The sequence below is a fragment of the Puntigrus tetrazona genome, chromosome 6 (genome assembly GCF_018831695.1).
Source record: "Puntigrus tetrazona isolate hp1 chromosome 6, ASM1883169v1, whole genome shotgun sequence".
NCBI lineage: Eukaryota > Metazoa > Chordata > Actinopteri > Cypriniformes > Cyprinidae > Puntigrus > Puntigrus tetrazona.
The window spans coordinates 24536554-24680732 of record NC_056704.1 but is presented as its reverse complement, the minus strand read 5'-3'; the positions used below and the strand labels follow the sequence as shown (position 1 = coordinate 24680732).

The 144179-nt window shown below is 36.6% G+C and overlaps 11 protein-coding genes and 1 long non-coding RNA gene across 21 annotated transcripts in view; 5 read left to right on the top strand and 7 right to left on the bottom strand.

Moving 5' to 3' along the window:
• Positions 1 to 3412, bottom strand: part of stx16 (syntaxin 16) — an 8363-nt gene extending 4951 nt beyond the window's left edge. The window contains exons 1-3 of one of the 4 annotated variants that reach the window (XM_043242417.1): positions 2951 to 3412; positions 785 to 796; positions 293 to 400 (exon numbers count right to left, since the gene is read on the bottom strand). In XM_043242417.1, coding sequence (XP_043098352.1) covers positions 293 to 400; positions 785 to 796; positions 2951 to 3082 — 252 coding nt within the window. In that variant the 5' untranslated portion in view covers positions 3083 to 3412. The remainder of the gene's footprint in view (positions 1 to 292; positions 401 to 784; positions 797 to 2950) is intronic. The other 3 variants (XM_043242420.1, XM_043242419.1, XM_043242421.1) reach the window with 3 other exon arrangements.
• A 16859-nt stretch (positions 3413 to 20271) lies between these two features.
• On the top strand, positions 20272 to 39946 carry apcdd1l (adenomatosis polyposis coli down-regulated 1-like). Of its 2 annotated transcripts, none has more exons than XM_043242883.1 (4): positions 20272 to 20656; positions 35752 to 35935; positions 36703 to 37246; positions 38012 to 39946. In XM_043242883.1, the coding sequence occupies exons 1-4, from the start codon at positions 20596 to 20598 to the stop codon at positions 38780 to 38782; spliced, it is 1560 nt and encodes a 519-aa protein (XP_043098818.1). In that variant the 5' UTR covers positions 20272 to 20595; the 3' UTR covers positions 38783 to 39946. The 2 variants fall into 2 exon arrangements, with proteins under 2 accessions (XP_043098818.1, XP_043098819.1); XM_043242884.1 differs by having other exon boundaries at positions 36718 to 37246; positions 38012 to 39941.
• Positions 20767 to 26247, bottom strand: LOC122347524. Its single transcript, XR_006251232.1, has 3 exons — positions 25867 to 26247; positions 22111 to 22224; positions 20767 to 21899 (listed from the first exon to the last, which is right to left on the bottom strand). It is a non-coding gene; the product is annotated as an uncharacterized LOC122347524 (long non-coding RNA).
• Positions 39947 to 45482: 5536 nt separating the features above from the next.
• On the bottom strand, positions 45483 to 65889 carry vapb (VAMP (vesicle-associated membrane protein)-associated protein B and C). Of its 2 annotated transcripts, none has more exons than XM_043241661.1 (6): positions 65585 to 65889; positions 57458 to 57610; positions 51884 to 51987; positions 50622 to 50702; positions 50253 to 50429; positions 45483 to 48684 (listed from the first exon to the last, which is right to left on the bottom strand). In XM_043241661.1, the coding sequence occupies exons 1-6, from the start codon at positions 65640 to 65642 to the stop codon at positions 48526 to 48528; spliced, it is 732 nt and encodes a 243-aa protein (XP_043097596.1). In that variant the 5' UTR covers positions 65643 to 65889; the 3' UTR covers positions 45483 to 48525. The 2 variants fall into 2 exon arrangements, with proteins under 2 accessions (XP_043097596.1, XP_043097595.1); XM_043241660.1 differs by having other exon boundaries at positions 45483 to 48687; positions 65585 to 65887.
• A 1472-nt stretch (positions 65890 to 67361) lies between these two features.
• rab22a (RAB22A, member RAS oncogene family) lies at positions 67362 to 79295 on the bottom strand. Its single transcript, XM_043241458.1, has 7 exons — positions 78959 to 79295; positions 78293 to 78372; positions 77018 to 77099; positions 73763 to 73834; positions 73181 to 73287; positions 71531 to 71640; positions 67362 to 71100 (listed from the first exon to the last, which is right to left on the bottom strand). The coding sequence occupies exons 1-7, from the start codon at positions 78992 to 78994 to the stop codon at positions 70997 to 70999; spliced, it is 591 nt and encodes a 196-aa protein (XP_043097393.1). The 5' UTR covers positions 78995 to 79295; the 3' UTR covers positions 67362 to 70996.
• A 632-nt stretch (positions 79296 to 79927) lies between these two features.
• ppp4r1l (protein phosphatase 4, regulatory subunit 1-like) lies at positions 79928 to 92920 on the top strand. The gene is made up of 20 exons (XM_043242277.1): positions 79928 to 80151; positions 80935 to 80979; positions 81556 to 81685; positions 82182 to 82288; positions 82365 to 82507; positions 83250 to 83396; positions 83639 to 83746; positions 84868 to 84933; positions 85140 to 85298; positions 85491 to 85615; positions 85981 to 86462; positions 86543 to 86760; positions 87152 to 87235; positions 87501 to 87686; positions 88014 to 88175; positions 88626 to 88726; positions 88827 to 88947; positions 89146 to 89280; positions 89823 to 89964; positions 90331 to 92920. Exons 1-20 carry the CDS (start codon positions 80145 to 80147, stop codon positions 90474 to 90476), a joined length of 2814 nt encoding a protein of 937 aa, XP_043098212.1. The 5' UTR covers positions 79928 to 80144; the 3' UTR covers positions 90477 to 92920.
• A 481-nt stretch (positions 92921 to 93401) lies between these two features.
• Positions 93402 to 95337, top strand: rps26l (ribosomal protein S26, like). The gene is made up of 4 exons (XM_043242762.1): positions 93402 to 93550; positions 94682 to 94859; positions 94966 to 95096; positions 95239 to 95337. Exons 1-4 carry the CDS (start codon positions 93548 to 93550, stop codon positions 95272 to 95274), a joined length of 348 nt encoding a protein of 115 aa, XP_043098697.1. The 5' UTR covers positions 93402 to 93547; the 3' UTR covers positions 95275 to 95337.
• Positions 95338 to 97747: 2410 nt separating this feature from the next.
• Positions 97748 to 99923, top strand: rplp2 (ribosomal protein, large P2). The gene is made up of 5 exons (XM_043242761.1): positions 97748 to 97891; positions 98613 to 98736; positions 99066 to 99114; positions 99198 to 99302; positions 99792 to 99923. Exons 2-5 carry the CDS (start codon positions 98614 to 98616, stop codon positions 99866 to 99868), a joined length of 354 nt encoding a protein of 117 aa, XP_043098696.1. The 5' UTR covers positions 97748 to 97891; position 98613; the 3' UTR covers positions 99869 to 99923.
• Positions 99924 to 101188: 1265 nt separating this feature from the next.
• On the top strand, positions 101189 to 102827 carry LOC122347459. The gene is made up of 4 exons (XM_043242760.1): positions 101189 to 101336; positions 101809 to 101941; positions 102069 to 102191; positions 102353 to 102827. The coding sequence occupies exons 1-4, from the start codon at positions 101189 to 101191 to the stop codon at positions 102825 to 102827; spliced, it is 879 nt and encodes a 292-aa protein (XP_043098695.1).
• A 465-nt stretch (positions 102828 to 103292) lies between these two features.
• On the bottom strand, positions 103293 to 106520 carry LOC122346416. Of its 2 annotated transcripts, none has more exons than XM_043241020.1 (5): positions 106312 to 106520; positions 104923 to 105748; positions 104687 to 104824; positions 104162 to 104232; positions 103293 to 104020 (listed from the first exon to the last, which is right to left on the bottom strand). In XM_043241020.1, the coding sequence occupies exons 2-5, from the start codon at positions 105737 to 105739 to the stop codon at positions 103685 to 103687; spliced, it is 1362 nt and encodes a 453-aa protein (XP_043096955.1). In that variant the 5' UTR covers positions 105740 to 105748; positions 106312 to 106520; the 3' UTR covers positions 103293 to 103684. The 2 variants fall into 2 exon arrangements, with proteins under 2 accessions (XP_043096955.1, XP_043096954.1); XM_043241019.1 differs by having other exon boundaries at positions 106302 to 106511.
• A 7031-nt stretch (positions 106521 to 113551) lies between these two features.
• LOC122346559 (potassium voltage-gated channel subfamily A member 10) lies at positions 113552 to 123260 on the bottom strand. Of its 2 annotated transcripts, none has more exons than XM_043241274.1 (2): positions 122352 to 123260; positions 113552 to 117802 (listed from the first exon to the last, which is right to left on the bottom strand). In XM_043241274.1, exon 2 carries the CDS (start codon positions 117618 to 117620, stop codon positions 115938 to 115940), a length of 1683 nt encoding a protein of 560 aa, XP_043097209.1. In that variant the 5' UTR covers positions 117621 to 117802; positions 122352 to 123260; the 3' UTR covers positions 113552 to 115937. The 2 variants fall into 2 exon arrangements, with proteins under 2 accessions (XP_043097209.1, XP_043097210.1); XM_043241275.1 differs by having other exon boundaries at positions 122623 to 123260.
• A 10792-nt stretch (positions 123261 to 134052) lies between these two features.
• LOC122347552 (potassium voltage-gated channel subfamily A member 2) lies at positions 134053 to 141998 on the bottom strand. Of its 3 annotated transcripts, none has more exons than XM_043242914.1 (3): positions 141831 to 141998; positions 140404 to 140665; positions 134053 to 139211 (listed from the first exon to the last, which is right to left on the bottom strand). In XM_043242914.1, the coding sequence occupies exon 3, from the start codon at positions 139074 to 139076 to the stop codon at positions 137595 to 137597; it is 1482 nt and encodes a 493-aa protein (XP_043098849.1). In that variant the 5' UTR covers positions 139077 to 139211; positions 140404 to 140665; positions 141831 to 141998; the 3' UTR covers positions 134053 to 137594. The 3 variants fall into 3 exon arrangements, with proteins under 3 accessions (XP_043098849.1, XP_043098850.1, XP_043098851.1); XM_043242915.1 differs by having other exon boundaries at positions 140404 to 140661; XM_043242916.1 differs by having other exon boundaries at positions 140404 to 140503.
• Between the last annotated feature and the right edge of the window lie 2181 nt (positions 141999 to 144179).

Sequence of the window (144179 nt, the reverse complement as noted above, 5' to 3'; positions counted from 1 at the left end):
TGCACATTTAATTCTACAGCGAGTTAGGCAGCTGTGTTTTATGATTTTTGGATACAATCCGGGTTAGCACCCGGACATCCTTTCTAGATAGCTTCCTCTTGCATCCACAGTTATGGATGTGGTTTGTCCTTTTCGGTGTTACTGTACTGTCTTTTGGTTTTTTTTTTTAAACTAGGCGCGACTCTAAATGATAACATGCCGAAGATGCTTCCAGTGCAAGAGAAACCAGTTTTGAAACTGGAACGTGCTTTTAAATGTCACTGATCACTTAAAACAAACATCTAATAATTACCTCATCCACTCCCTCCACCCATTTAGGCGGGAGTCTCTTCGTGACACCGATAGCAGCCTCTGGATCCAAACTGATGCCTGACACCAGGGCCATACGGTCATCAGCCAACTAACAGACAAAGAGAGAAATGAGGGCAAACATCATATTTTAGCTGAAAAAAAATCTATAAAAGTTATTTCAAATACTGCTACTGGCCATGTGATGGAAGATACTGGACCAGAGCAAGATCTTGATCGTTTTTGATGCAAATCTATAGAAGGTGTGTTTTTGAATGCAATTGTACAGAACAAAAAAAAAAAAAAATGTTATGACTCATGCTGTGACTACAATGTGTTGCACTCATTCCTAAATGAACACACATAACTATGTGTTTAGTAGTGGTAAATTAACATTAAGTCATTGCATCAAGACATTCTTTAAAGCTCATCTGAGTTAGCCACAGTAACCAAGGGGCCGAAACTTAGCAAAGGAATGCTAAAACATCAAGGTTACCTCATCAAACTCCTAATGTGATTGGAAGAGCCCAGCGATGTCCCATCCAATGAGAGGAGAGATAGAAGAGAAGGGGAGGAACATGAGGAGTGAGAGCAGAGGAGCCCAAGACAAAAAGCAGTGATCAGCATCAAATAGACTGACAGAAGGACTTGGACAGAACTGGACAAATCAGGAACAAAAACCAATGAATACCAATATAGTTCTTAACTGGACATTAGGTTAATTCATATATATGCTAATGTAGAAATCAGAAATATATGTGCTTGTTTTTTTACATCATGTTGCAAGGCGGGTTAGATTTGTCCATTTCAGCCCAATAACATCAACATCTTAAACCTACTGTGTTACAATTGTGCTACTGATTCATAAACTAATTAAATAAGATATTGTGTTTAAAAACAAAACAAGGCACTTTGTGATGTTAGAGAATTTATAAAATGCATTAAAATTTAAGCTGCAAGACAAATTCTATTTAACCCAACGCACGATTACTTTAGATCTGAGCAACGCACAGCAGAAGATTCTGTCAGGATTTTGCGAAGCAGAGCAAGAAGTGCTTAGCTAGTCCACAAGAAGTACAAACACAGGAAAAAAAAAAAAAATCAACATGCAAGCAGATGGTAAAGAATGGAGCCACTACACCACCAGACAAAACACAAGCAGGCATGATATATGATTGATGCAAGTTCAAAATGACGTCCGTGCTAGTAACACTGTTCACTTCAAATACTGCTATGACAGACATACAAAATCTGTTGGTCACGACCCAATCGATACCCTATAAAGATACTGGACCTTTTAAAAACATGCTGGATAACAGGCTGCCACCAGCATCAAAGAGAAAGAAAAATATGATGCATACAGTAGCTTATCTATAGGAAAGATCTATGGAAGACTGCGAGACAAAACATACTGTCTTACTCTGGAGTCTCATTTAAAAATGTAAAGTACACAGAGAAGAGTCTCACAAAACACCACACTACAGTTATTATGTCTATACAAGTCTATAAAGCATAGAGATATTTAATGAAAAGAGATACATAAAAGGCATAATTATTTTAAAAAGAGTTTGTGGTTTTAAAATTCCACAATATTTTGCAACTTCCATAAACCTGGTTAACTGATAAAAAAAAAATTCAGAATTTATAAAAATTATTATTAAAATGATCTTTGCATGATCACATTTCAGGAAAATGCTAACCTACACTAGTGTTCAAGGTCTGGGCCAAGAACAATTTCTGAGAAAGACATTAGTAATTTTATTAAGCAAGGACTGATCAAAAGCAACAGATAATAATTGCAAAAAGTATATATATTTTTATTTCAAAGTAATATTGTTCTTTTGAACTGTATTCATTAGCAATCCTGCAAAATCTGTTTTCACAAAACATAAAAAAAAATGTTTCTTGAGCAGTAAACCAGCATACTAAAATGTTTTTAAATTTAAGTTATTTCAAATTGCAATAGTATTTCACAACATTCCTGTTTTATAAAATAAATCTAGCTATGGTGAACATAAAATCACCCTTATCTCTTGAACAGTAGTGTATACTGATTGTTACAGTTATTATTCTGCACGTATTTATCCTGCATTAATTACTAATGATCATGTTGGTTTTATTATACTGACATTCAAATCTGAAATAAGACAATTTCAAAAATGTGTAAATGTGTCTTAAACATCTAAAAGCTATTATTTCCACACCTTGTTTTGGCCACAATGACAACACAAAAGCCAGTGAACTTCTTTTATAATATAACAGGCCAACTTAGGTTTTGTTTCACACACAGTACAAAATAGAATTTGTACTCGTATTTCAGAAAGGGGCCCATTATATTTTAGGGTACCTGGCATCAAAACGTCTCGCGGTGATAAACTGTTTACCTAAACGTCCGCAAAACTAGCACGACCATCACCTTTTAGTAACTTCGCTGAGGTAAAACAAAATGCGACTGTATGAGAAGTGTTGATGAACAGCTAGCCGGTTTGCACAGACCTGCCGGCTCCTCACACGGCAAACAAAACAGTAGAGGTTTGTTGGACAACCGACTGGGCCGACTGACATCAACAAACACCGCTAGCTAGGGCTGTTGTCTAGCTAGCTCAGAATCACACACACACACGCGAAAACAGTCAATTCAGACAATGAACGTTAGACTCACCGCAGCATTGCTACGTGTATTCAGAGTACGACGGGGGTCGTATGTACTCACTTGCTCAGCCAAAATCTGCCGGTTTTGGATTGCATTGTTCCGCATTAATAAGAAAGCATCGGTCAGTCGCCGAGTTGCCATGGCTACGCAACGCAAGGCGACAGTAAAATGAAATAACTGCGAGCTGCCTCGATGGCTGTCTTGAGATTAGTTACTCAGCTCGTCGCCAAGGCAGCTGGCTACTAAACTAGCGAGCTAGCCTGCAAAACGGCAGGCAGGCTCGCCCACCAACTCAGCGCCTCCGCTTTCGAGAGCTTCCGGCTCTCTTTTAGACCAAGACAGTCCCGAGTCTGTATCCTGTACAGTACCGCAACATTACAAGACCGATAACCCAAGTTCCCAGCTCAGTTTTAGATAATGGATCATCATCTCTGTGACTTCCGTGACGTGGAATACGTCGACGTGACCTCACAATGAAACTTCCGCTTTGAGCAATGAATACGCAAAAATCAGAGACGATATTGCTTGTGTCGACTTTTATTTTGAACGTGATTGTTTTAATGATTAAATTGCATTTAAAAAACTTTTTATTTTTCTTATTTTTACACTGTAAAACATTTTATGTACTATCATTGTCTAGCTTGTATTTTGTTCAACAATAATACAAAATGATAAAACACAAATGTTATTTAGAAATAAATACATTCTTATTTTAAACCAAATTTTTATTTAGTAAATAATATATAAACGCAAAATTAGCAAATCCATACAATATTTTAATATTTATTTAATGTTTTAGCGAAAGTTTGATTATTTGGTAGCTTAAATAATAGTTATCACTACTATAAAAAAGAGAGTTGAATTTAACTGGATGGTTTTTTTTTGTATGTTGTTTTTCATCAATTATGAATATATATTATTTTTTGTTTTTGGTAAAAGCCTTAACTAGGGCATAACTTTTTTCCTTCATTCAGGTTTAAGTGTATGCTGTTGTATTTAGACTCGGGTCAAAGTGTTTTGGGTCTGTCTGAAAAAAAGAAGAATGCAATTTTAAACTCGTTTTTAATTAGCATACGTTCTCGCTTCTCTACGGCAACTCAGAATGGCCATCTGGCATTTCGTAAATTGACGTTTCGCCGCACGGTGGCAGTGTTTCCTTCCTGAAAGATCACACGCGCAATCTGACATCAGCGTTGACGTTGATAGGGAAAACGTCTGTGTGAACGCTTTCAGAAAACGCCGTACTGCAGATGTAGAAAACGTATGGATGTATATTAGCTGGGGACCTGTTGGAGGGATAACTATGATAAAATAGCTTTCTCCAGTGGCTGGGTGGGAAGTGACAGACTTTGAGCATTTCTACATTGCTGTTGCTTTTCCCGTGTGGAGCAACAGAGGAACTTAGTCATTTATCTCACTTAACCTGACACTGTCTAAACCCCATCTGTGAAATCTATCTATCTATCTATCTATCTATCTATCTATCTATCTATCTATCTATCTATCTATCTATCTATCTATCTATCTGTCTGTCTGTCTGTCTGTCTGTCTGTCTGTCTGTGATCTATCTATCTATCTATCTATCTATCTATCTATCTATCTATCTGTCTGTCTGTCTGTCTGTCTGTGATCTATCTATCTATCTATCTATCTATCTATCTATCTATCTATCTATCTATCTATCTATCTATCTATCTATCTATCTATCTATCTATCTATCTAGCCACCCACCCACCCATCCATCTATCCATCCATCCATCCATCCATCCATCCATCCATCCATCCATCCATCCATCCATCTATCTATCTATCTCTGGTCACATCATTGCCATACTTCCATATGTGTTTGTTCATAGTTTTGATGATTGTACTATTATCCTGAAATGTGGAAAATAGTCATAATAAGAAATCAGTAGGTGTGTTTCAAGGTTTGACTGATAGTTTGCATATACAAAAAGAAATAGAGTTTCCAGCTTTACTTTCCATGTGCTAACCAGTGTAACGCGCCAAATCTGCTGGGTTTACGTAAGACACACCCACCCCTGTTGACCTGCTGTCTATAATATAACTTAGAAGCGTGCATCTTAGGGAGACCCTTTAAAGATGTTCTGCAGTGCTGGTGAATTTATTATTGCATACTGCCAGCTTATAACAAGCTTAAAAAGCACCCTCCTGCTACGCTACATAAAGAACCGTGACTTCCTGCCAAACAAGCAGCAGCAGCAGCCAACCCCACAGGAACATCATCTGAAGCCTCCTGTGATATGTGTGAGTGAACAGTTGGAAGTTAAACCACAATCGTAGATCCAAGATTACAGAATATTCTGGAATAGAGTGTACATAATAAAATATTGAATAAAATATAAAGGCCTAATAAAACAAAGTAGAGGTTGCACAATGAGAAAAGACAGACATAACTGGAAGGTTTATATAACATGAACAGGAACGGACAACTACAGAATGTGTATCGCATATAAAAGTGGAGAGCACAGTAATGTTAGAGGCTAACTGGGGCTATAAAGCAGACAAAACCCAGCATTATCTGGACAGTAACAGAAAATAGAGGTTGTGACCAAGAGTAACTAGCAGTGATTTCACAAAAAGAGCAGCTGTGTAACCCAAATCCCCTTCCTAATCTGTTCAGGACACTCAATATGATTTTCTGTGATATTATATTACAGAATAAAAGTTTAGGTTCGTTAGCATGTATTAATGTTTTTGAAAGCAGTTTCTTAAGTTCCCCGAGGCTGCATTATTTGATCTAAAACATCCTAAAAACATCACAATTGTGAAATATTTAAAAGAACAGGATTCATATGTTTAAAACGGTCATTTATTTCTGTGATGGCAAAGCTGATTTTTAGCAGTCATTACTCTAGCCTATAGTGAAAAAAAAGAGATCAAACTGCAGTAAAACCACGCACAGTCACTCGAAATAAATTCGGTGAATCGGGTGAAACAATATTTGGCAAATGTTCTAATGTAAAACACCAAACCACGTTTGCAACTCATTTTATTAGCATAATCTGGCAAAACTTCCGAGTGAAACAGGATACTGTAAGAAAGAAGGATGAGGTTTGATCTGAACTTGATCATTTGGAAACTGACTGGATTGTGAAAAACTGATATTTGAATGAAGCCGTTCTATTGCGTTTACACAGACCAATGAGCAGTATTTACAGTATTTACAGTATTTGTCTTTTCGAAAATGCAATCTGAATTATCCTTTTTTTGCATAGCGATTACCTGTGATGAATTATTTATCACACTAATTTAAGCAAAATGTGAAATCGATTGCCACCCTACATTAAAATAAGCTTTTAATTATGAGCTCTTCAGTTTTTGTTTTCTCACACACTTGTCTCTCATCTCTTCTCCTCTTTTTTTCCATCACTCGGCTACATTCTCTTTTTTTCCCTCGCAGTTCAGTGTGAGATTCTCATGTCCGCTTCATCTTAACCCTCATGCGTACCCAAACCCTGATAGCCATCCTTACACACACACACACACACACACACACACACACACACACGAAGACCCCAGCAGCTACATTCATCATGCTCTTTCGGCCCATTCATCACATCCCCCTGAGCCCCCACAGTCCTCTTAGACACAGGCATGGGGTTAGCAAACATCTCCTGGAATTTAGGGCTGTGGTTGTGTTTTTAATGTTTTACAGTGAGTCTCTCGCAAGTTCACAATTCCCCACAGCATGGAGGAACTCACAGGGAATGGAAGGAGAGCGCATGTGTACGTAATGGGAATGATGTGTGCTCGAGTGCAGAAAATCCCACAGACTGTTTACAGGGTTTTCGTACTTTGTGGCCGTGTGCGCTGACATTTATTTGCCCTTGACTAAAGAGGAATCTCTTTGATTGTGTTCGACCCGAGCGCCTGATAAAACAGACAGCACCTAGTGTTGTGCTTTGTTTGCTCGCTCACTTAACACAGCTCTCATAGATAGCGTGGCTGTTAGCAAAAGATACTTTTTTTTTTCGCAATCTGAAGAATGCTAAAGTGGTCACATCCATAAAATGTGTCTGAAATCAATCAATTAATTGATCATTAATCAATAAAGGTGTTGCATATATCTTACCAAATGTATAGTATAGCACATTACAGTAATAGTTCAAATGAACCAAATCATAATTATCGTAATAATCCATTGTTATTATTGAATTATTATGAATTCATTAATTTAATAAAATAATATGAACCTATAGAGCTTTAAATCTTAAACACGTTGTTTACTCTTGTTTGAAAATATGCACTTTTTATAAGCAGTATTCATTAACAATGCATGGATTAATGCTTTTAATATTCTATATGAATGTGTGTGTGTGTGTGTGTGTGTGTATACACACACTTATACCCACACACACGCACACTCATATAGAATCAATTATTCCAAAGCACTGTGTAATACAATGGAACACAATCTCCTTTCTGTCATCTTTTACATACATAAATAGCCACAGCATTTGCTTCTACTTTTTATTGACTCATCAACACAAATGAGAAATGTTGATATGAGCAGGAAAGAGTTGCCTCTCGCATGCAGCACCTGTCACGCAGCAGCGGTCGGGAGCGGAGCCGTAGACATGTGTTCCTCAAACATTCCTTCCACAGCGCTCATAAATCACCATTACCCGGACACTCAGCTCCGCCAGCTGGATCAGTCCGCTCAAACGCAACGCAGCACTTTTTAATGACACTTTTACAAGAGAAACTTTATACGACAGTCATTTTTGACGGGTGTTTGTGTTATCTTCAGTGTATTTGAGCTGTGCTTTCTGTCCTAAATTGAACTCGTGTCTTTGGTTTTGTAAACTTTTAGACACCGGCTATTTAGACACTTCGATATGAGAAGGGTTAAAGGTGATTGATGACACGAGGACCGAAACGAATCATGTTTCCAGAGCCAGACGAAACTCAACACACCTGTCACAGTCCATGAATCACCTTTAAACGATCATCGTTGGGTATTGCTTTTCTCATTGTACAAATTATAGCCTATAACATTATACAAAATCTGGCGTCAGAAAGAATGTTTTGAAGGAAATTTATACTTAATACACTGGAGTAATGCCTGCTAAAAAATTCAGCATTGAATCACAGAAAATACATTTTTAAATATATTCAAATAGAAAACAGTTATTTAAATTTTTATATTTAAATTTTTACAGTATTTTTGATCAAAAAAATGCATGATTAGGAAATCCTATTGACACTTATTTATATGTATTTGCTATGGACATATTTCATATGGAAATTATCCATTTTTAATCAACAACAAATGTTAGACACGTTTCCATAATATTTAGCTTACTTCTACGGCCCTTAATCAGGAGGTTAATACCAGTCCACCAATTCTTTGGGGGTCTCTTATTTTTCCATTTCTGTGCCCTCAATTCTTCAAACACCTCAGCAATAACATTCTCAGTGTCTTTTGTTTTCTTTCCTTGTCATAGGCTATTAGCTTTGATTAAACATCCATTACTCTTTTATGAGCTACTCTAGATGTTCAAGCAAGAGCTGAGGAAACCTCAAACTCTGACATGCACTGCGTCCCATACGCTCTCACCATGCTACATAGGTCGATGGGATCAAATATCAATGTGAAATTCCTCATCGCTTAGCTACCTGGCCTGTCTATTATTGGCCCACATGCCACAGAGGGGGCGCAGTAGTGGCATGATTATATAGGTGTTACAGACTGGATGGAATCTGAAGGGCAGGGGTTCAGACTATGAAGAATGTGAGGTTTTGTGTGTGTGTGTGTGTGTGTGAGAGAGAGAGAGAGAGAGAGAGACAAAGGAGGGAGAGAAAGAACACAGCGTTTTAGAAATGGTCCAGAACTGGTTTCCATCGGACCTTTTACGGCTGTGACCCAACACTGCACCAAAATTGCTTATATTATACAACACTGAAATGTATAAATATAACCACAAGCTGGGCCAAACAGCAAAACGATTAAAAATTATTTATGTTTTGCAGTCAAAAAAATATTTAACCCTAAATGCAAGATTTACACATTCCGTCTGAACCAAACAGTTTTAAGATAACATAATAAATGTACCGTGACAAATATTTGTCAGTAATACATAAATGAAACTTTTAAAATGGTGAAAATGACATGTATTCAGTTAAAAAGCATGAACATTGTTGAAATAAGCAACATTCAATTAAACTAAGTGGATTTAGTAATTATAAATAAACGTGGTTGTTGTTCATTAGTATATTATACAAAAAAACTACTTATTTTATTACGCAGAACAATTATTTTATACGCAATTGAAATGCATACATTTTAAATTGAGGCCTAAATATTTTTGACTGAAATTGGACTGAAATTTGACTCAAATGAAATAAAAGTGAGGCACAGTAGAAAGTGTAAGGTATTTTCCATGGTGAGGAAAAGTACATTGAACTTTGCTTCTTTTTATCGTCATCCATCAACTCTGAAGATCAAAGGAACGAAACTGCATATGACACACACACACACTCCATTAAACACAGACATACCACTCTTAACACGGGCAAGTCAACCAACAAGTGATCATCTACCAGATAAACCTTCCTCTAGTACAGCATATGGTACATAATGTGCACTCTTGTGTGTATACAGTGATGTGCTCTCTCTCACACACACACACACACACACACACACACACACACACACACACACACACACACACACACACACACACACACGCACACACACATACATACACGTATGAATTCCTCTGCAGAAGAGGGGTCTCAGAATAAGATATTCAGTTCTCTTGCCAAACACAACAGATGTTTTGCGTGGTATGTGTGAAACGTCTGGGATTACCATAATTTACAGTACTGCTTGTTTTTCCTACATCTCTCATCACTAGATTAATATACTTATCAGTGTAACTTCAGTGTAAAGTAGCATTATTTAACATAAATTTAAACCTATAAATATGCATCATTTAAACTATGGGGACATAAAACTACATGAACTTAATCAGCATGATATTTTTTTGCCAACTCTACAATTCAAAAGTTTGCATTTGGTAAGTACTTTTATTTTGGTAAGTACTTTTTAACATTAAATTCATCAAAAGTGACAGTCGAAACATTGTTACATTGTTACAAAAGTAAACAAATGGTATTCAAAAAAACAGTTTCCACAAAACTGTTAACCAGCACTACTTTTTTAACACTGATAATAACAATAAATGTTTCTTAAGCAGAACGTAGGACTTATTAAAAGGATTTGAGCACATTATGTGACACTCGAGACTGCTGAAAATTGAGCTTTGCCATAACGGAATTACTAAACATTGTGAATGCTTTGGGGCAGACACAGAATAAGATGTTAAATAATATGATTCAATTTGAACAGATTTCAAGTATCAAGTCTTTTTTTTTTTTTGACCGAGTTTGATGTTTTTCATCACCAGCACTTCTCTGTGATTACAAAAAATGTCTCTGAAGGAAAGTGCGTGTGCAAACATCTGCTGAAGAGACGGACCACTGTGGCACGGTAATTAAAACAGATTTTTGGGTGTTTCGTGAAGGGAGAAATGTCAGACACGCATGCACATATTTGATGATGCATGAATGATTTGTTCATTGAGCAGTTCACTCAAGTCCATCAATTAACATCTTGTGAAGTGATGATCTAAGTGTGTGTAAAGTTTCAGCACATTTTAGTTTACTTCTTTGATATCATCCTTTCTTGAATCATTCATTGGATTCGCTTTATAATCACCCGAAAGGCCTTTAAAAATGAAACCATAGCTATAATACCATATAAGTTAATACTGCGGCATCCATCACTGCCATACGTCCTGTATGCTACTCTGTATCTGTTCTACACCATTTAGTACTGTAAGGATGAGTTGAGAGGTTGTGAGGAGGAACAGACCATTAGCTGTTCTTCTTGCTACACTGAGCCTGGAATCTTGGGAATTCTACAGGCCTTGAGTTCATATCAAGCAGAAAATACTCCATTCTGGAACTGAACTTGGCTGAAGGGTCATGGGTTGTGGAGTTTTCTCAGTTAATCGCGGGCTCAAGAGCGCTCTTTATACATAGTACAGTATGTAGACAAACAGAGGATCCTGGGATATAGAGGGTCTTAAGCTGGCGGATCAGGCACCTGTGGGTTTGTCCGCGGGAGACGCTTCATACCAGTGCATCTGAAATGACCCTCCCCCCGCGGCTGACCTGCACACGGCCTGTTTGATCCATCTCCAGTTCCCACAGTCCACAGAAGAGCTGCTTGGCTTCTATAAGGAAGATTATGCACTGTGTCTATCCCATTGACTGCCAAGTTTCATAACTTATATTTACATGAATTAAACTCAAAAGTGGCTCCAGCTGAGTACCTAAATGACCGTTCGCAAAGACCAGCTTTCCTTAGTTACTGCTGGCATGACCAACAAACTATGACACCGTGTTCTCACGCGGTGAAAAATACATTGCAGAGCAAAGATAAAACTGACACATTGACAGACAAATCAGGTTATTTCTGAAGGCCTCAGGAGTCTCATTTTCAGAGTCAACAGTATAATGTGAAACCTATGAAAATGGTTATAAAAAGCACATGGCGTAGTAGTTTCATAAGAGTTCTATTACTTCTATTATTTATAATAGATACCTTTAGTTCAAGCTTAAATGTCTTTCCTGTCACTTTTAATCAATTTAATGCATCATTACTGAATAAAAATTATATTTTGTATAACATATATATATATATATATATATATATATATATATATATATATATATATATATATATATATATATATATATATATATAAAAAGTTTGACACTAAAATCACACAGGTTCATATAAGTATTTTTGTGGCTACACGCATGACCCGACGTGAGCAACTCTCGTTTCACTTGTTCTTGCAATGCTGTTTTTATGATTATTCCTCCAACCATTTCCAGAAGGGGAACTCCACATTGAAGAGGTAAACCAATCCAACAAGGGAAGCCTTTCTTTTAAGGATCACTAAATCTTGAACGTAATTCTATTCCCACAAACTCTCTGTCCCGTATCATTGCCGAGCGTCCCTACGGTAAGGATGTGATTGTAAATAATTACGTGCATTACATGCCGTTACACTTGGTTGTTATTTCTATACAGCACAGAGAATTGTAAACCGGCTGTTTGTCGTAAATTTACCAAGAAGCGAGATAAAAAAGGTACAGATGGAACTTCATGATCTCGAGACAAGGGAGCGCTTCATAAATCATACATCACAAAGTGATGGAAATAGAACGTGTATTGTTGTAAATGGTAGCAGAGAGACTCTTTAACGAGGAAGGGGTGGAGATGATAGCTCACACTGGTGAGCATGTTGGATCGATTACTATGAAGATAGAATGACACCATAACCAACATGCAGTAGATGCCTCTGTTTGTCAGCATCTTTAAATCAGAACAAGGTAACCCAACGTAAAGATCAATGGTCTCTCTGTGTGACTGACTCTCACTAAACTTGTCAAGCACATATCTGGCTCATATTTCACTTTAGAAAATTCAGGAAATTCTGTGTAAATTTAGGTTAGTTGGGACATTTTTTTCCCAGGCATCTTAAAGGGGTCATGAACTGAAAAACCAAAATGAAAACTAAAAGATGATGCTTGACTATATTGGATGGTAATGTAGCAAAACACAAATGTGAGTAACTGTTTTCATTACATGATCACTATGGTTTTGTTTGTTACTACAGATTATTTTATATGCAATATTAATGCTTATTCAACCTAAATCACTGCAAGCATGCATCTGTGAAGAATGTAAGCTGTAGCCACACCAGCGGGTGTTTACTCCCGAGCCTGCCATGGCTGTTCAAACAGATCCTTCTGATGAGGGGGGGATCAAAACAGCACAAAAAATAGCCTACAATTATCAATAAATCATGATTTTATGTAAAATCTTTATAACATTATAAGTGGACTTATAAAATCCAAATAAAAATCAAAGGCATTTCATGACCAGTTTAAATGGCAAAACCCATCTCATTTTACCTGAATTGTGGTAATAATGTAGTTTTTTGCCATGAAAATACTGTCACAATGATTGTTGATGAAAATGTAATGGTCAGGGTAAGCTAACGAAGAAGTAGGAATCACTTTACAGTTTGTATTTGAAGATTTCTTTATATAAAAAACTGTAGAAGTACATGTGGCACAGTGCCTTTGATACAAATTTGATGTTTACTGGTATATGATAACATCCTTCCTTTGAAAGAGGATGTTTGTAGCGTGAGGGCGGAAGGGTGTGACTACGACTGTCCTTGATCTTCTTTGCGAGTAACCCTCCATTTTCATACTTTGCCAAGCACCTGTCGGCAGGTATGAAATGAGAGCGGCATTTTACCTGTTGCTGCAAGATCCCGTTTACCTCCAGTGACCACCCAGCTTCAACCTTTTCCTCACCCTCACAAGTGCAGTTTATTCGTCTGTAGCATGCATCGAGATTGCCTCCACATGATATTATCACCAGAAAACCCAGCTACTTCTTAAATAGTTGTCGATGGAAAAATATATAGATGCAAGTAATTCCGGCATCTACCAACAGGGGCTAAATGCTGAAGTTGAGCAAACCAATGAAGCCACACAGCAATTGGCCACAGCTAATTATGGCTTTGTCTGCAACCCTTTCAACCGCCCTTCTGGCTCCCTCTATAATCTGTTCAATTAGAAAACCAACAGACTGCTGGAGGAATCCCACAGTCATGGGACATTTCTGTTTCAACAGATACATTTCTGTGAGAATTAAGGAAACATTTTCAAAATAAGCAACACGGTTGAATAGACTCACCAACACCACTTGCACAAGTAAATATCCCATATACCCAGTTTGTGTGGGCAAACAAATTATACACCATCTGGTCTTTCTGAGTTTATTATAAATGTATAATTTTAAATAAAAAAATTATATATATAACTTTATATATATAATATACCCATGAACCCTCATTCACCTCCACTATAGTAATATCTATAGTGCCAAAATCTATGGGGCTCATGTTACAGGCCACAGAGAATTCCTGCTTCATTAGGACAAAAGGGGAATGCAGTTATGTCAACAGACTTGTCTTTAACTGACATCTGACAACACATACATGGCACAAAAAGAGTCATTTGGGAATAACGGAAAAGGAAATGCTAAAATCAAGGAGGTCTATAACACCTGGACAAAGCTGTCCGTTAGCATTCCCATTCATCTCTCAAGATCTTAGAGCTGTAACGTCACAGGCAGCAGAAGACAATTTCCTTTGACACTTTTAAATAATTGTTCACTGATTAAGGATCTACTATAATGCTGTAAAATAGACAATATTAGTCAAGTTTGAAATCTTTAAGGCTTTTTAAATGTTTTGGAAAAAAACTACTTTTCAAAAATACTGCATTTAAGTTGTGATATACTACCTTGGGGTACTTTTTTAAAATTCAGCAGTAGCATATGGAATTGATTAAATCTGACTGTAAATAGTCTCAATACCGTTTAAAAAAGAAAAGATGGTCTTTGCAGTTGGCAGTTAGCATGGGCCTCAATCAGCCAAACGTTGAACTAAATCAGGTTCTCTAAGTAGAAATTCTTAAGTACAGGTTGAAACTTACCCTGAAAAAATATTAGTCATAATCTAAATCTCAAATCCCATAAATATATATGTTCATGCTGCTTTGAAAAAGCATAACATCAACTAGGATTGTTCTTGGACGCCTGTCTTTATGGTGGGGATAATTTTAGATAATGATGTCTGAACTAGAGGCAGTTAATTAGTCAGCCAGTGGTATGTTAATCTATGTATCTTCAGAGAGCACATTGATATCTCCAGCTTTGTAGATGCAGTGAGAAGTGATGTGCTGGAGATACATTCCACTGCTGATATGAGATGTGTTTTGAGGTTTCTTTAACACAACAGTCGAGGTCTGCTTGGGGCAGCTGGTCTCAGATCAGTGCGCGATGAAGTGTTGAGAGTGAGTTGCTTAGCATATCAAGCCACACTCATGTCATGAACCGCTAGCAGACGAGAGAGCTGCTGACTTCAGAACAGGCTAATCTTCTCAACCTCCTGGCAACAAGTCTTATCACCAACACTAGACAGCAAATGTTAGACGGAGAGAGTGAAAGAACGAAAGACACAAAGAGGAGTCGGAGCAAGCAAACATGCCACGGGGGTTTGTATTTTCCAGGCGTTTGCTCACAGATCTGCAGAGATTAATGATAAAGTCAAGGATCTTGGGTTTTACTTTTCGCGTGCTCTCACTTGGGGAATGTCTTTGAGCCAAAATGAGGAGCCTCCAACATAATAAGAAATGTATTGTGAATAAAGCTTTCAAAAACATTTCCATTTTTCCATTCTGCTAATCCCACATTATTACAGCAAGACTTTGTTCTCACAGAAAACATGTCCATCACCTCTAACGCTTCAAGATAATCTCCTTAATGATAATGTGTTATAATAATTTAACAATAATGAAAACATAAGTTAATGAAAAGCTTTATTAAACATGTAGCTGCCAGTAGATTAACTGTTATTAAAAATGATCAATTCTGATATTAGAATAATATTTTTAGCAAACAAATGTTTTTATAAATATTTTTACATTAAAAATAAGTTATATACAATAATATAAAATAGCATCAATTGCTTTCAATTCAATTAAAGGTAAATTTAGGAATCACAACATTATATTATATTATATATAACATGAAACATATTTTACATTATAGTAAAATTTATGATATAATAATTAGATAATAAATTAAGATGCATTTGCTAATGTTTACATTTATAGTACTAAAAAGTATTTAATATGTAGTCCTTTATGGCAACAAATGCTCTTTAAATGTGGAAATAAAGGACATGAACATGCAAAATTAAATATCCAGTACTGGCTGCTACAAAATAATAATAATAATAATAAAAATCCAAATTAGTGCCAGTATATAATGAATCCATAACAGCATGTTTTCTTAAAGAAAACAACTACATTTAAGTGGTTCACTAATTACATGTAATCTGCATTACATAACGAGTTTCCAAAAATGAAGTACTTGAAATTTGATCATATTGCTTTTGAAAATACCCAATTTTTACATTTACTTTATATACAGTTACTTTTTCATGGATCAATTTGGGTCAAAGTTAGAGGCAAGAGTAGTTGTAAGCAATATGGGGAGTTTGTGAAATGTCTATTTGTCACTTATTTTAGTTTCTGGATACCAATGTGTGCCAATGTGCATGTCTAAATGCCTGTTACTCTGCATGTTTGTGCATACAAATGTTTATTTTTGTGCCTCAAACACACACACACAGAGCCAAAAAACACACAAGGGGTCAGAGGTCAGCTGGCTAATGTATCTTCCATGTGGCATCAGAACAGGAATTGAAATATTCCAGGCTATGGCTGTGTGGAATTCTTGATGAAAGAGGGGCAACATTGCCGGGATGCTTCCCAAGTTGCTATGCTCTGACTTGTTTGGGCATCTGTTGTGCTCCGATTATACAAAAAAGACACGCAGATAAACATCAGTGCAGATAGAGAAAGGCTAAAAGCGGCATATCAGAACAGCAAAGGCAAAATCTGCTCTGTGCAAGACCACCACTGAGGGAATCCATAGCAGGAGGTTCACATACCCACAAGGCAACTTCTCCCCATCTAGAAATAGACACTATTAAATGTAAATAGACAGAGCAGCAAACTGTTGACGCAAGTATTTCAATTAACAACCAATGTGCAAACATGCTACAGCTAACCGTTTTAACCACAGTCACAGCTTGTTTGAATATTGAAAAGTCAACCGTGAATGTAATGCAAGGATATTTACGAGTCATTAAGCAGGCTATATATAGTGTAGGCTATATATGTCCTGTACGTGTTTTAGGGTTAGTTCTTGTGAAGACATTGCCAACTTGCTATACAACACATATGCGTTTGAGATTGACGTCTGCAGCTAGAAAAACAATCACTCCTTGACTGAATCCAGTGCTGAAATGCATAGCACTCCATTGCATCAGTTACAAGATAAATAAATAAATAAATAAATGTCATACTGACAGGGCTAATTTAGCTTCTGTCCTCTATACTTTGTGAATGTAAATAGTGGAAGATGAACAGAGAGTAGTGTTGTTATTGCTAAATAAAAAGGTAAACATAAATAGTTTTCGGTAATTTAAAAAAAAATACAGAAACAGAATAAAATGTAAGTATTAGCTGAAAACCTAAATAACTAAAATAAATAAGCCGAAGTACTAAAATGGCTAGAACATAAAAATAATAATTTAGAAGTATAAAAAGCTATTTAGACGTATATTTAAAACGTCTAATAAAAATTCAAAAGCAGAAAACTAATATTAAAAAAGTTGGAAACGTAAAAATAATACATGATTTTAAAATGTAAATGCTATGATTATAAACAAATGACTATTCTATGAGTAAAACTTCTTAGGTAACACTTTAAAATAAGGTTCATTAGCTGACATTTGTTAACTACTTTAGTTAACGTAAACTAAGAATGAATACGTTTTTATTAATCTTAGTTCATGTTAATTTCAATACTACTATTGCCACATTAAAATCAACAGTTGTGATTGTGAAACTCACAACGAGTGATCGTATTTTTATTAACTACCATTAACAAAGATGAATAAATAAATGTAATAAATGTATTGTTCACTGTTTAACTAACATCAACTAATAGAAGTGTTACCACTTCTTACTATAAGAGAACAATGAATGAGTGCTCTTTTATAAATGGGGTGATTCTAGATTCTACATTTTTTATAATAAAGATTCCAAAACATTTTTTTTGTATCAATGCAATAAAAAAGAACCATTTGGGGTTTTGAATAGTAGATTTTTTTGTAATAAAGGAACTTGCAAATGGAAATGCTGCATGGATGTCAAAGGTTCTTCAAGGAACCGTATATGTCAATAAAGAGTCTTTAAATTTTACGAGTGTAAAAGACGCTTGACATTTACTTTAAACTGTGAGTTTAAAGTAAATGTTTGTTTCAGTGTGCATTTGCAGTCACCCAGCTGTCTGATAGCATGCAGGGATGCAAATGTGTGATGATTAGAGTGGATCTTATCTTATGCACAGGGGTACGATTCCGCTTTTGTTCTGCGCCAAACCCCCTACTTGCCCACCTGGGCCGGGCTGGACCTCCTGCTGCTTGGACGACCGCCATGTGTTAGACTTCACTGGTTTGGAACCGCTGCGGCATCTATGGTTTAAACTGAGGAGCGAGAGAGGAAAAATACTCTCTTTCATATCTCAAAACACCAAGACAGAATTACGCACCAAGCCAGCACACACACTAAAGCCACATCTCCACATGATCAAACAGATGACTGATTGCACAGGCCTCAGGGGAATGAGAGGAGGGGAGGGGTAAAGAATGAAATGGGTGGTGGTTTTGCAAAAGAAGCTTTGCACCTCAATGACATTAAATCTGTGCGTAAGAGTGTGTGACAAAGAAGGCAGCGAGACAGAAAGGTTTTGATTAGAGAGCTGTTTGCGGTTTTGGGTGCATGGGTGTGTTAGATTGGAAGCTGCCTCCATTATGTGGAAAGCAATGTTAAGGGAAAAGTCCGAATGAGAATGGAAAAAAAAAAGGAGACAGAGAATATATCCATAGATTTGTGTAAAAACTAAACAGGTCCTGTGGGGGGAGCTGTAACCATGTCTTGGGAATATGATGTAAAACTTATCTTCTTCTTACATGTGAGCTAAATATAAAAGTTTCTTCCTCATACAAGAATGGTTAAAGGTAGGGTGCCACTATAGTTATCAAAGAAAACTGCAAAAATAATTATGGTTTTTAAACAGGTTACCCAAACACTTTTCTCTTTGGTTGTGTAAACCTTGGGACTATCCACCTCCAAATTAATGCTATTGGTTGAGTTGCATTTTTAGGTGTATTTTGGTGATTAAACCAAAAGAGCAATGCTTTAACAAAATATCAATAACACTTTTTTTTGTTTTGCCATATTATGTTGGGATAAAAACACATTTTTATCACAAGCAACTATTCAGATTTGTTGAGATAACAGACTGCACTAAATAACTGAATTAATAAACTGAAATAACTCGATTACAGTCGCGCCATGTCTCATTACTAGCAAAATCACTGGCGATCACTATGAAACATGAACTGTATTGACCGTTACCTTTAGTTCTGAAATTCAGCTGCTATTTTCTCATATAAACTCTTGAGAAGTGAAACGCTGAGTTTGTGCAGCTTGTCTGGCAATTAGACACTGGATTTTATCATCACAGCAAACCACAAGTGGTGAAACTCAGCAACATGGTCTGGCGTTCCTCAGGGTTACGTCTGTGGTCCAACTCTGTTCTCACTCGTCACTTCTTTACTGCAACAAACACATTACTAAATGAACGACTGATTGACAAGGCAGTCACAAACAGTTATGAAGCTGTGGCCAAAAATGATATCACAGAAGACTTCGCATTCAGAGTTAATGAGTTCACACGGCAGTCCATATGCGAAAAGATTTAATGTTTAGTGGGCTACACATTTTTCTTACCTAGCACAAAGCAGACTCTAATCCATCCAATTTCTATGCATTTATAAATCCAAGCAAATAAGTTAACTCCTCAACTTGCCCTCATGAACATAATCCAAATCGCTCAGGTCATAAACTTTTCAGTGCATTGGCTGCAGCATTGAAGTACAAAGTGCCAGTTTCACGGCACTCTCACCAACACATTAAACACCATTAATGTCTGACTAAACTTGTACTCGTTATTTGACCTCACATGCATTAAATTCATTTAATATATCATTATAGTAAATATTATTTATAGCAGGTACTGTTTAATGCTATCTGGGGTCATATGTCATCTATTAACAGATTTATTTTGTTGGACTGTACTTTCCCTGTGTTATCATTGCATTTCATAGCAAACCATAGCAGCTGGCAGAGTCAAGTTATAATTTCAATATACCTAAACTGTTTTTCTCAGATGGCACTGTTCCCTCACTTTTTAACACCTACTATACCCATATTATATGTGTATATGAGTTAAGAGGAGAAAAGGTTTAAAGCATTACAAAGTTAATTCAGGAACCTCCTGTTTACTATCTGTGAAACTGTGTTTAAATTTAGGTGTGTGTGTTTGATTAACATTTTTATGTTTAATCTAATGTTTCTCAACTTGCTGGCTTTGATTGTGCCCTTTTGCACCTTACCCCGAGTGCTCCCCAGAGGGTTAATGCTGGGAGGTTACAAGTTCCCTCCTCTTTTCTCTTTCTCTCCCTCCCTCCCTCCCTCTCAGACTCTCACTCCGCTCTATAGCTCCTCTCAAGTAACCCAAAGACAGACTCTTACAAGCACCACACAGGTTTATCATCACCAGAGAGAGCACAGAATCAACAAGGAACGGACTTTCAAGCACCATCAAGAAAGGAGATCTTGCAAACTCATTCAATAAGTTCTACCATGAATGGAAAACTTCACGTTCGAAGATGAAACTTGGATTAAGTGGATTAAATTGATCTGCATAACTGGTAATCTCTTATTTGACAAGCTCTCATTGACGTGAACATCCAGGAGAGGAGCACTTCCAAAGCTTTTTCTTTTTAAGCTTACATTCATTGTAAAGTGATTGGGAGACTGTAAGCACCATGGCTGAAGAGAGACTTATTCACCTGTTGAATAAAACTTGGATGGTTTTTCTCATGCAAGGTTAGTTAACCTGTTGTCTTTTATACTCTTTCTCACTGTCATTCTAAACTAAGCATTTCAAGAAATTATTTAAAATACTAATAATTATTTTAATAAAAAAAATAATGAAAGCAATCATCAGAATCGTTATTTTATATTGTGACGCCACAAAAAAGATGATTTTGGACTCATGCAATGTGCTTTGTATCCTCTAAAAGAAACTGGTGTTTTAAAGCAGTGGTTCTTAATCCTGGTCTGCCTTATCTGACACACCCAATTCAGAGCCCCTACTAATAAGCTCAGGATATAAATCGGGGGAGTTAAATAAGCTAAATATCCAAAATGTGCAGCTCTTCAGAACCAGGACTGGGAACTACTGTTGTGAAGAAACCAAATATGCTTAACAACCAACAATGCAATTGCATTAACTTCATCACCATATAGCGATTTAAAAAAAGTATACAGTCAAAAATGTAAGAAGAGTTCTTTGCTGAACCCGAAGAACCTTTATTTTTTATCATAATTGATGAGCATTTCTCACAGATCCAAGCAGGCAAAACACTCATTAGAAACATAATTATGATTAAGCTTTCTGGCACACTGAATGAATGCATTTTTTATGTCTTATAGTAAATGCAAATAATCACAAATATGAATTATAAGGCTCTTAAGTATTAGCTTTCTTAAAAGAATGGCTTATTGTTAATGTGTAAAAGAATGAGGGCTGCCAAGCAAAACACCTTCATTATCAAGACCAACATGTCTGAGCATTTTCTATTGTATCAAAGTTTTACTTGCATTTTTTTGGAGTAATTAACATCTAAAGGATGACAAACAGCTCTCGGGGAAAGGTTCAGTTAAGGTTTTAGAGGTAATTCCAGCTTTAATTAACCTTAATAAAATCTATGACAAAACTAAACTTGTCCTTAAACTGTTAAAAAAAACACATGCAACTCACATTTACAGGCTTTCTGAATGCTGATGGGACGTTTGTGCATGTGCAAAACATACAGTGGGGTACAAAAGTAAAAAAATGCTTTAATTTGCATGCAAATTCTGTAATAAAAATATAACTTGAAATTGAAAATTCATATTTTTGAAGGCCACATTCTTTAAAAAAAAAAAAGTTTTTGCAGCACCTTCTTATGAACTACTGTATACCCAGTTCTTCTGACATTAAAAAAGTTCTTGATGTTATATTTATAGGTTCTTCAGATCGGCATGTTAGTTTCTGGCTTCTTTAAAGCACCACACAGATGGTTTTCTAAAGAAATAAAGAATAAATGTCAGTTCAGGAACTTTAAAAGCGTCTCCGATAGCGCAAGGTTATAACTTTTCACATTTAAGAGCGCACAAGTAACAGAAATTTGGCTTGTTCTCCAGGAAAACCACTGTAAGTTAGTCAGGTAAAGTTGAAAAGAGCTTTAAATATAAATAGTAAAGAGCTCGGCTCGACACTGTGATCTTACTCTCACCTTTCTCCATGCACCGCTCTTTTCACCTGTCAGTCTCCTCCGTGGGCCCCAGACCCCCGTTTTTGTTCCAGGCTCTTTTAAAGTTAGCAGGGGTGTAGAGGAGGCCATTGTTTCCTGTGAAAGCAGATCACAGCCGTGGAACTAATGCCACCATTAAAATAATGATTAGAGTAACAGGCCAGCGCCATTAACGACCCCTTCTGTTCGTATGCCATTTAGTGGCTGTTTTTCTTCTATGCTCTCGTTCCTTTCAGTCAGGGATGGTTAGGGTGATGAAGAAAGCAATAGGCTTCTGTTCTCACTATCAGGCCGCCTACGGAACCAGAGAGAGAGAAAGACTGGCGCAATTACACCCGCCCCCCCATGACTCATGGCAGTTACCCATGACCTCAGAGGTCAGCATGCGTGCATTTATATGCCTGTACTTTCTCTTTTCTTACAAAAAAACGGGCTTCTTTCATCAAACAGCGGAAATAAATCTGTGAAAATGATTAATATCATGTCCACGCGCTTGAGTAATCTGCCAAAACAGATGCTAAATGCAACACTGTATTGTAGTTGGCTGCTACACTTTGTCTACTTTGATTTAAAGTGGAAAATTATTTAACACAAGGAGATTTTACAAGACGTTACACCTCGACGTGAAGGCTTTCCAGTATTATAAGGAATCACCACCATAATTTTCCCAGCTGTTTGGCATTGTCTGTTTCTCTCATTCCACCGTTTAAAAAAAATATGTCTGCTTTGAGACGCATGAGTAATATTCATAAGACGACATGAGAGAAAGGCTGTCAGCCATTGATAGATAAAAGGAGGCCCGGTGCTTGTCAGAGAGACTTTTACTGATGCACAACATTTCAAAATCATCAGTCATCTGAGAGCATAAGAGCAAAGTTACGGTCTCGTTAACAGATTTGGTATGTGGATAGCAACAGGTTAGATTACTGAATATGGCTGACTAATGAAAAAAAGAGAAACTTTTCTACATTTTGACATATCCCATACACAGTATATGTATTTAAAAGTTTGATGTAAGATTTAAAAGGCATTTATAAAGACATTTATATATCAGGGATGCTTTCAATTTATCAAAAGTAACAGTAAAATATGTATAATGTTACAAATGATTTCTAATAAAAAAAGACTTTTTATAAAAAAAAAAATTATAGTTTTCCAGCACAACACAACTGAGAGATATAAGGATAATTAAAATAAATACAAATTCATCAAATAGGCGTATTAGAATGCTTTCTAAAAGATCCTGCAACACTGAAGACAAGAGAAATAGCGCTGAACATTCAGCTTTGCATTACAGGAGTAAATTACATTTTTAAATATATTAGAAAACAGCTTCATTTTAAATTGTAATATTTTATAATAATCACCATTTTGCTGTATTTTTGGATCAATTAGTTGAAGCCTTTGCAAGCATAAGAGACGTTAAAAAATTATTATTATTTTTTTACTTTTAAAAAATCATAACATTATACATGCCAAAATTATCTTAGGTGAAATGATTAAATATAAATAAAATATTGCAGTTTTTATTAGGATGGAATTTGGCATGCATTACATTTACTGAAGTTAAAGTTAGTGTACACACTTAATTCCACTTATTTTAAGATATGTCAAAAGTCGTGTTCAGATCAAGGTCAGAATGCATTTGTGCCATAACTTCCTCTTGTTGTACTTGTTGTTTTTGATTAGGCTAGCAAAATTAACTAGATCCAAACATCTAATAGAACTAAGAAAAATGAGGGATAAGTTACTCAGGAGTTCTGCTGGTAAGTCACTATCAGTGATGTTGAGTTAACCCTAGGGGTAACTGTTAGTTTGAGGGAGAAACTTTCTCATAATCCCTTATCTAAATGAAAACAACTGCTAGATTAAGCAGGTTTAACGTTCATGAAAAGACAACAATGCTGCAGAATTGTAAGGAAGCTGAATGATGAGAAGAATTCTGGGGGAAAAAAACACACATACACCCCATTTCTTACTTAGATGGAGATATACCTGTTTTGTGCATAAACCGTATTCACTTGCACGTATCAACAGACTGCTCTTTTCATAAACATATGCACATGAACATAACTGTTCACACACACCTTTGTTGCCCCTAGAGCTTGTTTGCATGCACACACATGCAGACTTGACTCTCTTTATGAAACTTTACCTTTCTGTAACTGTACTTCATCAGACAAAAAGATTGTGACAGAGGGAGAGGGAGAGGAAGCGAGGAATCTGAGCTCTATCCAAAGTAAATGAGGTGTAAATGGGAGTTTTTTCATCAGGGAGCAGTTATCAAAGCAGGGGCCGATGGGAGAGAGAGGCGGACGAGCTGCACAAAGGCAGTTAAACATTGAAAAGGGGCCATTTCATGCATGAGGCAATACTGTAGTACAGTGATGATAGTTTCAGATTGTGATACTATGGTGCTTTGATAAATGCAGTGGTTCTGAATCATTACCATACTCATATACCATGATATATATAGTTTGATCTAAAATGCTGAGAACACTTTAAAACACTTTAAACATGGAAAAAAAATGGCTTATTGTTAATGTGTACAAGAATGAGGGCTGCCAAGCAAAACGCCTTCATTATCAAGGTTTAGGATTTTGAAAAGTGAAAAATCAAGTTGAGATAAAATGCTTCAAAGAGTCAGTTTAATATCTAGCTTGCAGTACAAGAAATAAAATAAAAATATTAATTATAATTAGTAAATATATGCTTTCACTCAGACTATTACTCTAAAAATGTGTTCAATAAAAAAAATTAAGTTTGCCTACTAAATAAACTAAAACTGTATATAAATTAAATTAAACTTAATAAAAATGGTATAAGTTACAAAATAATTATATTAACAATATATTAAATAATTTGTTAACAACTGACAAAATAAAATAAAAACTAATATATAAGGTAAGATATCGACTAAATCTGAATTTAAAAAACATTATAATATGTTACTGACAGTAAAGTAAGACTTATTTGATGTAAATGAAAATAAGGCCATAACTGTTCAATATTTTAAGGTCCCTTTTCACATATGATATTCACAACTGGACATGTTTGTCCTCTGGAATGACACGGTTTGAATGTTTTATTAAACGAGTGATTAGAATTTAACTTGTGTCTCTCACAGTCTCATTTTCATTCATGCTATATTAATCAGGAGATGGCAAACGGAACAGTGGTGGAGAGGAAGGGCATATTTTATTTTTGGCCACTCTTCAGTAATGACGCATTAGGGGTGAGAGAGAAGCTGTCCAAATTGAAATGACAAATAAAAACAAATACGCGAAACCAACGGAGGTACTTTTGCTAGCCTCACTTCTTCTATAAATCAATGTCTCCAGTGTGTGTGTGTCTGGGGGTGTTGAATGGCTGGAATATTAGGACAGGTAGTTTACTTTGGCTCACACTAAAGGGAATCGCCTGTAAGCAAAGAGACCACACGCATTCTACCGCAGCGCCCTCTGCCGCTCAATATCACGCACTGCTGCTTCGGTGCCATTTATATGGGAGGTAGAAAGATAAGAGATAGAAAAAAAGAGACAAAGAGAAATAGTTAGGGACTCGTCGGGAAATCCTCACAAACTTTCAACCATGTCTACACTGAGAGCTAGTCATATAACACAACACAGCGTTCCTATTAGCCAATTAAAGGGGCGTTTCTTTCTCTCTCTCTCTCTCTCTCTCTCTCTCTCTCTCTCTCTCACACACACACACACACACACACAGTGGCTCACTCACCATGAAAAGTGATCCAAAGGCAGTCGTTTTCACGAATTTCTGTTTTTTTTTTTCGACATTAGCGACAGCGGCCGTTAGCATAACAACAACGTTCCGCTACGCAAATTAGCAAAATCCCAATACAACAAAATACTAACGAACAATACAATAGCTTCCGGCGATTATAGGCGTTTAAAACGTGTAAATGTCATTTTTAGAAACACGTTGGGCACTTTTAATTATAATAAAAAGAGCAGCTTTCAATCCAGGTTTATGAAGCGCCGCTGCGGAGGTTTTGCATCAGGCAACCAATCATAAACTGAAGAGTGCCTGCCTCATTAAATATTCATGAGCTTTGATTGAACTGGTCAAACTGTGGTAAATGCTAATTATATTTTAGGAACTTACAATGTAATTTTAAATCTGACTAAAATTTAAAATATGGAAAAAAAACAGGCTGAAATATACCCTGGTTTACAATTTCAAGTGCAAAGTAGCACTACTTTATATGCAGAAATTAACATAAAACAGGCCTACATTGGATAAAAAAAAAACATACAAGAAAACCTCAGCTTGATTAGAGGCTGCTGAACCATAGAAACAACCGTAAACAGACGACTAAAAGGCACATGCTAACTCTAACTATCATTATCGCTTTAGCGTGATCACGAGAAACAAGTCTGTTTTCACATGGGCTGACACTGGGGATGAAAAACTTTAAAAAGCAGAGCCTGGATCCCTCCCAAACAACATGAGGAAACAATTCCCTTCTTTAGGGCAAACAACTAGACCCAGCCTGACATGCTCAATAAATGCTCTATAATTATGCAATCAGAGAAATTTTAGGGCTACAGTTAACAAATGGGAATAAAAGCTTTTCTGTTTAGTGCGTCTCTGAGAAAAGTTTATCTGATTGTAAGTTCCACAAAACTGATTTTAAAAACTACAAACTAATGCATGATGGTGTATTCATGTTTGATGCTGATTTTATATTTTACCTCAAATCAAAAGAACAGAGAGAAAAGAAATACGCATAACCCTACATAACACTATACCATTCAAGTGTGGGTCAGTAAGTTTTTTATTAGTTTTTATTATTCAGCAAGGATACATCACATTTCTTAAAAGTTACTGTAAAAGCATTTTGACTTATTCATTAAAGAAATCTTAAAAAACATATTCCTGCAAAAAATGTGGTGAGAGACTTTCAAAAACATATACCCAAGCTTCTGAATGGTAGTGTATATTAAAATAATTTTTTATTGCTTTAAGTATTTACTTTTAAATGAAATTAAAACCTCACACCTCTAATTTATCATTAAAGTATTTCCAGAGTTTTGCAAGGAAATTTGCTTAATTGTTAGGAAAACGAACACACAACGCAATAACAACAACAAACTTAATTGTCCTAATTTTCTTTCAATTTCAGGGTGAAATGTGATTGGACATGTTATACAACCTGTTTGTTTTTGGAAAAATTATTTGACATCTGGCACAGGAGTAAATGAAGTCCCCAGAAAGGTTTTCTCTCCTTCCCACCCTTCTCTTTGGAGCAAGTTTAATAGAGGAGCTGGTGTTCTGTGTCCATGTATAGTGAAGCACTTCTCAGCATGCAACTTCCTAAAGTTCTCCCTCTAATAATGAGGTTTACTACACCATATATCTATAATGTTCTTACTCAGAGACAGCTGGTGAGGCCAAAGGCAAGGAGATTTCCCGATTAAACAAAGATGCCCAGTGCCATGTTGACAAATCTCACTCCTCATGAGCTGGAACCGTGTTTGCTTTTCAGTCTGTTTAAAAAAATTGTCAAAAATTGTTGTTTTCGTTGGCCAGTGCCACATATCCCTTCCCATTCCCTTGAAGATGGTGTCTGATTGAAGTGACATGCCAAACCTCTGGCCTCCCGCCCCTCGCCACAAATCATGGTCAAAGCGGGATTGGGATCTATATATGGCTCTAATAGACCTCATCACGTTTCATTACACGGAAAATTACAGAAATGCAAAATCCTTCAACCACTTCCAGTTCAGCAAAATCCTGTTTATGGACCGTAAAAGACCATCAAGCGAAAATGCTCCTCTTGGATTTTTTTTTTTATTGCTGGAGGTACCAAAGCTTTTTGAAGTGTCTGAGGGTTTTAAAGGTTTAATTTATTTGGAAATGTGGTGACAGAGTCATGAAAAGAGATCAGCATATTATTGCAAAATTAGATCTTTTGGAACGATTTCAATGAAGCCCTTTGGATTTAATATACTGGCAACACTTACAAGCAACAACGATCCACATAAAGTGTTAATTGGGACTAGCTTAAACTTTATGACCTGCAACAATGCAACTAAACATTTTTATTAAAAACATTAACATATAGAAACCTTTTAGGATTTAAAATATCTCCTTTTTTACATTACTCTTTTCTTTTCAATTACAACTTTAATAATGAAAACAAACAAGCCTAAAGATGTTGTCTACTTAAAAATAAACATTTGCTGAAATTATAGTCTCCCTCGGGTCATCCAATATGTTGGATATTTGGAGAAATTTAGCATTGTATCACTTGTTCACAAATGGATCTCGTGTATGGGTGCTGTCAGAATGAGAGTCTAAATGTTACCCACGAAATGATAACATTAAGTTGGAACTTGGTTTTGATTTTATTCCACTAGTGCAGAACTCACACTGTACACATTCTTTTGCGATTGTTGTTTTTTAGTATTGTCATATGCATACATGCACACGTCGCGGTATCGTGCGGTCAAACTGTAAACACAAAAAACACATTTATACTTAGTAATATAATCACATAAACAGCATACGTTTACACAAAGGAAAAATAAACATAATATATTAACATTTACGCACTATGGCGGCAATCGCTATAATCGCCAAAAATAGCGATCTACGTAACATTATATTAAACATCGTATTTCTTAACAACGAAAACATTCTCACCACGCTGGGAATAAGTAGGTTAAGTAGGTAATCAAACACTTGTAAATCGTCAAAAGTCCAACACGCTAGAACCAAACAACATGGTCTTTTTCTTTTTTTTTTTTTTTTCTTTCCCCTCCTCACAACGTTCCCCTGAGTCCACTGAAACGACGTTCTTAAGGGGCAGCAGCCTACATCCGGCCCCAATGACCCAAAAAGGGTCATTCAAAGAAAGGAAGGGTGATGCTTCAATAAGTTAACTCAACTAATTAAACTGGCTTCCAGGAGGCATATTTTATCCGCTGGACGGCTGTAGACTCCTGTCTGTGTTTTCACTTCCACAGAACGCACAAGTCCATCTGCACCTGGATAAACCTGAGTAATCAGACCTAGTGGCCAGTGATTGCGTGGTGTATTTTCATGCAGAATTAGCACAAGATCTCCTACTTGAAGATTCCGCTTTGGTTGTAGCCATTTCTGGCGCTGCTGCAGTGCAGGCAAGTATTCTTTAAGCCATCTTGACCAGAAGATATCTGCCAAATACTGGACCTGGCGCCATCGGCGTCGGTAAACATCTTGTTTTACGAAGGCTCCTGGGGGTAGAGTCGGACCAGAACGAAGTAACAACAGATGATTTGGAGTGAGTGGTAGAGGATCTGACAGGTCGTCAGAGAGTTTAGTAATTGGTCTACCGTTGACAATAGACTCTACGCAACAAAACAGCGTCGTCAATCCCTCATCATCTGGTGTCTGCTGTGAAAGAACAGTATTTAGAATGGAGCAGATGGTGCGAATTTGTCGCTCCCATACACCACCCATATGTGAGGCGGCAGGTGGATCCATTTTACATTGTCCTGCAGCAGATAATCAGAAATCTTTTGTTGATTCCATTCATTAATGGCCTTTCGCAACTCTCTTAACCCACCCACAAAATTAGTCCCATTATCTGATCGTATCTCAGAAGGTGGGCCTCTCCTGGAGATGAATCGCTGTAAAGCGTTGATAAAAGAATCCGTGTCAAGGGTGTGTGTGACCTCGAGATGAATAGCTCTTGTAGTGAGACATGTAAACACACATCCGTACCTCTTTTGATCACTGCGTGCCCTTTTAACCAAGAATGGTCGAAATAGTCTATGCCCACTCGAGTAAATGGAGGCTCACACGGTGTCACTCTAGAGTCAGGTAAGTCAGCCATTTGCTGAGCTTGTGGCTTAGCTCTTAATTTGCGACACTGTAGACATGACTTGAGAGTCTTGTTAATGACAGCACGTCCCTTTAGAACCCAGAAAGCGCTGGCGAATTTCTGTAAGAACTCGTTCTGGACCTGCATGACCCAAGCGAAGATGGTAGTGACGAATAATCAGCTGGGTGACATGATGATTATTAGGTAGGATCACGGGTGTTTAGCCTCGTAGGGAATTGGGGCATTTGTTAGTCTACCTCCGACACGAAGAAGATGGTTATTCTCATCCTCGAAAGGTTTGAGCTTGAGAAGAGAACTGGTTTTGCTTGAGCAGATCCGAAAGTTGCGGCTTGTACGTATTTGAGAATGGCTAGCTCTGCTTGCTGGAGCTCACCAACAGTGATGGGGTCAGAAAGATGCACACTTGCTTTCTTGCGCAACAAAGCCTTTAGACGCAACAAGATAGCAGTAGCTCTTTTCAAACGATGCCAACTGGAGTATCGTTCCAGTAATCTATCCACTGCATTTTTCGTCAAGTGGTTTTGTTTTATGCTAGCTGCATAAATTTCTTTGCCTTGTTTGATCTCTGCTCCGTCTGGCAAGTCATTTATAATAGGCTGAGCAGGCCATTGTTCCTCCTCAAGTCTAAGAAAGTGTGGACCAGTTACCCATCGTTCACTTTCTAGAATCTCCCTCATAGTCATCCTCGAGAGGCGTCATCCGCAGGGTTAGATGCAGAATCAATGTGTCTCCACTGGCATGAATCTGATCGTTCATGTATTTTGATACACGGTTGGCGACAAATGTCTGAAAACGACAATGCTTGTTGTTAATGTACTGGAGTGCGATAGTACTGTCTGTCAAAAGAAAGTCCTTTCAATTGGAATCTCTAAGTGTCGCTTGATATGCTGATCCAGCTCTGTAGCAACAACAGCTGCTAGCAGTTCCAGTCGTGGTATGCTAACTGGCTTGATCGAGCAAGTCTGGCCTTTGACATTACCAGCCTGCAGGTGTCACCAATCTTGATGTATGAAACAGCACCGTAAGCCAGTTCTGAAGCATCGGAAAAGTGATGGAGCTGAGTCGGTAACAAACAACTAATAGATGTTGGTTTAAGACATCTTGGAATTGTCAGTCCTGCCAACAGAGGCAAGTCATTCAACCATCGGGCGCCATTGTGCTGCTATGTCCACTGGTAACTCTTCGTCCCAGTCGACTTTCATACGGCACAATTCTTGAAAGATTGCTTTAGCTTTGAGCACGAAAGGGCTTGCAAATCCTAAAGGATCATAAATGGAACTGGTAGTGCTCAATACTCCCCTCTTTGTTACTGGCTTGTCTACTGTCTTGACATCGAATGTGAAACAATCTCTTTCTACATCCCAAAGGGCGCCCAGTGTTCGTTCGGAGTGGCAAATCCTCTTGGTCAAGGTTAACCTCATGTAACGATTTTGCCCAGTCATCAGTTGGTATTGATTTCATCACTTCCTTAGAATTGCTTAACCACTTGGTTAATCTAAACCCTCCACAGGTGAGCAGTTCCCTGAGTTCAGAAGCGAGTTTAATGGCAGCCTCCTCTGTTGGTACTGACTTAAGACAATCGTCAACGTAGAAATTTCGCTTCACTGTTTCCACTGCGTCATCAGAGAAGTTTCCGCGATTGTCTTCAGCCACTCGTTGTAAGGCAAAATTGGCAGCACTAGGACTCAGACACCTCCAAACAGGTGAGCCTTCATACGATAATGCTTAGGTGGTTTGTTCGGTCGTTATCATCCCACCATAGGAAGCGAAGAACATCCCTTTCATCAGGCGGCACCGGACTTGATAGAACATGCTCTCGATATCTGCATTTAAAGCAATGGGTTCCTGTCTAAACTTGAGAAGGACTCCTAGCAGCTTATTGGCAAGGTCTGGGCCTTGATGGATGTGGTCATTTAATGAAGTACCTTGGTACCGTGCTGCACAATCAAAGACAATACAGAACCTTCTCTGGCTTGCGTGGATGCAGAACTGGATGATGCGGCAGGTACCACACGCAGCCATCTTCTCTTATAATGTCTACGACTTCTTCTGCGTATTCTTTCTGCAAAGAGTCTCTAATACCCTCTGTATACATGTGAAGCAAAGTTGGGTCCTTCTTTAGCCTCTTTCCTAGAAGATCTAATCGATGCTTGGCCATTGTGTAGTTATTGGGTAGTTGTGGTGGACGTTCTTTGAATGGGATTGGAAGTGTGTAATGACCTTCCTCTTTGACTGCTTGTTTGTTCCATAGGGCCACAACTTGTTCGTCAACTACTGACAGCGAGTCATTGTTCACATGCACTGGGTCATCCAACTTCCAAAATCTTTCAACAGCTTGTTGTAGAGAATGGTCAGCTCGAATGAAGTTGGCAGAAACAGACGTGAGAGCCATCTGCTACTGGTCCATGGAGTGTCCATCCCAGGCCAGTCAGAATTGCGTATGGTTCGCCAGACTCACCACAGCATGTGTCACGGGGTTTAAGTATGTCTGGTTGGTCTAGACCTATTAGCAAGTGAACCTCATTAGCTAGATCAGCATCGGGTAAACTGATTTCATCCGCAATTTCCCGCAGATGTGACCACTGAAACACTTCCTGCTGTGTGACTAGGCTGTCCAGACTTATGTTCAGGTTGTCCCGACAGAGCACTCCTTTCATTAGGAAAGAGTTTCTTTGTTGAGCATCTTCAACTTGTAGATCAACTGCTAAGGTAACTACGTTGAGGTTTTGGTCTCCATAGTGTTCAGTTTAACGTTCATTTTGCGTGATTCCAATTTAAGAGCATGAACAAGCTTCTTAGATGCAAAGGTCCCATTGGAGCCACTATCAAGCAAAGCAAAGACATTCATAGAGAATTGCTTGTGTCTGTCTGAAACCACAACAGGCAGGATAGGAAGTGCAATCTTCTTTTGACTGACGTCAATGCATTTTCTGGTGGCATGCGTTTGAATGGCTTGTGGCGGGTCAACAACTGGCTCATCTTCGGTGGCTTGGTTAGTAGATTGGTCTTTGTCATTGTTAGAAGCTACAATGGCAGAATGTAGCCAGCTGTTGTGCCTTTTCCACATCCAGGCACCTTGCATACCCAGCTGCGAGAACAGACTGCAGCGCGGTGACCCTTCATAAAGCAGTTTTGGCAAAGTTGCTTTCGTTGAACAAAGGCCAAACGCTCTTTAACAGATAAAGCTCTAAAGGCTTGACACTGATTCAGAAAGTGTACTTCAGTACACTTTGGACATTTAAATCGTGAAATAGTCTTTGTTGTGGGCGATGTGATGAATTCATCCGTCGTAACTGACATTGTTGCGAATGTTTGTCTTTTCTTATTGAAGCTTGACTTGATATTTGATTTGAAACTCACGGAGAATTTTGAATTGCAGGCATAAGGAGATTCCCAAAGATAGGATCAGCTCTCTTAGCAGCTTCTGATTCAACAAGACAGACTATATCGTTTAACTTTGGTAAACGTCCCGATTTGATAATCTCATAATTTATTGTGAGCCATCTTTTCTTTATGTCTTCAGGCAGCTTTTCCACAATTTGTAGCAGAGTGCGTCCACCATTTAGCTCATCCTCACAATTCATTGCTTTAAGAGTGTCACGACAGCTACACAGAATGTCCATAAAGCTTTGCAACTGCTTATTGTTTTTAATGTCTTTGTGATTGAGCACCTTGTCGACCCATGCTTGCGATATTGCGTATGGATGGCCAAAACGCCTTTTCAGAATAGTCATGGCTTCTGCATAGCCCAGGCTAGAGTCAGGGTTGTACAAGCAATGTGAGATAGCTTCTCTAGCTTGGCCGACAGTGTACTGATGCAGACGAGTGAGCTTTTCTTGATCTGGCACGGTCTCTTTCTCAATCACTGAGGAGAATAATCTGATGAACTGCCAGTACTTTAAGGGTTCTCCATCAAACTTGATGATGTCAACAGGTGGCAGATGCATGGAATCAATGTGTGACTGATATTGTTGCCTTGTCAGTTCTAGTAGTTGACATAAAGAATTGTCGTTTCCTGCTGAGAGTGATGAACGAAAATTTAAGGATGGATTACCTGAGACAGGAGTTGAAAAGCCTCTATTTATTGTCGTTAACTCAGCCTTTCGTCGATTTTCCTCCATCTCAGTGTCTTTGAGCTTCAGTAAGCCTTTTAGTCCATCCATTTCAAATTCCGCTTGCTGAAGTTGTAGTTTAAACTCTGTCACGCAGACGTTCTTCCTGTTGAGCTAGAAGCACAGAAAACTCTTTATTCTCTTTCTGTCTTAGATTCTGTAGCTCTTGAAACTGGGTAGATACTTGTTCTATAGTAGGCATTTGCAATTTAGCAGCTTCCTCAAGCATTGGATGTCCTCTTGGAAGTTTGGTGCATCAGAAGATTCCATTGATGACTTAAAATCTTCAAGCCAGCTTAAGACTGTGTGCTGTAAATCTTGCACTTCACGCAGAACTGATGTTAAATAGCCCTTAGAAGCATCAAGGTCATCCTCATCTTCTAACGTTTTGTGGTACATGTCATGGACCTCGTGAAATCGCATAACAACCTCATCCAAGGCAGCAAGCTTCATTTCTACATCTTTTGGCTGATTACAGCTCATAGCGGTAGTAATCTGTGTCATTAAGCGTGTCACAGCAGCCTTTGCACCACCACGTTGGCGTTTGAGACCCCTTTGTTGTTGATCTGGGATAGAACTTTCTTCTGTCTCTTGATCCATGTTGTTATTACTTTTATTTCTTCCTTCGTGTTTGACTTTAATGTTACCCACGAAATGATAACATTAAGTTGGAACTTGGTTTTGATTTTATTCCACTAGTGCAGAACTCACACTGTACACATTCTTTTTGCGATTGTTGTTTTTAGTATTGTCATATGCATACATGCACACGCGTGCGGTATATCGTGCGGTCAAACTGTAAACACAAAAAACACATTTATACTTAGTAATATAATCACATAAACAGCATACGTTTACACAAAGGAAAAATAAACATAATATATTAACATTTACGCACTATGGCGGCAATCGCTATAATCGCCAAAAATAGCGATCTACGTAACATTATATTAAACATCGTATTTCTTAACAACGAAAACATTCTCACCACGCTGGGAATAAGTAGGTTAAGTAGGTAATCAAACACTTGTAAATCGTCAAAAGTCCAACACGCTAGAACCAAACAACATGGTCTTTTTCTTTCCTTTTTTTTTTTTCTTTCCCCTCCCTCACAACGTTCCCCTGAGTCCACTGAAACGACGTTCTTAAAGGGGCAGCAGCCTACACTAAACATCTGATAAAATAATCCACACAGTACAATAATCCACATGATTCTAGTCCATGAATTAATGCAAAACATTTTTTCTAGCATAATATTGCATTTTTCAGTAAAAAAAACTCATCACTGGAATCAGTGGCAGTTAGAAGTGCCTTAATGATGGATTTGTTTCAGAAACAGCTTAGGTAACCTGATGGAGTCCATTATTATGGATTATTGTGATGTTATCAACCGTTTGAACTCTCATTTTGACGGCACCCATTCACTGCAGAGGATGCATTGGTAAGGCAAGTGATTTAATGCTACATTTCTGTTCAGATGAAGAAACACATCTACATCTAAGGATGATCTGAGGGGGATTTTTGGGTTAATTATTTAATTAAACAAGATTAGGTCAAAACCTAAATTACGTTTTCATAAGCTAACATGAAGACAGGTGTAATAATGCAATGTGTGCATTGACATACATACAGACTGATCGTTTCCCTGTCCCTCCTCAGTTTTGTGTGTGAGGGGCAGTAAGCTGTGGGAAGTGCCCACCGCCCCACTCGTACCTCCTGCCAACCTCAGCACGAGACTGTTTTGGGAGCCCCAGTGCCAGACTCAGCTACGCCATCTACAGAACGAAGCAAGAATCACAGCCACCATACCACCAAAACTAGACGGCCACTGGGTGTCAAGCAGGTAAGAGACACCTGATTTTACCCATTTTACAATTCAATTCAAAACAGTTTTGTTCTTATTGTGAACGATGCATATTATCAGCATTGAGGGAACTGAACGTAACTGAAGCCTGGGAAGCAACAAGCCAAGTGTCATTTAGTAAGGCATTGTCAAGTAGTTCAGGCATTTTATTTCGTGGAATATGCTTCACTGAAAGGGTTAGTTCACCCCAAAACGAAAATTCTGTCATTAATTATTCACCCTTTCATAATTATTCAGACCTTCGTTCATCTTCAGAACACAAATTGAGATATTTTTTGATGAAATCGGAGATAAAAAAATAACATAATTTACTCAACCATTCAATACATGTGCAGTTACGTCTTCCGCCATTTTGGAGATTACTTACATATTTGACATAATCAGCATTGTTTACATTTGGGTGAAAAATGTACGCATGCACTGTGATATGTCAGAAGTCGTAACTCGAGGAAAGAAGAATGGACACATGGACTGTTTTATAGATTTTTACTATATTTCTGGAGCTGGGAACACTTCCGTTGTGTCGCTGTCTATAGAGGGTCAGATAGCGCTCAGATTTCATCAAAAATAGCTTAATTTGTGTTCCAAAAATGAACAAAGATTTTATGAGTTTGGAACAGAGGGTGAGTAATTAATAACTAAGTTTTCATTTTGGGGTGAACTAATCCTTTAAAAAAAGCATCACACTATGGATTTAAAACAGTTTGCAATTGCCATATTAAATACATTTTTAACTTTAAATATAGTTTTTTTCTTTACAGATGTGAAGTGCGACCCGGCCCAGAATTCCTCACTCGATCCTACACATTTTACCAAAGCCCCACACGTCTCTTCAGGGCCCTGCAGCACTATTACTCTGACAGCGAGTGCCACATCCCAACCTACTCTCTCATAATCAGGGGGAAGCTGAGGCTACGCCAGGCCTCTTGGATCACCCGTGGAGCCACTGAAGCAGAGCACCACCTCCATAAAGTAGGAATGGTCATTCACAGCCAGAAGGCCATTCATCATCTCTCTACCCGCCTGCCCTCTTCCTGCCTGGGGCTCAAATCTGGAGGACACCTGGTGCCTCATCGCTTCTATGAACTCTTCAATGCCAAGGCAGAAAAAGACTGCCTAGGTGCTCTTGGGTTCTCCATGATGGAACTGGAGTTGCTGCGGGTTGAGATCCATCAACATCTGCACAGCAGGCCGGCTCAGGAGCTCTTTTTAGGGGATGTGCACAGCGACTGGAATGAAAGGGTGCACCACAGACCGACGGGTTACCAGGAGCCATTGCAGAATGCCATGGTGAGAATTAAAACTACTATTTTTTATTTATTTATTGCTTAAATACTGCTAAAAATCCAAGTGTTCCGTTCCAAAAAAAATTCCCAAATCCAGAAGTTCCGTTCCAACCTTGATCAAACACACCTGTCTGTAATTATTGAGTGCTGAAGATCTTAGTTGATTCAGTTGGGTTTGATCAGGGTTGGAGCTCCAATTCGTGTGAAAGTAGGGTTATGAAAGGTTCATATTTTGGTTTTGGGAGTTATTTTGGCCAAACAATAGTTTGACATACATACAAGGTCAAAAAATGCTTTCATTTTCTTATAAAGTGCATTTATTTTTACCTTATTTGTTCAACAACTCCCAAACGATTCATTCAACATTTGTTTATTTTTCCAAACTCCTCCAATGATTGGTCGATTTCATTTAAAGCAGTGTTTGTGAGCTTTTAATGCTCCAGAAGCGACACCTATTGGCAAAGAATGAATTTGCACTTACATTCAGACCAATGTTAAAAGACTATAAGAGACATTAAGTAACATAAAACAGCTTGGGACTCATTTTAAAAACGACTTGTTTCAATGATTTAGAGTAGACTCTTTCTTTTGAGAGACAATAACTTTATACACGGCACATTTTTTTTATTTACTTGGAGCTGTGTTACACTGCAGGAAAGGTAATTTTCATAATCCATAATAGGGGCACTTTAATATTTCCTTACTGAATAGTGAAACAAAGTATTAATTTCTCCTCTAAAATTAACAATATCCTTTTTTTTACCCTCAGCACCACATCCACCCATGTCCAGTGTGTGCCCTGGTATACCGAGCCTCTGAACAGCAACCACCCATCCTTCCTCCATCCCCTTCCATCCCTCTGGATCTAAATGGAAACTGGGTGAGTCAACGCTGCGAGTCCCATCCAGCCGTCCTCTTCCTCACTCGCCTTTTTGCTTTCAACGAGCAGCAGCGCACTTGGGAGGGCACCTACCAACATTACACTGACCCAATGTGCCGCCAGCCCAGCTTTACACTTTTGGCATCAGGTCATTATGCTAAAGTTGGACAGTCCGCTAAAGTACGAGGGGCCATCGAGCTCGTCTTTAAGGTGACACAAGCAAAAGTGATCGTTTTTGACCGAGCACTGCTGCGGGAATTGAATTCAACACAAAATGGAAGATGTGGGCAGCTGGGCGAGTGGGAGACGGGCGTCGAGCAAGACATAACCTGGACGAACGGATGCGACGCACTGGGGATACGACTTCCACACAAAGAGTACGAGCTGTTTAAGATGGGGGTGGATCATAAGGGGCGCCCCCTGTTGTTCAATGGGGAAAGGCCCACGGATGGATCCAGCCCGGATCGACCTGCAAAAAGACCAACGTCTTTTCAAACACCAATGGTGCAATGCAGCACAAGGGTTGGGTCGGAGCCACGCTACAGTTCCTACAGTGATCATTCGACAGGACCTAAGATAAGCTCTGCTAGTGCATTGCACTCTTCGATAATTCTGCTGTCCGTTCTAAATGCATGGTGCTGGAATATTTATCTTTTCTAAAATATGACGTGCCATTCACATTACTGATCAAATTCTGACCCACTTATTATGGGCATTGTACAATCTTATAGACTGGAAGAGGATTATTCTTTTTGGTGCTATAACAAAACGCTTGCTGCAAATGCTCTGAAACATGACATTTTTTTATCTAAGAAATTTTCATACAGCAAAATCTTCCTCCTTTTATCCTATAGTATATCAGCATTATTTTTGATGCCTGCGATTTGGAGCATTGTTTCATATGAACTCCAGAAGAATGCTACTCAAAACCGGAAGTTCTGTAGAAAGTATATTTGCCAACATTCCATCAAGACAAACAGTTATATATCAAGTACTTCAAATACTTACCAGTGTACAACCAATGGTATAAATTTGGGGTGGGACTGTTTGACTGACCAACAGGAGGCAGGAGGAAACCTGTCTGAAACAGTCATTACGTCTGCAATTGTTCAGCTTCCAAATCAGATATGGGAGATACAGATTCCCTTTTGACTGGGAATGAAGATGATTTCCAAAAAAAAAAATCAAAACAAAACAATACAAAGACACTGGAAGTCAAATGCCTTTTTATGATCTTGTATGTCCCAATTATTTGATCTGAAGTGCATATATGGACTACATTAAACATAGACTGTATTATTATAATCTTTTTAATATTAGGCTTTTGTCTTCAAGACAAGGAGACTTTGCTCATTTTTGCCATCTAATAAATTTTATGTAGCTTTAATCTTCTAATAATGGTGAGGGTGAACGTATTTATTGCTACCATTAAAGTAATTTTGATAAGAAACTGCGTGGATGCTTTCTTGCATGGATTCTCTCTTAACATATCTGCATATACAGCACTGTACAAAACGCATAGTGTGTGACTATGCAAGTTCGGTGAGCTCTTGCACAATGGTTCAATTCACATCCAATGTTGAATACATGTGCAAGACATTTGAACGGAGCTGTCATATGGCTTCCACATTATGCTCACGCTCGCCAATATCTGAAGCGTAAGTTCTCAGAACTCTGCGTACAATTCACTCCCTCTGTTTATTTGGAAGAACAGGAAGTGTTCAACTCATTCAGTCTTAGTTTAGCAGAGCGTGCTATTTTCTGTTTTTACAGAGTGGAGTGATTCCTTGTTCTGGAGGCAGGCTTTAGAAGCCAAAAAATTCCAAGATGTCCAAATGAATCTGTCAAACATAAAAATGCACAATATTGATGGCTGTAGTTGCGACAAGACCCTGTACCATAGTGGTCATAGTTTCAAAATTGCATATGAAATAAATAAATATACAATATAAAAAAAGAGAAATACCAGATTTGCTTACGTGGTTCAGAAACAATCTCTAGATGTGTTCTCTAGATGTGTTGCCATTTTAATAAGTTAATCCTTAATTAAATGCTTAAATTATGAAATAAACAGAAATGCTATGCACTCATGAAATCCAACATATGTTCATACTCATTTTCAGATTTGGCATACAGCAAAAAACCCATTGTTTTCACCATTGCGACCCTTCTATTTTTCTGTAAAAGCCACTTTATTTTTTAATTTTTAACTTACCACCAATCACACGAATCACAGAAATTACAGCAAAAGAACTCCACAACCTCCGATGAAACACCGGGAGTGAATCAAACAAGTATAAAAACATTTCATATAAAGTGTTTATAATATGCAGTGTTATTATTCAGACAGGTTTAACATTTTTCATCTATCTTCAAACATAATTATGTTTCCAATTTTGGGGGCTTCAAATATCAAGATGACTCACACAAAAAATATTGTAATTCCCATATATGGGTGGGTGGTTTGTTTTATGGCTTGTCTCAATTAAAAAAAAGTCCCTATGGAGAAAATGAATGGCACAAATACTTGTTGAAAAAAAACTGCGCTGTTGCGTTATGAAGGAGGAAAAAACTGCTTGAATGCAACAATGACAATCCTATAAAGACTTTTGTCTTATTAGTCACAGATGTTCCCAGCATTTGCACTTACCAGATAACAGCCGAACCCACAGTTCAAACTTAACAGTAAAAAATGAAAAGAAATTGGAATAACCCCTAATTTTGAAATGTATAATAACCTTAATAAGCAATGTCATGTGGCCAGCCATTACCCAAAATACTCAAGAGACTTCCGCTTTCTACTCGACTTCTTTTTACTTATCTTAGAACGACGTCATTAAAACCATCTGCAGGCTTTTTCCTGTTAAACAACTCTTTTGGAATCATGAAACGATGGAGTTTGTGGTTTTTCTGTTAAAAGTAATGAAATAATGGTCGCTGGCCGAGGGATGTAACGGAAGAGAGAGCGGAGGGCAAAACGAGTCACATCCAAAAGGCAGCAGATTGTTCGTATTAAATCGTGTCTGCGATGGTGGCTCTGGGTGCCATGAGGTAATGCTTTCTGATTGTAACAAGAGTTCCGAAGGTTGGGAATTTGGAAATAATAAATAGAGAGCGGGAGAACAAGTCGCCATACCGACAGCGGGCTCGCCAATAACAGCAGATGACTGTAGAAGTCCAGCAAAACTGATTAAAAATAAGTGACAATTTTTCAGAGGTCTTTCTGTGGTTTACGGTTAAACTAATAAAAGCCAACTGTCGGGAGATCGCATTGAAAAAAAAGCCATTGGCTTGTAATCACGCTTCTTGCTTGTCAAAAGAATCTATAAAAAGATTTAACGCAAGGCCTATTTTGCACTGTTCGATGAAAAGTTACTAAAGCGTGACTGCCTGTGTCCTAGTTACAACGTCTTTGCGCCGTGCTCTACTGCTCCAATTATTATTGCTAATGGGATGGGCGTCTTTGATCATTGGTTCTTGTGATGAGAAACAACACGCTAGGGCCGCCGTTTTAAACTAGTGAGTCGCGCAGAGTCAGGATGACAAAATAAACCGGCTTATCAACTTTTAAACATGTCTTTTGTTGCTGACATCAAAGGACGCGCGCATCTGCCACTGGTAGAATAGCGTGACATCCTCAAAAATCGCCAACAAAACTATGCAAGGTGAACAAAAACACGACCCAGACTGTGTCAAATTCAGTACAGAAGAGGACGAACTTGGAAAGTGCATGGTGTGGAGAATAACTTGGCCGCTGAGAGCATCAAACCATGACAATTCAAAAGACATTTTGAAACTCCATAAACTCAAAGTAAGAGCAACGTTCTGTTCACTCTTCTGTTCTCTTTTTTTTGAAGGAAAGTGCTGTTATTATATGTTGTTACATGGAGGCACTAAACTGATCAGATTTTAATGTTATTATGATGTTACAAATTTATATTTTAAATAAATGCTGGTCTTTATATTCATGGAAGAATACTAAAAGTATAATTTTTAACACTAATAATTAAGGCTGTCAATCGATTAAAATATTTAATTGCGATTAATCACATGACGTCATTATTTAACTCGAGATTAATCATAATTTAATTGCACATTTTAATCTGTGCTAAATGCACCTTAAATGAATCATTTTCAAGTTTTCAATACTCTTAACTGACATAGGCATGGACAGATATGGATGCTTTAATATATGTTCATTATTATTTAAACCATAGTTAACAAAAAGCATCCGAGGACCAACAGAAACCATTACAAATTTTTTTTTGTAGTGTTTTAGACATCTTTCCAGTACAATTTAACATCCCACCAATAGAATCCATCACATACCAGTAGACACCACTATAGTTTCCATTAAAAAGCAATTCCTATTATAACCATTAAAACCCATTATATTTCCTATTGTTTTGGGTAGGGTTCTATTGTTTTTTTCAGCAGCACGAAGACTATGCAAGCTATACTTCCATTCAAAATTAGAAAAGCATTATAATTAATGAATAATTAAAATGAATTTGCGTTAACTTTGACACCCCTACTAATAATGTTACTCGTGTAGTAAACTGCATGTGATTTCCGAAGGATCATGTGAGTAATGATGCTGAAAATTAAAATAGTAAATTGATTTCTCAAATTGCAATAACACAATTTTTTTTAAATCAAATAAATGCAACCTTGATGAGCTTAAGAGATTTTTTTTATACCAAACATTTAAGTAGTATAGTGTGCAGCTTATTCAAACTATGCAATTTTAGTTGTTGGATATATATATATATATATATATATATATATATATATATATATATATATATATATATATATATACACACATGCATGCAGATAAAAAAGAGTTTGGTTATGAAGCACAAGCAACAATCAAAGCCAATTAGAGACAATGTTGGCCTGCTTGGATTCAGACACAAATCACGGCATTTAGTCCAACAACACTAATATGTTCTGAAAAACGTAAAACAAAGACTCAAATCAACTAGACTTGACATTCACAGTCAACTGGGGTGGAGTGATCCGTACATGGCGGTAAGTTTGCATTTTGCAATCATGCATTCGCAGAAGAACATGTTTCTGGCTGGCAAACAATAATAATAAAAAAAGTTATAATAACACAATGCCAAAGTAGAATTGATGTGTCCAAACCTCAGAATCTTTGTGGGTTTGTCATAATAATTCCCTAGTAAGGAAACAATGTGAACCAACTTCTTAAACAGACTGATGAAATCCAGCCTTCGATGCAGAAATTATAAAAGTACAAAGATAACATTCCACACTTAACAGCGGCGAAAAATCCCCTCGGGCCGCCAGACAACTGACATTGCTTCAGATGTAGCAGAGATGCTTTAAAAAAAAGTGTTATTGTATCTCATTACAAAAGTATTCTTCACACATGGTAAGGATTTGCGCTATTTATAAGAGTCATTATTTGATGGTAGTCTTTCCAAACCATCATAAAACCCCACAAAATGAAACTACCTCTTACGACCGCGCTGGTACAAGCAAGTCTTCCAGAGTACAGTAACAGACTCAATTCACTAATACTCACAAAGAAGAGTTACGTCAGGGCTATATTTGCCCTCTTATATTCCGGACTACAGACCTCCGCTCACAAGCTCCATTAGAAACATACATTACAAGTCACTATATGAGCTACAGCTGTCTAATAAAACCTCAACATCAGCTAGGCCCACTGACAAGGGGAAATATTAAAAGACATTACATATCTATAAGGTATTTTCTATGGTATCTGTTTTCAAAGTGTGAGTGTGAGGTCCTGAAATGAATCGGATCACATCCTAAAAAAAAAAAACCTCATTCTGTTCATGCACTTATTGTTCACAGCAGGTCAATCAAACAAAAAGGCGTTTATTGTTCATTTGTGAGATGCAGTAAATACTCTTTACCTTCGTTGAAACCAAGTTGGACTTAAAGTGAATAAACTCTTTTATAAGTTGAAGTCATTTATGTCTAAATGTTCTTGGTATTACATTATTTAATAAAAAAAAATACAGATAAATTAATTAAAATGCTTCTGTTTAAGTAAAGACCAACATCTGCTCTGTACTTTTTAAAAAATTTAATAAAACGAATAAGGGGGAACGTATTTTATAGAAAAGACCATACTGAGGTCCGCAATCCTGCAAGGTCGAATGTGTAAAATGTAGTTTATAAGCTAGCTGGAACAGACTTCCTCATTTATTTTATTTTTTTTTTTTACACTATTTTTGCAAGTTATGTATACATTTCTGCAGGTGTCCTGTAATTTTCTGTAACCTGACCATGCCTACTTGCGGGTAAGTTAACATCAGAAGCAATGCGGTAGATCTGAGGTGGAGTTTAATGATGACACGGGTCTATAATAGAGGTTTATACGTTTTCAACCGTAAATGTTTGAGAAAGTGAAAACTAAAACTCTTAAAAGAACAGTTTCTCAAGTCGTATGAAGAGTCTCTTACAATGCAGTCCAACACAAATCTTAAAAATCAGCAGGACGTCCATTGCAGGCATAGTGTCTATCGTTTTGTTGTCATAACAACATAAAAACACACAGAATTCACAGAACACAAATATAATAGAGAAAATGTTTTAAAGTAGGCTCAGAATGAGAGTCCAGACAGCTGATAAAAATTTCACAATATTAAAAAAAGTCATAATTAATAACGCTTTCTCCAGTAAAGAGTCAATCTTCCATTGTCCTGAACTGACTTCACTTATGTATGGCACTTGATCTGTGCATATTTCTCCCTAAATTTACTTTTTCAATTGAGAATATTATTTATTCTCTTTTTAACGCCATGCTATTTCACGATGATCTCCAAATAAATTATACAAAAAAATACAATTACAATTATCAAAATGTTATAAAAGACATTTCTGATGTACACTAGACAACATTTCTCAAAGTAGATGCGCACTTTCTATAGTTGGACACACCTGTCTATTTACTCTAAAATCCATTAACATGTTTTACAGTCATTTCAGTTCGGTAAGACATCACGGTGGTTCTTCAACTTTCAATAGATATCCATGTATAAATATTGTAAAATACTTTTCAATGGAGAAAGCATTAGTTTAAAGAAAGTGAAGTTTAGATTTATGTAGATTACTTGGGGATTATTGTATTGTTTTATTGAGCTGTTTGGACTCTCATTCCGACGGCACCCATTCACTCATTGGTGAGCAACTACGTTTCTCCAAATCTGTTTTTTACGAACGCCAACTCATTTTGGATTTACATCTTGGATGTCCTAAGGGTTAAAAACACAAGTTTTCAGCAAGTTTTTATTTTTGGATGGACTAGTCCATTAAGTGCACAACGGAAACTGGACAAAAGAACAAACATCACAAAAAGTTTTGGTCTGGGGCTTTATTGATTTAATTTATTAAGATGCTACATAGTCCAACAAAGTTGGGGTTTCTTTATATACCATTATAGACTACTTGACTAGGAATATCAACCTTTAATTTTCATCTTAGACTCATTATTTATTTATTTATATACATACAAAACGGTCACCTTCATGTTTACATCATATGTGAAGGTTTGGGGCACTATAGTAAGGTTTAGGTATAATTACGAGCCAGCTGATTGGCTGATAGGCCCCCAAATCCCTCCCTCTCCATGGCAATCATACTCCTTGGTGAACTATACATAAACCGCAGTCCAAAAATCACTATACCCTGAACATCTCCTAAAGTTACTTACAAAGCAAAGTTTTGCCATTTGACAATATCGTAAGCTCCTCTGTTCTTAGAAATCCAATATCAGCCAAAGATGATCAACTGAAACAAAAGCTTCTCAAGGAGGGGGGAGGGGGCAGAAGATAAACATTAAAGAAAAAGACACCCCCCACAACACCAAACTATGACACAAATACATATCAGGTCACAAAATGGTCCCCTGTAGGAAGAGTCTCTTTTCTGATGTCATTTCGGTTATTTCACAAAGATCAGAGCATTGTGCATGGGAAGATGACATTCTTTATATGTAGTGCATTTTAATATAAACAGTTCTGTGCAATAAAAGCTTTATTCATAACTTAAATCCAAACAAAACGACTAAATTAACATCAGAGGACAGCAAAGAAACAGAGGGCTCAGGAAAACAGTGCAGAAATGTCAGGAGTGTTTTTTTTTTTTTAAAGCCTTACGCTGCGAGATAAACCAGTGTTGTGTACATTTCAGACCACCGACAAGGCATATCGAAGCCATGCATTTATCTGGAAATGAGATGTAGGCTTGGCATGGCTAAAATACAGGTTACAATACTCACACGTGTCAGTTTTTAAGGGAATAGTTGGCTCAAGGATCAATATTTTGTCAGCGTTTACTCCCCATGATGTTGTTTTTGGGCTTTCTTCTGTGAAACCCAAAAGGAGATGCGATGCAGAATGTCCAAGCTGCTCTTTTTCGTTAAAAGTAAATAGGAATTTATCATAAAAAGGTCCGTAAAAAGGACAAAAAGCAAGCAAAAAAAACCCCACCATAAATGTGATCAAAACAACTTGTGCACTACATGCTAAAGCCATACATAGCTGTGTAGAAAACAAATCGAAATTTAAGCTTTTTTCCACTTACAATTAGAGCTCTCAAATATCAGTGTATTCTTTCACACAGTGATCCAAATCTCATCAACATAGAAATCGTCTGTAGAAATCACATAAATGTATCACACTGAATGCCAAATGTAAATATGGGCTTTTTAAATGGCTTCAGACAACTAGAAATACAGCACAAAAGATGTTTAATGATACTTGTATGGTGCTTTTTCAGTCTTGGCAGCATAAATCACCATTTACTTCCCTTTATATGGAAATAGAGCAGATCTTCCTAACATCTCCTCGTGTGTTTCACAAAAAGAGCTGGAACAATGTTGACATTCTGACAAAATGTTAAAAGTCTGGGTTAACTATACCTTTAACTACTTTAACTGTTTTTTTGTAGGGTAAAGTGAGAGGGGGTCAGTGTTTACGGACCTGATGGTAAACTCTCCTCGTGGCATCTTCAAATAGAAAGTTCATAGGGAGAGAGACCTTCAACCAGTTGCATGTACATGGTGCATCAAAACTTACAATTAGCAGCTGCGCTATCACTGTATATAATGACTTGATCAATAAATTAACTCCGGTCTACAGGCAGCAGAATGGAAACAGAGGTGTGATAAAAGGGCCCAAAAAGGACATTTCACCTATGGAGCAGCTTAATAAAATATAAAGTATTTTTTTTGCTCTCAACAGAGCCATGCATTCAAGCACATATCCCTTACCAAAAAAAAAAAAAAAAAAAGACAATAAAGAAAGGTGAAAAATCTATTCTGATTCTGACAGGGAACTCAGTTTGTGCAAAGCTTCATCAGAAGTTTTGGTTTCAGAGACGTCAGCCCTGCACCTTACCGAAAAACACAGCAGTTCACAGAAAAGTATTGGTTTGGAGCAAACGAGTAGGTGAACGGCCAAACGGTTTCACCAACACTTCCCCAGTAACAGCAGTTCGAAATATCTGTCACTAACAGTCCGTTTACTTGCTGTCACTTTAAGATGTTTGAATTCCAAAAATAACCCGAAAGTCAAATTGTGTCGCCCGAGCCACTAAAAAGTAAGACTTTGTGGTGGTTTTGGCATTTGTACGTCAATTGATGGCTGATTGCAAGTAAAATAGTAATTTTACAAAAATATGGATTTTAGTGACGTTATCTCGTTTGCCGAGGAACCACATGTTCCGTGGGTACTCAAACCTTTCAGTGGGACTGAACAGAAGTGGATGGAAGATTTCAAAAGCTTGTTATTTTAACACCAGTGTGACTGGGGAAGATACTAGAAGACTTGTTTTTATCATTTACAGTGACTGAAAATCTACACGCTGAACTTCAGTGAACTGCTGCTTTAATGCAGATGGGTATGCATAAATTAAATGCACATGTGACACTGTTCAAAGACGTTTAGCATTTGTACACAATTTCAATTTGCTTCTGACCCACTGAGGGGAAAAAGAAAAAAAAAGTGATAAAACAACATTCACTCTACCACAACTCAATCGCACATCTGGTGTTAGAAAATCCCTACGACATTTTTAGTGGTTAAAATCTATGACATTTGTTATCCATTTGAACTTGCATCAGAAATGATTAAGGAAGAGGGCCAGAATGATTTCACAATTTTGAGGCAAGAGCTGTGTCAGATTATTATTCTTCTTCTTTTTTTTTTTTTTTGGATTTTTTTTCTTTGCACATAACATGATGAAATTCCTTGATCTCTTTATTAAATTTACACACCTCGCTAATCCAAAACTACCCAAATGATATGGCATTCGGATTAAACAAATTCTGCATTGGTTACTTGTCTGTTTTGTTTTTGTTTCATCCGCAACGCATGCTTGTAGCGCTCCCTTCTTGGATTTTACAAGGCCAACTTGCCTACGATGACACCCACGACAAAAAACAGCACAATTAGAGCGATCACCCTGGTGCTCAGCCCTTCCTCCTTCACTCTCACCGCTGGAGATGAGTGCGGAGCGGACATTACTGTGCTCTTCCTCATCCGCAGACCATCATCTTCCTGCTGGGGAGGGGGATATGGGTGGGGAGGAGAGATAAAGATAAAGATAGTTAGACGACAAAAATAATCTGGAGAGTTATGAAAAGCGCTTTTGGCCCTGTGCTTGTCTCATTAAACAAGCAGCAGTAATGGTCCCCAGCTGCAGCTTCACACAGCGCTGATGAGTAAGGCCAGGTTATCTTCAGTTCCGTCTCTCAGTATGTTCAACATCCTGTGGCCGTTACAAATTTAAACAATATGTGAACAAGAGCAAAAGTCATCTGCTCTATCAGTATGGCAGTTCTGTATTGTCTTTACCTAGAGAGCAGGGTGGAAGATATAAAAACGGAATTCCTTAAAGGAACAGTTCACCCAGAATTTAAAATTATGTCATTACTCAACCTCAACTAGTTCCAAACCTGTATGAATTGTATTTTAGTATTATATTTTTCCTGCTATGGAAGACAGTGGTGACCCAAAACAGCCTGGTTGAATTTTTTTTTTTTTCTTTCCCAAAACATCTTCCTTTTGTGTTTGACAGAACAAAGAAATTCATACAGGTTTGGAATTATTCGAGGACGTGCAAGTTACGAAAGAAATTTAATTTTTGGGGAACTATTCCTTTAAAAGGCAGCCTGAACACTGTCATGAAAAACTTAAACACAACAAAAACATTTCATCAGAGGAAGATGAGACAAATTTCTGTAATTAAATTTAACACGGCATTTAGAGTAAGCGCACTCCTAAATGCCACTTTCAACCTTTTTATTTTGTCTCAGCCTACTGGTAATTTAGCCATCATTTTCATTGCCTCTAAAATTAAGTTAGTAAATGAAGTGATCATAAAAGAACTGACCAAAATGCATATGTGAGTAAAACCCACATATCGTTTCTTTTTCCAGTCATTTATTTATTTCAAGTATACTCAATCAAGTATACTCGAGATTGCTCTTCTGTCTACACATCAGATTTTTATCTATAATCTATATTTTAATGCTTTTTTTGCTGAATACAATTTATTTAATGGTGACAGTAAAGACATTTATAATTTTATATTTAAGATAAAAATAGTGCAGCGATATCTATTTTTCATAGAAAATTCCGCAAAACAAAAATCTTCCACAAAAATATTGAGTAGTACAACAGTTTCTTCCAAAAGGTTTCTTCCAAAGTCAGCATATTAGAATGATTTCTGAAGGATCATGTGACAATGAAGACCGGTGTAATAACACTGCAATTCATCTTTGTATAAAAGGGCTTAAATACATAAAAAAAAATAATAATAACATTTTTACAACATTCCTATATGTTTGATCAAATAAAAGCAGAGTGTATGAGTGTTAGGAGACTTCTTTCAGAAACATTATCAAACTGTTACCTCTCCCAAACTTTGCTGTTGTGTGTGTGTGTGTGTATATATATATATATATATATATATATATATATATATATATATATATATATATATATATATATATATATATATATATATATAACAAATACATTCAGTACAAGTGAATTTTGAGTTGCAATATGTTTGATGATATTTTATGACATTTGTGAGATCGCAGTTAGCAAACATTACTCACCCTGATCTGTTTGTTCTCCTCTCGTAGCCGTTGCACCTCCGTCTGCAGTCTTTTACATTCCTCCATGATCTTCTTCACCTCTCCATCATCCAGACTGGAGACCATGGACTTCATAGACAATGTGGATGATTCCGACTTTGAGAGACTGGAGGATATCTTATTGCTTTCCATTTCATGCTGTGGCCACAATCAGGTTCACACACACACAGAGAGAGAGACTCATCAGCAAATGTATCCATAAAAGAGCCAAGAATCTGTTTTGCTTATTAGTTTTAAGACAGGGCTTCATGCCTGCTGTCTTTGTCATTTCATAAACTGCCTAGAGCTCAGCGCTAACATGAGGAAGAACATAAAAACCCATCCACTAACCGTTTTCTCATTTTCAGCGGGCATCTCAAAGACACATCTCAGCTTGGAGTCCATCAGATCCTCTGGCTTGGCGTCCTTCCACTGCATGAGAGAAGAACATCACATGTAAACACGCGCATACATACGATTATACACCAAATAAACACCTCATGAGCTGTTTACAAACCATAGCGACCTGTGTACATACACAGCGTTTTCAGGCTCATTTCCGATACGAAGGCCAGGGAAGATTTTCCGAAATAAACTCAGTACTACAGCATATTGACAGAAAATGGAAAATATCAAATGCAAACTGATCCCGGTCGTGGACGGTATTTGTCTTAAATTGTCTATTGAGCGAGTATCAAATCAGTCACTGTAGTTTTATCTTAGAAGAATACACAGCAAGCGGTGGGGCAGTTTGCTCGGTTATGGAGCTGAGCTTTAGAGCCATCAACAGGAACAGTGGAAATAGCTCAGGACAGTAGCCAGATCTCTGCTCTACATTTTCTTTCCGCTTCTCCATTCCTGACGTTTTCGTAACCTATTTATCGTTACATCTGCACATGCACACACATTTTCAGTATGCTCTATTTGGGGCGTCACTCAGAAAGCTTCAAAAGAGTTATGAACATGAGATTTGGATCATACTCTTGGGCCCCGTCAAACACCGCTGGAGTTATATGACATCTGTTTGTATTACTTGAACAGAAAACTCACACCATGTTGTTGCTCTATGCTGGAGGTTATCATAATATTATTGCTCTCTGGCACTGTAACACATACTGAAACACTAATATAATGCAAAATACTGTTTTATGACCAGTTGTGTTACTGTAAACTAAAACTATTACAACTATTTTTTTTGTTAAAAAATGTAAACTGAGAGAAACTAACTGAAATAAAAGTTACTGTTATGTTATCTTTCATGTTGTTAAAACTAAAAGAAATTAGTGCTGTCAAATGATTAATCGCATACAAAAATTTTGCTTACATTTGCAATATATAAATGTACCATATTGTTGTAATAAAAATAACAGTTAATTTAAAATACTAATACATATTATAGAGGTATATAAATAATATTTTTATAAGTTCACCATCTCTTAGCAGTTCTGTACATGCATATATAATTCTATAAATACATTTTGGTTATAGATTTAGGTTTTTACTACCTTTCATATACAAGCTTCACAGTGCTACTGAAAAGGAGCATACGCAACCAAAAGGAAATGCTACTAGCCTTAGCCTTGAGAAAGCAGGCGGAATGAATCCGTACTCACCACTCCCTCAGTGTCGGTCATGTCAGGCGGAGCCAGCAGAGACTGTACCATAAACTTGTGTTTGCTCTTCTCATTCGGATCATAATCGAATGGTTGCAGCATCACTGTAAATGCAAAACGAACACAAAAACATACTGACCAATTAATTTAGCATTTTCCAGACTTTTATTGGCAAGCTATTCAAAAGAGAACAGGAGACGAAGAAGAAGGAACCAGTTTGGGAAATCCAGATCCAGATTTGAACCTGTGCAGCCAACATGAGCAAATAAAGCCAAGCCAAGGCTCCAACATAATTTAGTATTTTAAGAAATAAGCACAGAGTAAAACTGCATTCTATTAGCATTAGCATGAGACAAATGCATTTCAACAGTCCAAATGTGATAAAACACTTGGGTGTAGAACATTACTCTCAAACAAAAAGATTTAGCTGTTCATTGCATATAATCCCACTACAAACGTTGCTGATAAAACTTCGGTGACCCCTGAAGGGTAATTTTTCTTACAGCTCCTAAACAGTGTTTTTCATGTTAATAATAACACATTCAGTCTTTAACTCAAACCAGGTGTTGGTGTGAGGAAGTTCACGTCTACAACCCCATCAGCACCATCCAAAAGAAGAAGGCCATGTTATTTGATGTCATTCCAACGCGCAAAAGCTAATTTAGAGCCGTTACTGTGATTTACAATGATCACTTTCTTATGCCTGGCGTGCAAGGGCTCTGGCACGGTTGAGATCGGTACTGAAGGCCGATTTCACCCCCATTGGCCTTTTAAAAAAAAAGACACAATTTGGATTCCAACAGGGCCTCTTTTTTTTTTTTTTTTTTTTTTTATAAACATTGGGGGTGAACGTGTGCGTGATTTTGGAAAACTGCTGCAAAGTTTCATTAAAAACAAATGATCTCTTAATTTCAAAGACTCTCTCAGATGTGGCTACCGCTGCCGAGCTCACAGAAGGTGCACGCCAACTCCCCCGCGAGTTAAAAACCTCATTCTGGTTTCGTGTGCCATTATGGCAATCAAGCACCGCCGATATTGCAAACTGGAAACAGACTGCTGAGACAGATTGGGAATGTCCTGTTTTGTCGGTCCCAATCTTCCCGACAGCACTTGAAAGAACTGTGTTTCACCGTCATCACCAAGGGGGTATTTTTACACGTATCTACAAAGGAAGAGGGTTTAAATGAGTCTTGACATGGCTTTATTTGTACAGCTCACATCATTAATATTTCTGAGGAAAAAATTGCACTGAGCAAATATTCAGATTTCTCACATGCAACCGTTGCTAACCTTGACCCAAGAAGTCTGTTCAAGTTCAAGCTATGATTTGATGTTGATGGTATAGTGATGTTATATTACTATAAGGACACACAGGCTTTGTTCACACTGCATATAAATCTGTTTTGTTGTCAATGTATAAAACAGACTGTCCACACTGTCATTTTGTAAACCTGTGATGTTTGATTATTTGATTTATCTAGTCTTGTAACTTTGCAAAAGGACACATTTCATTGATCAAAATTTACAGTAAAGACTTAAATATTCAAGCACATTCTGTTCTTTTGAGCTTTGAATTCATCAAAGGATCAAATGCATCAGTTTTTGAAAACTAATGCTTCTTAAGCAACAAATGAGCATTTTAGAATGATTTCTGAAGAATCATCAAGTCCGACATTTGAACTGTAGTGTATATGGGATAATATGCAGATCACAACCAAAATGACAAAAAACGATTAGATGCAATTACATTTCAAACCACATGTATATTTAAAAAACTGATTTCCTGCGTTCTGATGTTCAGACTACAAATGACTGATTTGAGTCAGACACACCAGGAAAAAAAATAATAAAAAAATCTAATTTTTGCTGCCTGTCTAAACAAAGACTGTATAGTCTAAGAATGAAGTGTTCTCATTCTTAACAATAAAATGGGCGGCTCCATGCTGACTGTGATTGACAGTTCTTTCTGGCAGTTCACTACTGACACAATCCAACACAAGCGAGGCAGTGATTTAATGATTATTACAGGAGGGGTGCATTCTTTCTTTAACAAAGAACATCTTTATGCGATGCTTAAATTTGCAAAATATGGAAAATGTTAGACTGAAGAAACAAAAAATATTTTTAAAAAACCTGATTAGCAATACAAATAATAAATAATTTAGGTATGCACACTGTTTGTTAGGAATCACTGTGCATGTAAAATGGAATGTTCATGTACGGAAAGGTTCTTCTAAATCCTTTTTTTTTTTTTTTTTTTGAAAGAAACCACGTTTGGCACAATCTCTGTCTTTTACACAAATTTTATGAGTTGTCTGCACATGCTGTTCTTTCTTTAATTCTTAGAACAGAACAATTTCTAAATCACACTGAGCTTGTGTGGTCACCGCTTGATTGGTCATCGTTGGGGACGTTGTCTGGGGGCAGGACAACTGCATAAAATGTTCCCTGAACCATGTGAATTCGAGCGACGGCTGCGGTCATCTCAAATAAAAAGTACAACAAAACACCTGACTGCAAACAATCATTCCTCTGCGTAATTAACTGGATCCCTTGAGATAAAAAGTGAACAACTCCATTAATTATGAAACATGACCTCGGAATCCCCTTGGCAAAGACTGTGAAGCCTTAATTGAGAGAGGGAGAAAATGTGAGGAAATCCAGACAACACTAATGGTTTACAAAAAATTTACTTGACTTCCAGTTCCAGAGTCAGAGAAAAGTATTAACAAGTAGGTATAATCAACATGTAATATTGGTATTATCATGACAAGATTAAATGGTTACTCTTGTAAAAGCTTTGTTCATCTTTGGAACACAATTTAAGATACTGGGAAGCTTGTAACCCTTTGACAATGATAAATGATATTTACCTTACAATTTACAATAACAAAATTATATGTAAAGAATAAAATAATTGCATATAGAATTCCACACACTTCTAACACTGCAGAAGTGAACATATACAGTCTAAAGGACTCGACAGAGGCAGAGTTTCTTCAATTAAAATAGATTCATGTGGGATTCAGAGATTGAAGTTGCTGCTTTTGAACTGTAGACGCATAACTTCAGACCCCAGACTGACAGTGATGTCTGAGAACGGGTGGAGACGTGAGGCTCATCTCACAGGTCTGGATAAAAGTCAAAAGCGCATTAAGTGAAATCCATTGTGCATCCTCTGCGATAAACACACCAGGGATGAGTTAGCCTGTCAATGATTCAAACACCAGTCAAGGAAAACTGTGTGAGTCAGAGCTATTGTATATATTGACGGGGAGCAGGCATCTCACCATGGAGAGATATCCCAAAACATTGGAATCAACATGGAGTAATGAGAGCAATTTAAGAACGTCTGTGAGATTCCAAGAGGCTCTGAGATTTCAAACGAGTTGAGTTATTAGGAAAACTCTCGAAGGTCTCAGACACCAACAACTGCTGTTACAAAAATATCTCTCAGTTATGTAAAGGTTTCCGTCATACACAAAGAGCAGTTGGATAATAGATATAAAGGTGCTGGAAATGTCTCCTTCATATCGCCAACCACAATGTCTCACAGGAGATGTGTGTACTCCAATGTCTTTACTCTGTAAAGCTAATATGTAAAACTATTTTCAACTTAGCCCTTTGCCACACACAAAAATATCATAGTCAACAACAGTCACCGTTTCTCTCTCTCTCTACGTTATATATATATATATATATATATATATATATATATATATATATATATATATATATATATATATATATATATATATATATATATATATATATATATATATATATATATATATACACATATAGGATGCAATAAACAGAGATTGATAATTTTACAGCACTATATTTAGGTTTTCATTTTAATTTGTTAATGCATTAGAAATTTTGTTTTGTGCTTCAGTCATTTTTGCACATTTTTATATATTCTTATACAACTATATTTTTATTTGTTTTAGCAATTTTAGAACTTAAAACTTATTTCAGTTAGTTATTAAGGAACATTTTTTAAGGAAGTTTTACGTCTAGTGTTTTTGTAATTAAGTAATTAATTAATCTGAAAGCGTTTAGCTTTCTTTACAAACAACAACACTGCTTCATTTTAACCTACTCCTGAGCTATTGTGATTTCTAGTATTTTTTAAATCTGTCAGTTATAGTGTTTTCTCAGTCTTCCCTTCAAAAATAACAAAGTGTGCGTTTCTGATGATTCCCTAAAGCTTCACACATACAGACGCATCACCTTGTTACCAAAACCAGGACGTTTTTTTTTTTTTTTTTAAATAAATAGATAAAAAAAAGTGTCTGCAAAAAGGGGTAACACTTATAACAGGTACAAGAGTCTGGATCCACACCGACAGAAGTGCCTACAGATACAAGTCAAGCTGTCAAGCTCACACAAACAGACTTCCTGTGACAGATCAACAGAAACAATCAGATATGATTCAATATTAAAGCAATCCTTTTAAAAAAAAACCTAAATATCAACTCTTATCAACAATTATTTAAGATCATACGAAATTCAACTTTAACACTTGGTTCTTTGAGAGACTGCTGATGGTTTCATTCCAAACATTTGTGCTCTATGGCACACAACACTAACATCATCAACGTCAAAGTGGTTCCTCTACAACCTACAGACTTGGAGCAGATGACTCATAGCACTGTATTTCATGTAACGAAGCATCTGCAACACTTACTAAGAGAGTGCATGTAAACCAATAAATGCAGACAAAATGCGTCAATTTGGGTAATTATGTAGCAAGCAAAATAATATTAAAAATAACAAATAATATGAATATATAAAGAAATGTATCATTTGAATAATAGCTTACGCAGGGAAAACAATCATTAGTGCTGTCAAACAATTAATTGCGATTAATCACATTCATAAACGTTTTGTGTACATATGTATGTGCACTGTTTATTATGTATACATACAATATTATTTACAAGTATATATATATATATATATATATATATATATATATATATATATATATATATATATATATATATATATATATATATATATAAACTCAGTACAAACTTATTTTGGATGTAATTTATCATTTGACATCACTAATAAATATAAATAATATAAGTACAAACAATACAATAATGTCTATAAAATAATAATAAAGATCAAATAATAATGTCTATCATTATAATGCAAAACAATATTATTAATATAAACAATACTGTATACATAAAATTATTACTTTTCATATGTTATTATAATGTGTAAAATTTACATTTATTCTTACATTAATATTGAAATTATTATTGCTGCTGTAAACTGAAAAGAACCAAGAAGGATTTAAAGGTAACAACATTCTTGTGATTTTGGAAGCATTAAAGAATCAAAAGAGAACGATGGTATCAAAATGCTAATTGGACAAATCCTTAAAAGCTCACATTTCAAATCTCAAACCGTCCTTTACTATGCATCACCAAATGCTTTAAACTTTGCAACATGTGGGCTTTGGTACTGGTATTTGCATTGCTAGAGTTGAGGCATAGCTTTAAAAGGCGTCATTTATTGTGAATAACATCAAAAAGACAAACGAGGTGCATTTACCAGAGACGTTGATCGAGGTTCCGGCATCAATCACTCCGCTGTTTGGCCGCACACAGTATCGGCGCGGTGCAGTCGTCTTTACTTTAAAGCACACATTTCTGTCTGTGGGGTTAGCAAGCTTTAGGGTGGTGGTCACCACATCTGTAAATGGACCTGAGAGGAGAAAGAGAGGACATTACTGTACATTCAATACACACTGAAAGGATTCTAGGGCGTACAGTGTGGCAGTGAGCACATTCTTATTCGGTTTCTAGCGTGCACAAACATCTCAAACTGATCAAGAGCAATATCTGCAGCCAGACTGCTCTAAGTGACCACATCGATTTACAACCTTATAACCGATTTCACCCCACCTAGACATAACGATTCGAGACAAATCAAATTAGTGGCACATTACAAAATTAGCGATACATCAAAGGCCACAAGACCACGGTATTGTTCTCAACCCTGGCACTCGCTTCACGCTGCGGCAAAGAATAAGACTGATTTTCAGGAAAAACAAAAAAACAAAACCCCACAGAATTTGTTCTGCCAAAGGCTGATGCTAATCAGTCCCCATCAGAGAAGCAAACCATTTAAACGTCTATGGTAATAAACAGAGTGGAGACCTAAAAACAATACGGTGATGAGAGAGAAGATTTTTCATGTTTCTAAATTAAATGCTCACAAAAACATTAAAATATGAAATAATGGTTTAACATTTTACTATATTTTATTCCTGTGAAGCAAGTATTTTTAGAATTTTAGCAACATTACTCCAGTGTTCAGTGTCAAAATAATTCAGAAGTTCTTCTAATGAGCCATTTAGCTGCTCCAGAAACATTTCTTATTCTTATCGGTGTTAAAAACAGATATGCTGCTCAATATTGATGATGAAAAAAAAAAATTAAGAATATTAAGAATCGTTTGAAACCTTTTGTGACATTATAAATGTCTTTTGATCAAATGCAAGTCAGAAATCTTTCTATTAGTTTTTTCCAATATTCGTCATCCTTTCCTGTCAAAATTCTTGCTAAGGAGGCAAAAACGCAGAAAACTGAACCTGATCCCAATTTTTTTCATGACAGACGAAAGTCAGGCAGTGTGTGAACATGATTGACAATGCAAGATTGTATTTATTAGCAAATTTATATAACAACATGCAAAAATACCAGACCAGATTTTCTCCATGATTTTGTCAATCAATTTCTGATAAAACCAAGTGCCATCCGACATAGCAATAACATAACGCAGCGTAGCATGACATACATGCTTCTGAAATTAAATCAGTGATCAAACATTCCTAATCAGAATGAACTGAAAGATCAAAACATTGATGTGGCTGTTCAATCCTCTGTTAAAACAAACAAAAAACCTAATAAAAATGTAGAAAAACAAATAAATTTAATAATACTATAAATATGTTTGTAGCAACACTATAAATCTTGAAGGCCAAAGAAAACACTGATAAATTTGTTTACCCACAGCTAAATCTAGATAAATGGATAACATATGGTATGACATTATATTGATAGTTTTGAATGGCAAATGATTTGATTTCCTTTTCATGGTGCAGCGGTTTCTTCTTAAACAGGAAGAGCAGATGAAATCTCTGACCATCAAGAAGATAATTTATGCTGCCAAGATTTTTTCTTCGTCTAATGTATTGAAGTCAACATAAAACAGCATAATAAGCAACATTTGTTATTAGCATAATGTGACATATTTCCATGTGAAACAGAATTTTCAAAAAGTAGCAGTTACTGTGTTTTAATGATCTATTACAAAGGTAGTGAATGAGATTGTGGCTAACATAACCAAAAATATGCGTTTAGAAATTAAACGGGGTCATGTTTAATTTCACGTCGGCTTCATACATCCGTCTTAGACATCCCTCGCTCTTTGTGATGAAGCAGCTACACACATCAAGTATGCAACACCTCATCTGGGTTAATTCTATTAAACCAGTTAAATTATTGAGAGGCTGTGACACTTGAAACCCATACTGGGCCTTATGTTGTTTGAGCCTTTATGTTGTGTGTGACAAGGAAAAGACGCAGATGAACTAAGTGCCTTGGGCCTCTAAAACCCTTTAATACAGGCAAACATTGCACAATGCCTAACAATGGACTATACTCCTGCGTGGCCAAAAGCCTTGTGCTCCATGTCATTTCCATTCACACAGAACTATATGGAGAAACTGATACACTTAGGGAAGAAGAAATTGCACAGCATGAGTCATGCAGAAAAGCATTTTTCTCTGTATTAATTTAATTAAGTAAATCATAACGTCACCAATCAATATCAACAGCTTAAAGGAACAAAACACTCAAATTATGAACAAACCAGTGCTATATTGTAGGGATTGGCATCGAGTAATTTTGAAATTGGTTATCAGTTAATAAAAAATACAATAATGTTGTAATAAAAAGACAACAAGTATATATATATATATATATATATATATATATATATATATATTATATATATATATATATATATATATATATATATATATATATATATATATATATATATATATATATATATATATATATATATAAATAAACATTTTTAAAAAATGCTGCTATTAACTAACATTGAGTATGTTATAATAAATACCCATATGGTCTCATTAGATGAATAGATGTTCAGTTTAACCTCCAGAGTCAGGCTGAGCTTCAAGAAAGTTGTAGGATATTTTGCGGACACAAAACATGTTCCCTTGAGAACCGTAAAAAAAAAAAAAAAAAAAAAAATTACAAAATCACTGTACACATCATTTACCATTGAAAAAGTTTTTCTGCCAAACAAGGTACAGCAGCGGAAGAGCCTCGAGCGATTATGCGTGCCTTTCGTACGGCTCGGAAATACTCGACACATCTGTCTGCAGTGATGCAGCGTTCATCTGCACGGAGAGATACTTGGCATCCACACGTGTGCAGATGTGACTCGTCTTTCCAACTCGGCATTTCAACATCTGCCTCTCATTTACACCCTGCTTTATAGCCCTAAAACATATTTATTACAGGACCGTTTCATGATCATTATAATAATTCAGTTAGTCAAGGTCTGAATCAATGAGCACTTATGTAATTTGGCCACGTAGGTCAAGGTATTAGCAGGCCAAAAAGGTGTAGCCCTGCTAAATCAAACAGACATCGCAGTATTTTAACAGCTTTGCCACATTACTACTACAACTGGGTCACCTTAAATTCTCAGAGGGATCAAACTGCCTTTTATACTTCCATATAATTATTGGCTGGTGCTACTTCCTGAACTTCACAAATGAGTCTCAGCTTCAGATGCTTTAAATACAAAAATGACTGGACAGTTGGGTTGTTACTTGTGGTTACCTGCAACTCCAGAGCATCACAGATTTTTCGACTGTAGAGGGCAGAGATTGAGACATGAGGCATGGTCTAATTCTAATTTGAATTAGAGATGAAGTTGCTGAGGCAAATGACCTAAGGGTGGAAAAGCCATGTCCAGTGCTGAGTAATAAATTAATTTAATAAATGCACTTTATCTCATTTATAAAACATAAACCTGTAACCGTGCTTTGGACTACACCTAACAACTACACAGTGGATTTGAGATCTCCACAGCTTGATTAGAATTCCTTAATGTAAAGTTAGCTAATTGAACTCTTGATATAAACAAGTCAAAGCACTGTTCTCAAATGAGCAGTACGCACTTTTAGCTTTGATTCAGAATTAATGCTCATCTTACAATTATTATTTTTTAATTATTTATAATTATTTTATGCATGCATTAAGTCATGCCAAATTAAATGCATGAATAGAACATGCATTTTTTTAAAAATGCATTCAGATAATAAAAATATGCATTCAGAATTTCTAAAAACTGCATTTAACTTTTCTGCCATGTTTATGGGGCTAAGATAAAATGCTCATCCAGTGCACACGCAGGAAATATAAAATTATGAAGTCTTTTTTTTTGAGAGAAAAAGTGAAGTTTATGCTTATTTAAGAAAAAAAGAGAAGGAAAAAAGTTTCCAAACTGGCTTGAAAAACAAGCTCGTTCTATTTATTGTTCTTAATCCAAATCATATTTTTTTCTTGATTTGACATAAAACTAACAAAATTACATATGATTTCTGTCCAAACACAGGACTAATGCTATTTTGCTTTTCAAGTAAATCTATTATTTCTCTTATCTTTTATGGATAATGGAAGTCAAAACAAAAATAGTGAAAATGATTTTTGCAACACAGTTCATATAGCCTTGTGTGGGGTTACCTAAGGTTTTTTTTTTGGGCTATTCTAGTGTATTACATTCATTGTCTGATTAGAATGCAAAAAATAATAATAAACATAATAATAAATAAATAAAAACAGCGGACCTCAAAACCTGTCAGAGCACATGAGCTTGACAATAACATCATGCGACAATTTCCCTGTAACTTTGTACTACCCTTTGAATCAGGACAATTTTAGAGAAGCATTTTAAAACTTGCCATGTTCCACAGTAGAACCGACTTGGTGTCTTCTTCCTCAATTTTAGTGCATGATTAAAAACCAAAACAAAACCTGGAAGAGAATGACACTATTGCTGGCAAACTCTTGAATTACTCTACATGAATAAGCATTCACACGAAATGACCAACACTTGAAACAGCATTGCACTCACTTTCAATGATTAGGAATTAACCAAAAACTTCATGGCTTAGTTGAAAAAATCAGTAAAAAAAAAAAAAAAAAAAAAAAAAAAAAAAAATTGTACACAGGAATATTATTGCGCAACAATCAAGATGAGCTTCAAGGCTAATGAACGCATAAACATTGCACCTTTTTATCGCTTGGTCTTCCTTTGGTCGTGTACGGCTTGTCAGGAACTTTGTATGTGTGCCGCTCTTTTCAGTTTATTCATAATTTATCGCTAACATAAGACACCCTTTAGACAGGAACCACCAGATTAAACAGTTAGTGATAAGTATTTTGACTACAAACTAAATACACTGGGGAGAGCAAATGGCATTGAGAGTTATCTGGCATCGATGTATATCTCCCGCAGCCAAGAACATGTCTAATGTCACCTCACAAGCTGCTGGTGTGAACAAGCAGTAGGAGAGCTGCTCTCATTTTTGAAACGTCTAAACAAAGAAGAAAAAAAAAGACTATGGCGTCATTAACAATAATACCACTTACAGCATTTGGTTTACAAAACGTCCCACTTAACCCAAGACAATTCACATGGTGTGTTCTGACAAATGACTAAAAAAGGAAGACTTTATGGAGAAGGAAAACTAATTCACTAACATAGCAAGTTGATTTGCCCAACTTTTGAATATATTACAGGCAGTATGACAAAATTATTTAATTTTGAATAAAAATTTTAGTTTTTATTCTGTTAGACAACCTTTTATGGTAACATTTCCCTAAAGTGCCTCTATTATAGATTTTAAAAATGACCTTTAATATGGTGTGTAACCTAGCTCTAAGTGAATGAAAACATCCTGTAAAGTTTTAAATCTGGCAGTTATTGTAACTCAAAAAAGAGTCGACTCTGAATCATTGAAACGAGTCATTTTTAAAACGAATCCCAAGCCGTTACATGTTGATATCAAAATGAAGCATTAGCATATTACCCGTCCACTTGTTGGTCTTTTAGAGTTGGTCTGAATGAAAATACAAATTCACTCTTTGGCACTAGGTGCCGCTTTTAAGTGTTAAATGCTCACAAACACTGCTTTAAATGAAATCAACCAACCAACCAAGGAGTTTGGAAAAATTAATTGTTGAATTAATTGTTTGAACATAAGTCATTGAACAAATAAGGCAAAAATAAATGCATAAGACAATTAAAGTGTTTTTTAACTGCATGTCAGCCTGTTGTTTGGGACTCCCAAATAGGAGCACTTTAAACACAACACAAGTGAAAGATATAAATGTTTTACAGAATCCCAAGCAGAATAGCATAAAAGAAAATACCCAGGAATGAGAAATCGTAGATGAGAATGTAATGAACCATACAACAATAAAGTGAGAAATATTTCAAGATATGACATCAACTAGTGTATAACATACTCTTTTCAGAGGCTGGAAAAGCCACTTTTACTCATACCCAGCAATGCATGAACTAATATTATGTATAGCTTGAATGCAATACCAGTCGTTTTGTATAAGCTTCAGCCAAATGAATGAAAGTAAATTTAAAGTTGAGGTCACTACAGCTATGAGCTACCTAAAATTCACTAATTTACTCATATCTTTCCAAAACACTGGGATTTATTTTCTTCTGTAGAACACAAAAAAAGTTTTGAAGAACGGTGGGAACAAAACGATATTGGAGCCCACTGATTTCCACTGTATGGATAAAGAAAACAAACCAACATTTTCCAAAATATCTTATAATAACATAATAGTTTTGGAATGACTTGAGGGTGAGTAAATGATAACAGAATTTCACTTCTGATTGTATACACAAGGGAAGGTTACATGAGAGTTGTCAGCACCTCCACAGTCCTGTCAATGTAAATGTAATGTGTGCTGTGCCGCTTATGACGTTCACAAACTATCTGCAAATCATTCCGAATGGGTCGTACTAGTGGAAATGTACAGACTAACCAATTGCATACCCACTCAGACATCTGAGGAAGAAGCCATTTAAGCAAGTCCACTTCCGATCTGGAAAACACTGTTGAAGTGTATACAGAAGACTACTGACTAATGGACTGGTTATTACGATGAATAATTTATAAATAGTTGTTAATACTAGCAATTATTGATTGTTGGAGTGTAAAGGAAAAATGCATACGCATTGATGCTAACTTGATTTTAAAGTTGAGACGAAATCGATTTAATGATAGATTTGAAATGGATGTATTGGAAAAAAATGGGCTGGGGACTTGGTTCATTCATTAAATGTTGATTGGATTTTGATATATCGGGATTGCACTCAAAAATGGAGTCAAATGAACATTACAGCTTACAGCTAAATGATAATATATACATATGAATTGTGATCATATGATCAATAATATGCATTTATAAAACATTTAAGAAATTGCCTACTTCAGTAAATGCTAGGAATATACTATAAAACACAATATAGCATTGGTCTGATGTCGAAAGCAATTGGTGATACCTATACCTTTTATGCTAAAACTGGGCAAAGAATCACATGAACATGAACCAAAAGTCCCAAACCTTCCACGCATCTATGAAATGGCAGTTTCAATGAAACATTGTTTTCACAAAAAATCCCAACATTAGTCATTTTACCACATAATTAAAATAATTATATCTATGTCAGGTGGAACTATGAACCGTAGCAGTAAAATAATAGTGCAAGTGTCAATTTTTTTCACTGCTGCTAGAGACTTCCTGACTGGATGGAGCCCCAAGGTAGGTATCAGTGTTGCCAGATTTTGCAAGAAAAAGAACACGCTACCAGTTCTGACAAATTAAACCAAAAATAGTCAACTTGCTTCACCAAAAGTAACCAAAATACGCGGCCTTGTTGTTTTTGCTTACGATAGGAACTATTCCTCGTTCAGTTCATCTGAACATAAGAAGAAATGAAGCTCGACTTTGACAGCTTACTCGCAGCGGTCATTCAAACTGAGAAATGAAGCCACGAGAAATACCACGTTAAATAACAACATACACTTTGTGCACAAGCTAAACAATGACATATAAAAAAGTCTCAGTTGTATTCAGGAAATAATTTCACAGTAAAACTGAACAGGCCGTTTTTATAAGCGACTCTGTTTAAAAAAGCAACGCAGTTTCGCTAATAATAAGCGGACATGGCAACACCGGTTGCACCGATTCATACTAACCGAATTAACCAGCCCACCAATACAGCCTGTATGTCAAGGCCTAAAACAGGCTAGCTCGAGCTAACGTGCTTGTCAGTCTTCTGCTAAAACCAGTTAACACTTGATTAACCCGTCACTGTCACGCGAAGGGCATTTAAATGAGAGCCCGGAGTCTAAAACGATTCACCATTACGGCGCTGCGCCATATTATTATTATCACAAGGACTGAGGCCTGCCAGAAACGCCACCTCACCGCCTCTTTCTGCCCTTAACCCCTACAAAAAAACGCGTCGGCTGACCCTCCCTCTTCGCGCTGGCCGTTACAGCCGCCGGTTCACGGCGGTGTCAGTCTCTCGGCTCACCTCGGAACCTCAGTTCGTGCTGCGGTTCAAGAAGCAGGACCTGCTCTGGCCTGGCCATCTCCCTCTGCGCTTCAAACGCGTCGACTGCTGCGCTGACGTCCGCTAGAAGTGACGGCGACGGGCTTGACGGTTGAGGCTGTCGATGGGGACTTCTGTTACATTTATTGAAATAAAAACTCCACAAGGCAGTGGAAATAGCTCAGCGTTACCCGATCCACTAGCGACTGTTGTGATGCAGCAGGAAGGGACTGTGGGAGAGAGAGAGGCTGGCCGTGACGTCACTGCCCCTGCAGTATGCACGGAGTAGTGGCGACTGATGCGAGGAGAAGGGTGGGGGTGGTCTTTATGGGTCATCTGTCTTCAGCCGAGTTATGATAACTTCTCAGTGGTGCTTCCACATACGTCTGCATACGATGGCCACTAAAAATTACGCTATTTTGCAGTCATTATTTTTAAACGCTGCTATATATTTCACGTGACTTGTTAACAAAAAGTTATACTCAATAACGGGTTAGCTGTTTTAATAAACTGTTGTTACACATAATATAATGAACATATACTGTATATATATATATATATATATATATATATATATATATATATATATATATATATATATATATATATATATATTTTATTTTAAAAAGTTGTACTTGTACAATTTGTACGTGACAAATAAAAATCCTGAATCTTAAATATAAGGGATGTTAAAAATAAAATAAATATATGAATAACTTTATAATACAAAACAAATATATGTGTTAACTGTTTTGATATAATAGTAAAAACTATTACACAATATATTAAAGACAGTAATAAGAATACACACACACACACACACATATATAAAAATCTAAAATCTTTAAATCTCTCTAAATCTTTTTCACTGTTTAAATTTTAACCTTATATTTAAGGTTAATTTTCATATGCATGAAATCTTTTTGTACCTCAAAAAGATATTTGACAAAGCAAAAAAGTTTAAAAGGTAACTGAAAATTGTGAAATATATTTTAAATTATATACTTGCAATAGTAAATTTATTTTAATTATATTAATAATATAACACGTTCACACACATATTTAGTATAATTATAATCATTTAATTGAAATGCACTATAACTGGCACAGCCAAAAAGGTTTGAAGGTAAAGAAGTCGCATTTCAAATAAACTTTCTTTTGTTTTCCCGGAAAAATACGTTTAATAAGTTCTAAAAGAAAATTTCATTCCCCTCCCACAAAAAGGCTATGTTTTAGGCCAACGTTTTTGACTTGAGAATGTGTTTTTAGTTTTTGCTTAATCGAAACGTACTGGTTGCACGCAAATAATGTTAGAGGTGAAAATCTAAGTCTGTTCCTCAAACGCAGTAATCGAACTGAATATATGGGAATGAATTACTTAATCCTCGGCCAAGTTTCTGGATCACATTGTACATGCATCTAGTTGAATCGGGTGAGTTAATTTATGCTCAGCTTGGCAGTTCAACACAAGCTCTTAGAGGGTCGTTTTACTTTCCTCAGCACAATTAAAGGTTCAGCAGGGACCCCCTGCCAAAGGAGACACATACCACAAGTGTCATATTTATATATATAGCCCATCAGTTCAGGAGGAACCATCACCTGCTCCAAACATATTCTCAATCCCTCTAAACTGCAGGCAGACATTCGCTCCATTTATTTATTTTTTTTTACTAAAACTAGAATAATTAGGAGTAACTTGTCCCAGATCACAAACCAATGAAGCTGTATGCTGATTACAAAACATAAAAAGAAATGAAAACAGATTTAGTATAATTTTATTACTAATAAAAAGCTTAACATCTCCCTTTTGCACATTCACAAATGAACAAATAAAATGTTATTTCCAAGCCTTCGCTGTATGACAAAATAATAAAAGGGAAAAAGCTAAATAGCAAGAACACTTAATGATTGGGTTAAATTACTTTTGCATATACTGAATTACAATGGTAAGTATGACATTGCCTGAAAGACTACATATCAATCAATTTACACAATTCAACTATGTGTGGTATACACAAGGACGTAAAGCACATAAGCAGAATTTCACAACTTTCTTAGGGCCAGCCCAAGACTGTTGGCATTGTGGTCCAAACGAAACACCACTGCAAACCACACCAGACGGCATATCAAGTGTAGTTTGTAGTTCCCCTCAAAAGACATTAATGCATAGCCTGTGCTCCCTAGCAAGAGGACAAGCAATTCAGCAAATCCTTTCGAATTGGCTAAGAAGTCAAGAACTTCAACCGGACTAAATGAGATGTTTGGTCTCGCTGTGGATCACAGGCTTTGTACAAGACAAAAAACAGCTATTCTACAACATTTAGAGCTAGTAATGCATTTCCACTCGTTGTAAAGGCCCTTCAGTGACTTTAATAACGCTATGACATTAGTTGAACTGTTTCCTTCTCCAAATAGTTTGACACGTCGAAAGAAAATAAAAGAGTTTAAGATTCTGGTTTGAGTGAAAGATGATTTTACTTCGCAGTAAGGTACATTACAGACACTGGAAGAATCAATTTGAATGTTTTTTTCTCAGCAGAAACTGCTTAGGACTGTCATTTTTCCATGTTTCTTTCAAATAGGGCAAAAGACGCACAGCAATTCTGAAAAAGTGCAATTTTATCCTCCAAGTATTGTTCCAAGTAATCCCTTTTTTTCCATTTAACAAGCACTGTCTTCTAAAAGGAAAATATTGTTGTGCTAAAATTTGTGGATTAACTACAATTACTGTAATAAGTCTATAAATCTCTCAGCTATTATTACTGACAGCGCACATTTTGGAAGGGAAAAGTATTATTATTATTGCACTTGTGAATTCCTGAAAACATTACGGTGCATTCGCATCACTGCATATAAAATCACAGGATAAAGGACGGCAAAAGAAACTTTGACGATGCCCATAATATTCATTCTTATTCGCTAAACGCTCCCATATGCCAATATAATGTGTCGAAAGCATGTGCAATAATATCGGTGACCAATTTTTGAAGTACCATCATAAGACAAACTACAGAAGCCACATATTCATTTCTAAAAACAACAGAGATGGTGCATGTGTTATACTGATGTGCATGTGGATGAAACATATTTTAAGCACATTTTATCCTTAAAACCATTGTGGGTATATGCAGTTAAGCATACACTAATCAACATTTGTAGTGGATAAAAATTGTCCTAAAATATAAAACCAAAATGCATTCTAATCTTAGGACAACTTTGATGAACTTTTTTGATCCACTTCAAATGTTCACTACTGTATGTATTTAATGTATTTATTCTATATTCACATACGGTAAAATATAAATGTATTTTGTTTGAATAAATTCTACATGATGTACAGCAAACAGAGCCACTCACACCATATTATCTTAATGGCCTTGAACAAATAGTGTTTACGTTAATCCAAATTTTTTAAATGCAAGTTTCTCAAGTGTTTTCTGCCATTCTTTTCCCCCCCAAATTAAGTGTATTTCTACAGAATATTTGGTATAGAACAAGTACTTTCTTTAGCCATTTTTTTTTCCTTGTTGTTCTTTCTGATGCAAGACTAGCTTCCAGATATTCTCCTTTTTTTTTTTTTTTTTTAAATCCCTGTCCAGATAGTAAAAGCATGTTGGATGTGCAGGCCAAAAGTTATTCAGTGAAAGAATGAGAAAGATGAAAAATGTTTATGAGACAATTAGGGAATTTGGCAAAACATCACAAAATCACTCAATCCAGTAAAAAAAAAAAAAAAAAAAAGTCATAAAATGGAACAGCAAGGGATCTGAAGCGACCAACTGCCAACTAACACAAATGGTTAAAATGCAATTTTAGAAAGTATTCGGACATAATGCACACTTCACAAAGCCTTGGACAAAAGCCTAAATCGCACAACCTCATGTACAGAATTCCAGAAATGGCTCCTCCCCACTAACATCAAATTTTTGATATGAAAAACATGTGAACCGTTGGAAAAATGATCAAATCTAACACTTTGAATCTCCCATTCCTGTCAGCATTCTATAAAACGGGGCCAACTTTATCTCAAAGCGTAAGGGATGAACTTCTCTAATGCCACAATAATGCACTGCAAGCAGTACAGACTGACGTTTACCAGCAAACAAGTGTCCATTCAAACGGTTTCTGAATCCAATAACAGGCTGGATGTGTGGCTAAGAATCTGGCAACCCAGAACGTGGCTAATTAGAGCAAAGAATGTGTTACTACTATATCTTGACTTGCAAACTGATTAAATAAGCAGGAACTGAACTGACACATGCTGCCATCAGCATCACTGACCTATTGATCTGCTACTACATGATCTGGCTCCTACGATATCACTAAAAAAGATTTGGCACATTCTTCATATATAAATTCATAAACTCATCTCAAAGTAGGGCTGCTGGCCAAGACTCAGACATCTCTTGCTAAATCCCAGAGTTATCCTCATTTTTAGTATACCGCTGATTTTAGTTATTTTTCATATACAAAATATAGCTCACAACCTTATGTCTGGTCCTGTGTAACAGAAACACAAACATATATTGATATTTATAATAGTAAATTTGTGTTTAAGCAAATCTCACGAAAACACGTCAATTTCATTTTTCCCTCATTACAATAAAAAGAGAGATAATGAGGTCTATTTTTAAGAGCATTTTGTTACATCACTTTTAGGACAATTAAGCACACATTCAAACTGTATTTATCACTATTAGTTACTGTTTTACAAATTAATTATATAATGTTACACAACGTCAAAAAAAAAAACATTATTAGTCCCAAGAATGGACTTTACCTTCACTTTATGGAAAATATAATTTCAGTTTTTCCTCTTGATTTGACCTGAACATGACAGCTTTCATGAGATTCACATTTTTTTTTATCATATACATCAAAAATGTGCAAAAATAGTGCGACAAGAATGCTGCGTTGCTTGCATTTGGAGTGCTGCAAATCTTAAAATGTACAGACGGACAGGCAACAGTTTCACTCGGAAACTGTATAAGTTTTGCAGAGGTTGTTGCACACAGATGAGAATGAACGAGAGAGAAAGAGAGCAAGACAGGACAGTATCTGATCTGTTAAGCAGGTGTTTTTGTTGCTGTCTGATTTTGAGCAGCGATCTAGAACAGAAATGGATCCCCAAAGACATTTGAAAGGGGGCTGAAGAGCTGGCAAGATAAGGTACAACGACTGTATGAGGGCATTTTCATCTTTTCTCAAGGAAATGCATCAGGATTCAGACTATATATCTCATTTCATTTATAACTGAACTTCTTTTTTGGCTCCGAAAGGAAGTTACGCAACTTCCCCTTTGACATCACATTCTTCATCTGCTATTATCCTTGGTTACTAATCGAAAATAAAACAAAGGCTGGAGAGGATCTGGCCAAATTGTTTACGGCTGCGTCAACAGCAAGTGCGTTCCCTGGTCGACTCTGACGGTTGGCGACGAAGTTTGAAGCCTTTGACTGCAGACCCGCCATCCGCGTCTATAACTGGGATCCTTTGACCTGTAAAACATATATTTAAAAAAACATAAAAAAGCTAAACTAATTTGTCGTTTCAGTTCCTGCACGAAAGTCGCAAGCACAGTTACGTGCCCCCGCAGGAACGCCTGTTCCTCAACGGGGCCACTGCCAAGCTCCATGGTAAAAGATCTGTATCCACTGTAACTCATCCACTGCCCTGGGTCCAAGTGGCAAGAACAAGTATCCACCGAAGCACTGTTCTCACCACCATCAGGATCAATTATAGATCATGCATTCATTATCATTTCAATAACAGATTGTGTTGCATTAAGCAGCATTTATTAAAACTAAACCTGCTTGATTAAGAAGCACAACCAAGAGATGATAAAAACATCTAAAATCAGAGGGCTCTAAACGAGTGATTCTGGATTAATTACATACCACACGGATGAATAGTGAGGATTTTACTCACTTATCTGAATGAAGATCTCATTGATGTTAATGGCATTTTTGGCACTGGTTTCTACAAATATGGCATGAATGGAGTCAGCGTAGTCCTTGGCGTCTTTCTCTGACACCTCTCTGGAAAACAAAAGGACAGAGCAGTGAAAAATAGGTGAAAAAAAGAAAATGGAGTATTTTCTTTTGTAGTGGCTTATTTTACACTAATACCACACTAATTAGTCATCAGTTTAATAAATGAATAAATCTACAACTTTTAAAACTCTCAACAACAGGCGGTGTGTTATTGTTATCTTAGAGATTTTCAACTACAAAGACTTAGACTGACACAGAACATGTGTGGGAGATTATCTGAGTGGGCAGAACCTTGTAAAGCTTGTGTATTTTTTTGTGACGGTGGTGTTTAACCAGCACACGGCAGCATGTAGGAGGTAAACTATTGTGTGCTGGTTCTCTGTGCACCTGTCACCTGATCACAGGAGCTGATCAGATTGCACCCGTACACGTATCAGGCCGGTCACACTGACAACAGATCAATTTTCCATTGACGCTTCGCTCTTGGATCAACCGCCCAGCTGGTGATGTTTTCTCTAAACATTTCGATTAACTTGAGTTTTGTTGGTTGTTTGCGCAAAAGACCCTGCCACCTTGCTAGGAAGGTAATGCTACAGTTTGTGATCGCTATAGCGTGTTCTGAGCGGTTGTCTACTAGGCATAAATATATATGTGGGGTTCTTCAGAGCAGGTTCATGGGATTTATGCCAACAAATGTGAAAAAAAATAACAAGAGTCTAAGCAGAAGTAATGCTTTGGTAACATTTTAGTATAGGGACCAATGCACATTATTAACTAAATGCTTATTAGCATGTCTCTTATATCGGCTGTCTATTAGTACTTGTAAAGCATATTCTGCATGACCATATTCTACATCCCCGGCAAAATCATAGTTCATTTATTTATAGTGAGAATTAGACCTCGCTTTTTAAATGTAGCTTTAAATAGAGCAAAATTGTATTTTTATATAACGTTCAGAAGATGGTGTAATGTTATCAGTAACCGTATTTCCATGGTGACAGGATTTTTTTACCTCTTAAACTTTGATCAAAAAAAAAAAAAAAAAAATCACATGTTTAAAAGTGAAGTAAATGATGGCTGTGGATCACTGAGAACAGGGCCGTTTCTGCCAGAAAGCGAAATATCTAAGCTTTATGTGCCAGACAGAACAATTGCAAGAATTTTCCCTGATATTTATTGCCTGAATGGCTTGCGGTGCGATCGCTATTCCTCAGATTCGATGTCTCGGTCTTTATGGTTTCGAAAAAGTAAAATACAACCGCACTGACAGCCGACTAACACAGCCAAAGAAAGCAATGGTGAACCAAGACATATCATTGGACCTGTGGGAAGAGTGAAGCAATTTAAAGTGGAAAGATAAATTACAGACCGCTGAAGAGTGGATTTCTTTTTCATCACAAGTTATGCTTATGGTAACGGTACGTGTGTGAGCTTGTTTTCAATGAGTCGAGACAAGTTGACAGCAAATATGCGGGTCTTTTCCTGACGTCAAATTGAGTTGACAGCCACCGCGGGTGCATCCCTTCAAGCTGAATAGAGATGACAGGATGTGGAGTCTTTTGTGGCAAGGAACGGTGGAATTCACCTGGCATCGGAGAGATCGCATTTGTTGCCAGCGATAGCCACCACTATGTTGGGTGGTCCGTGCTGGCGAAGCTCCTTCACCCAGTTCTTCAACGTCTGGAATGATTCCTGAGTGAAAGATGGAGAGATCTTTAAGACAAGAAACACTTCTGATTCATAAGACTTTAAGGTCATGTTGCTCAAAACCTGCGTGATAACAGTATTTCCGTTGAACACAAAAGGAGTCACCTAGCAGACCGTCCGAGCCGCTCTTTTCCATTAATTGAACTCGAATGCGAACTAGCAGCTGTCAAGCACTATAAAGTTAGTCTGTATGATTTGTGCGTGATATATCATCTCCTCAAAAGCCATATGATAGCCTTGTGCGAGTAACAGACTGACACTTAACCCACTATTCACTGAAAGTCTTACCTCACAGCCCATAACTCCTTTAGTGTTCCATGGAAAAAAAGATCTTGCGTAGTTCAAGCGACATGAAGTTGAGTAGATGATGACAGAACTTTCATTTCTGGGTGAACTATCCCTTTAATAGCTTTACCAGCGGAAAGATTTGTGTAGTAATAATGAAGAAATATATCAGTACCTCTTTAGTGATGTCATACACAATGATAGCCGCAGCAGAGCCTCTGTAGTACATGGGAGCCAGGGCACGAAACTAAGAGCGAAACAGATAACATGCAGATGTGAGAGAAAAATGACGGCCTGTTAAAAAAAAAAAGAAAAACAAGACTTAATCATCACTGATAACATCCCAACATCGCTTCTCAGGGCCGGAGCAGGGTGATCTCAACCTGCGTATGCTTATTATCAGAGCTTTGAAAGAATTTGTTCGCTTTGGCGGAGGTCTCTTTTCGAGTTTCATGCCGAATTAAATGGACAACTGAAACACAAACAAACGCATGTTATTCCAACTTGTTCCGTTCAAACAGAACTCTAGGCGGCGGTTAGGGAAAACCACGGTGAAAACCCCTAGACGTGAGCCACTGTTAAAACCTGAAGGAGAATTGTGTTTCAGATGGCCATGCCAAGGGGGCTTGAGTTGAGGAACTGCATGGAAAGGCGTATCAACACATGTGGGAGCCATCAGGGGAAAGATGAGCGCGACGTGTCAGAAGAAGTTAGCTTTTAATCATTATAAAATAGCGTAGTTGGGTTGTTCGACCCCGGACATCAAAAATAGACCAAAAAGGCTCTGATTAATAAAAACAAGCTGGATCCAGTATGCCATTCCTATGAAAAAAAAAAGAGCTAAAAGAGGGGAAAAGTGCACAAGAAAGTGAATGATTAAGAGAGAGACAGGGTAGGGAAAGTAGACATGGCAAGAAACCCTGGCAGTTTAGTTTTTTGCATATTTTCTTAAATTTAGGTTTGAACTAACTTGAGAAATAATCTTTAAATCAAATACACAGTTCAGAAATGTATTTTTTTAGCCAAAGCTTTGGCAAATTCCTGAGATCTTTACAAATTATGAGCTGCAAACTGGTGCATGGTAATAATATTTGCGCTTATTAGCCGAGTGTTTTACCAATTGCTAGATTTAATCAATAAAAGCGAAAAAAAGCAATATGGGTGAACACACATAATAATAACATAACACATTCCCAAATAATATCTAACTTTAACCTGTAGCTCTTAACTGGAATTGCTGATCACTGCATCAGTACTAAGTGAGATCAGATTTATCAATAACTATTCTACAGATTCATTTGACACCATTCAAAGTTTATTATTTAATTCAACTCTGAATAAATCCAATATAAATTGGATTTAAGTTAAGAAAACAGGTCGGAGCTCTGCTTAATCCATCTTTTCCGCCAATAAAATGAATAAATCAAGTTTGACTGACATGGTTTCTCACATTTATAGCTGTTTTTGGCAAGATTCGCTGCACAAGGAAAAGGAAATGCTTCAGTTTAGATTTTGACTAAAATTGCAGGATGTCTCCTCAGACATATCCCAGGATTCCAGACTGTGTGGTCTTTCTCCAACTCCTGCATTTTCTCTCATCCAACTTCCTCTAGTCACTACCTCTTCAAATTACTCTTGCCATTAAGTCGATTTGTCGGTTTTAAGGACCTCATGAAATCGCTTTTCTAGCTATACGCAATTTTATTTCTACCTATATCTAATGAAAATAAGTTTTTGATTTTTTTTTTTTTAAAGATGACTCCTATGCTTAGCCAAGGCTGCATTTATTTGATCAAAAATCAAGTAAAAACAGGAATATTGTAAAATATTGTTACAATTTTATCTAAATTGAATGATTTGAAATGTAATTTATTCTTGTTATGCAAAGCTGAATATTCAGCATCATTACTCCAGTCTTCAGTGTCACATGATTCTTCAGAAATCAGTCTAATATGCTCATCTGCTGCTCAAGAAATGTATTGAATTACTATTATCAATGTTGAAAACAGTTGTGCTTCTCAATATTTTTGTGCTAACCATAATGCATTTCCCCCCAGGATTCTTCAACGATCAGAAAGTTCAAATGAACAGCATTTTCTTTTACATTTTTGTAACAATGCAAAGTCTTTTCAGTCACTTTTGACCAATTTAATGCACCCACAAAACCATTAAAGTAGAAACCAAACAGTACAAAACAAGCCATGTTTCTATAACGCTGTTCTAAAAAGCCAACGTGTCGGATAATTATCTAATCAAGCGGTTGACAGCCAGTGAAAAGCCTGATCACAGGAGTGCAGGAATCTGTGGACAAAACTGTCTGCTCTTCACAAAATCACAATAGAGATTGAAGTTCGAAAAGAAAGAAGAAAGACACTAAGAAAGAGGAAGGGGGGAGGAGAGAGAGAACGATTCTAGCTTTGATTGCTCTTCTAAAAAACAGCTATCTCTGACTTAGCCTAGCATTTCATCCCATCAGGCTCTGGAGCATCCCGAACAAAGCAAAGCAAAGAAAACCTGACCTCTTTAACAACTCAAAGGCCATGATGATGAACTCGCACCATATTTACCGGTGGAAATACATCAAAGCGCTAAACAGGACCAGATGAGGGTAAAGAGGCTAGATAAGTCAGACTTTCCCATATGCTCATTCTTTCATATGCGAGATCCAAACATTCAAGTCAAGTCCAATACTTTTTTTTTTACATTTTTCGAACGTAATACCATTTTTACATGTATAAATTATCTTTATTAAAACAATTTGAGTGCAAATGTTCTGTCTATCCTTTTTAACAAAAGATTTAACATAATTGTTACATTTGACTTAAAAATAGTGCAAAATGTTTGTTTTCTAGATTTTTTTTAAATTCATCGTAAGCCAAGTACTTTTTATTTTTCTGCTTTAGATATAAAAAAAGGGCTTGATCTTCGATGCAGTTGCATAAAAAGAGCCAATTCCTTAACACTTGGCGTGATGCTATTTTTTCTAGCAGCTTGTGTGGGCCGCTTGGCATTCTACATTTAGCATCACATAACATCACAGACAAACATAAGAGGAGATCATGTTCCAAACAGCCTCAAGACTGCTGTCAAATCATGAGCGGCGATAAACATCTCGAACTATGCGATGTCACCCATGCACTTTAGCTGTCTTGCCTAACGAAGCAGAGCATTTTGAGAAGACTGTAAAGATATAAAGCTTATAGAGATACGTGAAGAAGACCTGCCCCCTTCGAATATCATTAACCCCTCTCTCTCACATGCATGCAGGCAGGCATACAAGAGAAGTGCATGCAATACTGCCCCCTGCCTGAAGTGCCAAGACACTGCAAAAACAGAAGTGAAACAGAGTAAACATTGTATTTATTGGCTGTCACCTTGTGTGTGTGTGTGTGTCAGCCCAGTGTGTGTACTGATTGTTACTGTTGTTTACCCTTTCTTGTCCTGCTGTGTCCCAGATGAGGAATTTGTGAAGCTCATTTTGGTACTGCACGGTCTTAGTCATAAATGATGCTCTGAAAAAAAATTGGCAAATAGATACAAATACAAATAGATAGGTCGGCATGGAATCTGAGACATCCGCTAATGTTGTTCATTAAATATTTCGGCAGTTTCTACAATGCATTCAGCTGCCAGCAAGTCTCTCAGCTTTGTTTAATGTATTCCGCCATATTTAAATTTAGACAGTCACCCAAGAATCTAAGAAACAAATGTGTACATCATGTGGGCCTTATACATGGTTTTACAAGTGTCTTGCCAGGTGCAAATACACAAAATAAACGCAAGGCACAGTTTCATAATAAGGGCTGCCTGTTGTTTGTTACTATCTCATGTTCTATGTGTTGGTTTGCCTCTGCAAGCCTAAAAAACAGGTTTTGTGCTATGTATTGGATGATGTTGTGAATTTATATTGGAATTAATTTTGTGTTTTGCAAACACTGAACCCGCCTATGCCACTGTATGCTGAAAACAGTCATAGTTGCTAAATTGTAAAGGCATAAGTTACAGCTATTATTGCAATTAAAAACCTAATGAAGTTATTGTAAGTAATAGGTATGTTTTTTTATATATATATATATATATATATATATATATATATATATATATATATATATATATATATATATATATATATATATATATATAAACCCCATCAAAACAGCATTATCATCTTCTGCTAGCCTGCAGGGCACAAATCTGAATGAATGACTGGCCTGACTGGGACAGCAGAAAAATCTTTATTGTTGAGTCCTGAAATGTGTGTCAATTAGATTCAGGCTTATGCAACTCAATTAAATGTGGTCACAGTTTAATTCTTTAAAACGCCGTGATGCAACATGTATTATACAATCAATGCTGTATATTAAATCAGTTAACACAATGTGAATCCCAATTCCATTCATACTTATCTTCACCAAATGGTCAGCCGGCATAACTAGTTCCAGATGTTGATTTGCATATTTTTTTTATCTTAAGATATCGAATTATTATTATCCAAACAAAGAATCCATGAAGTTGTTTTTTTGACACCGTGCTTTCTGACTCTAATCCTCTGAATATTTCAACACACTATGTATCAGTTTTGTGCATGCCACCACTTGCTGTGTTCACTATGTGCCAATCCTTCAGATGTGCACATTGGAAATCAGAAAAACCTGCATCACAGTCTACTTGACCTCACTGTGAGTGTGCTTTGCAGTTTGCTTACCCAATTGTGGGATTAATGTTGGGATCAAAACTATCCTCCACAAACCTCCAAACGATACTTGACTTACCAACCCCTGTATCCTAAAACACAATATTAAAATCAGTAACAAAATACACAAACCTATATATAAACGATAATACTACTGAACATAGGTAATGTAATTTGTCTTATTAAACACTTTTTCATTTCTTTGATGTGCTTTTTTAACTTCGAGAAGTTAGTTAAATGTACATATATAAAACATCTGTGTTTTTGTCAAATTTAAGGTCAAAACAACTTCTACAATGGCTTCAGATTAGGAATAAAATGTCAGATTGTGCCATGTGAAATCCTTATGGTAGAAGATTTGATTTGACAACACTACCTGAACTTAATAAATATATCCAGTGTATCTACTGAGCAAAATGAAACTTCTCAAACTCTCTAGAAATGTATCAACAACATCTGAATGGGTGGTTAAATACGTCATCTGCCCAAAAATATTACTATAGCACTTTAAAAGAGATTATCGAAGCTTGCACAACAGCTAAAACCACCGGCACACTTTATTGCTATTTATAGCGTGTAATAACATTTATGACAGAGCGTAAACATAGCGATAAAACATTAAATATGCACCCAAACTGCAATCCACCTCAAGTCATAAAAAGCGATTAGGACTCTTACCCCAAGAAGGCATACTTTCAACTCTCTTAACGACATGATGACCTCCAAACTAATGAAAACTTTACAATCATTCCAAACAGTTTCATAAAGCTGATCAGCAACTATTTCTATTTGACGTAAGCTAAAAAAACAACACACACAGTCTCTGTCCAGACGCTAGTGTCGGATACCCGCTGCTTTAGGGCGGTATAAGAAGCTGTTTTAAAATACTGACATAACGCGCACAGCTTACTATAATATGATGACTTAGATGTTATATTAATGATCGATTAGTTGCGATATTAGCTGCTCGCTGACCGCCATCTTGAACTCCGGTTGACGAGTCCAGTTATGGGAAGTTATTCCGCGAATCGGTTCTTTCGAACAGTTCGTTTCGTCAAACCGTTCAAAAACAGTTTCAGCAAAGTAATTACGTCATCTCATGGTCCCTAACAAATAAACTATATATATATAACTAAATATAACTATAACTAAATGGTTATACGCTTTTCTGTTATGTTTTAATATTATCAAAAGTGTTATTGTAATTTCATTACATTTTTTCGGTTTATGATAAAAAATGATCTGAGTGAACGCTTCACCAACTTTACAGATTAAAATATCCCTCCATTAGCAAATTAAATATATAAATAATACAAATTAGACCCATTTACCCTTCAAATACGCATTATTATTATGCAAATAATTCTTTTTTTACATTTTAAATCCATTTTTATAGTAACATAAATAATTTAAAATAAATTATATGATAAAATGCGAATTTCCACTGAGAATGACGGACATAATAATAGTTTTAAAAAGTCGAAATCCTGATTTAGCTCATAAAAGGGTTTATAACTTAAACTTGCATTTAAAATGGCCAAGTTCTTATTTTTAAGAATCATTCAGTCCATTCACTGAACCGGTTCTTTTGATTCACTGAAAGGATTCGACTCTACATAAACAATTCATTCACGAATCGGACGTCGCTAGACTAGTCACGTGATCGACATTGTCTTATTTTTTTCTCATCGAGCGTTCGGTTGAGCGAAACGCATATTTGCGATATTTCCGCGCGTAAAAGTGTTTTGGTTCGATGAGTTTATGTTTGTTTTTTAAGTATTTGATATTCACATAGATGCCGGGATTGAAATAAGAGCAGGAAATCTTTTGAGGAAGTGGAGTGACAGCCCCGCTGTAAATCAAGATGGCAGGTAACGTGCTTTAGTACATTTATTTAAAGCTTTATGAGGCGGTTTAAAGAGAATCGGCTTCGTTATTACTGTTGACTTTCAGGACGCGTACTGCCTTTTCGATTTTTCTCATGTATTTTAGACGAAAGGTCATGAGCCTGGTGAATTTTTAAGTGGATTAACACTAGTTGCGAGTTGTGGAGCTAGCAGGACAGACTGGGATATTATAAAAGTACTGTAATAAAGAACCACTTTGGGCCAACGAGATCATTTATGTTGTATTAAATACTTTAGGATGGAAATGATCTAGCACATTTAAGTAAATAATGAAGATAACATAGCTGAGCTGACAAGAGCTTGACTGTCAGTTTGTTAGCCAACCTGACCGGGGTCGATTCCGGATAACACGTTTGGTTAACTGGTCACCTTTTAAAAGGAATTTTTAACTCAAGTACTGTTTGTGTGCTAGTGCTCACTACGATATAAAAGGTGTTTGACACACGTTTTCGCCTAGTAAGAGGGTTATTAGATGTAGGCAAACCTGAGTATAAAAGCTAGCCTAACACTGCGATGCATGTCAAGGCTGTGTGTCAAAACCTAGTGAACAGTCTACCTCAGCAGCACTTGCACTCAATGTTCTTGCGATGAAAAGACCAGCGATGCTGTCTAGTAAGGTAGCTCACTGGTAGGTTGTAACTCGCAGCCGATCATCATGTGTCACAGCAGCATGGCTTTAAACTGTCAGCTTATCTACCAGACCCTTGTCAGTGTTTGTTGATCAGTTTATGGTTTATGTTTCCCCAGGTCTGTCTTTGTATTTTGAAGATGGTCATGATGATTTGGATGACTGTGAGTATACAGAACTCTTCAGCAACTTTACAAATAAATGTGTCTGTAACGGGGTGAATCTTATAAAACCTCATGTCCAGGTCATGGCTCACTGGAAAAATAAATGTGTGTGTATTATATTATGTTATATTATATTAGTGTATTGTAAAATAATTTCCATTAAAAATAATAATGCACAAACAAATGAATGTTTTTGTTAGAAATGACCTTAATTGTCAAGATATTCTCATAACAAAAATATACTGATGGTTCACAAATATACAATTTTTATGTAAAGTTTAATATTCACCCCATTATTTTTACACTTTGGTTATAGTCAGTGTGATTTTTTTTTTTTTTTTGCTGGCAGAAGCGGCTTGCATGTAATAAAATCTGGTGTTCTTGGTGTAAAGTAAATAATTTCTCATTAAACAAATTCCATCTACTATGTGTCACTTTGAATTTCTCTTCGTCTTTTAATAAGGTCCCCTGCTTTGTATTTAAAAGATCTTGCGTTCGATACCACCCTGCTGTACTAACAAACTCAATGTTAATTTATACTCTGACGTTAACTGTCCGTATGAATCCGTCTTGCAGTTGGATTCGATGACTATGGTTCAGAGTGTGATGGGATTCGGATAACAGCATTCCTGGATGCAGGCCAGGATAATCTCACCCCTCTGGGCCGGCTGGAGAAATATGCTTTCAGTGAAAACGTCTTCAACAGGTGAGATGTAAAGCGTGTGGTCTGCACTATAAAATGAGTAACTATCATGTTATATGAGATGGATTTCAGGCTTGTTTTTTTTTCTCTCTCTGAAATGCAATACTGAGTATTTTCTTAGGAGTAGTATAAGATTTTATATGTCCATCTTGTAACTATCACTCGAAAATAAGTGAGACTTGATACAGAAAATATGGGAATGACATTTTTTTTTTCTCTTTTTATGGCGGAACATAATTTTAAAAGGGCTTAAAGCGAACCTGATATGATGTTGGACCAGAAATACTTAGTAAGGAGCCAAACGTAGAAGAACTTGGCTTAGGCTGAATGTTTCTTGGGTGATTTCTGTTATTTTGGCTTGGAAACATTATAAACATTAGTCTGGAAAATTAGTTTTAAAAATTACGACTTTTTTTTTCTAATTTGTGCATATAAAAATAGCAAAGCCCCATGTGATGTGAACTGTTACGGTGTGCTTGATACATATGTTAATTTTCAGGCAAATTGTGGCACGTGGATTGCTGGATGTGCTCCGGGAGTTCAGTGATAATGAAAATGACTTTATCAGCGTCATGGAAACAGTTGCCAGAATGTCTGAGGATGGAGGTTTGCATGACTTCTGACTGTATTTGACTTGTTCAGAATGACTGAACTGTACGTAATATTGTATGTAATGTTACAGAACCGACGGTGCGAGCAGAGCTGATGGAACAGGTACCAAACATTGCCATGTTCCTTCATGAAAATCGGCCTAATTTCCCAGAAGCCTTCTCGCGGTATCTGGTACCCATTGTGGTCCGGTATCTCACAGACCCTAATAACCAGGTGAGTTTTATTTGAAAAAAACTGCCTGTTTTTTTTTTTAATAGTTTATATGAAAAGGAAATTATGACAAATATTTATTTAAAGTAGGGATGAGTTTAAAAGGGTTAAACTAGTCAGCCGATAACCTACTTATGAAAACTAGTACATAAATGTACAAGAAAAAAAATATATAAATATTTAAATGTAAAATTTTTATTTTTTATATTTATTTTTATAATTTAAGAGAATTTCAAATATATAACATGTAATTGTATTTGTTATAAATATATTATTTAATTACAGAAAGAAAATAAGATTCAATATTTTTATTGGAACTGCTCAAACTTGCCAGAGAAGGGTTTTGGTTGCTGACGGCATGCTGCGCTTTAACTTTGCCTTACTCAGTTATCTCTAAATTTATCCAGTTTCATCTCTTATTCTGAAATGCTTTGAGAACCATCTAAAAAGCTCTCTTGTAACAGTCACAGTAAGTTTCACAACATTTATAAGATTGCTTGAGTAATAGTTTCATTATTATGCAAACTCAAAAGGCTTCCGTTTTACCATTTTGTATAGTATTTGTTATTTAGCCTATTGATTTAAGTATGTCACTTCTGTGTGTGGTGTCAAAATATCCTGCATGTACATATGATCAGTATTAGGTCTTGTATTGATTCTGATCCTTATTCAAGGTTTCTTTAAAACCAACTTATTTAGTCGTTCAGACCCGTTCAGTTGATTTTGTCTGTACTTTTGCCTGTAGGTGCGAAAGACGAGCCAGGCTGCTCTGCTGGTGCTACTTGAACAGGGTCTGATGAGCAAGGCAGATATGGAGGGAAAGGTCTGCCCTGTGCTTCTGGAGCTCACTGAACCCAGCAGTGACGATGACTACAAGATCGAAGCAGTTGCGGTGAGTCTTTGTGTGTAAAAGAATGCGCCGCTGATTACTGGTAGTGGAAAATACTCATCGTAAAAATATGTGAACCGTGAGCTTTCATAGGACTGAAAAGATAACAACTTGTCGTATTTGCTGTCATATAACTTCATTCCATCTATGACGGAAAGCTTATCTTTATACAGTCTGCATGTTACTGTGCTACTGTGTTAGTTGTTTTGATCTCTGGGTTGACTGTGCTGTGTGTTTTGTTGCAGATCATGTGCAAGCTGGTGACTATGTTGACTAAAGACACGGTGGAACACCTTTTATTGCTCCGCTTTTGTGAACTCTGCAGTGACGTCAGACTATTTCAAGTCCGCAAAGTAATGATGCTCTCTGTTTCATAATTTGTGGAAAAGCTTAGAACTGGTTTTTGGAACATGTTCATACTTGATGCATTGTGTGTGAGATTCATATGCATACAGATATTCAAATACCTACAATAATGCAAATGACATTTGTTAGTTTGTTTCTAATACAATCACGTTTAATTGGGAACTACAGTTCAAAAGCTTGCGGTTGGTAAAAGCTGTTTTCCATTTGAATATATTTATTGCTGTTGCAAAGTTGAATTTTAGCAGTCCTTAGAGTCACATGATCCTTCAGAAATCATTCCAGTATGCTGATCCTTCAGAAATCATTCCAGTATGCTGATCCTTCAGAAATCATTCCAGTATGCTGATCCTTCAGAAATCATAACTCGCTGACACCAACTTTTGAACGGTAGTTTATTTCCCTTCTTACCAAAGAATGGAAATACCAACTCCATTCATTGGTATATTATATCAGTATTATGAGATAAAGAAGTAACAATCCATAGAACACCGTGGACAGGAAGGCAATCACACTTTATATTAGGTGGCCCTAGCTACTATGTACTTACATCAGAAAATTAAGTACAATGTATCTGTGTTCATATTGCATTGCAAAACACTTCTGCTGCTATTGAGGAGGGATGCGGGTGTAAGGTTTTGGACAGGTTTGGTGGTATGGGTGGGTTAAGGTATAAGGGATTGGTCAATAGATGTAAAAAAAAAAAAAATGTTAACATGTATGTACACAATACATGCACTGTACTAATTTATTAATTTAAATGTAAGTACAGAGTAGTTAAGGCCACTTAATATAAAGTGGAACCGAAAAGGCTTCCAAAAACAAGAAGCATTGACATAGTGAAGTTGTGTCCTGGTACATGCACACGTATGCTACTTTTTTGTCATATTAATATAAAATAACTTCAGCAATAAAGCTCAGGCCTACACAGTGTAGAAGAAATTGTGAAGAATGTTAATCCACTTTTGCAACTCGTGCTGGGTTGGCAAGAGGCAATGTTGCTTGAGTTGCAACAAGCCTCTGTTTACAACATAGCTGAAGAATGAATTTGACCTCATTGCAAATGTCTAAAGCTTCTATTACTCTTTGTTGTTTTTTTTCTCACCGTCAGGTTTGTGCTGCAAATTTTGGCGAGTTCTGTTCTATAGTTGGCCAGGAAGCCACAGAGAAACTTTTGGTGAGACTTGCTTAGTTTCTCTTGTGCTTTGTAACAATACTGCAGTCACAGCCAGAATGAATGCATTTAATTATATCTGAACTCCAGACCCAGAAAACACCTTTCATCTTATGAAGCCTAAAAGTCTGTTTGTGTCTTCGTGCAGATTTTTGTTGACGCGACATGCAAATGTGTTAAACAGCACTGTCTCTTTGTCCTCCCCTCAGATGCCAAAGTTTTTCGACCTGTGCTCAGACAGTCTTTGGGGTATTCGGAAAGCCTGTGCCGAGTGCTTCATGGTTGTTTCAAACTGCACTTCTCCGGAGGTGCGGCGTACTAAATTGTCCCCCTTGTTCATCAACCTCATTAGTGATCAATCACGCTGGGTAAGAGCAAGGAAACACACACACGGACACTAAATGTGTAACTGTTCTAACATGTGGTGACTCAGCATGTAATTTCTGTTCTCCCTGAAAGCGAAAGGGTTTATTTTATGCTTAATAAGTGAATGAATAATGTGTTTTGAAGATTTCTGACTGTTTTTCCACCTGTTTTGAGAAATCTCTTTACTTTTCCAGGTACGCCAGGCTGCGTTCCAGTCTCTAGGTCGTTTTATCTCCACGTTTGCCAACCCTTCAATCACAGGATTGCATTTCTGTGAAGATGGAACCCTCCGTGAGATACCTAAAATCTTCTCAGAGAGGTAAATGCACATTATTTCTTACTTTGTACTGAAAAAATGCATATATTTGCAATTGACTAGTTGTTTTCTGATATCAGTCTTAATTGGAAAACTTGTGCAAATTTTTTATATATATATATATATATATATATATATATATATATATATATATATATATATATATATATATATATATATATATATAGCAGCTGAACAATCAGCTTTGCAATCACAGAAATAAATTACATTTTAAAATATAATAAAAGAAAAACAATTATTTGTTTCTAAAACATTTTTTAAAAAAGATGGAGGAAATGTTTGAACAGTATTATAATTCTTAGTTACTACTTTATATTGAATACATTTTTTAAACTTTGTCCTTGTAGCCACGGGCAGGAAGTGGTCACCAGCAACTCCAGTAACAGCCGCAATGCCTCCATTGATGGTTCTCCAGACAGTCGCATTCAGCCCCATTCAGAGCAGTTACAATCCACTTCAGTTCAGATGGGTCCATCATCACACCCCCCAGAAAGCAATTCCTTTACCCAACCCCGAGAAGATTGCACCAACCTGGGCCGCACTGAACGCTCAGCCCCTTTGTCCCACCAGCAGACGGACGAGTGCACAATGTTCAACTCTTTCAACTTCTGGAGAGCCCCACTACCTGACATCACCCAAGAGCTGGAACTCTTACAGGAAGAGAAAAGAAATGAGGTGATAGAGAAACGTGATGAGACGATGAGGGAGACAGAAGGAGAGGGAAAAGATGACTTGCCAAGTTTAGATTCACAAGGCCCAGCCACCAGCTCTCAGATCCAGAAGGTTTTGGACTGCCTTCAGCCTCACCTGGATGATCCTGATGTGCAAGGTGATTGCAATAAGAGCCAATGTTCTTTTGACCTTTTCCACATAAGGACGTAGTTATTCATTTCCCTGTATGCTTTCCAGCTCAAGTGCAGGTGTTGTCCGCAGCGCTGAAAGCTGCCCAGCTAGAGAGTCAGGCAGAAGATGCAGATGAGTCTGTGTCAGAGAGTAACGGTTCCACAGGCTCCCCGACGTCTGATGAGCTCAGTGCCATGAGTGAACTCTCACTGACTGACGCACAGATCTCAGACTCACCCTCCAGTTCACCAGTGCTGGTCGATGACTCTGAACACAGCAGTGAGGTGAGAGGACGATTTTATACTAAATACATTTCAAAGAATGTTTATATCGAGGAAAAAGTCACTTCAGCAATTCAACTTATCTTAGATATTTTAATGTTTGAAATATTAAATTGAATTTAATGTGGCATTACTTACAATGTTAAAATAAAACTTCTATTGTTATTTAGGCTGTCAGTTTAGTTAATAAAATGAAACATTTTTTTTTACTCAATTCTATATATTATAATATTTTTAATGTGTTATTAAATTACATATTTAATTTTTTTTTTTTTTTTGACATGCCTTGGCAACTCCCAATCTGCATTTTTATGTAAATGTAATTAGCAGGAAGTACTGGCACAGTAATAGTAAAACGTTGAATTTACATGCAGCTGTGTGTATGTGTACATAGGAGTCAGACCTAATAGAAAATGTGGAGGGGGACAAAGATTCAGACACAGCTAAAACGTGTGAAGAGGAGAAATCTAAAGTTCAGGTAATGTACTGCTCTTTATATGTACGGTAAAGCAGTCTTTACATAAAAAAAAAATTACTAGCTTTCCACTGGCCTTGATTTTGAGGCAGTTGTACCAACCACTAACTTTCATTGTGCCAACTGTTCATTTGCAGTCATTAATGAATTATTCATGACAAAAGCACATTACATGTACAAAGACACTCCTGCTTTTAATAACAGACTATTTGTAGTAGTTTATTAAATCTATGATGTTTCCTAACAATCATTCTTTCTGTCGTCTCAGAATGTAATTCCACAGCAGTTGCTGGATCAGTATCTGTCCATGACAGACCCCGCTCGAGCTCAGACCGTAGACACTGAGATCGCCAAACACTGTGCGTTCAGCTTGCCAGGTGTCGCCCTAACGCTAGGCAGACAGAACTGGCACTGCCTCAAAGACACATATGAGACCCTTGCTACAGACGTACAGGTAACTCATCCTCTCAATCTACAATGCTGATGTTATTTGAGGTTTAACAAAAAATATTTTGTACAATACTGTAACATTCACTGTAACACCACTTTATAATTGAATATATATATATATATATATATATATATATATATATATATATATATATATATATATATATATATATATATATATATATATATATATATAATAAAATCACACACATGTATATGTAATTAAGCAATATTTTCCCTATACCACATTATTATAGATTATTATTGTTTGTCTTTATACTTAGAGTAGCTTCAGTAGTTGTCAAGTGAAATATTATTGAATGTGTTACAGTGGAAGGTTAGGCGGACGCTGGCATTCTCTATCCATGAGTTAGCAGTGATTCTGGGTGATCAGCTGACCGCGGCTGACCTGGTGCCCATATTTAATGGCTTCCTCAAAGATCTCGATGAGGTGCGGATAGGAGTCCTCAAACACCTGTATGATTTTTTGAAGGTGAGAATATGAAATTTCCTCAATCTAGAAGGCACAATATATGACCATTTTTATACCAGGTGCTTTGAAAATAAATAAATTGCTTATACTGGGAAAAAAATGCTTTTATAATAAATAATTTAAGACTGGTTTATGTAATTCTTTTTTAGTTTATTAAAAATATTTATAAAGGTTTAATTATAAATGTTATGAGCATGCCATGACTACCCCAAACAGTATTTTTTAATTTTTTTATGCATATCTTTTAGTAATTTTAACATTTTTATCTTAAACTGATTTCATTTAGTTGCAACATTTCTTCATTTTTAAGTTATTTAGTATCTAGTGTTTATATTTAATCCTCTTTCAATTACCGGAAAGTAACTATTTACTTTTTAACGATTTAGATGAAGTTAACAATGGCTTCAACAACACTGGCTCTAACAGCTCTTTCTGTGTCTTCTTTTGTAGCTTCTTCATGCCGATAAGCGTCGGGAGTATCTGTATCAGCTCCAGGAGTTCATGGTGACGGACAACAGCCGAAATTGGAGATTCCGCTATGAGCTAGCAGAGTACGTGCTACTTTGTTACTTGCTTCATTGAGAAAGTAGCTTTTGTAGCTCTCAAGTGTGGTCTCACTCTTGTGGTATTTGTCTGTGTCTGTGTATTTAGGCAGCTCATCCTGATCATTGAGTTGTACAGCCACAGCGATGTGTATGACTACCTCAGACAGATCGCACTTAACCTTTGCTCTGATAAAGTCTCAGAAGTGCGGTGGATCTCCTATAAACTGGTGAGTCATGTGGCCTTCAGCTTGTTGTCAAAAATGGCAACATTGCAACGCCTTTCACTAGCTGTATTGTTTGAGTTGTGTTCTGGTTTTTGTAACTCCACTGGACTGTTTTTAACCCTTACTTATAAGCTGTTCACACCTGGTATTACCATTCAGACCTGTATTTAGTGACAAGTTTTGTCTTGTGAATGTGTGTAGGTGGTGGAGATCCTGCATAAGTTGTATGCCTGTGAAGCTCACGATCTGGGTCTGAATTTCATTAATGAGCTCATTATGAGATTCTGCCATTGTCCAAAATGGGTTGGACGTCAGGCATTTGCTTTCATTTGCCAGGTAAAATTGACATCATCATTTTTTTACTGTTTTATCCAGGATTCACACCATCTTAACATTATTTTATCTACCACTGCAGATTTTTTTTCACTTATTTATAGATCTAATAATTTTGATGGTGTTAATTTCAAGGGTCAATAATTATTGTGCAAAAAAATATATATATATATATATATATATATATATATATATATATATATATATATATATATATATATATATATATATATATATATATATATATATATATATATATATATATATATATTATATATATATATATATATTTGTACTACTCAGTTTTCTTTCTTTTTTCCCAGAGAGACTGTGGGAAATAATTCCAAAATTGATGATAAAATAAACTGGTGTGCAAATAACAATCAGGATGAAACTTACATTTGTTTGCATATATTTGTGCAATATGCAACATTTACAAAACAGAACCAGAGTCCAACACTGAAGGCTCTTTCATGTTTAGATCTGAAATATTTTATCTAATCATGGGTGAAAGTGATTAATTCATCTCTTATGTCTTCACATAGGCCGTTGTGGAGGAGGACTGTATGCCTATGGACCAGTTTGCACAGCACCTTCTACCAAGTCTGCTCAGCCTCTCGTCAGATCCTGTACCCAACGTACGTGTGCTGGTGGCTAAGGCGTTACGGCAGAGCGTGTTGGAAAAACGTAAGGGACACTTGCACATTTTAAATACGAGTAAGATGATGTCTGCACTGCAGGATGTTATGCATGCATCCACTCACAAGGCCAAGGGCTTAAAATTAAATAAATGGACTGAAATATTTACCAGTAATGTCCAGTATATATATATATGTGTGTGTTAGTTTGATGCTGACATTGGTGACAGTGATTAAGAAAATTCTATGGTATCAGAAATTTTAATATCCCTTTTAAAAGAAAAAAAAAATATCATGATATATATCCTTGTCGTTATATACAATTAGTCATATCATGGTATTTCACAACCCTATTCTGAAGTATTTGGTGTGTCACTGTTGGTTCTGATCAGCTATGTCTATACTCTGATTTCAGCATACTTCAAGGACCCAGGCAGCGCTTACTCAGATGAGCTGGAAGAGGCTCTGTCCGAGCTAAGAATGGACAAGGACAGGGACGTGCGGTTCTTTGCCACACTGGATCCCAACAGAAACGTCATGGACACCGCAGCGTTGATTTAGCACCATGTACTGCCCGCACACATGAACAAGCACCAGCAGGAACAACACTAAGCGACAAGTGTCACAGACATGTGTTTACAAATAGGAACTACTGACCAAGACCTTCACACACACACACACACCCACAATGTATCCTTATCGTCTCCTGATATGCTCCACGTTGACAGTGCATGCATATATTATGCATTTATACACAAAAACGCCCTCGTTTATAGAACTTTCTACTGATATGTAGCTAATTTTAAAATTGGGTCTTTAAAATATGCAAATCTATGCGTATTTGTGGTAAGTAATACAACTAATACAGCCTTGCAATTTAATCTTCCCCAGTGGTTTTCACCATTTCGATGATTAAAATGCGAGATCAAGCAATTACAAATGACAGTTACAAACATGAGGACCACTCAATCTATCATTTACACAGTCTCACTTTTATCCACCCAACACACACACACACACACACACTCTTTCAAACACAGAACAACCATCTCACCTCTCTGAATGGTGCAAGATTTTATTTGCACCTTTGCGGCAGCAGAAAGTATTTGGAGACACAAGACGCATCTCTTCATCAGACCGTTCAGATGCCACCAGCTGCCCCTCCAAAGCTAACTGTACATTTGTAAGACTTCTTTTTTTTTTTTTTTTTTTCTCCATTTCCTTTTCTTGTGGATTTCTTAAAACAAAAAGGACTAAGAAGACATAAGCAGACTGACACAGTGAAGTGCTACTAACTCAGGGAGACCTGATATTCAGATTTTTTTTAAAGCTGCAATGCCGCAAAATGGTATCGAGCTGAGCCCAAGTAATGCTGCAGAACTTTTGCTGCATTTACCAACCTCCTGTTTACCTGGTCCTCAGGATCCACCCAGATGGTTGCGGGAAACGGTGTTCAGAAATGGCAAATGAGTGAATTTTTGCAGCTCAGGAGCCGAAACCCTCCCTCTCTTTTTGCTCAGACCTTTTGTAGCTCACCAGAATTTGCTATTGTCTTTCGATACTGGCATTTTAATGTACATGTTTTTTCTGCGTGTTTTGAGTGTGATCCAGTCGTACGTAACCTCCTCGTCTTCCCTGATTGGCGGAGAGCGGTTTTATTCCTCACCGTGTTATAACTAAAAGGGGCCAGTATTTTAGAGAGGTGTCTGGAGTTGCTTTTTAAGCAACCTTTACAGCCACTAGATGACAATTAGTCACTGGACAACCAGAATTGTCAGACGTGTTCAGTCTACGTTAAAACATTTAATAAAATCTCGATTGGTTAATTCTGAGCTAAGAGAGCCTGACCTGCAGAGGGCGCTGCTTGGTTGTCTGTGGAAAACACCGCACTTCTGACACTTTTTGTGTTTAGTCGGATTTGCACTAGTTAATCAAAGCACGCCACGATTCCTCTCATTTAAACGATTCCTAAATTTGCTTTAAATTTAATAAGCTATTTTGTGCTTGAAGTTAATATGACGGACCATCCGTTTTTATAAAGCGTGGTTGTGCTGCTCTTGGCATCGATTAACTCGCATCTAGCTGCTGATCGGTTATCAGTATGCCTGTTTTTATGGTTTATATATTTAAATTAGGAGGACTGGACCCACATCAGCATGTAAAGGCAAACTTTGCCAAGAGCACTTTACTATTAAGGGTTCAATGGAAAGAAAACTGCAGGTCCTTGTTTTATACAGTATATATAATAAATAAATCTGTTGGACCGGATTAATCCTGATAATTTCAGATTTTTTTTTTTTTATATAAATAAGGCAACTTTCTTGACCAAACTCAAGTGGTGCTCAGATCCGGTGCATTTATTCTCACAGATGTGTATATGGAAAATGTTTATGGATTGTGTATATGGAATTGTTAAAATAAATAGGTTTAGTTTATCTCTGAAATACAGCCTGTGATCAAATTGATATGATTTTATTGATGATATCTACAGGAGTCGAGGCCAGTCTTTTTCTTGTGGCGATATTTGGTTTGGAATTGTAACAGGAGAAGTTGTTTTCCTTGTGTTCCCATGTGTGTTTGTGTGTCTGCATGCATCTGTGTGTGGCTGTTTGTCCTTTTTGTTTCTTTTTTTCCCCATACCCCCACCCCCTTGGACCATGTTGAAAGTAGATATATATTTTGTTAGAATGTTATATTTTCCCCAATAAATTCTCCTGTGTGAATTACTGAGGCACTGACATCACTGATGTGTCAACTAAACCACTTCGAACTGTCTGCATATGTACTGATCCACTAGATTGCCAGTAATGTTACAATATTATGATACAAGCATCTGATTCAATTCTTTTGCCCCCTTTTATTCTTCTCAATGTATCATGTTCAAAGATTTTATATCCTAACCTTTCAGGTTACAACCTTTGTAATTTTCTGTGCATCTCTTTTAAATACATTTTATGTATTGTTATTTTTAGTATTCATTAATTAAAATAATATAAATTTGAAAACATTTCTCAATTGTGATTTTTATTCTGAAGACAATTCGTCTAGAAATGACCAAATCAAGATTCTTTTTGGCCCTTACATATTAATAAAGTTCATTATTGCATTATTTGTAATAATTTAAAGCACAGTTTATATTTGCTCTACATTTAGATTTTTTTGTGAAATGGGTTTGAAAAGCATTTTATTGTTTTTATTACATATAACCTAATGAAATATTGTGTTTAAATATTTTATAAAAACTCCCACCATGGGCTTCTGCCTAATTGATCCTACTAGCATTTTGAATAATAATAATAATCGTAAATTTGTGTAATCATAATTAATGTCGTTAAGTCTTTGTCGTTTTTAACATTTATTACACGGACTTTTACGCTGCCTTCGCCATCAACTTTGATATCCTTCCGCGATAAACTAGTTCCCTATTATGAATTAATTAGCCTCCGTATCATATAGTAATATATATTTAAACTGTACATATATATTATTTACCTCCATTAAACGTTTATACATATACTTTTGTAATACATTAAATCAGACTTTTCCTGTTCATTTGGCTTTTGTTATGTAGCTGAGAAAGATTTTATTTCCGGTTTGCCTTTTCCGGTCCTCTTTCCTGCCTCCCGTTTAAGATGGTGAGTTGCGAGCCTTCGCGATTGATTCGTGAATGTGTTTTAGTACATGAAGTCTGTTTTCTACACTCAAGAAAACCGCGTGATCACAAAGTATAGTTAGTAACGTATTTGATTTTATTAAAAAAGGGGGCCAATGTATCCGATTATTAGGCCGTTTTAGCGAGATGTCTGTAAAGATGGCTAGCATGTGCTCCCTCCGCTGTAGCACGCGGCATGGACAGGCCTGTATATAATGTAAAATACCTCCACTTAAATGCTTAATAGTGCCATTAGTTCTTCAGTGTACTGATGTATTATGTATATCGTTGTATTATTTTCGTGATTTAGTTTATATGTGTAGACGCTGCCGCCTGTCGCGGTGCTCGAGTGTAAACTAAGCTGACGTGAAGATTGATGCGGCATCTAACTTGTCTTCTAGTGTAATAAACACGTAATAGTTCTTTACAGGGAGATTTTTTTATTTTGTTAGATTTGTTTATTTTGATTCGTGGAATATAATTTTTTTTACGTGTCTGTTCTTTGGAAATGTAAGATTATGGATTGTTTCTATGGTCGAGAATCACCTGAAAATTTCAGGAAATATATATATATATATATATATATATATATATATATATATATATATATATTTATTTATTTAAACATTAAATTAAATAGGGCTCTACGTGAATGAATTATTAAATAAAATAAACCTATAAATGGGTATTTTAAAATGGGTTCCCGTAGAGAAAAATATATATATATATTTAAGCAATTCTACGATTTACATTAATATGGAAACCAATACAAACCTTAATTTTCTTTTTCTAAAATCTCCACATTTTCTTATTTTTGGTAGTTCGCAATTTGTAATTTTTTTTTTTTTCTTTTCCCTCAGAATTTGTCCGCATACAGGGCTCACATTTACTTTTTAACATTAAGTGTTTGAATTTCTGATCAATAAACTTACTATTATTTTAGCACAAGTGTGGCTTTCAAGGAAAATGCATTGTACAGTAATCAAATGTATACAATGAACCTTTTATATTGCTTATGAACAACTGGAAACTGCATGTAAATATATTGGGCAGGAGGCTTTTGATGTTAATTGAATTGTCCTAACGATGAAATGTTTCCAATTTTAATTGACAGACTAAGAAGAGAAGGAACAACGGACGTGCAAAGAAGGGCCGTGGTCATGTCCAGCCCATCCGCTGCACCAACTGTGCCCGCTGTGTTCCCAAGGACAAGGCCATCAAGAAGTTTGTCATCAGGAACATTGTGGAGGCCGCCGCTGTGAGGGACATCTCAGAAGCTAGTGTATTTGACTGTAAGTGACTGCTTCAACTGCCATAACGTTGTCAAAATCCTAATGCTTGCTGTTCTGCGTAGGCTTTAATTCTACTTTTCATATCTCTGTTCCTCCTCCTGTGTAGCATACGTATTGCCCAAGCTGTATGTGAAGCTGCATTACTGTGTTAGCTGTGCCATCCACAGCAAGGTGGTGAGAAACAGATCCCGGGAGGCCCGCAAGGACCGAACACCACCTCCCCGCTTCAGGCCTAGTGTAAGTACAATCAAATTGTGTTTTCAGGGAAGAGTAGAATTATTAGTTGGGTTTAAAGTGCATGTACTGTATTTTGTTACTTGGTGTTTAATGCGCATCTCAGCATTTTCTTTGTTCTTTTTTTTTTTTTTTTTTTTTGCAGGGTGCTGCACCCAGAGCTCCTGCAAAGCCCATGTGAAGCAAATCAACTGTCACATTCTGTGCATTTTTATGCAGAAAAAATTAAAAAACATCTAAAACAGCTTGTAGTGTTTCCTTGAGGGTTTTTTTGCTGCTGCATGATGCAAAATGGAGTGCATTTGTTGACTTTGGAGCTCAGTCAAATTGAATAAAACCTTCACTTTTAATCTTGACAATCTTAAAACAAAAATTTTGTCATTATGCTAGATAATGATATTCCCGATATTATTTTACATAATGTAGTTTTGAGTTTGTTCATAATATTAATTGAACTAATTTTAGCAGTCATCGTTTCAGTCCTGTTTTTTGTAACACTAATTAGAACATTATTAAAGTTTTTAATATTGAAATGCCTCGAATAAGGCTGTTTTAATTGAATAAAATCTTACTTTAGGTAATGTTTCCTTTTATATGGGCTTCATTATTTTAGCTGTTAGTAATAAAAGGAAACATGTTTCAGGATAGCTACATTGTAATTAATTACATTTTAAAGTACTGAATATATTAACAAATTATCTAATGTTTAAAGATGAAGACCATGTTAGAACAGTCAGTATATCATAAACTGAAGATTGTCACTTCAACAAATTCTGCATGTACTGAGTAATATACTCATATATTGCATAAATATTTTGCAAGTGCATTTGTAAATGCACAGACTTGCGTACAAATTGCTTTATTCATTCTCAGATGGAAGGTAACACTTAAATTCCAGTGACTGTAAATGTCCCAAATACAGAATAAAATATAAATAAAATTACAGAATAAATTAAATAACATGGAATTTTGCTGTAAAAAGAAATAAAGCCACGTTAGATGCCTTTGTCAGAATCGTGTAGCACTATTGTAATTATTTGCCATCTGTTACTGTAGGATTTTGAAAAGTGCTGAGTGTCACTAAGTCCCAGTGATCTCCTTAGTGAGGTGCGAGTTCATAATCAGCCTGCCATATTCAGTCAGACACACACAGCAGCCTTGACGAGGACAATGGAAATTAACCAACTCAATTAAAATGGCTACAGTTTATTAATTAGTTTCATTCAAATCATTTAAATAAGGCCTCCTTTGTATCTTCTCAAACTTCAGGTATTAAAAAGAGACTGAAAACTAATTAAGCTGCTGCCAGTTTAATTACTTCAGGCTTTATTCTTCAGCTGTGCCCAGGGAAGACCAACAAAAGAAGAGGCCTGTCTCCACAAGTTGGAAATTTCATTACAAAAGCAATTTCCAAAGGTCTTGCTTTTTGAGGAGCGTTAAGCAGGATGGCAGAAGGTGACGGAGCTGTGGAGCAGCCAGAGATGGAGACACAGGAGATAAACAGTGATGAGGAAGCACTCCTTCATTTCAGCAAATACAGCGAGGCTCAGGCCTCAGTGCCGTGGGAGCAACGCACATTCAAAGAGAAGGTGCTCTATCACGTCGATCGGATCTTCCTGAGCCTCATGGTACTCTTTCTGCTGGTGCTCTTTGGAGAATTTCTGTATAAGATCTGGTATGTCACCAGCTGGAGGAAAACCTTGGAGTTTATTCTTGAAACTGTGTCTTACCTCTTTACGCAAGAGAAGGACGAAGAGCTAATGGAGCTCTAGACTTTTCTGTAATTCACGTTTACCTGCGTCAAGATGGAGCTGAAGCCGAATCTAAGACCCTTTCAGTAAAATATAAAAGATTGTGTTAATTGTCTGTACAATTGCAAAGTCTCTTTAATATTCTGAGTCAGTGTTTGTGATTGCATCGTGAGCTTTTGTTACAAATAAAGAGCTTCTATGTCTATTCATTTTGTATTCTTTTAATGTGGTCATGTCTGGAACTGTTTGTTTTACTTACTTAGGCGCTTTTCTAATATTTGGCAATGATGTAACGTCAAGAATTATCTTTACAAGAGAAATACTGTGTGTACATGAAAAGAGGGTTCTTTACATCAGCATATGGAGATATGTCATGCCTCTTTTTTTTGTCTCTACTAGAATAAAAGACAGTGAAGGAAAATAAGTAGTGCTGTAGCCCAATTAATATTAATAATAATAATAATGTTGTTATCGCACTCAGAACTTACTGGGGTCATGAAGGTCATGAAATGCAGCAAAAGACTAATAGAAATCGTACCAAATCATACCTTTTTTTTGTTTCATTTTGACATTTTTTTGGGATTTATAAGATTTCGTTGTTCATCTCTCTGGCTGAATGTGTAGCTGTTAGCTAAAGTGGAGGGGATTAAAACATTTAAATAAAAATAGAGACGTTTAACAAACCACAATTGTTAAATGTATATCTAATTGCATTTATTAAACAATCTAGTTTGACATAAAATATATTACACTTTTTTTTAAGTGAAAACGCCATCATAGAGGAACAAATGCCTAATACCAATCAAAATGTACCCGTATATTGATTCACGCTACCATATCTGTCACACTCACTCACAGCATTGACAGCACGCCATAAACAAGGAAAAAATAGTAGCCAATGAACGTTAGCCATTTTGACAGGGCGCACCATGCAGCCAATCAGATCATCGCATACTGGCTGCATTCTTCAGCTGTTTCCCTCTCATTACCCTCTCTTTTCCGGAAATTGCAGCGTGACCGACGTTTCGTGTCTTTCGCAGACTTAAAGTATGTTATTATTGACATTTTAACCCTAAATCTTGCTTTGATTTGTCCTTAATATGTCGAAAGTGTGTTTAGGTAGTGTTTGTGATTAAAACTCTAGCGTATTTCCCCCTCCGTAAGCACATGCTTGTCAAGTGATACAGCCATACTCCATTTTGTTTCCTTGCGCTCCGGATTTAAAACAAATGGCAGCATGTAATTAAAATTAATAACTTAAGTCGTTAAGGGTTGGAAAACGTTCCGTTTATTGTAATTAGCTTTTAAATGTTTTGTAACGTTAAACAAATCGCGCGTGACACGGCTTGATAAACCAAGTCAGCTACTTGACAGTTCACTCGTGAGGTTCAGTCCTAATAAACCTCTGAATTTAAAGCTTTCTTTCCATCTCTGGCACAGTATAGCAGTTAATCGACGAGTTTAATTGTTAAATTGGGTTACGCTATATCAGAAGTGTTTTATTTGTAATTTAATACCATGCTTTCCAAATTATAGTAGCCGTTGTGGGACCAAATATTTCATTCACAATTTAGATGTTTTTGTTTTAATCTATTGGAGCTACATTTTATATATATATTAAAATATTATATTAAAATAAAGTTCAGTATTCAAATATGGGAAAAAAAAATATGTATGTATATGTGGTCAATTATATTTTTAGATCATATGAATAAAAGATAACTATAAACAAACCCCTAATCAATTGCAATATTTGAAACTTTTCTAGAATGCGTTACGTGGCCGCTTACCTGTTGGCTGTTCTGGGTGGCAACAGCAACCCATCCTCCAAAGACATCAAGAACATCCTTGGGAGTGTTGGAATCGAGGCCGATGATGAGCGTCTTAACAAGGTCCAAATAAACCAGTGTTTAAATCTTTACCCCGATAGAAGTGTTTTATAATTATAATATAACTTCTTAACATTGTTTAATTTGACCCATGTGGACCATTTTCACAAGACTGATAGTGTTTCAACAGTCATCTGCATTGTAACTGTTTTAAAGTTTTAATTTATGTGCAAATATAACACTAGACGTGCATCAAAACTAGTTAATGCTAATGCGAGGGTGTTTTTAATGCAGCAGTGCTGTTGCCCTTGTTTCCTTGTTCTTATCATTGAGATGGATTGTCACATAATGCAGCAAATTCCCCAAATAATTTGATCTCTGTTACTCAACAGGTCATCAGTGAACTGAATGGCAAAGACATCAATGAAGTCATGAATGCCGGTAATGTTGCTTTGCATTTGCTGTTTGACCTACATAATGTAATTTATTCAAAAGTCTCACTTTGTTGTTTCATTTTGCCACAGGCCTCTCTAAGTTAGCCTCCGTTCCAGCGGGTGGTGCGGTGGCGGTTTCTGCTGCTTCGGCTGCTGGTGGCGGTGGTGCCGCTCCTGCTGGTGAAGCACCTGCAGGTGGGTAGTTTAATTAACCTGCTACCAAGGATTTTATAGAGAACTGAAACTGAAATTATTAACGCTGAAACCGTTTGTTAAAACCAAAAAAAACTAAATGTCTAGTACTGACATCAGTTTGTTCATGTACAAAGAATTATTTATTAATTCTAATCTGATGTAGGTTAGAATAACCTACATTTATGTATGACTAAAGCGTCATACATAAATGTTAGCATAAATGTCCCTTTCGGATCCGTTTCCTTGTGTTTGTGATCTTATTTTTCATTAGTAGCTAAACGTCACACATTACACACTTAAGTGGTTCGTAATGGAACTGATTAGATAGTAGCATTCCTGTCTTCTTCCCTCAAGCTAAATTGCAGCAGTCCAAAGTTTAAATGCAGACAGTCCGATCTGGTACACTGATAATGTAATTTGTGGTTGAAATCAGAAATGTCCAGGAAGCTTTTTGAAGTGTGATTTCACATTTGCATGTTTGCTTTTCAGCGGAAGAGAAAAAGGAAGAGAAGAAGGAAGAATCTGAGGAGTCTGATGAAGACATGGGCTTTGGCCTCTTTGATTAATCTTTCTTTTGTACCTGTAAAAAATACAATAAAAAAAGAAAACATTTGTGTTTAAGGCTGCCTTATGATCATTTGTCTGCATACGTTTTTTAAAGTATATATTTATATATTGTTTTTCCTCATAGATCAAAGTTAAAAAGATCTCAACACAAAAAAAAATGTTCTGAGTTCAACATGTTTTTTTGCTTGTATTTTTTGAGCTAATTGTCATGTCAGAACAATGAAGAAAACCATTATTAAATTGGGATAAGAAAATATATCAAAGCCTTTGGAGGACGGTCACAGAGACTTTTCTAAAATAAGACATGTTGCTTAGAGAAAACACAATGAGTGCCTGGCAAAAGCCTCTGAGCGTGTGTTGGTTAGAAGTCAATTGAGTTATTGCAGCCATCAATCATTAGTCTGGTGTATAAAAATAGGTCCAGGTGGCAAAATAGCATAAACCGGCAATTCCTTGTCATGCTGACTGTCTGCTGACAGTCTCTCTCTATAATAAGCTTGAGCTTAATTCACTGCTCAGGAAAAAAACAGGCTTTCTGTAGAGTTTCTGCTGTCCTCCCTTTCCCTGGATGTGAAGGATGTTATGAACTGTTGCGTAAGTAAATTTTACACATTTGGTATGTTCCCAACTTTTTCTGAGGTTAACTGAGATTATCTGGTAGTTTATATGAAAAACATAAAGAGTAAATATTTTGGAGGACCCCATTGTCTACAACTGTAATCAGCATGATTGAAAAAAATGTTTATAGTTCTGTAAAATTGTAATATTGTGTGTAATAATCAGATTTACAGGTTTAAATAAAGGAGGGGGACCTAAACAGGTGTTAAATTGAGGGATAATAGTTTACCTAAAAACCAAAAACACAACTTGTCCCTAATAAGAATGTATTTTCTATACAACACAGAAAATAAATTTTGAAGTCAGTGGTTGTCAACAATTGGTTGATTTGTTCAAAAGAAGAATGAAAGTCACTTAAAATCACAACAAATTTAGGGGGAGTTAATAATTGCCATTTTTGTTTTGGGGTGAACTGTCCCTTTAAGTTGTGAATATTTGAGTTTTGTTGGTCTTTATAATAAACGGCATGCTTGTAATCCACTTGCTACAAAGATATAATACAAAGATATAATTTCAAGGATTTTTACCATCATGGGATGTTGTTGTGAAGCAGTAATTTTCCATTGCTGTTGCTTGTGGAATAGTAACATTTGTTGAATTTGTTCTGTTACCAGACAAAACAGATATTTGCTGACAGATGTGGCGTCCGGAGCTGGATCTGTTGTGGATTCTGGTGATCTAACGCACTCGAGAACGTAAAGATGAAGAGAACACTAGAAGTCAGAGAAAATAAGATAAATGAAGAAGACTTACCAGAGGAGTGCTATCATGGGCTTGAGGATTTACCCTGGACCCTGAACTCACTGGAGCAGTTACTGTATATCAGTCTGCCAGCATGGATACAAAGAGGTGAGGAGCCCTGATATTGTACACGAGGATTCAATGCACTTCCAGCTTTAGTTAGACTCTCAGCTTTTACTGGTGTTTGTGGGGAAAATCAGAGCATTAGAGCTTTATGAGGGCCAACGGGCAGCCCTCCATCACTCTTATCCTCATTATGCCCCTTATATCTCACCTGCAACACCCAAAGATCATGTCAGGCAAATGTTTTTGAGGGACAAGTTGTTCATGACTGAAATAAGTAGGACAAACAGTCTATTGATATACAGCCCTGAAAAACATTTAATCAGTGAAGTCACACTCAAAATGCAGTATCAGTGCTGTATGTTAAAAATATCAAAGCAAAACGTTTAAGAAATATATATTTTTATTCATCAGGTATGCATTAATTTAATCAAAAGCAACACTAATTGATTTCATGCATTGATTTCATGTTTGCGCTGTATGTAAAGATGCACTAAAATGAAATCTTTTTCTTCAGCTCTTCTTTGTAACTTAGCTGAGAGGTTTGGAATCTGGACCTTTCATAATAACATCCTGCCGTGTCGTCTCATATCCTACACCCTACTGCCATACACTCTGCCTGCTTCAGCTGTCTTCTCATTCATCCATAGGTCAGATCTTTGGTCTAAATATGTTGCTTTCTCATTTCTGTGTATCTTATCAGAGCATGAAATGCAAAGAAAACTATGTAAGCAGCTCCCGTCATTAATGTTTTATGTATGTTTGGATACCTAACAGATTGTTGTGCTGGGTGAAGGAAATTCCCCACCAGGTACTGAATGCAGGCAGGGAATTCAAACATGAAGTGATCACATATCTGCGGTTAGTCTTTGCGCACTTGAGAGGACTGTTGCTGAACAGGTAAAACAAGTAGAGCAAAGTTTTGCACCCATGATTGATCTTTCAAACAACATGAAATGACATTAGCAACCCATTTAACTTTCATTATGTGACATTACAGTGTGAATGCATTGTAGATTTTGAACTTATTACCATTACTAGATGTTCCTGTGTTTTACCAGATTCCTGCTTTTGCAAATTCCAACACTGCACCCAACGCTTGCTCTGTTTCTCTCACCCTGGTCCTTTTTCCCATCTCTTCCTTTTACTTTCCTTCCTTGGTCCTCTTTTCCTTTACTTTCTCTGGCTTTGCGTTTTCTGCGGTGTCTCTCCACTTCAACCTCGAAGAAGCAGCCGGAGCGCAGGAGCCAGACTCAGCCTCTCTGGTCTAGACGGCGATCTCTCCTCTGCTTCCAGCTCACCGGATCCGGCAGTTTTCACAGAAATACAGCTGACATCCTTGCAGATGCAGAGTCCCAATCTTCAGCCTTCCTCCTGTGGCTCAACCTAGAGTTAGAAATGGACAGCCATCCTGAAGCACTACAGCTTCAGAAGGACCGTCTAGATTGTGAGGGAAGTTTATTACTAGGCACAGAAGTAGATGAGAATCTCACTTCCCCTGTTATGTCTGACATGGATATACAAGAAGAAGACTGAGTGACTGTGATAATGGTAATGATTATGACTAATAATGATTAAATACAATGAAAAATAAAGTAAATATAATGTGTTGCCATGAGAATGAACTAAAATGACTAAAACAAAGCTATATAAAAATCATTAAAACACTAAATCTGATAAAAAATAGTGGCACAAAATAGTAGGAATTTAGTGAAAATATGTATGCAAGATTGTTATAATTTAATAAATGCATTATTACAGGTTGGATTGAGAGTGTGCATATTGTCTGTTAAGAAAATTAATTAAATTAAGGATGGATCAAACAGAGCAATGAAAATAGCATTATATATTTGTAATTCATAATCAATTTTTTTTTATTATTGTTTTTAATACCATAATTGATTATTTGGTACATTTAAATTATAATTATTATGTATACAAATAAATAAAAGACATATTTTGTTAAATAATTAAATTTTATAAGGAAATCATAAACAGCACTTGACAAAATGTGTTTATTCAATGTATTTCATATTTATTATTAAACATTCTGCATATGCCTGCATATACAGTTGGAACATATCTAAAATATTTATGTTTAGCGTGTAAAGCTTATAAATTGTAGTTATAATTTATGGACAGAAAAATGTATATAAAACATTAATGTGCAAATACATTACTAATCTAAACTTCATTCAGGGTTTTTATGACGTAAAACTACATAACATTTCACAGTAATGTTTTCTGATATTACCATCCCAGTTCTTTCTGGTGTGTTATTGTGCAAATTGAAACGAAAAACTATTTTAAAATCCTTCTGTGGCTTGTTTTGCATTGCTACATTTCAAAGGTAAATCCGACAGTAAAACTGTGTCAACTAGAAGCTCATGCTTCTACAAACTAATGAATTCTTGTTCAGAGTTCTGTGTTTTCCAATCCTCCGCTTTAATATCAAAGAGATGCGGATGGTTTTCGCTCATGTGAGTGAAGCGCTCTTGGAGATACTGGTTCCCGAAGCCCATGATTTGGCCTGTGGCTTGGCGGTGTAGATTAGCAACTCTGGCTGTGAAATCCAGAGTGAAGGCAAACTTCACCAGCTCTGGTGCTACGACAGGCGGCTGGGTTTTATTACTGGGAACTTCTGACTGCACGTACTGATCTGCCATTTGCTGGAAGGATCTATAGGTGATTCCATTCAGAAAAGCGGTTACGGTGCTGTTCTCTTTCAGCTGTGGGAGAGAGGAGGATATCAGAAAACATTAGCGATCTAAAGAAAATTGGTGGATATCCTTTAAATAACACACTGGAAAAAACAGCAACACTTGACCTAGTAATATTTAATGATTTCAGAAGGAATGAGACACGCTTACCTTGATATTTATTAAGTCTCCTTGCTGTTTTATATGTTCTATGATTTTCCTGATAACCTCTTCTTGCGAGACTAGTTTGAGAAACAGAATGGAAAAAATGAGCAAATATTAGAAAATATATTATTTGTGCTTTGAGCAACAAGAAAATCACAACAACCTGAGGCTAATGTCTATTTACTCATCCTTCGAAACCTGTATACCGGGTTTCTTTTTTGAAACATCAAGGATACATTTTGGAATCATTTTACGCTTTTCTCTACAATGACACATTATTTTGATAATGTCTGGCAAACTTTTAAGGATGTCTGTGTGCTGTATTCAAAGACTTCTGAAGACTTTGTGTGAGAATTTGCAGAATGCAAAAGGATATTTGAGGAAGCAGAAGGGAAGATATGTTGTTTTATTGTAATTCATACACTGACACGCAAGCATCTGAATACTTTATACTGGTTTGTGTTGTTCTGTGGGCAATATTTAACCCACCTCTTTTGCATCATTCAAATAGTCTATTGTAATAACACTCACCATTTACACCACCATCCTGGTCTGTTATTTGAGTGGCACTGTCATCGGTTGGACTGTCTTTCACTTCATGAACAATTTTCTCCAGTTCCTCTGACATTTTCTCATAGTATGAGTTAGTGGGCCCCACTGTCCCAACAGCTGTTAAAAAATAAAACTTTATTAAAATCTTCTTCCCTTCTAACAAAACTTCAAACTAATACAAAGAACATACATTATACAGATAAAGAGATACATACATCTTTCAGTGGCGGTATCTTCATTCCGTCTCCATTTTAATGATCTCCTGTGCAACGATTTCTTTTTTGAAGATTTTGAACGGCGCAGGTTGACATCGCTCTTTGATAGGGTGTCAGCTAAAGGCAAACAAGAGATTTGGGGTGTTGAGGGATGGGAAAGAGGGAGCTGTTCTTCGGTTCTCTGATGATCTTGCTCCTTTTCACTGTTTCCTTTGGAAAACCAGTTCAAGAAACTCTTCCATACAGTTGGTTTCTTTGTCTTCTTGCCTTCTCTGTCCTTCTTTTCCATTGAGGAATTCTCCAAATTTTCTTGCACATTTAAATGCATATTTCCATCAGTAGCTGTACTTGTTTGTGGGGATAAAGCATCAGTGCTTCTCCCACCTTCCTCCTTGCCCAAAAGTAGAAACTTCTTCTTGGGTTTGCTGTTGGACTTTTGTGATGCATTAGAGCCATCGTTGCGGCGCAGACTCCCTTTAACTCTCCACTTTTTGTGTTTCTTCTCAGACGGCGTCTCCTTTTTATCCATTGGTGGTTCAGAGACAGGCTCGTATCTAATGTCTTCATCTGAGACGGAGGCTTGTGAAGTCAAGTTCAGAGATGTGTCGCTGGAATGTTTACGACTTCTAGGCTTGCGCTCTGTGAGGGCAACCCATTTGCGTGATCTTTGCTCATGCCTCAGAGGACATTGCGATCCATCGTTAAGACTGAGACTTCGCTTTACATACACCTCCAGCAGCCTTTTACTATCCTTTTCTCCCATTGAGAGCAGCTGAGGGGTGGGCTGTGTATTCTGGTCAGTCGAAATGGATTCCATTTTGACGTGCTGAAATAAAATGCATCAACATTTTTATTAGTGATTGACTAATATTTTTTATTTCCAATGCTGATATCTAGTGTGCAGGGAGGCCGATGGCTAATATAGCCCAATATATAGGCTACATATAAAAATAGAGAGAAAAGAGATACAACAAAAACTGCACATTAACACTTATTTTACGAAACATTCTGAATCAAAACCAATTAATAAATAAAAAAAAAACGCAGAAAAAAGTAAATATCTGGAGACAAGCTAATCGTCCAGTGCTAAAAATGTCGTCGTTACATATTACAGTAGGCAGAAAGTAAATTTTTTAATTTTCAGTTAATTTTTATTGTATAAAATCCTTTTTGTGTTGCTCGGAAAAAATAAAATTATACCCGGTCCACATAACATAAATGAGAGGAAATTGTAGTTTTTAAGGGAACTACTCCTTTAAGAAACGTCGATCTTAAGATCACTTTGAATACCATGGTAACGGCACGTGTACAATCGGCTAACAGCGAAAACACAAACCCAAAACGATATTACAAGACGAGTTTTGAAATAAACCACTGACTTTGTCTTACTATTTCTCGCACTCTGCGATGTTGGTTCAATCTCCAGCGCTGACCGACTGTATGTGCAACCTTTGAGGAACTTTTTTTTGAGGAACCTTGGACGTGTAGACGACGTTAAAGACGCCCATTTTGGAAGCACCTATCAGCACGCGTTGGGGCTGACGTCACGCAGGTAGTTGTCAGGTGATGTTTACGGTTTCGATGCATGTTTTCTCACCAATGCAAGACAGATAAAGAAAGGAAACCACAAAATTATGTAATGAATTTAATGAAAGTTGAGTTTAAAAGTAGTTTAAACTGAGCTGTGCAATCAGAATTATTCCTTTGGGGGTTTTTTTCCCCCAAGTCACGGGTTACGCGATTAGCCTATGCGACAGGAAGAAGAGATTACATCATTCTGCAGCCAGTAAACCATTTGTTTTGATGACTTATAGCCTACACTAAACCGTTTATGAGAGCAAGAAATTCCTGAACCCTCCATTTTGGGGAGGTCTAAAATAAGACATGGGAAATCTGGTGCATAATGAAAATGAAATCAAGTTAAGACGATTGAGAAATGAATAAATTCAGGTGTTGCGATATCAAGAATGTTTCCGAGAATAGCTTTTCTGATTTTGTGATATGTAATTCATATAAAAAAAATGCAAGCGGACAAAATCAGGAAAAAAGTTAAATGTCATTCATTCATGGCCATAAATTTGACAGACTTTAGAACATTATGCCATATTTTTGCATTAAAAAGAGACAATCCATTTAAAGTCAAACCAGTTTGGCATTATCCCCTTGTTTACAGTCGGCTTGTCACCAAAAGATGAAATAAAACTAATGATTCATATTTTTTTGTATTCACAGCTGACTGAATTATTCAATACATAAATGCACATATAGCTAGATAATGGCAATAACAACCACATGTAAGTTAAAGGGTTACTCAAAATGAACATTTTGTCATTAATCGCTTACCCTCATGTCGTTTCAAACCTGTGATAGCTTTGTATCTCTTCGGTACACAATTTAAGATATTTTGGATGAAAACCGAGAGGCTTGTGACACTGTCAACGTCCAGAAAATTATGAAACACATCTTTAGAATACTGCATCTTCCATCAGTGGTTCAATCTGAATGTTATGAAGCAAGAGAATACTTTTTGTATGCAAAGAAAAAAAATAAAAACTTTATTCAGTAATTTGTCTCCTCTGTGTCTCCCCGCAATAACCATAGCACCAAATCCAAAATGAATGCACAGCGTACGCTGTTTTGTGTCAGCCACACCACAAGGATACACTGTTTTTGTTCAAAGCCAAAGTGTAAATATGTGCAGAAAACAGCTGACAGAAGAGCATACGTAGTTTGTGTCCAGTGCATATTCTCCAAAATGGTGATGTGGAAAGACACAGAGGATACAAATTATTGAATAAGATATCTAAACTATCTTAAATTGTGTTCCTAAGACCAACAAAGCTTTTACAAGTTTCGGAACGACATGGCGGTAAGTGATTAATTAAAACATTTTCATTTTTTGGGTGGAGTATCCTTTTACATTTATTTCCTAAAGCAAACACTTCTTAACTTAAAAAAATCAAAATGCATGCTATGGGAGTGCATAAGAGTATTTTGATGATTACAGGAGTACCAAGGTGATTGGGTTTTTTTGTATACAGTACCAATACAGACAGTGTAGGTGTACATTACAGTGGTATGCAGGAAATGATGACAGATACACTTTTTCATAGCATATCATATACAGCACTTCCTGTATGATTTACATATGCCATATCCTGTCTTGATTTATTTTTCTCTATATCACATGCATCTATTTTCATATGCGTAAGATGTATTAAATAATGCATCTCTGGTGTATTTTCTCTATGTGGTCCATTTACACTAAACAGTTTAATAATATGACCACTAGAGGTCATCTGAAGGATGTGTGGGGGCAGACCTTTACTGAAATTATGTAGACAGTTTCCTGGAAGGAAGATTGTTGACTTTTTATCTTGTTTTCGCTGAATGATATCTGCATTGCTGCACACACCTTAAAAGCCTTTCAGTTTTGGAAATACATAATTCAGGGGACAGTCCTTTTATGAATCACATGCGCAGTAATCAGCAAAACAGATCTGGCTTTCAGTGATGTGGAATACACCATGCATATCAGACAACATTGTATAAGGAAGTTCCTCTTTACATATTATTTGGGAAGATTTGATTCTCGAATAATGACTGTGCTGTGCTTTCATCTCTTGATGAAACCTTGACCGTTTGGTATTTAGGACTATTTTCTTTTAAATGTCTCCTGTTAAGCTATTTAAACAAACAGGTTCTAATGTAAATTCTGTTGTCAGCTAGATGTGATGTAATACACTCTTTTTTTGTAATCTATTTGAAGGCACCGCATGAAAACTGTTGTCAGTTTGGCCTTCTAGTGACGAGCGGTGCCCTCAAACTAAATGGAATGTGCAAACAGAAAAGCACATCTATTCTCATTATTCTACACACAGTGCATTTGTGATTTAAAGGTTTCAGTGTTCAGGCAAGGACATGTAGTGACATAAAGAAGATAAAGTATCTCCTTGGTTAACAGTGCACAGCTGGCAGGACGCTCACCTTCCAAACACACATATGTTCTCAGACAGATGATTAATGTTTGCTGCATATTGCTTCTAAAAATACACATGCTTACTAACGCTTTTCTTTAAACTCCTCTGAAATGAAGTAGGTTTTTATAGCGAGACACGCTACTGTGAGAACTGAATGTTTACACCTCGGTGATGTAAACATTAGGCTACTTTTTTCATATGCATTGTCACTGTCAGGTCAACCACAAGAGTGTCGTCATAGTAATAATACAATATTAATTTTATTCTGAACTTCACCCCAGTTATTAGATCATCATATGACCATTTTGAATTATTGAGTGAGACCAAAACATCATGTAAATAATGAATGAAGAGGGTGTAACAAAGCTGGGTAATAGAGAGTTGGAGGGACAGACGTGAAGCAACAGGGGAAATCCCTCATGGGATGAGTAACATTCATTATCTGCTTTACAGTTTTATTGAGCTAAGAGGAAGGGAGAACCAGCACGTTCAGCAAATGAGCACAGGTAGAGGATATTCCCGTAGTCATATTAGCCTACATAATTGCATCTGTATCAAAACAGGGCGTGATCTATCTGCATTTATGTGCCTCACCTGAGGACATTTTCTTTCGCAAGATATCAGGATGAAATGTATAACATAATATGTTATATCATTTTAAAGAAAATAAATAAGTGTATGAAAAAGGCTGTGTTTTGAATGGGTGTGGCTCAACATTGGTTGCCCTGCGCTAATGACGTTCATAAACGCAATGCGCATATGAGATGTACAGTATACTCGTGTATGTCAGAATGACTTTGAGAGTTAAAGTAGAATTTGTGCTAAAACCGACACGTTTGTGGAGTGTCATGACTCATGAGACACTTTCTCTCCAGGACGCCACATTAATCTAAACTTTTGATATGACCTGAGTTTGTGACTGAACTGCAGGTGATGCTAGCAGCCAAGGGCTTTATTAACAAAGCTCTGTAGTCATTTTAATTTAATGTATAGGCTATACATGCAAAAACAGTGGATAATAAGAGATGCAAAATGTCATCAAAATATGTATTGTTATATTAAAAAGACTTGACAAATCTTTGTACAGAAACCTTGCTTTAAGTTTAAGATTGACATCCAATTGCAGTTCAGAAAGTGAATCAAGTGTTTATTTAGTAAGAATTCAGACTGATTCACATAGTTAATGGAGTCCATGAATCATTTCGAACAATTCATTAAATGAACCTTCTCATAGTTTGAGAATTATACTTTACTGGTTTTGCTTGGTATACTTTTATATTGTATTCTTTACTGGGATTATATATACACATCTAAAGTGACTTTAACATGACTTTTATATAAATACATCTATAAGGCTTTATTAACACATTTTTAATACTAATTGTTGTTAGGCTTTAGTTACCATCTGCTTAGACCATTATTTGTGATTACATTTTCTGTAATCAGGTTTTATGATGATGACACTTTTTGTGAGTAAGACATTACTGAAAGTAGCGGTATCTAAGTTAGTATGTTATTTGTATTGTGAAAAATATTGTGATTACTCATATACATTTAATTATCCAGTTGACAGGATGCTCAACCTCAAGTGATTTGGGGACACACTTCCTCTCATCTGATTGTCCCACCGTTTATTGCAAATTAGCTGCAACAGTCCTCCATACTGAAATAAATGTTTTTGTCATTGTTAGATTGTATTACTTCAGAAGAATTATGTATGCTAAGAATTACAGTATTACTGGTTTACACAATTTTGTATGTTGTAAAGTTTTCTGCTGTGCTTTTAAGCCATGCGTCTATGTAAATGCCCTATTTGCATATTTGCATTTGTCTTATATACAGTATAATAGCAGTATATAAATGACATATTATGCATAAATTAGACATTTGTAGATGAAATTTGGTTTCTCATTTTGAAGATCACACACTTAAGGTTGTCTCACTTTTAAATATAATATATAAACACATCACTGTAGACTTATCTTTTACATGTAGAATTGTAAGTATGCATAGATTGAGTATGTGTACCCATAATTCTACATGTCAACCTATGAACCTTTGACTTTGGCATTGCAAAGCACAGCAAAGCACAAAAAAAAACAGAAAATGTGGAGTTGAGAGTTCTAAGCTGTGTTAAATGAAATGAGATTCCCAGTGAAATTGCTGGGAGCTAGTAAGTAACCATAATCCCCAAATTACTAAGCGTCACCTTTCTTTGATTAAACCTGCAATCACCTCAAATATCGTCTGGTCTGCATACTAAAGTTACCGTACTAATCAGGATTGCGTGAAAGTACAAATCGAGCCACGCTCGGGTTATAGGGGTCAGTTTCTTTCACTTTCTGCCTGTTGTAGATGTAATCAGTCTTACCCAGCTTTAACTTGCTAGTAAAGTTTTCCAGCCGCAGAGCTAGAGAGACCTGAACGGTCTAAACAGTGCAAGACTAGAACAAAATGGCTGGTCATTAATTGTTTATAACCACGTCTCTCTCCATACCCTGTTTGACCTTACCATGCACCTGACCAGTTAAGTATATATGAGACCGAGGGTATCTCCAGGGTATTAAGGCCATTGCCGGCTTTGTGTGATTTTTCTTTCCCCAATCTCCTAATTGGTCCTTTCAGGGGTTATCAGCATAGTGTCGGGTTCTAGAGATAAAAGCAGATAAAATTAAGACACATCATTAGGCACCTAGTCTGGACTGTGGAGCAACCAGTGTAACTGCTCAGGAGTTGTTAATATTTATTTGTTTTTGTTTAAAATATATGTTTAAATTATGTAAAATTCAAAGCGTAGCATTTCCAAAAGTTTTTTTCTGCAAAGGATTTGTTCCACAGTTTCGTTTTCTAGTTTGACCATTCGCATAAACTATTTGCTTAAATTAACATGAAAATATATTATCAAACTATTTGATTGCTCTGCCTGGAAACCGTGTGTTCGCATGTACCTAAAAATACACTAAACTATATTTTTATTATGACAAACAAATATTGCGATATCATCCTTCAGTAATGACACCACTCAAATGACAGTCATATAATACCTAGCATTCCTCTTACATAACCACAAAACACTAACAGCATTCTCTTACATACTATATACATAGTTCGGTATTTGGTTACTTTGCTGTCTCACTGCTCAATATTTTAGTGTCTCAACTGGACTCTCACCTCTAGACAAGAGCACTTCTTATGACTGCCTGTCAAATGACTGAAATCAAAATAACCGTACAGGCAAAGAAATTATACCAAAATGCTGATTCAGTGCAATCAAAATAGTGAGGAGGCATCCTTATACTTAATTCATTCCAAATTCGGGTTCTCTTTAAAACCTTTTAAGATGTGCAAATATCTTCTAATCTTCTGTAATTTTTTTTTAAGCTTTAAAGGATCAGTTCACCCAAAAAGGAAAGTAAAACATTTTTCATTGAGTTGAAGTAACCCTTTAGTTATTTTCTTTTTGTCAGAAAATATCCATATTTAAAATGTTATAAACACTTTTTTTTTTCTATGGGTCGATGACGTACTGACGTACGGAATTACAAAATTAGGATTTGTAAAGAGAAATGACAGAGGATTTTAATACAAGCTAAGAAGAGGCTGGTTTTCCTTTGCTAAAGTAGGGAAACTTTGCTTCCTTCGCTCTTGTGAACAAACTTGTGAGACTAGTATATTTCACGGGTGCCTGTGTTTCCTTCGGAACGGCTTGAATGCATGATAGTCGGCGGAAGTGAGAAAAAATGTGTTTGTATCAATGTAAATATGGATATTTGTATTCACCACCCCGGACCCATGTGTGGCATGTTATTATGGATGGATGTGCTTTAATTGACTTCTTTAGGACCAAAAAAACCACCCACTTACTGTCATTCTAAAGCTCGGAAAAGTAAGGATAATGTTTTTTGTTTTTTTTTAATACCCAATTTTTCATTTAATTTTTATAAATATAAAAAGGAACACAGGTACTGAAACGAAAGTATTTGGTATTTATTGAAGATCAAAGCTGATATTTTGGAATAATAATTCCAAAAAAAATTATTATGTTGGCAATTTAGGGCAGTTGATGAAAGTGAGGAAAGACTTGAATGAACAACTTGAAATGGCTGCTGCATCTGCATACTTTACATACACACTATAACAACAAGTCCACAAAGACTGTGAGCTCTGAAACATTAATGCATGCACACATACACAAACAAAATGTCCTTAAAGATTAATGTGCTCTCATTGTGGATCTTGCACTGTTTAGTCTCTGTCCCTGAAAAAACTCCACAGGTCTTGCCAACAAATCATGGTCACTCTCTCACCTGTCTCAGTGACCTGAGATAAACTTTAACCTCTCTAATACTGTATTAAATCCTAATGGACCACACACCATCACTCTCTCAAGTACTAAGAGATTATATAATGATTTATGAATAATAATACTGAAAAACAACAGATATCAGTGCTTTTGGTTGGTGTTCCATAGTTTTTATAGTTGCATCACTCTCTCTCTCTCTCTCTCTCTCTCTCTATATATATATATATATATATATATATATATATATATATATATATATTGTTTTGTGTTGAATCACACGATGAGAATGTATGTGTCCTCGTCAAACACACAAAACTAGAGCCAATAAATTTAATATATATTTAATAAAAGGCACTCAGAATATCATGAATAAAATATAGTGCTTAAACAATCAAAATATATCATACAGCCATAGCATACATTCATGAGATGCTAAATGCCATAATGACTACATAACACTGGCATTATCACCTTTGTCGGTGGGATAATTGTAAAAAAATCAAAATAGAACTCTCAGGATTTTTTGAACAATGACTTTCAATCTTACTATTGACATTACACCATACTATGACATAAAATGCATGCACAAGGGAATATACTTAAGAGTTTTCCATTGACGCAATGGAGGGATAATCTCAATATTATTTTTCTACATCTAGTCAAAGCATTTTTATCAAATTCTTTAATCTCACTGTAATCATGCATCTTTTAAAATTTACAACAGCATGATAAAAAGCATTTAAGATCTATATTGCAGTTATACATCAAGTGTCTGAAAAATGCAATGTTACCTGCTGGCATAAGTTCATTTTCAAGCTTATTGGAAAACCTATTTTAGCTTTCCTGAAAAGTGCTGTATTGCTTTGCTTTAATCAGTGCTGAAATGCTACAATCAAAATTTGCTTTGGAAACATTTGTTCTCTATATTTTTTCTCAACTTTGCTTTTTACAAAAACATGCCAATGTGCAATATTTGTAATGCAAATAAAGCATGAAATATTCATAAAAGGGAATTCCTGCAATAAAGAAACCTTGAGTTATGGAAACAGATTTCTATGGGCATAGTGAAATCACTAAAACAAAATTATGTCATGTGACGAGCATAACGCATCTTACTCTTATTCCAAAGAGACATTGGAAAGACAATGATATCTGATAAGTGAAATAAAACACATCATCTATTACAAACATGGGCAAAGACAGACATCTGTGCACGTTTTGCGTGATAAAAACTTGTAATGTGTAATTCCTTTTATATGATTAGGAATGTTACTAATATGCTTGTAAGATAATGATTCTTCCTGCTCTGTTTATAAGATAAATCCACGAGAAATGTCCTGATGTTGCAAACATGTACAAGTAAGTCGTTAGGCTGGATTAGATGATATATTTGCTGCAGTCTTTTCTGTCTTTTGCTGTGGCTGATCATTAATTGGTTTCACTGTACAGTACATGCACTACAGTACAGATCATGCTCTCTGCCTTCATTGGCTTTTCAAGTCAGAATAAATTAGTGTGATGCATGGAAATCTGCTTCTAAATAACACTTATTACTTCCACCAACTGAACCAGTCCCAATTAAAGCTTTTTTTATATGTGCTCCATTTGACCGACAAATATTTTTTTAAGTGGCTAACTCGTATAAATCCATGCTTAAATTCTTGTGCGTTTTCCAGCCATACATATCCATGTGCATAACGAGTAAGGCTGATAGTAGGCCAATGAAGCCTGTAGGTAAAGAAGTAAGTGCTTTGTATCCTACTAGCTATCATCAAAGCTTTTTATATACATTCGGTCAAACAAGAGACAAGATATGATGTAAAACTAATTGAAGGAAATTGCCAAGCAAAGGTGTGTACCAAAACTCAGCACAGAAAGACAAATAAAAACAATTTAAATCTCACCCTAAAGATAGAGGTCTGGTGTCTCATTCTGTGTGTATGTTTGACAAGAATAGAAACTCCAGATAAAAATGTGGGGCGAGCAGCAAGCAGATGCTGCCACAGCACGGCGGGTCATCCAAATATAACATACTTGCATGCGTAGGATACTGTATTTAAATTCCAAACAGTCCTGATTATGTTTGACAACTACCAGGGCTGTTAGAGGAGACATTCAGTGACATTGAAAGATGGATAACAGTTTGGCATAAGCTTTTTCTCTCACAAGCAGCAGGGACAAAAGGTGATGTCAGTGCAAAACTCTAAAGGAACGACAACATCAGCAAAAGGTGGTGCTGGGTGGATGCTCAGAGTGCAGATTCATGATTCCTCGGCATTAATTTGAGGGACTCGGCAACACAGGCACTTAATCGCGATTAATTAAATGCTTGTTTTGACCTCAGTCAAACGCAGCCGTTTGCCTCGCAAATGATGACATGAGTGCTTTTTTTGTCTTCCGAGTTTCATATTCCTTTTCAGTTCAGTTTGTATTACAATAAAGCCTTAAAGGGATGTTCCTTACAATATTTTTTGCTTCCTTATAGTAGATAGTGCTTCTGAGGTTTTATAGTCATCCATCAAAGGTGTTTTTAGCAGCCTTTGGCTAAAACAGCGTCCTGTTTGAGGTCTCCCTTTGAAACAGCACATTCTGCAAAGGTACTGTTGGTATATGCATAGCATTAGGTACATATGTAGAACTCTTAATTAAGCAGTTGTCAAACCATAAAACAGAGTTTCTAAGTGCATTGTTGTACAGTCATTATTGCTAATCGTGCGAAATATACCAATTCTTTATGGAATGCCATTTTTCCCTGTCTGCCAATTCCCATTGCTCTTGTCCAGCGAGTAATTGCTTTCATACTTCTCTTCAGAACTGCTTTTCTGATTTGCAGCAGCCTCAGCAGCAGCGTCAATCATCTGTTTCTCCGCTTGCTCTGTTTCACGATGGTAGAAGTAATTGAAGTTGGAGACGATGACAGGAACGGGAAGTGCAATGGTCAGCACGCCAGCGATGGCACAGAGGATCCCAACCATCTTTCCCCCTAAAGTGATAGGGCACATGTCGCCGTAGCCGACCGTCGTCATTGTGACCACAGCCCACCAGAATCCTTCCGGGATGCTCACGAACTGAGTATCGGGTTCGTCAACCTCAGCAAAGTAAATGGCACTGGAGAAGAGGATGACGCCTATGAAGAGGAAGAAAATAAGCAAGCCCAGCTCCCTCATGCTGGCCTTCAGGGTTTGGCCTAGAATCTGGAGGCCCTTGGAATGGCGGGACAGCTTGAAAATCCTGAAGACACGCACTAATCGGATGACACGTAACGTGGCCAATGACATGTTCTGGTTGGCGGCAGGGTCTTTATCGTGGGCGGCCATCAGTTCTGTTATGACAGTTATGAAATAGGGCATAATGGACACAATGTCAATGACATTCATGATATTGCTGAAAAACTCGCTCTTGCTTGGGCACACTACGAAACGTACTCCAAGCTCAAAACAGAACCAAATGATGCAGATGGTCTCCACCACAAAGAAAGGGTCAGTAAAAGCAGAAAGCATGGCCTTTGGATGAGGAGTAGGGGACAGAAGCGTGCCATTGGCGTCACGGGTTAAGTTGACAAACGCAGGCATAAATTCACGCTCATCCCGGAATTCCGGGAGTGTCTCCAGGCAGAAGATACAAATAGATATAGTGATGACAAAAACAGACACTAAGGCCACTGACCTGGCAGCACTGGAGCTCTCTGGGTACTCGAAGAGCAGCCAAAATTGACGGTGAAGCTCACTGGTTGGGAGTTGAGGCTCAGGGTCTTTGATGAAACCTTCATCCTCCTTGAACTGTTCCATGACCTCATGCCCCAGTCGGTAGAACACTATCTCATCCGCAAACACATCCAATGGCACGTTTGCTGGCCTCCGAATCTTACCTCCGGACTGATAGAAATACAAGATTCCATCGAAGCTGGGGCGGTTGCGATCAAAGAAATACTCGTTCCTCATGGGGTCAAAGTAGTCAATCCTTCTCATGGGGTCTCCCAGCAAGGTATCTGGGAACTGATTCAAAGTTTTAAGGGTTGTCTCGTACATCATCCCTGAGACATTGATAACCACTTTTTGTTCACCCTCCTCAAATTTCTCCTTTTCCGCAAAGTAGTCCTCACAGCAATCTTTGGCTACTTTTCCTAGAAGAGCCTCATTGGGACTGCCCTCGCTGCTCATCAGAACCTTCCAGTTGGAGATCAGGCTGTTGCAGCTTGATGTTCCTTTCTTGCTCAGTGTTGGTGGAGAGGCCGGTGAGTGCCTCAGCTGTCTTCCTCTCTGAGGTGAATGTGTTGGTGAGTTTATGCCACGGGTCCCCTGGTTCGGTTCCGGGGCATCTGAGGTGGGTGAGGTCGGATATCCTGAGTCACTCGGGTCTCCCAGGTTGATTCCGATGTCGTCCAGGTTCTCAAAGTTGACCAGAGGAACCTCCATGGCCTCCCTCCCCTCCCTGGGGCTGTGCTCAGGCTCCTAACCCAGGATGAAATGACAGACGGGCAACCAAAAGCACAGGCCAGCCAGCAGGCCCACTCTGCACCACAGAGTGCGAAGAGATCAGAGAAGATTCAGGCTGGTTCTGTAGCACAGAGCCCAATCCCAAGATACTGTCACCTGATCTGCAGATAAAAACAAAGGGAACAAAACAGTTGTGTTACTGCATGGAAGGTAAGGTTGCACCTTAGGCAATTAAAGCAATCTAAAGTAATACAAACGCTACCACAAGACAATGAAAAAGGAACAAACAGATTTTATTTTTAAGCTCAATTGTTTTACTCAAAGAACAAAATGTAGGCTAACATGATGCCCACAATTGCAGCCCATTCAAAATTAAGCAAAATTAAAAGTGTCATTACTTATTTACCCTTTGCTGTTTCAAACATGTATGACCTCTTTTTTAAGGCTTTTAAACTACTGTTAAGATATAATATAATATGTGTTATATGCCAAGTCATTTGATGCTGTATGACAGCTTTGTATAAAGAACAAACTGACATGTAACAGTGAATCTAAAACAAATCTTTTAACAAATCCTTCAAACCTGTCTTGCTAGCTAAATCAGCCAATTCATCGTTTTCAATGAATAATTTTTGATCATTATTAAGTTATACAAGCTTGGTATGGTCAATATTCTGTAAGGATATATATTACAACTAACAGATTGCATTTAGTCTCTCCTTGAAAACTCCTTGAATATGCCTAAACAAACATAAATAATGCATTCAAACGGAACATGTTTTCCTGTCCTCTCTATTTACTGCCAAGCGTGCTTGAGCGCTGAGAGCTGCACTTTATCATCATTTCTCCCTTATGGCCTCTTGTAGCGACACACACACATTTTTATTCACATTGTCTGTATTGTAGTACAAGCATTTACATCAATAAAGCTGTACTCACACTGTTGCATTGCATATGGAATTAATAATGCTTAACAGAAGGTGCAGAAGTCAGGAAGTATTAGATGAAATCCTCCGGAACCCAGCACTTAATGTTTCATGTGTAATATAAGTTGAACTCATATTCACAGCATCCGTTACAAACAATACCCAAAGACAGTAATTTTGTACTCATATTCAGTTTTTACAAACAAACCAAAAATTCTTTGTTTACTTGCTATTATTAATGTTATTATTTAACAAAAGTCACAGATTTGAATCGTTTCCGAAATCTAGTACTTGAGCTGGTTCAGTCATTCTTTTATCTGTGGGACTATGCCTTACCAGGTAGATTAAAGTCTAGTAATCTGTTACGGTTGTAATTCCTTTAGGTGGCGTTTCAGATAAGCAACACATTGTCACATCACTTCCTGTTCTTTTATTCGTGCACACATGGAGCAAATGCTACTCTGAGCTTTACATAGACTTACACAAAACATGTTTTGGGTTTTTAATTTGCAAATAATGTTAGTAAGTAATTGCACTAATCATGTGCTATACTTATTTAAAAATGATCCTATTGCAATGCTCCATTAATTTCCATTTTAATTACAGTTGCATTGTTCTCTCCTGCACAGAGTAGCTATCGACTGTTGCAGCAAAATAGTTCATTAGGCATGTCTGTGCAAACGGTAGGTGTTGTTGTTTTTTTGTGTTAATGATTATCATTTATATTTAATATTTGTTACAGTTTAATTTATGTACTATAAATGTACTATGCCTACGTTTTTTAAACAAATTGGAAAAGAGTCATTTTTTTTGCAACAGTGCGCAGCACAATATTATAGTATTATTACAGGTATTTTGTATTTGTTTGTACAATCTGATAGATACTTGTTTGTTTCTGTATTAATCAACACCATCTGTGAAAGTTTAAGATTGAATATTGTCTTAATATACACATTTAGCGCACTTTATTACAAATCCATCTAAAGCAGCTTCTGGATTCCAGTGCTGTTTCCCTCTGGGTCAAAGGTGCAGGTCAAAGGTCCAGTGCAGGTCTCTTATCTACAGCGTTCTATTTTCCAGAGAGTTTAATGGAGACAGGTAACCATAACCTGAACAGAGCATTTAAACAGCTACCCCTCGTACCACTTGACACCATAGAACCCACAGCCGCCAAAGAGAAAAGCTTCTGGCTCCATGACAGCTTGTGTGGCTGCACTGGAAGGTAACGCACACCTCTCACCTTCGCTCCGCGTTATATTCCATTGACCCTATTAGTATACAGCAGGGCCTATCTTTTCCATTGTCAGAGGAGTATTGTTGGATGGGTGGGTTACACGGGCATTCTGTTTCATGTGGCCACATTTTTTACAGCATTGGCGAGATGTCTTTGTTTATATGGTAATTGCTGGCGTTTAGTTAAGGAAAAGTTGACCAATACCCAAGGAAGAATAACTGCATCATAATGTTTACATTTTTATATGCTGTACTGGCCATATATGCTATGATTCTGTACAATGTCTGCATAACATAAAGGGACAATTAGTTTTACCCCCCAAAAAAGATGAATCCTTACATTGTTCCACACCTGTTTGCATTTCTTCCTTCTGTGTAATACAATGAAGATAATTAGATTTATTTTAATGCTGTTTAACGCCCAACTTTCTCCTAAATATATTCTATTTTTAAAAAAAAAGTGTTTTGGTCAACTTTGAGGAGAATCAGATAATCTTAGTTTCTATTTGTGTGAACTATCCCTCTACATATATTCTATTTAAAATGATATAGTGATTTAAATTTTTTTTTTTTGCATCCCTTTTTAAAGTATACTCTTCTCAGTAAGACTTGTGTTACACAATTGTAATTTTTTGCACTGCCTTTGTTAACTGTATCCCATGAACTCTGCACCTTTTGTTTATTTATTATTTATTGAACTTCTTTATATTTATTTATTTCCTACATTATTCAACTGTAACTGCAACGACCTTGTGAAAGGAAAGGAAACTAACCTCATTATGCCTGTTCAATGACAGTAAGAAGCTTGACTTATCTGATATATAAGTATTAACTATATGCCCTACCCCTAAAAAAACATGGTTTGAAAGTGAAAATAGTTTCTACTTTTTTTTTTTTCTGTGTGTTATTAACACAACTGCAGGTTTTACAGATCCACATAGGGTACAGCTATGTAGCGAGGGCAGGATGGACAAAGGTTACAAGTGACAGAAGCTTCCGTCCTTATCCTGCAGTGCTTCGTCTGGGGAAAATGCTGAAGATGTGAAAATGCACCACGGACAGAGATGACATCTATATCCTTCAGCTGTGTGTGTGTGTGTGTGCTCGCGTGTGTCTAGAAGATCGATCACCAACGTGTGGGAAAGTTTCCCTGCGTGCATCACAGGTACAAAGCCATTGTTGTACCACTGTATCAAGCACCTCAGGGGACGGACACTACCATGTGGACGTGTAAAAGCACATTATATAAGTTTTGTACTGTATATGGTAGATTGTGTGCGTAATTCTGTGAAAATGCGGTTTCGTATATCTGAATCAGCACAAAATTTCTCTGGCTTGAATCACAGAAATATTATTAGACAAAGCACAGAAAGTCTATACATTTTCAATTTAAAGTGACAGTTGAAACACAAAAAACTCATGGTTTTCTTTCTTCTGTGGAAAACAAAAAAAATATTTTGAGAAATGTGTTTCTTTTTTGCCCATAGAATAGAAGTCAATGGTCACAAAGAGATTCCTCAAAATATCCTTTATGTTCCACGTAAGAAGAGTCATGCAAAGACATGAAGGTGAATAAATAATGACAGAATCTTCATTTAATTGAAAATGTATATATATATATATATATATATATATATATATATATATATATATATATATATATATATTACATACACACATTACATACAGTGTAAAGTCTGTGCTACTATGAATCAGGTAATATATATCTGATAAAGGTTCACTATCCCTTTAAAATATTTGAAGAAATTTAAATTGAGAATATAGCGATTACAATGACTCATAATTCGAAGGTGTACTAACATAGATATTTAAAATTTAACAACTGCTCACTTAGTATACTAGTCACAAATTCTATTCTATTCTATTCTATTCTATTCTATTCTATTCTATTCTATTCTATTCTATTCTATTCCGAAAGTCAATATCATATCATGACAGAATTTGTGTTCTAGGGTAATTATCTCTCTAAATTGAAAATGAACTTCTGTGCTACTATGAATCACATAATATATATCTGATAAAGAGTCACTATCCCTTTAAAATATTTGAAGAAATATTGAGAATGTAGTGATTATAATGAATCACATAATTCCAAGATGTACTAACACGGATATTTAAAATTGAACCAATGCCCACAATACATATACTAGTCCTAATTCTATTATATTCCAAAAATTAATATAATATCAAACAATTGCTAATATCAACAATTACATATCAACTATTACTAATGTTTATCTCACTCCCCAGTTCTTAACGCTAAATACAGCTAGAACTAAATACAGTCTTTCAGAACAATGCGGCTTGCCGGAGAGCAGAAATACCAGCATCTTACTTTGTCTTTCTAAACTTCTGTAACAGCTCCATTCACGTCCAGTACATTCATTTAGATCCAAATTTGATCCAAAGTCTTACTTTGATCCAAAGTCGCACTTCTATCCTTTTTAAGCCGGCGTCCAAAAAACCGAATTCACATGCTTAAGCCCAGCGACAAAACCAAACATGAACAAACGCTCAATGAAATACCCACCAGGGAAAACCTCTGGAGCAGGACGCTTTTTCTGTGAGCGTTGTGATCCAGGAACACTGGGGCTCCTCTTCTCGCCTCTGTCCCTCTCTAGCCTTGCTTCTCTTCTCAGCCTGCATTACAATCAGATTTCTGCACACCCTTGTGTTCTGTTTAAGCTCTCTCTCTTTCAGTAATCTTATGCCTCCTGAGTAACTTGAGACCCACGGCTGCCATCAGGGAGACGCACGCTCTCTCACACACACACACACACACTCACACACACACACCTTACCTTTCGCATCTGGCTTGGCTTTTTAAACCTTAGACCGGGTTCTCCTTTCTGTGTGCGTCTCTGTGGCTTTCTGTCCGTCTCTACTCAGGTGCTGAAGTGTTGGGGTGTAAGAAGAGGACCCCACGGCACCGGAGCCGGCAAGAGCTCTGCGGGGCAAACAGCGCTGAGTAAAGGACGGCAGGACCTGAGCTCCTGCCGAGTAAGCAAACAGAGCAACATCTCCAGGGCGCGTGAGCACACACACATACACACACTCGGAGACTTACAATTACTCTCACTCACACTCGCAAGTTACATAGGCATATGCAGTTACACAGACACTGAATCTATATTTGGAGTAGCATACTATTTATACTGTTGTAATTAATGTATAGTGTGCTAGCATGCATAGAATACTTGGAAGAAAAACACAAAATGTTACAATTTTCAACTTAGAAAAGTGCTATTGAACAGTACTCATTGTTGAACTTGAACAAGTTACTGAGCAAAATTCATACTTTAGATGATATTTGTAGAGATATCAAGTAGGATTATACCATATATGTAACTCATTGTGGTAGAATATTGTATTCTTCAATGTAATGTACTTTTAAAATTTCTTTCATATCTCTAAAATGTTTTTGAAAGTAGTTTTTATGCTTGCCACGACTGCATTAATTTGATTAAAAATTAAAATTGTAAAATATTATACTCATTTTAATATAATTTTAAAATATCTCTTTTCTATCTTATTATATTTTAAAATGTAATGTATTCCTGTGATGCAAAGATGAGTTTTTTCTGCTCAAGAAAGATTCTTTATTTTAGTCAAAAAAACAATTCTGCTGCTTAATATTTTAGTTTTATTTTAGGATTCTTTAATAAATAGAAAGTTTAAAAGAGCATTTAATTGATACAAAAATCTTTTGTTAAATTATAAATGTATTTACTGTCACTTTTAATCAATTTAATGCATCCTTACTAAATAAAAACATACATTTCTTAAAGTAAGTCTTATTGTCCCCACATTTTTAAACAGTAAGGTATGTGAACTAGTTTTCTAGACCAGAATTATTTAACTAAATTTACAGTGAGAAAACCACAATACATTTTTTCATCAGGATTCTTTGATAAATATATAACATAAAACAGCAGGTGAATTGAGTATTAATTTCTTACATTTTTAATGACCCCAGAATTTTGAATGATAATGTATAATTAGATTAAAAAGGCAAAAAAAATATCCAAAGCCACTTACTAAATTGAACATAGATGTATAGGGTCATGTGACACCACTGTTTTACACAATTAATGTGGAATAAAGTATTTTTTTACTTATAATAAGTAGCATACAGTATATAGTGTTCTGTAAGTAGTAAGCTATATTCTTTGCTGAACACCACCACACTTTTTGTATAATGCACAAAATCACGTATGTTCCAGCCTGTTTCCATCATATCAGCTCATGGGACCTGATTTGGCATCAATGTCAAACACATAAGCACACACACTTTAACTTGTATAGAAACGCACACAAATCACATCACATTCATCTCGGGCTCCTTCCTCCCCCATCAGCTCAAGGGACCTGACTCGGCACCCAGTATCGCTGTCAAACACACACACACACGCTCTCGCACACATACGCACACAAACATCTGCAGCAGTGCTCAGCAGTGATTCAGCTACACGGCACAGTCCAGAACTTTAAACTGCTTATACAGGAGATCCAGTGCAATTCTGTTTAGGGTCCAGAGGCAGAAGTGAAAGGGGCCATTCATCAAGTCTTCTTTTAGCCTCTTGCTGATGTCTGGCAACTGCAAATGAGACATACAAAAAGGTAAGAATGTATCTAAGTGCTGCAGGACACTGATTTGGTTCCAGACAATCTGTGTGTCTCTATAAATGTTCAGCAGGGCCTGAGTAAGGGTTTTGAGTAGGTCGCAAAAGTGCTGAATGATCCACTGTGGAACTCAAACAAAAGGTTAGGAGAAGTTGAATGTCACCCAATTATTGATTGACGGAGGGCCCACTAGACGTTGGTGGCCTAAGTGATCACTGTATCAGTTGATTGGATATGTGCTAACCCATCATACTTTGAACAACATGAATTCATGTCATGCTTTAGTTTCAGGGACGAGACATCCACGGATCGTTTATGGGCCGCCTAATGCATGCTGCTCACAACAACGGCTTGCTTTTCACACTGTGTGAGAGTTCCTGCACAGGTTTTTAACATGTCATCTTATGTTCACAAAGGTACGTAACAGCCTTTAAGCTAATTGGGAATATTCTCTGAACTAATGTTCTAAGGTTCTCTCAAAGTTCTGAACAAATGTTCTTACAGTAACGTTAAGAGAATGTTTGTTCAATATTCCATGGTACTTTAGAATGTTCTCAAAATGATAGCAACATTATTTATACATCATTCATGATGCGTTTTTTTTTCTTGAAACAGTTTAGTTAGACCTTCATTTTGTTAAACAATTCCATAGTTTTTTAATCCATTCAGCCGATTCTGGCAATAGCACTTTTAGCATAGCTTAGCATACATCATTGAATCCAATTAGACCAGTAGCATCATTGCATTCAAAAATCACCAAAGAGTTTTGTGATGTAACTGTGCCGTGCTATAGCAGCAAACTTACTTAATTATTATAGTTTCTAGTCATATCAGCCTAGAAAATCGTATCAGCTTTGAAACTCTTTGGTGGTTTTTTTTTAACACGATGCTACTGGTCTAATTGGATTCAATCAATCAATTCAAATGGTCTATGCTAAGCTATGCTAAAAGTGCTATTGCCAGACCCGGAGATCAACTGAATGGATGCAAAAACGGTAAAACTCAACTTATTAACCCTGGGGGAATTGGAGAATGAGCCAAATTTCGTCAAAAAAAGTGGAAATAGGCAACATTAATGGGATTTAAGTTAATAATTTTCTTTAGCAGAGAATTTAAATATTATGTTTTAAAAATGTATAATTTAAATAAACACCGTTCTTATTAACTTTATTAAAAAGATCGCAGTTTCCACAAAAATATTTATTTAAATTATAATAATATTTTAAAATGTTCATATTTTTGTTAAAAGTAGCCTTGGTGATTTTAAGAGGCTTCAATCAAACAGTCCTGCTGACCCCAAACAGTAGTGTGTTGTTTTGCATATCTCCAGCTGATACAGCAAACACTTTTGGAAGTGGCATCTTTAAAAGAGTTTTATTTGGGGCACTTATAGTCTAAAATAAATAGGATCCAGCACATTTCAGCTTTGTTTTCAAAGTAATATAAGTAAGTTTCACGTGGCAACATTCTCCTCTTCATCTTATTTTGTGTCTTTTGTTAGTTTGGTTGAGTTGTTCAGTGCATGTTTTGTGACATGATTTTTGCTTTTTTAGCACATGGGCAATTCAAAATGTTAAAATTAAAATCCATTCTCCTGCACTGATGACAAATTGTTTAAAGTGTTAGTTTTAGTCTGGGGGGTTTTGGACCAACGTAAGCAAAACTATGTTCCTCAGATATTGGGGAAACATACCAGTCAATATTATTAAGAAAATGTCCTATTTGTTGCCCACTGCATTTGATAGACCACCCAGGCCTGTGTACGCAAAGCACTATAGAGAGCTGATCCGCCTGCCGGCTCGCATTTTGTTACATAACAGCAGAATTGATTCAGTGGTCTTGTACTATGTGCATATGGCCCATTCACCGTAAAGCTGAGGTTTCCAATTCTTGTTGTCGTTCTCAAAAATATGTGCTTTAAAACAACACATGACTTTTGTTTGCTGCACAATAACCACACCTGGGAAAAACAGTCATGAATCACATTTTGTCTAAGCTGATTCAAACACGGTTGGCAGTTTTTATGTCAACTAAAGTAGCTACTGAGAATTCATTTGAGCTTGTCTACGCATATGGTAATGGCATATAGAGGACTGTGAGGGGCAATTAGTGCAGTGTCATATTCCATATAAGAGCAGAATCTCTCATTCTACATCCCAAGTTTCCTGCACCGGAAGGCTGACTGTAATTCATTCTTGACGTCCTTGCCAACTTAAGCAGAACTGGTGCCAGCAGATGAGGGTTCGCCAGATTAACAGAATGAACTGCGAGCCATGAATTTGAGACGGGAGACAGAAAGAGATAAAAACGAGAAAGAGTGTGACCGTAAATCTACTGCAATCTTGTCAGACAAAAACAGTCAATGGGGAAACTCCCACCATCAAATGTGAGTGTTTTTGATGACAATCATAATGGAAAAGGTGGTGGACTGACATTGTGGGAGTGTTAATATGTTTTCCTGTCTTGAGATATATAAAAGGCTTTTAATGATAATTATACTTAATATTATAATTATTATAGATATATAATATGAATCTATGAATCTGAAACTATTATATAGTGTGTGTGTGTATGTATATATATATATATATATATATATATATATATATATATGTGTGTGTGTGTATATATATGGTACATTATTGTGAAAAAACTTTAAAAAGAATTGGTAGTTTATATAAATGTCATTAAAATATTCATATATATATATATATATATATATATATATATATATATATATATATATATATATATAAATCAAATCAAAGGCATTTGAATGTTTTATTTATTTTTAATTCAATTTAGGCCTTACGTCCATTTAAAATTGTTACATTTTATTTTTTGCATTAATTTTTTTCTACTTATTTTTCATTTAATTTAATTTAATTTATTTATTAAAGTGTTCTGACGCAGACACCCCTTTTTCCTTTTTAATTGCCTTAAGTAACGAGGAGCCGGCTACAGTTGCTCCGTTTGCATTGCTGCATCACACCCATTAAAGGATTGAGCAGCAGGTTCTCGATGAGGCCAGAAAAGATCCACTCTCCCAGAGGGATCGAGCCTATAAAGGGTTCTGGATGTAGTCCAGAGCATCACTCAGACAGTATAAATTAGCAAAAGCCCTATAAATAGAGATAGAGAATGTTTTTTCGTAGCGACTGTGGGACTGTCCTTCTAATTTGTTCGAGAGACACTCGCCATTTACAGCAGAATCGTTCCCTCAGCTAAAGATTTCCCAATAACGCACACCATATCCACCTAAGATTCCCACCTATTTTGGAAGCCCTCTCTCCGTACCTGCCAGTTCTGGAAGCAGCCTGTTAGCGCAGCCACCTCTCTTAATTAGTTCCGCAACGGATCTCACAGGTGCACGCCAGCTCTCCGGAGTCGTTTACACTTATATCAGTCTCACACTGTGGAGCCATCTGGACAGCCTATTGTACAGCAGCAGAATCGCCCCACAACACCGGTGCTTTTTTGCATTGGTTAAGCAGAAGCAATCTGGCATGCAAAAAAGCGTATTAGAGAATCAAGGTTTAAACTGAGTTACGTCTGAAACTAATGGGGCCCGAAGGTAGCCATGCCCCTCCTGTTTGATTATTTATAGCTGGAAAGCTTGTTCTGATATTTTTAGGGCACATTTCCCAGAACAAGCTGTTTCACACTAACTTGCATGTATTGCAGTATTCTTTCTGACTTTTTTTCCATCTATAAACTTTTAACATTTGTATTTGTGTACTCATTCTGTCCTTGGAGTCGCTGTGTGCGCAAAGGAGTTATTAAAAATGTTGACCCCAAAAAGTAGATGTTCATTTACAAATATATGAATTTCACTGCATTGTAATATAAACTAAATGTAATGTAATGGCAAATGATGGTAGACCTTGCAACTGAACATTCAGAAAGTCATAGTCTGTAAAAATGTAGGATCAGTATGATACAATTTTTTAAAGAAATAATACTTTTATTCAGCAAAGATGCTTTAAAATGATCAAATAAGACAGTAAATACATTTATGCCATTGCAAAAGATTTAGTTTTTTTAATGTAATGTTCATCAAAGAATCGTGATAAAGGTATCAGTTTGTATGAAAATATGAAGCATATAAACCATTTACACATTTTTTCAAATAAGCACATCAATCTAACATAAGAAACTTTCTTCAATAAATAATCCTTCTGACCCCAAACAATATGAATGATCTGTATGCTGTATATACAGTATGCATGAGCATTTTACACAAAATAAGTTTATTAGGCTAAATATAAAATATTACATTTCATTAGTTCATTAGGCAGGATATTTATTAACATTCATACATTTTTAAAGTCCGGTTCAAATGTCCAAATACTGTTTGCAGCCACTGTAATATGGCTATGGTGTGGCATTTCAAGGGTTAACTGTCTCTCACCTGTCTAGTCTTACATGTGAAATGAGACTTGGCCTATTAAGGTCTACAGTTTGTCTATAGTATTTCACGGACCTGCCCACATCGAGGCAGACTGTCTATCACCTTAGCAACACTCTCATAGACTCTCATAGACTTAGGGACTCTCCGTTTAACACGGGCCAGCCTGCTCTTTTCTGCTGTATGCGATCAATAGGACTGAGAGTAATGGAATGGCTCCATTGATTTTATGCAGTCCAATTCACTTACAACGAGATGATGCCTTCTATAAACAAATGGGTTTTAACATTTACACCTCTTGGGTCTTTAGTTTTACTCGCATTGATTCTTTAAAAACTAGTTTGTTTACTGGCTGGTTATGAAAATGGATCAGACATTAAATTGATCAGCACTGAATCTCCTGCTTGTTTGAGGGCGGTATTTGTTATATTACATCATTATTCTGTGTTTATTGTACATCTTTTTAACTAGAGAGAATAACCTGGGGGTAAAGCATCTCGCTCAGGGGAACAGTAATGGTTGCTTATAAATCGCTCTTCTGTGGTCTGTAATCTTTTGCATTATATATATTGTAGGTTTTGGAGATCAAAACTGCAAATATTCTACATGAAAACTGAATATCTTGAGTTGAACCAAAAATGTGCATTTACTTTCAACTTATATGTTCAATGACTCAACAATGACTCATTTTTGCGAAACCCTCCAGTGGTCGATTTCAGTAAAAGCAGTATTTTGTTCGCTGTCGTGACAATTTTAAAAAACAGCTCTCAAATGTAAGAGGCAAACTCACTAACTGGTCTTTAAGGATTTTATTCTTACGAGAAGGTCAGACAAGTTGTACGGAAACACACAGTTTGCTGCAGAGTGTGGATCCTCATGACCTCTTGGGTCAAGTGCAGACCCCTGTGGTTCCCCAGGTATCCCTCTCTCATCAGTAAAAATTAATTTTCCACCGCAGAGCTTTTAACGCTCCAAAAGCATTAAAAGAAAGAATTTGCATTTTCATTCAGAAAAGACAAGCAACTGGGCAGGCAATATGCTAATGATTTCAATGATTCAGAGTCGACTCTTTCCTTTATAGGATATATATAGTTAGGGTTATTGTATAGGTTTTATATATACTTTATACTTTTATGTTATACTTTTTTATATATCTGTTGTTGTATGTTTATGCTTATATTTATGTTCATTTAGTATGCAGCACTGTGGTCCTGTCCTATGTGTCCTGACATATAGCAGAAATGATTATAATGCATAATCATAAATGATTCGTAAACGATTCACGTAAATAAAACGGTCGTCGAGTAGTTTATTTAATATTATTGGTTATTTAACATTTCTGTTGAAAAACAGCTGTCAAATAATCAGTGTTCACTGTTTAAAAATGCAGTGGCGGTGTTGCGCTAAAACAGTAAAGCCTCGCCCTTCTTTAATTTGATTGGCCATCTAAATCATGGAAATTTTTTAATCACCCTAACAAACAGAAAACAATTAATTTGGCAGGGGCATTTTTCTGTGTGACAAAATGTATGTGTGGCGTGACAATTGTTTTAGTTGCGCGAGTCTCGCGCTAAATGCGTGAAAGTTGGCAGCCCTTCAATTGTTTCCATTTGTTCTTCACTTTTAAAAATAAAGGTTCTTCTCTGGTATCGATGATTTCCGTGGACCTGTAACATCCATGAAACCTTTCTGCTGCACAAAAGGTTCTTTATGGCCAAAAATTGTTCTTTAGAATTTTGAATGTTCTTTTGTTACGTAGAATTTTATGTTCTTTTAGGAACTGAAAGGTGTTTTGACGAACCCAGTGTGTATGGTTTGACTGAGGAAACTATATTTTGAAACTTAGTTGGGAGTTTCTGATACATTGGTATTTCTGTCCTTTTCCCTGTAGTGGCTCTGTAGAAGACAGGCTGCTTGTGTGTGTGTGTGTGTGTGTGTGTGTGGTGCAGAAACTTGATCTAAGGAACTCTTGTGTTGTTTCACACTGCCTCTAGTGGACCAGACCGAAAGCATCTGCTTACAGGAAAAGGTGGTTTAGAATTAGCCATTGCTTTGCTTTAATGGGCGCGTCATGTCATGAAATGATGATAGAAATGTTATTAGCATTGTTTTAGGTAATTAATCTCTTTACTATTTATTTAAAAGTACTACCAACTGAATTACCAACTGAAGAACTTTTAACATCAATAGAATGTTTCTGCAAAAGGTACTAATAAAACAAAAGGTTATTTTAAAAACCGTACTGGAAGGTAATGGCTCTTCTGTGGTATTGCCGTGGAAACCCCTTTTTGAAAGCTTTGTTATTTGGAGTGTAAAGTATATCTGTATTCTCTGACTTAGTCCTTTTATATTTAAATTCAGGTTAGTATCTTAACTTGACTGAGTTAATATCTGTGGTATTTCTCTCCGTTTTTAATACACAGGGAAAGATTCCCCTTTGGAGACAGACGTTGCTGAGCTTGCAGTTAGTGATGAAATATTAACTCGTGATGGGTATTTTAAGACTTCTCATATCTCTGGTAGGTTACGAGAATCACGCTGCATCTCACATCGATACAGCTTACATCAGTAGACTCAGCAGGAGACACGGCCATATAGATTTATGAGGATTTTCATGTGTACATAATGAAAGAAGACCTGATAAAGAATTCAGCTTTAAAGAGGCTTGCATAAATGTACGATAGTAACCCTTGTTTATGCCCAATGTGTCATATTGACTCAGTTGGAGTCTGGGAAAGCCCTCAACTCTTTACATCATCTTTAGCTAACCTTTCTCATATCAGCTCGTTGTATTTGTTTAATATGGCATACTCAGAGGGCTTTCTCTTGACATTTACATTTACATATCCCTGATTTTTCGAATAGAATAACTGACAGAAGCTGCTAAGTCCGACAGTGTGTGGCATATCTGTGGTAAACAAACACAGCCGGTTAGGGCAGTGTGAGTGAAGTGTGCCCCAGCCTCCCTCTGATCCACCAGTTTTCCATCTCTCAGGGTGGAGGGTGTGGCTCAGGAGCCTGTGTTCTTGGATCTGTGTCCAGGCCATATGGCAACTGAACACTTGGGAGCAGAAAGGAGATTTGAAGGCTGAATACTAATGACATTGGTGCACTGCATTATACAATAAAATATGTTTTCTAATCTAGGTTACAAGTGGCTACCAGTATGCTGCTTCCAGGTTAGGGTATAATTACACAGTATCCACAGAAAAAAACTGTCAGAGTATGTGTTTTGCAAATAATAATAAGCATAAAATATGATGTAGCTTGTCAAAGTGGTTTTCAGAATTGCAAAGCAAAGCTTTGAAGCATTCTGAAATGGCTGGGTCAGGTTTCACCACTAAATCAAAGGAATCAAATTAAATCATTGTAGAAATTTACACATTGTAGTACATTTCTATAATGTTAATTATTTTATAACAACAGTAATAATTTATTTTAATATTTTAATGTAAATTATTATAATTAAATGAGTTTCTTCTTGTGTAACAAAAAGTTTGCATGAACATTAAGGCCATTTCAAGTCAGCTAAGATTTTTATCATTATTATTTTTTTACTTTATTTTGAAAACCATTCATATTTAAATATAAATTCACAGTAAATTAATATTTAAACTGTTTAGTAATTGTTACATACAATAGTAAGTATACATCATGGTGATATCTGTTATCCTATTCTTAATTATTATTAGTTTTATTTAATTAAAAAAAATAAATCTGGGGAAAAATATTATTGTAATTAGAATTTGGGTCAAGATGCTTAATTGTATTATATATATATATATATATATATATATATATATATATATATATATATATATATATATATATATATATATATATACATATAAAGAAAAAAATATATCATAAATGTGAAACATTTTTATCTTTCATCTTTCTTTTTTTCTTTTGGAATGAAATATGACCCAGACATTTCCCTGCGTGATTCATCCATACAACCAAAAATACACTGTTGTTAGACAGGGATAATATATGTCTTATATTTCAGTGCACTGCCTTTAGAGGGCATCTATGCTCTCTTTTTCAATGAAACATTACCTCGGGCAGCACCAGCACACTGTAGGAACGAGATGAAACAAGCTTGTAGAATTTTCCAGAATTCAAATCTGTATTTGTACTCTTATAGCATTACATATAGTAACTGGCACTGCCTGAGTAAAACAAGCTAGAATATCTTTTTATAGCCTAAGCAAATAGAGTCTGTACCTTCTTGACCCTTAAATGAACATCACCTCTCATTCAAGTAAATCAGAGGTTCTCAAACCTGTCCTGGGGACCCCCAGTCACCACAAATTTTATATACATGTTATAATATATATATATGTTTTTCTCATAGGCCACACCCAGTTCAGGTCTTGCAGATTCTACTAATGAGCTGAAGAGTTAAATTAGGTGCGTTAAATGAGGGAGGCATACAAATTATGCTGTGGTTGGGAGAACCACTGATATAAATGATAAAACCATGCAGTTCATATTTCTAAACAGCACAAAGAAAATGCATTAGAAAGGAATCATCATTACTCAGTGTCCAAACAGCTCATAGTACTGTTATATGAGCGTGACATAATCAATACTCTATGAATATAAGATGGATTGGAGGCATTTGCCGCTGGAAATCTTTCGCCTATCCCTAAATATTTCATAAAGGTGTCATATTTGATCCCACACCTCCCGCACCCCGTCATCTATTCTCGTCTCTTCTGAACATTCTGTCCTCCTCCTATTGTCACTTTCACACACATTCTCTCTTTCTCGCTTTGCACGCCGCTAACTCTCCAGAGCTTATGCCGATATACATTGACAGTCTTTCTGCACCAGCCTTGTCTATATCCTCCTCTCAGACACGCATACAGTTCCCCATCTATTTTGCTCCCAAAGAAATGGCTATTTTTAGCACAGCCTCCTCTCTGTGGAAAGTGCAGAGGACTATACGCTGAGCACTTAAAGCGGAGTAAAATCAAAGATGCCAACAGGCACCTCTCCCTGAATGGTTTGAAGCTACCAACCTTTTCCTCTGGATGAGCTAATAATATCGCTATCAAAAAGCTCCCGGTGTTCTGAAACCGTGCGATGCCGTCATTATTTCCTTTTCTAAAATTATCTGCCAAATACTAGCTCTGAGCATCTCTGTGACATTTAAACAATGCACGACAGCATCGAAAGGAACAAGCAACACAGCTTTCAGGTTTCATATATCATCTTTGTTGTATTTGCAGTATTGATCATTTGGAAGGGATATATGTATGTCTCGGTCCATAGATTGTCCACTGGTGGTGCTTGTAAAGTGCTTTTTTTTTTTTTTTTTTTTTACATCCAGTAACATTCTGTTTTTCAGTGCGTACATCCTAAAAAACATGGCTGCATTGAAGAGTGAATATTACAGACTGGATCACACTAACGAGAGTGTAAAACGTTCAGTGTCTTGGGGCTTGTCCTTTATAGCCAGAATGGGTTGAAACAGACTCAGTTCAGCTCTCTGCCAATTGAAGTGTTTATATTAGTCTAGACATCCCTCTGTCTGGCTCTTGAACACAGGCTATAGGGTCTGAAGTGCTTTATGGATATACACACATGCCCAAACACACACATATATAACACTGTATTGCATAAATAAGCAATAGAAGAGACTTTCTTTCTTTCTTTGCAGGCTCAACAATGGATGGGCAGATACAGAGCTTGTCTCAATCACTGCAGCCTATCGTCAAGGCCAAAGGCAATCAAAGCATCGTACAACAGTTCTTGCAACATCACTGCATTTTAAACCTATATCAGAATCTCACAATGGGTACATTTATCTTTTAAGTCAACATGTTATTTTTCAGTTATGTTACTTTTCTGTAACATAATCTGATTTTGGATCTTTTCTGGTTTACAACACCTATTTTCTATGATCCAACATTTCTGATCAAATCTAAATCTAGTTTAATTTAAAATATTACTGCTCTAAATCTGTTAAAAACTGAATTCATAATTGCTATAAAGTTGTACTGGAAGGAGACTTAATGGTTATATGGTTTTGATTGAATTTGGCCTTTTCGTGTGTTTTTTTCTTTTTAACAAAAAAACTTTTCTCAGTACAAAAAAAAAGGTTGCACATCTTTCTAAACCATGGCAGTGGACTGGTTATAATATGCTAACAAATGTGATGTTGTGACATTCAATGCTGTCATTTAGCATTTCAAATGACATTTAGAAAATCAACACACAATTCAAATGTGATACAAGAAACTGGTGCACCTGCAAGCAAAGCAGTGACTTTCACAGACGTGCCTGTCCAATGAAGAAAAAAAGAAGGCTTCAAAGAGGTACTGTTATAGCCCTGACATTTAACACTGCCAGGTCTAGCACCAAAAAGCATAACATACGTTATGGTCACACATTAAATATAAAGTTACAGTCACAATGTTTATGTATGTGGATTAGGATGGTACATATGATTCACCAACAGCATACTGTCCAATGTCATGCATAGAAAACCTGTTGTTTGCCTGCATTAGAAGTGAAGTGTGTCATATCTGTTCCACTAGTGGAATTACAAAAATTATTGTTTTCATTATTATCTGCCACTCCTCAGACAAATATATAGTTTTGCCATGAATTCAAACCATTGGTTCAGCCAACATTTCTGTGTATTGCTGTGTATATATCAGAGCAATGATTTGTTTTTATATTTTTGGGGGAAGGTAACCTACAATGGATTACTGACAGTCAAAAAAGACGCACTTCAGATTTAAAGCATCCAAACATAGGTTTAGTACATTTCTTAGGCACTGGCTATGCACTGTGGGGCGACAGTATGAATAGATTGGTTTAACATTCAGGCTTTTACACTCTGTTAAACCTACCCGAATTGTGCTTGTTACAGTTATGTCTATATTCTGAATTTAAAAAAGAAAGCATAATTAGCAGCAGCTGTGAAAGCAGTATCTGCTTCTAAATTAGCAGCATCAGCACATAAAGTTTGCTTTAAAAAATATAAAAGAGACAAAGGCACCTGCAGCCCAGGTGAGATATTGAAATAGATGTGGGAGAAACCTTCTAATAGTACAAAGTCACATCAAATAATCATCATTCCATCCATAAACAGTTTCAGGATTTTATATTTAAAGACAATGAAAGCAATGAGATTTTTACTGCCTTGAAAATGGCTATGCTATTAAGGAAAGGATGGAGTCTAAGCATTTGTGGACAATTTTGACTTCCATAGTTTCTTTCTGTTGATTCATTGTGGTTTGGCATTATACAGCCTCTTCATCATAAGAGATGCATGTAAGCCAGTAAGTCTAGATTTCAAGGTCACCTGAAGCTAAGGCAATCAGAGTCCCAGCAATCAATGCCCCAATGCTGCACTGTCCATCCAAATGCATTGCAGAGTGTCTTTTTATACTTTCACTCGCTAAACAAATCCTGAAAAACTGAAAACAGCACCTTTGGATCACAATAAAACTTTGCGAATAAAAATAGATGTATATATGTATATATACAGAGCAAGATACATATTTTTATAATATTCTAGCTAACTAGTTTATCTGTATCACTTCCTCTTGAGTTTAAAATCCATGCCATTAGGATTGGTTTTGAGGCCATGCAACACTATAATGCCGGTGTTTTTTTTTAAATCAAAGGCAGTAAAAAAGACAAAATGTCTAACAAGCTTTTCTAACATCTGAAAATGATTTCAGGATGATAGACAAGCCAGTGATTAAAAATAATCTGACATCATTGCTACAAATTTGCTAGGGGACATTTAAGTGTGAACTACAATATGGCTCATTAAGTGACAAAGTAATTTGAATATCAACTACATTTTGAACTATCTCTGCAGCTTGCAGCAGAAACAATGGGAATATACACTGAACAGTATGCTCTTACACAAAATACATCAAGCATTTTTTTTCCTGTGGCACTAGGGTGTTATTTTGCTGATTTTTCATTTAACGTGTTATGCATGTTCCTTATCCTGAAGAGCTGTAAATAAAAACTGATGTGAAATGATAAAAGGAAAAGCCATTGAAGGACGGTGCACGCAGACACCGTCTGTGACTATAAATAACATAAAATATGAGATGTGGAGACATTCATCTTGTCTTCAAAAGCTTTGCAGCAGGATAATAGTGAAGGAGTAGATACGAGTGTTGTCCATACATACGTATTTTGGGTCCACACATAGCTATCAACACAAAAGCAGGCAGTTTTCAATGACATTCCCAGCCTGATCACTACAATATCACTAAAAAGACAGACAACTGTCTTGAATCGAAGTGAATACTGGTGTTCTTTAACAAGCAGCAGGAGAGTGGACGAAACTTCTGTGAAGATTCTTTGCATCGAATACATGTATTGCATGTGACCGCAAACCTTTTAACAGCGGATGAAGCACACAAGTGACGTTTCTTTGGCGAAGCTTGGCTTTGATAGTAAGATGTTGATGGAAATATACTGAAACTCATGTGCTGTGTATTTGTGTTCCACAATTCCATATAAATACTTGGCTCCTGATCTGGATAAGGTGTAATAAGGATGATATAGATGACTCCATGCAAACACTGATGAATACTTTGATTGTGGACGGACCTGGATGTAGGTTTGGACTTTTAATGAGGAACTGGAGATTGAAAATCTCATTACAATAACTGAGGCGTTCAACCTCACAATCCTCCTTCGAACATGGCTTACTATAGTCCTTTTATAATATTTAATCCGTACCTGCTCCTCGAGTGACTAGACATCTGTCAGCATTTTTTTTATATTAACATAATTTGTATTAGCTAAAGTGCAATTGGCTGTCTTCAGGTTCTCTTCCTGAAAGTCCTCATTGCTGTTGTTGACCCCCTCTTGGATTTCCATGTAGTCCGACTTGCTGATGGTGGATCCACTTCGACTTCCCTTCAGCTCTTCTTGTGAATCGGCTTTAGGGACGTTAACTTGGAGATACTGCGCCTGCTCCTCGCCTTCAGTTTCTCGATGGTAGAAGTAGTTGAAGTTGGACACGATGACGGGCACGGGAAGGGCAATGGTCAAGACACCAGCGATGGCACAGAGGGATCCGACAATCTTTCCTCCAATGGTCGTAGGCACCATATCTCCATAGCCAACGGTCGTCATTGAAACCACAGCCCACCAGAAGGCGTCCGGGATGCTGTAAAACTGCGACTCGGGCTCGTCAGCTTCTGCGAAGTAGACAGCGCTGGAAAAGAGGATGACTCCAATGAAGAGAAAGAAGATGAGTAGACCTAATTCTCTCATGCTGGCTTTGAGGGTCTGGCCAAGAATCTGAAGTCCTTTCGAGTGCCGGGAGAGTTTGAAGATTCTGAAGACTCGTACAAGTCTGATGACCCTCAGAATTGCCAGAGACATGGCTTGTTGCCCTTGCTGCCCGTCCTCTGCTGTCTCGGCCAACTCTGTCCCCAGCGTGATGAAGTAAGGAATGATTGCCACCACATCAATCATGTTCATGATGTTCACAAAGAAGCTGGCTTTACTAGGACAGGCAAAGAAGCGCACCAAGAACTCGAAGGAGAACCAGATGATGCATAGCGTCTCTAGAATGAAGAAAGGGTCTGTAAAGTAGGTGGATGTGTAAGTAGTTGTGGAGTTAGTGGCGGCAACTGGGACTTTATGCATATCCTCCTCATCGCTGCGGAAGATGGGCAAGGTTTCCAGGCAAAAGCTGACGATAGAGATGAGGATGACCATGACGGATATGATAGCTATAATCCTGGCTGGCCCAGAGCTTTCTGGATACTCGAACAGCAACCAGACCTGCTTCTGAAACTCATTGTCGGGCAACGGCCTCTCCTCCTCCTTGATAAAACCCTCGTCCTCCCGAAACATCTCAATTGCTTCCTCACCAAGCTCATAAAAGCGGATCTCCTCTGAAAAAACGTCCAAAGTGACATTGACAGGGCGGCGCAACCTTCCGCCCGACTGATAGTAATAGAGGATGGCGTCAAAGCTGGGGCGGTTTCTGTCAAAAAAATACTCGTTCCTTAGCGGGTCAAAGTACCTCATGCGCTTCTTGGGGTCCCCGAGCAATGTTTCGGGGAACTGTGAAAGGGTCTTGAGCTGTGTCTCGAAACGCAGACCCGAGATATTGATGACCACTCGCTCACAACACTCCTGCTCCGTTCCGGGGTCATAGTCCTGAGGAAGACCAGGGTGTGCTGCCGCCTCATCTGAGGGGTCGCCCGTGGCCACAGTCATTATGCAGGAGGGTGAGGCCTGCACTTTTCACGGAGGCAGGGCACCACAGGGTGGGAAAATACAAGGAATCCTCACGGAAGGGTGGCTTGACACCGTAGAGCTCTAAGGGCCACAGCGTGCTACCGGGTGGGTCGACTGAAAGACAACAAAAGATGTTTGAAAACAGCATGCAGAGAAATTAAATATTGTGTCTATAGCACATGTGTCAAACTCTGGTCCTAAAGACCCACTGTCATCAGAGTGACATCAGAGTGTAGCTCTAAACCAGCAACAAAACACTAGCCTGGAAGTTATTAGAGTCTGAAATTGTTATTTAGCTGTTTCAAATTGGATTTGGCTCTCTAGGAACTGAATTTGACACCCCTGGTCTAAAGGCTTTCTGCAACAAAAGTAACCCTACTTTTGCATGCAAAACTTTCTGATAATGTGTAATTGGCATTGTTTCTAAATATGATGCTAATGACTTACCCTTTAGATAATTGCATTTTAATGTAGATAAAATTTAAATTATTAATACATCTTCAATATAGCATATGAAAGGGAAAAAATAAGTATATAAAGAAAAAACTTCAGTGTCCTACTTTGCTTGCCACTTTAAAGAAAAAAGAGCCAACAAAACGGGTAAACCTTCTGCATTATTTATGTATAATGTTTATCATAATATAAGTATGTCCCTAGTGTAATATTCATAAGAGATATCATGCATGCAGTACAAAACAGCTTAGGCAGAAAGATCCTAATATATTTCACAATTTATATAAAACACCACATTTAGTTAAAGCAGTTCCTTGGTCTTCTAGAAAGCACCACAAAATGAAGCTCTTCATCAAGCCCTGACAGTTCTTTCTGGTGCGCTGCAATAGACAAATATCCATTCACATAAAACTGCATCTCTCACAGTGCAGTCATGTGAAAGAGGCCCTTCTCTATGAGACATGCAGATGCTACATAGCCATGCTGTATCCATTCAGTGCGTTGCCTATCCCTTTTCCCCTATCCTTTTCCATGAAATACCCGAACATTCAAAGAACCGCATATGGCATGCTGTTCGTACATATTTGTTAGACGCATTTCAATGGAATGTTTCTTGTCCCAAACGGTGCCAGCATGCTCTAAAATATTCAGCAGAAGCAGCCTATAAAATATTAAACTGGAGGAAAATACATTTTAGGCATAACAAGACTTGGTGGTCTCTCTCTTTTTACTCTTTAGATCCCTCCACATTGCATTATACATCATGCATAACTGCATATAATAGAATACACACAAAAAAATACCAAATAAATGAAAAAAGCATCCATGCATAATCAGCAATGAGTCATTATACCTGCTAGGATAAACTTCTAAATCACCCCCAGGGTTCCTCAGGTTCCCAGAAGTCACGACAGCCTTCTCGAAGTGTGGATAGCACTCCGGCATCTGTGTGACTGCGATGAAAAGGACAAACACACATCTGATTCCTTAAATCCCGGCTGCCACTGTCTGCTGTAGCTCTCGGCGCACCGGCGTATTGTGCATAACGGGGCAGGCAAGGAGGAGGGGCAGAGAGGTACAGTATGCGGGTGTGTCCTCGTCTACCCCAAAGCTTCCTTACAGCAGGTTGTTTGAGAAGGACAAGGAGGAAAGAATAGGGAAAAAAGCGTATGATGCAAAGGAAGGAGGGTCTCTTTATTCCACATTTAAGGAGGCATTAGCAATCCATACAGGTCGCCACAGTCTTTGCTAGAAAGGTTGCAACAAATGACAGTAGAGATGAATGTGAAACATCTGCAGTAGGCACAGCACGAGGCTTGCCCATTAAGTAAGTATTAGTCTTTCAGGGATCACATCAATTAGCTGGACAGTCAATTTGCTACATTAATGGAAACACTCTTTTTAAGTGACTGATAAGCTACTGATAATTGTGCGATGTGTCAGGGTCAATGACAAAGTATGTCAAAGATAACCTAATAAAAATATGTTCTTTGCATATTGAATACATCTGATTTTTTCAAAAGTTTTTTTAAAGAAAAAGTACATATTTACATTTTTTTTACATTTTTATGATCAGTCAACAAGTTTTCCCATTGGAATTTTGGTCAGATGATAGCAAAATGACTGAATTTTTTAAAAGTTTTATTATAAAACAAATTAAAAAATTTAAAAAAAAAAAAAATACATAATAATAATAATAAAGAATATACTAATAATGTGAGAATTTTAGCTTTTAATTATTTCAGCCTTTTTGTGCTTTTCCCCCTCTAGATAGTTATGCCACCACCTTTTTCAAGTAGCATAAAAAATATCAAACTGACATTTATGACATGTAATTGTCTGTATGATCCACAGTTTAACATTTTCAAATGAAATAATAATAAAAATATTATTATTATTAAAAATAAATTAATTAATTAAACATCCAGACTAAAAATGAATGGCACATAAATGAGCCAATCTGATTTAATATATATTTACTGTATATTGCAAAGACTTGCCCCTTAAAAATAAGTGATAATATCACTATAAAATATTAACCTAAATGCATGACTGAAGAAGCTAAAGTTGCATAATGTTTTTTATTCGCCAAAAATTGTATTCAATTTGACTGAATCAGTCAGAAGAATCAAGAAAATGACCCTTCACGCGCCTTGCCACTTTCTACAGTGACACAGTATAAACGCAAATTCTATCAAGATGTCATGTTGACATGAGAACAGATGCAGAACATCATACATAAGAAATCTGCGGCGACAGACGTCTCGAATCTCTTCCTACCTGTCTGTCTACCTCGCTCGCCGGCGTCTCAGTAGTTGTTGCATTATGTTCACGCAACAAGCCATTAGTCAGTTAGTTAAAGCGTTAAATGGAATCTGCAGTCAATCGTTGCTGTGCATACCAAAAGACTTCTGGATTAGAGACACGCGCTCCGTCCGCGCTACCACTCCTCACTTTATCCGCAGAGTGGGCAGTTTAAAGGGGACGCGTCACGAGTGATGTTTCCAGAATTAAATCACTGAAGGTGCTTCTGAAATGAGTGGAGGGTTCTCCAGACTTAATGCACGCATATTTCCGCATTTATTTTTATCCTGCCCGTTGCTATGTTTAGAAATATGCCAGTCATTGCTATTTTGAGAGAGAATACCCCATAAACATGCGTTTGTCATTCCTGAACCTTTGCAGCGTGTATGTGTCAGTTTTATCTGCCTTGTTTTTCAACTCGGAAGTAAGGTGGAAGTAAGGTGTTTTCTGTGAATGTGCGAGACTTCCACTTCATTAGCCTTTATAGGCAAAAATAAGAATGATAACAAAAGGCAGTAAACTATATATATATGCGTGTGTGTATTTATTACCCTACACAGTATTCTGTGCATCTGATGGATAGGACATCTAAACTGATAATAATCAAACTAAAAGGACCCTAACCTTAAATTAATCAAAAAGACAAGTTGTTCTTCATTAATTTAGTGCATACTTTTTTTTTTTATTATACGAGTAAGTTTTGACTGCAAATAAATATTTATTAGCATCGTATGTGCTATATTTTGATTACGTTTACCGTACAATGAGATATTGAGAAATGAGATATTGCCTATACTGTAGAATATTTCTGTATTCCGAACTATTCCCAACAGCTGTAGAGTACATTTTTAACCTTTCTTTCTGCCCATAAAGCTGTGGTATTTTTACACCGATTGGATCTGAAGGTTGAGGATATTAAATTCACAGAAAACAATGAGGATAAATTGTCTACCGATTGGGCCTTTTGCTGCACCTTTCGCACCTTTACTACACCATAGGATCAGCTTTCAGGTCATGATTTCACTGGGATATTTGATTAATTAATATAAATGTGTTGCATTTAACACTTGACGTACAAACGATTAAGCTATATGTCATGGCAAATTAATTATTTGTTTAATTTCATTGGTGGAATTCTGTGTGCTTTCAAGGGATGTTTTTTAATACAAATTATGCTGAGGGCTATGTGACAGTCTGTTTGTTTTATAGCCAGAGCTTGGACGTCAATCATGCACACATGTACAGGAAATCTCTCTGACAGCCCAGCCGTTATTCATGAGAGAAGCCAGTACAAGAAGTGTTCGTGCACTTCGCCTTGCATTAGCTCACACTCTTCAATTAAAACTGAGAGATCAGTGTAATTCTGGGCTTGGGTGAGATGTGTGTTTAAGATTGCCAAAGAGAGGGATTGCAAGCGCGTGCCAAAACCTATTGATCTTGGGTCAATCTGGACTGGAGGCACACTCACGGTCACACAAATATACAGGTCCAGTCACATGGGGCAATCTGGTCAATGTATAGTAGTTAAGAAAAAGCTTTTAAGGCCATTAAAAAGATTGTGTTGTCTTGCTCTGTCCGTGTGGTGTATTATTTTGAAGAGCAGGACCAGAAGTAAAGAGACGGATTCAGGGTCTTCATCTTTAAGTTATTGGTTTAATGGAGTGAAAATCAGATTTTAGCAGTGCAAATGTTAAAAAAAGGGAAAAATCAGAATATGGCCATCAAATATGATGTTTTGAACGTGATAACACTAGAAAAAGTAAAATGTCATTTCAGTTTTTCTAATATTACTGACTGTGTCCAAATCCATTGCTACTACACTAAAAAATATGTATAAAAAAATTCACATTTCTACATTGATTATTTTTTATAACAGTATAGCTATGTTTCCATTAAGGTTATGCGTTTCATTCACGCAGCAAATATATATGAATAAATAAATATTTAAAATACATAATGTAAAATATATAAATAAAAAATAACCTCATATTTGCTAGCATGCTAAACATCAGAGCAGCCAAGCATCTGAGTACACTTGTCAGTCAGTTTACACAATAGAGGACAAAATATAGAGCTTTTTGGGGTTTTTTTTTTAGAGGATCTGTTGACATTCAAGTTAATAGAGCATGCAAGGCTTGTTTCAGTAGCAAACGATGCAGTGTTTTAAACAGATCGACACATAGATATAGAACTTGCATAATAGATAAAAGACATGTAATATTTAGAAATGATCCCTGAAGTGAGTGGATTTAAAAAAAAAAAAAACTTGAACACGCATATAGAAATGTACTCAGTAAATGCATTTCCATCTTAGTGTAAGCACAC

Bases quoted from the DNA above. Each gene is read 5' to 3' on its own strand.
- apcdd1l (XM_043242883.1), top strand. From the start codon at position 20,596: ATGGCTGAAGAGAGACTTATTCACCTGTTGAATAAAACTTGGATGGTT. The intron at 35,936-36,702 runs GTAAGAGACACC...CTTTAAATATAG, and splicing joins GGCCACTGGGTGTCAAGCAG to TTTTTTTCTTTACAGATGTG. The intron at 37,247-38,011 runs GTGAGAATTAAA...TTTTACCCTCAG, and splicing joins AGCCATTGCAGAATGCCATG to CACCACATCCACCCATGTCC.
- vapb (XM_043241660.1), bottom strand. From the start codon at position 65,642: ATGGCCAGGCCAGAGCAGGTCCTGCTTCTTGAACCGCAGCACGAACTG. The intron at 57,611-65,584 runs GTGAGCCGAGAG...TTCTCCTCTCAG, and splicing joins GCACGAACTGAGGTTCCGAG to GTCCATTTACAGATGTGGTG. The intron at 51,988-57,457 runs GTAAATGCACCT...TTGCATTTACAG, and splicing joins AACCTCGATCAACGTCTCTG to TGATGCTGCAACCATTCGAT.
- rab22a (XM_043241458.1), bottom strand. From the start codon at position 78,994: ATGTCGTTAAGAGAGTTGAAAGTATGCCTTCTTGGG. The intron at 73,288-73,762 runs GTACTGATATAT...TCTTTCACTCAG, and splicing joins TGTATGACATCACTAAAGAG to GAATCATTCCAGACGTTGAA. The intron at 71,101-71,530 runs GTGAGTAAAATC...TATGTTTTACAG, and splicing joins TGAGATCTTCATTCAGATAA to GTCAAAGGATCCCAGTTATA.
- ppp4r1l (XM_043242277.1), top strand. The intron at 80,980-81,555 runs GTGAGTATACAG...TCCGTCTTGCAG, and splicing joins TCATGATGATTTGGATGACT to TTGGATTCGATGACTATGGT. The intron at 88,176-88,625 runs GTGAGAATATGA...CTTCTTTTGTAG, and splicing joins ACCTGTATGATTTTTTGAAG to CTTCTTCATGCCGATAAGCG.
- rps26l (XM_043242762.1), top strand. The intron at 94,860-94,965 runs GTAAGTGACTGC...CCTCCTGTGTAG, and splicing joins AGAAGCTAGTGTATTTGACT to CATACGTATTGCCCAAGCTG. The intron at 95,097-95,238 runs GTAAGTACAATC...TTTTTTTTGCAG, and splicing joins CTCCCCGCTTCAGGCCTAGT to GGTGCTGCACCCAGAGCTCC.
- rplp2 (XM_043242761.1), top strand. From the start codon at position 98,614: ATGCGTTACGTGGCCGCTTACCTGTTGGCTGTTCTGGGTGGCAACAGC. The intron at 98,737-99,065 runs GTCCAAATAAAC...GTTACTCAACAG, and splicing joins ATGATGAGCGTCTTAACAAG to GTCATCAGTGAACTGAATGG. The intron at 99,303-99,791 runs GTGGGTAGTTTA...TTTGCTTTTCAG, and splicing joins TGCTGGTGAAGCACCTGCAG to CGGAAGAGAAAAAGGAAGAG.
- LOC122347459 (XM_043242760.1), top strand. From the start codon at position 101,189: ATGAAGAGAACACTAGAAGTCAGAGAAAATAAGATAAATGAAGAAGAC. The intron at 101,942-102,068 runs GTCAGATCTTTG...GATACCTAACAG, and splicing joins GTCTTCTCATTCATCCATAG to ATTGTTGTGCTGGGTGAAGG. The intron at 102,192-102,352 runs GTAAAACAAGTA...GTGTTTTACCAG, and splicing joins AGAGGACTGTTGCTGAACAG to ATTCCTGCTTTTGCAAATTC.
- LOC122346416 (XM_043241020.1), bottom strand. From the start codon at position 105,739: ATGGAATCCATTTCGACTGACCAGAATACACAGCCCACCCCTCAGCTG. The intron at 104,825-104,922 runs GTATGTATCTCT...ATTTTTTAACAG, and splicing joins AGATACCGCCACTGAAAGAT to CTGTTGGGACAGTGGGGCCC. The intron at 104,021-104,161 runs GTAAGCGTGTCT...TCTCTCCCACAG, and splicing joins GAGACTTAATAAATATCAAG to CTGAAAGAGAACAGCACCGT.
- LOC122346559 (XM_043241274.1), bottom strand. From the start codon at position 117,620: ATGGAGGTTCCTCTGGTCAACTTTGAGAACCTGGACGACATCGGAATC.
- LOC122347552 (XM_043242914.1), bottom strand. From the start codon at position 139,076: ATGACTGTGGCCACGGGCGACCCCTCAGATGAGGCGGCAGCACACCCT.